The sequence below is a fragment of the Euleptes europaea genome, chromosome 10 (genome assembly GCF_029931775.1).
Source record: "Euleptes europaea isolate rEulEur1 chromosome 10, rEulEur1.hap1, whole genome shotgun sequence".
NCBI classification, from domain to species: Eukaryota; Metazoa; Chordata; class Lepidosauria; order Squamata; family Sphaerodactylidae; genus Euleptes; species Euleptes europaea.
This window is the reverse complement of record NC_079321.1, coordinates 12441644-12585822: the sequence shown is the minus strand read 5'-3', so window position 1 is coordinate 12585822 and position 144179 is coordinate 12441644. Positions and strand designations below refer to the sequence as shown.

Below are 144179 nucleotides of genomic sequence, written 5' to 3'. Positions count from 1 at the left end.
TTCTCTCACTTCCAAACCGGGATTCCAAACCATGGTTTAATTCAGACAAAATGACCGATTATGGTTTGCCATGAACGCAGATGTGATTAATTTACAAGCTGCATGTGACAGGATGCAAAAGTGCGAAGCCAAGGATTTTTCAAGCCTTGTTTCCATGGTTTGGCATTGTGTGAATGCACCTGGTATGACTGATTAGGATACATAACATCAAAATGTACTGTCCTTCACATTTTACTTCAATAGGTATCATTAATCCTAAAAGCAACCATATGAAATACCTCACTGGCATGTGATCCTGAACTATAATTTACTTATTTCATCTTTTAATTTACTTATTTCATCTTTTAATTTATTTCATATAGGAGCCCTGTGGCGCAGAGTGGTTAGCTGCAGTATTGCAGTCCAAAACTCTGCTCACGACCTGAGTTCGATCCCAATGGAACTTGGTTTCAGGTATCCGGCTCAAGGTTGACTCAGCCTTCCATCCTTCCGAGGTCGGTCAAATGAGTACCCAGCTTGCTGGGGGTAAAGGGAAGATGACTGGGGAAGGCACTGGTAAACAAAGTCTGTCTAGAAAATGTCGAGATGGGACATCACCCCATGGGTCAAGAATGACCCAGTGCTTGCACAGGGGACCTTTACCTTTACCATCTTTTAAACGAACTTCAAATTGAAATCAAAGCTTACTGAAGTTATTGAGCTAGAATCAAAATTCACAGATTTGGTCCACTGACTGATCTAATGTTTTAAAAGCATTAATTTTATCTGAATAGCAAAGAACACTTGAATCATCAACTTGTTTTGTACTTATTCCAATTATTTTAAAAAGCCCACATCAACTGTTCTGGGGAAACAAGGAAATTAACTTTGAGCAAACTATAATGAAAACTTTTTAAAGTGTTGTGAGGCTTATATAAATGTGAAGTCATTGCACGTTTCTACTCTTTTGACTTTTTTCCTGGAACATCAAGATTGGGCCACAGTAATAATAATAAAGCAAAGTAACAGTGTTTTTTTTAATCAGTTTTTAGAGGGTGTTGTGCTAAGTAGGCAGCAAGCCAATTCTTACTGGCTTAGATCCAGCTATCCATTGGCATTAGGATCAGAGATCTTTCCTGCTTTCCCTTTTCCCCAACAGTTCCTTCCAGCCCTGGAGAAAATTGTTTCTTGGGAGTTGTGGGACTCACATCAAGTAATAGCCATGCAGGTCAATGGGTTGTGGCAACATAGGGGAAGGGGACAAAATGGCTCTTCCTCATTCAGTGGGTCCCGTGTCCCCAGGAATCAACTTTTTGCTGGGGGGAGTATGGAAGATCAGCGGCCATCAGTGACTCCTGCTGAGGGATCACAGGATCCAACCCCATCTGGTGATGTCTACAGCAGGGAGCGTTTTGCTACATTGCTAGGTTTGACCAGGATTGTTGTACGGCTATGGGGAAAAACCGCCCTTTTTTTCCTTGCTAACAAATGATATTGTTAACAAAAGAAAACAGGTAAGCTGCCACCTCCTACACTGGGGCACTGTTGGCTTCATGGCATACCTGACAATATTTTTAAAAAGAATATTGGTTTATGGTCCTACAAGGCATTCACTTGACAACACTGGATCTGTCAAGTGAACCAACTTTATGTCTGTTTTAATGGTCTGTGCTTTTATACTGGGCTGGGTTTTTCCTGATGGATTTTAAATATATTTTAATGTTTTTTTTTATTTTGTAAGCAAGTTCCTAGAGAGGTGGCATAATTTCTTTCTGAAATAATACATGGCTCACTGTGCACATTCATAGAGGGGAAATGCTGGACTGGTAAATTACCATTTTCTATCCTGTTTCTATCTAACTTCCTAGTGCCAATAATACATGAATGCATGAAGCCGCCTTACATCAAATCAGACCATTGGTCCATCAAGGTCAGTATTGTCTATTCAGACTGGCAGCAGCTCTCCAGAGTCTCAGAGGTTTTTCACATCACCTACTTCCTGGTCCTTTTAACTGATGCCAGGGATTGAACCTGGGACCCTCTGCATGCCAAGCAGATGCTCTACCACAGAGCCCTGGTCCCTCCCTTACCTACACTTGATAGGTATTATAGAATGTAGCTAGCAGTGCCTGCCCAGTTGGACAAAGGCCAGGTCAAGAACTGACACACGGAACAGGGTGGGGGAGGCTACAAGGGTCCAGAGGAGACTGATTTAACCTGACTGCAATAATGAAGCTGGGGAGGGGAGTGGCTTGACCCATCAAAGGCCACATGAGACCTAAGAGAAAATAGGCAAACTTATGCAAATTGAGTTTTATACAGATGAAAGTGACAAAGAACAAGAGGGATAAATTTAACAGAGCTGAATCAAACAAGAGGAAAGCCAGCAAGAAGCAGGTTATGGAACTGTAATGGCTACTTATTCCACAGCAAAGTATGCAAGCAGTTTCTGCCAAAAGGATTGAGATTCAGTAACTACCGGTAATAAGATGTGGGAGAAGAAAGGAACCATTGCACAGTTAAAAATGAGATGCCTTTCCTTGCTGAGAGAGGGGAAAAAAGCTTCAAGCCCATTATTTTCCCCTGCAGGATTAAGGCCTTTTGTGTATGTCTGAGAACTCACTATGATAAATCAAGGACTCACTATGTCTGAGAACTCAATATAATAAATCAAGGACTTCAGTCTTGTGTGGTCTCATTTCTTACTAGATACGTTTAAACCCACTGGTGAAGAAGGGTGTATCACGTACAAGTGCATATTCAGAATCTAAGCCATAACAAATGTATGTGAAGTGATGTCAAGTGTCCACTTTTGCCTAAGAACATGGTAAGTGCCTTGCTGGATCAGACCAAGTTCCATATGGCCCAGCATTCTTTGCAAGAACGGCAAGATCTACACACTCCAGGATCTACCACTGTTATATATGGTATTGGGTGCAATTTTAAAGGTGTCCAACAAGACTTGCATTTTTTAGGCTTTAAAAATAACTTCTGCACAACTGTCAAACTTTTCCGGTAGGTATTAGCACTTCTAGTTTTTGCCAAGCCAGGAAACTTTCATCCTAAAGTTTGTCTGCTCTGTTTCTGGCCCTGTTCCTTGCCTTTAACAGCAGCATGACACACCGAAATTAAGCAGGTGGAACTTTTCTTGGCACGGAGATGTGGGGAAAGATTTGCCTGCTTAATTTTTTGTGTCAGGCTGTTGTTGAGAGAAAAGGAGTAGGTTCAGAAACAGTGGTGAGAATCAGTCAGTCAGTTGTTTATTATGGTCATAGACCAGCAGTATACAACATAAATTAGCAAGAATATTTACAGAAAACCATTACATATAAAGCATAAAAACAGCAGATATATTTCCCTAAATGAGCACTGAAGCAGGGTATACTCTGGTGGCTGCACAGAATTTAGCAACTGTATCCGTAGTTCCAGGGTCAAGGTCTGCTAGAGAAGGGAGGTATACCATTCTTCAAATTTTCCAGAGGTATTTTGGAGGCCAGGAGTGATAACATGAGGCAGCGTGGTGTAGTGGTTAAGAGCAGCAGACTGTAATCCGGAGAACCGAGTTCGATTCCCTGCTTCTTCACAAAGCCTGCTGGGTGACCTTGGGCCAGTCTCATATATCTCAGAACTCTCTCAGCCCACGCGGAGGCAGGTAATGGCAAAACCACCACCGAACGCCTCTTGCCTTGAAAACCCATGGGGACATGAGTCAGCTGTGACTTGACGGCGCACACACACACGAATGTTAACAGCAGCAGAACATGCCCGACCATTTCAATTTCCCCACTTGCACAAGGGCATATACATTCAGTGTGGTGCAATTGCTGTTCCTCTTTTGTTTTCATAGGGGGAAGAAAAAATCTGTTTAGCACTTTGCCTTTTGTATCAAATAGTTTAATACACACATTTTAAACAATGAGGATGTTGCCTGCATTCATATTTGTATCAAATCTAGCAAAAATCCTAAGTAAAAATGGCCACTAAAAATCTTTTTATGAACAGTAAATATCAAACATGTGCTTAGGTGTTACACTGACAGCCCAGCTTAGTCTGAGTTTGTTAGAGAAGAAGAGTCGGTTTTTATATGCTGACTTTCTCTGTCACTTAAGGGAGAATCAAACCGACTTACAATCACCTTCCCTTCCCTACAACAGACACCCTGTGAGGTAGGTGGGGCTGAGAGAGTGTGACTAGCCCAAGGTCACCCAGCTGGCTTTGTGCGTAGGAGTGGAGAAACAAATCCAGTTCACCAGATTAGCCTCTGCTGCTCATGTGGAGGAGTGGGGAATCAAACCCGGTTCTCCAGATCTGAGTCCACTGCTCCAACCACTCAGAAGCTAAGCAGGGTTGGCCACAGTCAGCACTTGGATGGGAGACCACCAGGGAAGACTGGGGTTGCTACGCAGATGAAGGCAATGGCACACCACCTCTGCTCATCATTTGCCTAGAATGCCCAGTGGATGGGTCGCGACTGGAAGGCACATCCTTCGTCTTCTAAGTGTTACAGTGCTTAAGAATATAAATGTGAAGTTCTGTTCCTTTACACTCTAACCTAGGCCAAGCAGACAACAGCCACACAAACAGGACAGCCATTTTGAAAAACAGAGTTCAGCCTTCCACAAATAGTTTCAGAATGAGCACCAAGACGGACAACAAAAGTTGAGATCATTAAATAAAATGGGAAAGCTGCAGGTATCCTAATTTGAGCTCCTGGTATAAAAGGGAGTCACGAGTGTGATACAATCACAAACAAGAAAGTACAAGAGAGCCAGCGTGGTGTAGTGGTCTAAAAATTATGCATGGTTTGGAGAGAGTAGACAGGGAGTAGTTTTTCTCCCTCTCCCATAATACTAGAACATGGGGTCACCTGATAAAGCTGGAGGGTGAGAGGTTCAAAACAGATAAAAGTATTTTTTCACACAACACATAGTTAAATTGTGGAACTCCCTGCCCCAGGATGTGGTGATGGCTGCCAGCTTGGAGGGCTTTAAGAGGGGACTGGACATGTTCATGGAGGAAAGGGGTATTCATGGCTATTAGTTGGAATGGATGCTGGTCATGCTGCATACCTGTTCTCTCTAGTATCAGAGGAGCATGCCTATTATTTTGGGTGCGGTGGAACACGGGCAGGATGGTGCTGCTGCAGTCGTCTTGTTTGTGGCTTCCTAGAGGCACCTGGTTGAGCAGACTGCTGGACTTGATGGGCCTTGGTCTGATCCAGCAGGGCCTTTCTTATGTTCTTAGTGGTTAAGAGCAGTGGTTTGGAGCGGTGGAGTCAGATCTGGAGAACCAGGTTTGATTCCCCACTCCCCCACATGAGTTGTGGAGGCTAATCTGGTGAACTGGATTTGTTTCCCCACTCCTACACATGAAGCCAGCTGGGTGACCTTGGGCAAGTTACAGCTCTCTTAGAGCTCACTCAGCCCCACCTACCTCCCAGGGTGTCTGTTGTGGGGAGGGGAAGGTGATTGTAAGCCGGTTTGAGACTGTTACCGCACTTGGTATTCCCAGTGATGTATTAAGAGTTTGAAAATGTTATAAAAAACATCGCTTTAAAAGGGTTTTTGGATGCCACGGCTAAAAAATGGTTGGAAGACATCTTCACAGCTAAATGGGTCAAACAAAGTGTGAACAGTATTTTTTATAACAGTTTCAAACTCTTAATACATCGGTGGGAATACATAGAAAGTGCGAACAGTATTTTTTATAACATTTTCAAACTCAATACATCGCTGGGAATACCTAGTGCGGTAACAGCCTAGTCTCCCTTAAGTGGTAGAGAAAGTCAGCATATAAAAACCAACTCTTCTTCTACAAGAAAGTACGCTATCTGAAAACAGCCATCCAGGAATGAAACCCCAGAAAAAAAGAACTGGGGAACAAGCAGCAAATGATCGTTGAAGAGAAAGAAATTACACTGCTCCCTGAGGCAGACCTTCTTGCACAATTAAGAGCATTTGTACAGCGCTTTCAGTGAGGTACAATATGGTGTGTTTGGACCACAGATGAATTGCAGTCTGCAGCTGTTCAGTCATTTCAAAATACAGACATCTTTTAAAAAATTGAACATACTACAGATCAATCTATCTGAAGTGGCAACCTGTTTAAAAACACATTTTGTTGGAAGCAAGATCCAGTACTTTCAATTACATTTGAAGCAAAAAAGAAAGAAAAAAAGAATGTGTTATATTAATATTACAGAGAGCACTGGATATTTCCAGCCATGGGGGAAAAAAAGCTTCACAAGCAGATCAGAAAAGATTTAGGAAAGAAAATGAAGCCTTACCAATTTTTAAAAAGGCAAATCAATACATAAAAAGATTAGCTACAGAAGAATCTTCTTTAGATATTGAAATTATACAATTTGGGTTTTTTTTGGTGATTTATAACCCGCCCTTCCCGCTGAAGCTGGCTCAGCAAAAACGAAACAGTTTTAAGAATGTTTTAGGAGTGTGCTTAACTCTCCCCATGGAATTAATGGGAGTTAGAATCATAGATAGGACATTTTGGAGGACTTTCATTCATAGGGTCGCCATGAGTCGGAAGCAACTTGATGGCACTTAACACACACACAGAATCATAGAACTATAGAGCTGGCCGGGGGCCATACAGGCTCCCTGCTCAATGCTGGCTGAGCCTAAAGCATCCCTGACAAGTGTTCTTCCAGCTGCTGCTTGAAGACCGCCAGTGAGGGAGAGCTCACCACCTCCCTAGGCCGGTGATTCCACTGCTGAACTACTTTTACTGTAAAAAGTTAAAAGTACTTAAAACTTGGATGGGTCAATGCCCCTTGTTTAAAATAAAACTCATTTATTTCTGCCCTATACGCAAGCAGAATATGTCCATTTATGTATACACATCCTGAGAAGCAGTTTTGGAAAATAGTTACAGTTTGTGCTTTTAATACATTCTAAACAGTGTACAATGATGGCTTGAATTAAATGGACTAGAAACATAATGCAATGATTGTAAGATTACAGTGCATTGGTTCTTAGATTGGTAGTCAGATGCCACAATATACAAGGTGATATTACTGAAAGAGATGCTCAGGGAACCATTTAGGAAAAAACAGTGTACAGGTTGCATGTGAAAAAAGAAAAATCAAGACTACAATCTTAACAACATTTACTTCACAGTAAGCCCAACTAAAATCTGTGTTTTACTTGTGAGTAAACATGCATCAATAACCTGTCTATGCACACCCCACTTAAACACATCTCACTGGACTCTTGCTCTTTTCTACTGCTACAGACAAACACGGCTACCTATCGTAATACATCTCACTTTAGTTTCACACCAGGTAAATGTGCAAAGGACTGATGCCCTAGATCATACATATAGAAACATGCTACAGTGGAGTGAACCTTCAGATCACAGATAGGTGAGGGGATACTTTTTCTTGGAATCTCATACATATAAAACACCCACAGCAAGCGACAACATTAGCACATTTTATGGTCCAGGGTAATTCATGCTGATCGCTTGCTGGCAGAGTCTATTTAAAAAATCCACAAAACAATCCCAACAACATGAGGGCACATCACAAGTGGCAGGAATGACCACATTGCTGCTATTCACACTCAGCAGCAGGAGGCAGCTGATGGGTGCTGCAATTTCAACATAAACCCACAGGTTATGCTGAAGCTGCCTCATAATGAATCAGACCACTGGTCCATCAAGGTCAGTATGGTCTACTCGGTCTGACAGGGGCTCTCTCCAAGGTCTCAGGCCGAGGTCTTTCTCATCACCTATGACCTGACACTTTTAAACTGGAGATGCTGGAGATTCAACCTGGGACTTTCTGCGTGCAAAGCAAAGGATCTTCCACAGAACAAAAAATAATAATAATAGCACGCCTATCAGCACATTTTATTCCTCGCTGCTACTAAGAAGAAGAAAAAAATGGCAAAAAATCAGAAGAATTTCTCATAGCTGTTCTTAAAAAAAAAACCTTCCTACAAATAGGGTTGCCAGCTCCAGGCTGGGAAATACCTGGAGATTTTTGGGGCGGAGCCTGAGGGGGGTGGGGTTTGGGGAGGGACTTCAATGCCATAGAGTCCAATTGCCAAAGCGGCCATTTTCTCCAGGGGAGACCAGTTGTAATAGCAGGAGATCTCCAGCTACTACCTGGAGGTTGGCAACCCTACCTACAAGAAAACCCACAACCTCGTTTCAGAGGGTAGCCATGTTGGTCTGCAGTAGAAGAGACAGATTCGAGCCCAGTGGCACCTTAGAGACCAACAACATTTTTAGGGATAAGCTTTCCAGATTCAAAGCTCCCTTGGCCAGACTTCAGCAGTTCAGAGCGAAACGGCCCACTCCCTGACGCTCTCGATTTCTACCTGCAGGGAGCTCTTTCGACAGGAGGCCCATACCCGCTCTCCCGCCACCTCAGGAGGGCCGGGCATGAAGCCCAGCTCCGGCCAGGCCTGTAAACACACCGAGACCGGCTCCTCTCCCCCTCAGGCCCGCAGTTCTCGCGAGAACGGCGACGACGGGGAGGAGCGGCCAGGCCCCGCCCCTAGCTCCCTTCGCGCGCGCTTCTCCCTCCCCCGCCCCCCTCGCGAGTGCGCGCGCGCTCGGCCCTGCCGGCTCCTCCCTCGCGCCGCCTCCCAGCCAATGGGAGCCGGCGAGGAGAGCGGCCGCCGCTCGAGCACACGCCGTTGGCTGCCTCCGCGGCGCTCGCGCTCGACCGCCTGCCCGGCCGCCCTGTGAGGGGAACGGCGCGACGAGCCGACTGGCTGCCTCGGCTCGGCTCGGCTGACCGGCGCGGCGGTGGCGGCGGCCTGAGGGAGCCTGGCGGCGCCCACCGCAGCGGAGGCGGCGCGTCGCAGAGGGACGCCGAGCGCGGCCGGCGGGATCGCTGCCGCCGCCGCTGAGAGAGGTAGGCGAGGCGGAGCGAGCCTCCCGCCGGCCGGTCTCCTTGGCCGCTGTGCCTTCCCGGGGGGGGGGGGAGGGAGCGGGCGGTCGATCGACCGACCGACCGACTCCTCAGGGCATCTTCTCCCTCCCCGCCGCGGCCGTCAGAGGATGCCGGGCTGCGGCGACAGGTGCAGGCGGGCAAGAGAGGGCTTCCTCCCCGCCCCCCCGACGCAGGCAGAGGCGGGACCCGCACGGAACGGAGGAGGGGGGGGAAGAGTCCTGACGCGCGGGGGGGGGCGGCTGTTGCTGCTGTTCTTGCTGTTCTTGCTGCTGCTCCATCACTTCATACTGAGGCCGTCTGTGAACGCTCCCCTAAGCCATTATATAAAAAACACACACCTCTCCCTGCAAGTAGAAAACTAGTGCAGCTGGAAAAGGTCTCCCTCCTTCCTGGCCTAATTGGGGGGACGCTCCCAATAGCAATGAAAAAAACCTCCCTGCAAGTAGAAAACTAGCGCTGCAGGAAGAGATCGCCCTCCTTCCTGGACTGTTTGGGGGGACGCTCCCAATAGCAATTAAAAAAAACCTCCCTGCAAGTAGAAAACTAGCGCTGCAGGAAGAGATATCTCTCCTTCCTGGGCTATTCGGGGGGACGCTCCCAATAGCAATTAAAAGGCCCTCCCTGCAAGTAGAAAACTAGTGCAGCAGGAAGAGATCTCCCTCCTTCCTGGGCTATTTGGGGACGACGACGCTCCCAATAGCAATTTTAAAAAAACCCTCCCTGCAAGTAGAAAACTAGCGCTGCAGGAAGAGATCTCCCTCCTTCCTGGACTGTTTGGGGGGACGCTCCCAATAGCAATTAAAAAAAACCTCCCTGCAAGTAGAAAACTAGCGCTGCAGGAAGAGATCTCTCTCCTTCCTGGGCTATTTGGGGGGACGCTCCCAATAGCAATTAAAAGGCCCTCCCTGCAAGTAGAAAACTAGTGCAGCAGGAAGAGATCTCCCTCCTTCCTGGGCTATTTGGGGACGACGACGTTCCCAATAGCAATTTTAAAAAAACCCTCCCTGCAAGTAGAAAACTAGCGCTGCAGGAAGAGATCTCCCTCCTTCGTGGGCTATTTGGGGGGACGCTCCCGATAGCAATTAAAAAACCCTCCCTGCAAGTAGAAAACTAGTGCAGCAGGAAGAGATCTCCTTCCTGGGCTATTTGGGGGGGACGCTCCCAATAGCAATAAAAAAACCCCTCCCTGCAAGTAGAAAACTAGTGCTGCAGGAAGAAATCTCCCTCCTTCGTGGGCTATTTTGGGGGACGATTTTTTTAAAAGTTAGATTCTATTCAGGAATCTGTCTCTAAACTGGATAATCTGAGGGTTCTTTTAGCAGGGCTGGATTTTAATACTACATTGGCAGTCGCCCAATTTCTTTCCCAGACAATTAAGATTAAAAAAATACTAATTTCCTTATGGGTTATTTAGATAGTTCCTTTTTCCCCTTTTTATTTTGGTCTCTGTGTGACATTGTTCAGGGCCAAATTTGCCATATGAACAGTAAAAAAAGTAAGTTAAAAAGTTAGATTCAAATCCGGTAGCACCCTAAACACCCAACAAGGGTATATGATCTTTCCAAAGTCAAAGCTCCCTTCCTCAGAAAGGATTAGGAATAGAGATGGAATTTTTGAATGGAGTTTTTATGTCCTGTGCTTGGGAGGTTTTGCCTTGGATTTGCCACACTCTTTAGATGCATGTTTCCCCCATCCAAATTCTCAAAACTCATCAATAAATCCCCATGCAGAGTTTTGAAAATTTGGATGGGGGAAAATGTGCATCTAGAGAGCGGCAAATCCAAGGCAAAACCTCCCATGCATCAATGGCCCTAGTCGGAAGGTGAGAGGGGTGTTGTGAAGAATGCTTGTAGAAATAAGTGATTTATTACAAGAAATTTTGTAGCAAGATTTAAGATGTTTAATTGACTAAGACAAATGTTGGAAGTTATGGTACTAGACTTCCTTTAGCTTAGTTTATGTTGAGGCTCAGATGACGAAATATGATTTACCTTTTTCTCCTCCCCTTCTTTTTCTTTTCTGTATCCCTTATATAAAAATATTTTTAAAAAGAATGCTTGTAAAAGAAGCAGAGGTACAATGCATATTGTCATCAGCTTGATTGGAGCAGAGGGGGAAATGGTTGGGGGGCAGAAAATTAGCATCTGTAGTGAGATAAGAACCCTGTGTCCCTGTACAGGCCTGTGTGTATGGGGTGGGGCATCCGTTGTTCTGAACTTGTGAATGAACTCATTAAAAGCAGACTCTCTGCTCCTGCTCAGCCTCTGAAGTCTGGCTCCAGTCTGCAGGCCTCTGTCTCCTCGGACTGTAGCATGCTTCAAAGGCCAGGAGGGGAAAAAACAAGACTTCTGGGGTAAAAGGGGCCACCTGGGCTCCTGTGGCTTCTTCCCCTCTCCCACCTCTGTTTCATTCTTGATGACCTTTCTTGACTTACTGATCGTTTATTGCGTCCCACTTTTCCATCAGATGGGCTTACAACGGACTCCCACGGCAAGATACAGTAGGGTAAGGTGCCACAGGGAATCAGGCAGGGGCTGGGAAGTTTAAATGGTCCTGGAGTAAACCTGGCTGAGTGGAGCAACCGGGGCTTGGCTCTGTTCGCTCCTGGTTGCCACGAACACATGAAGCTGCCTTATACTGAATCTGACCTTTGGTCCCTCAAAGTCAGTATTGTCTACTCACCGGCGGCAGCTCTCCAGGGTCTCAGGCAGAGGTCTTTCCCATCACCTACTTGCCTAGTCCCTTTAACTGGAGATGCCGGGGGTTGAACCTGGGACCTTCTGCATGCCAAGCAGATGCTCTACCACTGAGCCATCAGCCCTCCAGAGCAGCGGCCCACTGAGAACATTCCCTGTAAGTTAAATGGCCAGTCCACCATTGCAGAGGAGGGTGTGTATGTGTGTCTTCAGCTCACTGTTCTAGCCTGTAGTTTCTTTTTAGATGAGTGGCAATGGTTATATGCCTGTTGGGCTGTTTTCTTCCTTTGGTGATAGCAAAGAGGCAAACAGCTCTATTTCCCCCTCCTAAATGTTCCATCCACTGTTAAGGCCTGGCAGGACATTTGAAAACAGGAGCTGTCAGTGGTTGGGAATGACGGTGACGGGCATGTTGCTGTCTTTCTTCTGCCAGTGGTTCAGGCTCTTCCTAACTCCGACAGTAAATACGTATACTTTAAATCATAAGTTACCCAAGGTTTAAATCATAAACTTTTAATTGAATGTTTTCTCTTCAAGTAAATTGTCTTATAATTTAATGAAAAACTTAAAATTATATCCCCCCAAACTGGTTTTGGTGTTTAACTTCTGGCTAAAAGTTGGCTGTCGAATACCTTTTTATTTAGACTTCAAGCGTGCTGCTGATATGGTACGTGGATTATAAAAGGCTAACAGTTGGTCATATCAACATACTGCTTCGGATGGGAAAGGATCAAAATGAGCTTAAAGTATTCAGTGTTAAAATTACTATAACTTTGGGGGTTACCGCACTTGTATTCCCAGCGATGTATTAAGAGTTTGAAAACGTTATATCACTTTAAAAGGGTTTTTAGATACCACGGCTTATAAATGGTTGGAAAACGTCTTCACAGCTAAAGGGGCCAAACAAAGTGCGAACAGTATTTTTTATAACATTTTCAAACTCTTAATACATCTCTGTGAATACAAGTGTGGTAACCCCTTTTGTTTAAAACAGGATTAAGATGGATACAAGTGGATTTTGTTGATGTACCTGGTGGAGACTCATTTAAACTCTTCGGCTACTTTAAACGTCAGTTTCTAGCAAACTCAGGGAGAAAGCAGAAGGTCTCTTGCTTTGGGGGAAGAGTACAGTGTTGGTTGCTTGGATTTCTAAAAACTGCTGTTTTGCTGATACATAATTTAGTGTGGCAGTATTTTCAAAAGGCTGTAATCTTGTTAGACTGATTCCTTCGGGGACATTGAGGTAAGCAAGGACTCTTTCATCTGTAGCTTTATTTGCCATAGAAAAGTCCACACATAATGACAGACCTTGACCGAGAGGCAAGAATCACAAACCATTGTGTATACTTTGTAAAGGTTCCTGTACTTGCTGGTTAAAGGAAAGAAAGCAAAATATTTTAATTTGCAGATTCAGTTTTTGAAAACAGTGGTTTGTCAGATTATCGAATATTGCCAAGTGTGACTATTGAGATATTTAGGGAAGCAGGCACTTTTTAAACATGGGAGTGGGAAGAGAAGCTGTGTTGAAAGTTTTAACTATAGCAGTGCTTTTTTTGTAAATATAAGGTGCCAATATTTTTACATAATGGTTGTGCCATTCCCCCCTGTCGCAGATTCCCCTCTACACAGTTCCTGAGGGTCCACTCTCTCTTTCTCTGGCTGAGTAGGGAAGGCCGGTGCCCGAGGATCAGGACTTTGGAGAGCCCCGAAAAAGGTGCCGGTACTCAGTACTGGTGAGTCCCTTCACACACAAAAAAGCCCTGAACTGTTGCAGCCACTAACATGTAACAAGCTTATGTACTGATTGCTGTCTACAGATTTTATGAATATCCATGGTGGATTCTTTTAAAATCCATGGAAAGACAGGCTGGCTTAAATCAACATTTTCCATTTAATAGTTAATATATCTAAATAAATGTGTGCAGTTTGGTGGCTATGACCGTAGAACACTGAATAGGGCCTTTATAGAACCTGATAACAGTCAGTTTCTTAAACGTTTAATATTTTTACTATTTATGGAAATTATGTGTATTGCTTCCTTACAGATGGCTGAACACTCGTTACCTTAAATCTTTATGGCTTGCATCCATGACAGGTTCTTGTAGACAGGTGATGCTTGAAAGCAGTATGGGAAAGGTGCTGCCTCTTTGCAGGGTCCCTTTCGGAGTCTGCCCCACCCCTCCCCAGCAAATAATCTCAACCAGAAGCGAGGACTGGTAATTGTCACTGGGCGATCTCAATGAGATCAAAGATAAATGTTCATATTCAACGACTGGTAGAATAGGCAGAATCATAAACATGTATAGTAAGAATACTGATCAGATTGTGGGTCATGTAGTTCGTGGAGTCAAAGATAGTGCAGATGAATATAGTTGGAAGGTTGACACCTAGGGAGACTTGTCAGTCCCTGCCTCCAGTATTAAACAACTATATAAGTGCATGAACTGTTGTGCTGCATGATTACAGAAGATGTTTTCCTCTCCTTTCTGTCTTTTCACACACACAAAAGCAGCCTTTCATAAGTGTTGTGTCTGTTTGATTTACTGTGTTAGCATCAAATTTAATTTAAACCAGATTGTTCTTGAAAGACAAACTTCTCATAGCAGAACTTAAAATATATTCATGTAAAACTAAAATACTGTATACTTAATTTAAAAAAATTGTATCCACTCTGAAAGATTCTAAAATTGTTTAAAAAGTTCACGATTACAGAATGCTCTTTGTGGCTGAAAATAATGCAAAATGTCAAGAATCATAGAAGCATCATAGAATCATATAGTTGGAAGGGACCACCAGGGTCATCTAGTCCAACCCCCTGCACAATGCAGGAAATTCACCCCTACCTCTCCCCCACACCTCCAGTGACCCCTACTCCATGCCCAGAAGATGGCCAAGATGCCCTCCATCTTATGATCTGCCTAAGGTCATAGAATCAGCATTGCTAACAGATGGCCATCTAGCCTCTGCTTAAAAACCTCCAGGGAAGGAGAGCTTACCACCTCCCGAGGAAGCCTGTTCCACTGAGGAACCGCTCTAACGGTTAGAAAATTCTTCCTAATGTCTAGATGGAAACTCTTTTGATTTAATTTCAACACGTTGGTTCTGGTCTGACCTTCTGGGGCAACAGAAAACAACTTGGCGCTATCCTTTATATGACAGCCCTTCAAGTACTTGAAGATGGTTATCATATCCCCTCTCAGTCTTCTCCTCTAGGCTAAACATACCCAGTTCCTTCAACCTTTCCTCATAGGACTTGGTCTCCAGACCCCTCACCATCTTTGTTGCCTCCTCTGGACATGTTCCAGCTTACCTACATCCTTCTTAAATTGCGGTACCCAAAACTGAACACAGTACTCTAGGTGAGGTCTAACCCGAGCAGAGTAAAGCGATACTATCACTTTGTGTGACCTGGACACTATACTTCCGTTGATACAACCCAAGATCGCATTTGCCTTTTTACCTACCGCATCACACTGCCGTTGCATGTTCAGTGTTTGGTCTACTAAGACCCCAAGATCCTTTTCGTACACACTACTGCTAAGGAAAGTCTCCCCCATCCTATAATTATGCATTTGATTTTTCCTACCTAAATACAGAACTTTACATTTATCTCTGTTGAAATGCATTTTATTAGTTTTAGCCCAATTCTCCAGCCTGTCAAGATCATCCTGTATCTTGGCTCTGTACCGTATTTACTACCCCTCCCAATTTAGTATCATCTGCAAATTTAATAAGCATCCCCTCTATTCCTTCATCCAAATAATTTATAAAGATGTTGAACAACACAGGGGCCAGGACAGATCCCTGAGGCACTCCACTAGTCACTCCTCTCCAAGTGGTTGAGGAACCATTAACAAGCACTTCCTAATAACATTATTAGCATTGAAATCTAAAGGAGTGGAAGAAGAAAGCACGGTTAACAACACTATTTTGACCTTCTGTACCTATTTTAACCTTCTTGGTTCTGAAATAGTTCTAAGTTATGTCCGGTTTATTTCTAATTATTTATCTAGCATTTGACTTGGAAAAAACAGTTAAAATCCTTTAGACGTCTTTCACTTGCTTCCCATTTTACACAGGAGTATTAAGACCAAGATGCAACCAGTGCATTATTTTTGTCACAAAAAAGTGGCTCACAAATGTTAACTCATGGTTAGAGATGTAAAATCTGCAGAGATTTTAAAGTCATAGGGAAAAAACAGTTTTTTTGCGTTTGAGGAAAAGCAGACATTTTGGGGGGAAAGGAAAATATACACTATATTTATCTTCGCACATGTACCTTAATTTTGCTTTCTGATTACAGAGATCTAAAGTTTTCCTCTGCGGCTTTGATGAAGCTTTTGCCCTATCTCTTTCTAATCTTTTTGCTCCCTCCTGCAAGGTAGGGCAATAAGCTAATTTTAGCCAGTCTGTGGGTAAATATGCCAAAGTGGTTTGAGGAAGAGATGAACAGGTCAACTAGGTCAGGTCTAAAGGACAACAGAAAGCATGCAACAGCTGAGAAGCAGTGAAAGCTCTGCATGCTCCCCTCATGAAAATTTGGTATCCTTCTAGATTCAGAAATGCATATTAGATTTAAGAGCTATGTATGTCTACAGCATGCCCACCTTGTCTTTAAAAGCATTTCACTCATTCTAAAAGAAAATGTTTCATAGGAGCTTTTTTCAGTACTCCCCAAAAAGGCCTCAAGGGAAAAATCCGGGGAAAACCTCAGATTTCCCCCCAAAAAAATCCTGGTTTTTTTTTCTAGGCCTTCACATCTCTACTTATGATCGCGCACTGCATCTGCTGAGCCAGCTTGGCATTAAGGAGAAGTTGGGTGGAAATAAGCATTTGGGCCTGTTCAGACCCAAAATTAGTGCAATAATATATCTAGCAAGGTACTGGCGTGGAGTATGCTTTCCAACCAGTAGATGAAGAAATAGGGAGAGAATTCTGCTGCAAGTCATCTTTTCTCAAAGTTGCCTTCAGTTAGTAGAGCTTAAGGATGCCCACCTGTCAGAAGTTACGACAGTAGTTTATGGGTTCTCCTACTAATTATGGGCTCAGTCCACTTAACATGATATTCTCCTAAAGTGTTTTTTTCTGGGTATCTCTGATCCTTCTACCATACTGTATGCACACCTACTTGAATGACGTCTTGGTTCACACTTTGTTCCAACAGGATTTGGCCAGAGTATCATTCCAAATGAATAAGTGGACTTGGCATTCCCATCTAATGCAGTAGTTAGAACTTTTAGAATGTTGCCTTTCTATTTAAAGTCAACGAGAAGGCAAAAAACACTTCAAAGCCTTCCCGTTATATCTAATGTCCCAACAGTAGATAAGCTGCCAGAAAAGGGTATTTTGATTGATGTCTCCATCTTACTGATTGGTAGTTCAGTATGACCTCCCTCTTGGATGCTGCACGGATTCCACTTGTTATGGGCATGGGAAACTCACTGGCTTTAAATAATACCTGGGTAAGAAAGTGAAATATTCATGATTAGCACATAGTCAAGCTAGTCCTTGTTCTGAACTCATCATTAGTCCTTGTTCTGAACTCATCATTATTGTCTTTCATTATAATTGAGTTAATTATGATTGAGTTGATATATCATTTGGTACAGGATGACTACTTAAAAATGTGTGGGACTCTTATCACTCCATTGTGAAGGATGCTGAAGATCCTTAATTTACCTGTAGTATTGTTCTTATATTCCTGTAGGGGTGTAGTTATATAAAAGACGTATGGGGTGACTGAGAAGCCACTTCACTGCCACATTTTATTTTCTGCTCACAGTGGTATTTACTTGATGGTTTACAGAGAGCCACATTTTACCATCAACCAAAAGAACCACAGGACTATTCTATGTCCTGTGCGTCACTCCAAACGCATGTGGATAATATATTAAATATAAAACAATAACCTTTTAAATTACCAAAGTACCTCTGAGCATTTACCTCTCTCCCAACCAGCAAGGGCACCATAGGCAGTCTTTGTGTATCTACAGTGAGGGGAAGGGCTTCCCTCTCTGACCTCAGCTCAGGCAAGAGAGTGAGATTGCCACGGTACGAGGACAGCAGCTTTGCTGTGGAGAAAGGGAGTCAAATCACCACCGTTGGCTGCTATTATGATTATGGTTGTGGTTGGAATCTCTGTTGCCATCTTCGTGTCCTCATGACCATCCTCTTGGGTGTCGCAATGAGGCTGTGGTGAAGAGTAGGGGGTTGTTTGAGAGGATGGGCCCTTGACATCCATCCTTGGCCCAAAGCTTAGGAAAACTTGCAGCTTGCCCTCCAGTCCCTCTGGCAGAAGCTGCTTAAAGGTGCAAACTACCTGTCCACAACAAGCCTTGCCTGCTTTCATGGAATGTGAGGTGTGTGCCACATGAGGGAATGGTGCTCAGAAGAGCCACGAGTGACATGTTGAAGAGCCACATGTGGCTCCTGACCCACCAAGTATCTCTTCTCTGGCCACTGGGGAATTCTGAAGGCAGATTTTTCTCAGCCCTGGACCACAGCCTGTGGGATTCCTTCTAATGAGAGGCCCTCTGACCCCCTCTGGCCATGTCTTCTAATGCTTAGGTTTTAAAAATAAGTTATTTTTGTTATAAATGCACAGCCTCTAAAATATGGCATGCCATTATTTCATATCATTCTCTATTACTTAAGCTAGTACAATACATGCATTCAATTAGCTTAAGTTAACATAATCGGTGAAATAAATATATTTTAACATTCCTCTAATTTTAGGGGCCATATCTATCCCATCTGGTTCCATCTATGCAAGCTCTCAGTTTGCGTCCAAGACTGATTCAGGGTGCTGGTTCTGACCTTTAAAGCCCTATACATCTTGGGGCCAGAATTTCTTAACCACTGTCTATTCCCATAAGAATTGCCTGTTCACTCTGGTCATCTTCAGAGGCTCTGCTTCGGGTGCCCCTGCCATCTGAGGCTGAGTAATGGTTTTCTTGGTCGTGGTCCCCAAAGGAGATTTGTCTGCCTCTCTGTCATTATCTTCCACCAGCAGGTGAAGATTTTTTTTGTTCTGTTTTGCATTCCCTCGCTAACTTGTACTAGCCTCCTCCCTGTGTGTTTATATGTTTTATTTAGTTGTTTTAAATATTTATATAAATTTGTAGTTTAAATGCTGTTTTAATGTTTGAAATGTTTGCCACCTTGGGGACCCTGAGATGGCTGGAAAGGTGGCATAGAAGTGTTTTAAACAAACAAACAACAGTTTAGCTTTTGACATAACCAATTTCCATTCCTCCAGTGTGGTATAGTGGTTAAGAGCGGTGGTTTGGAGCGGTGGACTCTGATCTGAAGAACCGGGTTTGATTCCCCACCTCCACATGAGTGGTGGAGGCTAATCTGGTGAACTGGATTTGTTTCCCCACTCTTACACAGGAAGCCAGCTGGGTGACCTTGGGCTAGTCACAGCTCTCTCAGCCTCACCTACCTCACAGGGTGTCTGTTGTGGGGAGGGGAAGGAAAGGTGATTGTAAGCCGGTTTGATTCTTCCTTAAGTGGCAGAGAAAGTCGGCATATAAAAACCAACTCTTCTCCTCCTCCTCCTCCTTTCCAAATGTTGGAAAAAAATCCCCTCGCCTCCTGCCCAATTAATCATTTTCCCCTTCTTCTGGCTGAGTCCCTACCTTTTTGTGTTTTATATTCTCATTTGCTTTTTGGAGGATGGACATATGTTGCAGGTTACCTTTTTTTGGAGGTTTTAATCTCCCTGCTTATTTGTCACTTTTTATACCCTAGGTTTGCAGGAGTGCATACCCTTGCCCTGCAAGCCTTCCCCCTTGCAGATTTTTCAGTCTGCACTGGGGGACCGCCCATAGTATTAGATGTATGAGGAAACTGCAGATGGTTTTATCATAACTTAAATAAATGTCAGTAGATAGGTGTAATAGGTCAGCACTTTTTGCCCATCATGACTCGGCACTTTTGTAGACCATGCCAAACTATATTTTGAGCTTGATACATCACTTTTTACAGAGGATGTTTCTGGAACACATTTGATGTTCCCAGAGCAGACGGACTTGTCAAACTACAAGTTTTAGAGCACAATCCTGAAGGGTGGGGGGAATTGACATAGGAACCGGCATGACATCATGCCGACGTAAGTACCCATTTATCCTGGGATAAGAGGCACTTACTGTGGCACGGGGGCATTCACACCGGCACCAGTAAGCCACACCACTGTGCGGGGTTCCGCTGCCAGTGCAGCCATGCCAGGAGCAAAATCCTGGAAGTGGGAGCCTGCGCCGGCGTGCGGGGGGCATTCCACTTTTTTTGGTGGCATAGCCTTGTTTTATATGGGGCCATTTCCCCCATTTTACATTTTTAATTGTTTTATTTTCTCAGCGGTGGCCGGGAATCCTCTGTGGAGGCGCCAGAGCTGTGCCTCTCTGGGCTGCCGTGCATCCACCCCCCCCTTCAGGAATGGGCTGTCAGGGTTTACTGATTCATTGCTCTTTAACAGTACGTGGAAAATACGTTGTGGTGGTAAGGATACCAACTTATTTATTTAAAATATTTATATACCTGCCTTTATCCCAGGCATCTTGAGGCCCAATGCAGGCAACAATATAGAAACAATGTTAAAACACATTAAAAACAACAACTAAAATGTCAAAGGGGAAAGTTCTTGAATGAAGACTATCTTTGGCGAGGAAAAATGCCACATGTATATTCAGCATGTTTCAGAGCACGACTTGCATCCTATGTAGAGACAGCAGTGTGAAACTGCTCAGTTTGTATTCAAGAGTAAATTTTACACAAGAAAACTTGAGCTCAATAGGAACTTGGAGTGGTTAGCTCTCTAGCCAAATAAGCGTCCCTGAAAGTTTTACACTAGTCATCTTATTTTGCCAGGCCATCACCTTTTGAGAGGGGATCTTATTTCCTCTGTTTTTCCATTTGCTTGGTGTATGCTGATCTCTTTCATTCCTTACACTTTTGGCCTAATTTTGTTAATAATAAAAAGGGTCCTTCTATCCTATTGTCTCTATTCATGGAGGGTGCTTAAGATGGTAACCTCAGTTTGTGTTATGTTCATCCAGAGATGTAAAATTGTCAGAAATTTTGAAGCTATGGAAAACCATTTCCCCCCATTTTTTCAGGAAAAGTGGCCATTTGGGGAAAAATTGAAATATATGCAATACTCACATGAAATTGCCTTATACTTTATCAGACCATTGGTCCATCAGGGTCAGTATTGTCTACTCAGACTGGCAGTGATTCTCCAGGGTCTCAGGCAAAGATCTTTCACATCATCTACTGCCTGAGACTTTTAACTGGAGGTGCTGGAGATCGAACTTGGGACTTTCTGCATGTAAAATAGATGTTCTACCTCTGAGCCACAGCGCCTCACTTTCCTGTGAAACCTAAATCTATCTTGCTTCTTCAACAAAATGTTTAATTTATAACTTAGAATATAAAATTCTATTAACTGGCATATTTATGCATTTAAAAGTATAAGTGCCTTTTCTACAAGCAAAATTGAAAATATATCCATTTCTAAGCAAGAGAGCTGCCAAAACCCCTATGTCATCTTAAGTGCATTTCACTCATTATGAAAGAAAGGGAATCTACTTCACAGGAGTTTTTTCCAGCATTCCCACACATTTCCCACTGGGAAAATGGGGGGGGGGAATCCTCAGACTTTCATGCTATACATTTTAAAAGCATTTCACTCATTTCAAAAGAAAAAAAATCAAAGGAAGTGTTTTTCCAGTGCTTCCCCAAATTTCCCAGTTTTTCTTATGGAATAATTGAATTGTATACATTTTGAGTAAGTAAACCGTTTCTTAAAAAAAAACTCATTTCACAGAATTTTTCTCAGTGGCCCCTCAAATTTCTCAGTTTTCCCTCAGATAAATTGGAAAAAAGTTCTTAGGAGGGATTCTTCTGCAACTGTTTCTGTCCCCCCCACCCCACATCTCATCTAGAGGTTAAAACAGTAGAAAGGGGAGGGAAACTGGTAACGGGACCCTTAAAGGGTCCTTAACCCTTTGAGAGGGAGTGCTGTGAGCAGAACATTTGGGTTGGGTTGGTGAAGGTAGAATCTTTTTTGTTTTGTTTTGTTAGGGTTGGCATGTGGGGAGAGTGCTAATGCTTTGGATGTAAGTATTCGTATTTATGTATTGGATTTGGATTTAAGTCAATGTTAATTTTTTTAAACTACCTAGTTGGGATTTGGGGTGGGAGAGTCTGTAGGTAGATCATTATTCCATTTGTGATAGGTGGAAGGAGGTGTATGTCGTCTTGGGAGATGGATGAGTCAGGTGGGGGAAGGAAGTTTTAATTGTTTTGACGTCATTCCGGTTTTTCTTTCAACGGTCACACCAGCAAGTTCTTGAGTTTGAAAGACTCTCAAGCTGTCGATTCAGGGTCACATGACTGAATGTTGTGCATGGCAGGGAGGTTTCCAAAAGGGTAGCCATGTTAGTCTGTTGTAGCAAATGGTCTTTAAAGTGGCACCGGACTTCTATTGTAGAAGGTTTCAGCCTAGCCTTTCCACTGCCATGCTAGTTGTCTGTGCGCGGAGACACTTCCGCCTTATGTAGAAGAAAAAGAATTGGTTTTTATATGCCGACTTTCTCTACCACTTAAGGGAGACTCAAACCGCCTTACAATCACCTTCCCTTCCCCTCCCCACAACAGACACCCTGTGAGGTGGGTGGCGCTGAGAGAGTGTGCCTAGCCCAAGGCCACTCAACTGCCTTCATGTGTAGGAGTGGGGAATCAAACCCGGTTCTCAGGACAGAATCCACCACTTCAAACCACCGCTCTTAACCACTACACCATGTAGGAGCGTTAATTCTGGTGTGTGTTTTGCTTCACTCTGAAGTAGTACAGCCTATGTGCATGTTTCACATCTCATGTAAGCCATAGTCTTGTAGGAGGAGGAAAGAAAGTATGTCTCTGAATGCTGATTGCACAGAGATACTGTCACGCCGCCTATGCGCCTCCGTGGGGTCCGAGGTCTCTGGCATGGAACCAGGTGAGGGCGGAGGAGCCTCCTCAGCCTCAGACCAGTCCGAGGGAGAGTCAGAGCTACCCTCCTCTTCGGATGCAGCCAGGTTGTCAGCCCGCACCAGCTCAGCCTTCGTAACCTCTGGCTGTTCTCCTCAGCCCAGGCTCCTCTCTCGCCCTATATCCTTTTCCAGCCAGAGAGGCTCCGCCCCTCCCAGTCCCCAGCCCCTCTCCCCCAATCCCGCAGCCGGTCAGCCCAACGAGCTCCTCCCCGGGACCCACCGCAGCTGCCCTGTCAGCCCTTCCCCGCTCCCCTCTTGCCCGCCCGCAGATCAGCTGTGGAGAGGGGCGGGGTCCTGGGCCGCGCGTCATTCCGGCCGCGTCCGGCCCCGCGGCTCCTCGGACTGACGCGGCGGCTCTCGGCTGGCGCGTCTCGTCCCGCCGGCCGCCTGCGGGAAATAGAGAAGATGAGGTGGCGTCCCCCGGCTGCATCCAGGAGATCCGCGGGGGGTTGCGTGGCCCTCCCCCCTCTCCCGCAGGTGAGCTGGGGCCCCGGGGTTTTAGCTGGAGGTCTGGCAGAGGCCCGGGAGAGGCTCGGGAGTCCCGGGAGGAGGCTGGGAGGCCCGTCCCGGGACAGATACATTGATTTTTTGTGGGGTTGAGACCAGATCTTGCACCATGATAATCAAGGCTGACCCTGTTTCCCTCTCATCCCTGTGTCCTGGTTTGAGATCCTGAGTGCAGATTCCTTTAATTGGAAGAAGTGTTACTTGCTTGTCCAATAGCATCCACTGGTAGATTTATGGACCTATGCTCCCTGACCAGCACACCTCATGTTAATGACAGTTTGCTAGTTAACTCAAGTTAACATTTCAACTAAAAACAAATTAACCATTTCAACTAAAAACAAATTAACTTCAACAAATTAATTCATTCAGCATGGGATGTTTTGTCCTTAGATTCTACAAGTATTATATTTCTTTCTGTGTTGCATGAATTCTGTAGGCATTTAAAGAAGCAACCATTGGGACACTTTTATTTACTTTAAAACATTCTAAAGTACTTTCTCTTTCACCAACAGTCAGCTTTCACCTCTTTTAATTGGATTTGGCAATCTGGTTTGCAATCATTTGCGTGTAGGGAATAGTTAGCATTGCTTATCTATTTTATGCCCCCTGCCGCCATAGTTTGTTGTATTTTATTGCAATCCTTGGATTCTGGCCTAAAAATCTTCTGAAAATCAGAAGAGTAGGTGTCATCTGGACTTTGAGGAAAAGAACATCCCATAGATTGAAGCCACTCAACTGATGGCTGAACTTTTGTGTGATCACTTTAGCTTGTTTCTTCTGCTGTACACACACATTTGCCACACGCACTTGCAGGCATTTGTTTCTAAACATGGCTTAAGAAATGATCAATGCTGAATACACAGGAAGTTTCAGGGACGGTTGCAATTGCATGTTCTTGATCCTTCAGACTTAGAAGCAGACCTGTAAGCATTTTAATTAAGCATTTCACGTAAGCACAATCTTTTATCCACCAGGAATCTGTATTCCTTGTCTCACAGATACACCGTTCTGCTGATTTCTTTTTCATTTTTCCTTCTAATATGCGGGGGTTCTGGAAAAACTCATATTTTCCCCCTGCATATGGAGATTCTCCCAGTTTTTGTGCCTGGCCCTGTTGTGCTGCTTTCTTTATCCTTCCATGAGCCAGGATTTCACTATTAGAGATTATTTTTTTCTTTTGAAAATGACATTGTCATATGTACTTCATTACTTTTAAAAATGATTGCAGTGTGTGGTGCATTGTGAATTTAATTCTTCTGTTTGATGGATGGATCTTAAACTCAGAAAGCTTGGAGTCCTGTCAAGTTACTAGAATATTAATACACATGTGTTTTTAGCTGTTTGAAATCAAATGAAGTATTAAGTAAAGCCAGGATTTACTGCTGCAGAGACTTGAGGTACTGCTTTGTGTATTGGGGGGCACTATAGGGTGTGTACTTACACCAGGCACAGTGTGGAAACTTTTAGTGCTTTAAATATTTAGGAGCCAACTCTGGCTTTGCCAAGCAGGACATGTGGATCTAACCCTATCTGATTTTTATTCCTCTGCACCCCTTTCTGTCAGGATTGTCAGTGCATGGCACATTACCAGTATTTTCTCTGGGAACAGATTACTCCCGTATTTGAACCCCTTCTCCCTGATAAAATGTTGTGGTGAGCCTTGTATAGGGAATGGCCAAGTAAGGATGAAGCAGCCTGCTGAGAGATTCTGGTTGCTAAGGAGAATGCTGGTTGGGAGGTGAGAGCAACAGGAAAGGGTTGGCGGAGAGGAGACAAGTTGCAGATGAGAGGAAATCCCTTGAATGAACTGCAGAGGGACCGAGAAGAGATAAAGCACACAACCGCGTTCTGAAAGTGAACCACACAAGCCAAGAACTGCAGCTCTGCGAGCTAAAGTAATTGACAGAGAGTGCAAAGGAACAGAGAAGTTGAGAGGTGGAGCTGTTTGGAAGCCAGCTCATGAAATAAAAAACTAGCAGGCAGAAGAAGGGGGGGGGAGCTGCTCATCTAGCTACACCATAAGCGTTGGAGTGTGACAGATCCATCCCACTGAGCTGAGAGCAGTCACCGTAGCAAAGAAGCTTAGAGGTACCAGCAGTAAATAGCAGCAATCAAGTTGCCTGTTAGTTCTACCAGTGAGTTGCGTTTTCTCATTGTCCACTGTTTTTTGGTTTGCCTCATTTGTCATTCTTCATTCCCTCTAAAAAATACCCAGTATTGCTGAATGGATGCATGTCTTTGCTAGCTACAGTGAGTGCATAGTCTTCCTTCTGTCTTCTCTCTTTTCATCTCCTTCCCTCTCTTTGTAATTCCATCCCCCTACCATTTATGGCCTTCTCTGCTTTCCTATTTATCTTTCTTCTTGCTGCCGTTCCTTTAATCCTCAATTTCCCATTGTCTGCTTCTTTTCCTGTCCCATCTATGACTGTTCTTTGCAGTTCTCTGCCCCAAGTTCCCAGTTCCCCAGCACTACCATTAGTCATTCCATCCTGACCTGCAGGGTTGAAATTATGCTTTAAGTGTTGAGATCTGAGTTAAAGATGGAAATAGAGTTGACTGCACACTAAACATTACAGAATAAAAGGTATAATCTGATCTATGCATAGTACCGGTAGGTTTTATCTGGAACCTTTGCAGAGATTGTGGATGAGGAAAATAGGCATTCACTTTAGGAGAGGAAGACTTCCTTCTAAGATTGGATACTCTGTTCCAACAATCCTTTGAGACAGGAAATGGGTAGCTCTTTCTGTCTCTGATGGGGAGGGAATTAATCCCCTCAGTTCTTGTCTCTGCAAGAGCACAGTTTAAAAAGAGCGCTGAAGATTGTTTCCCCTTGGAGCTAAGGTTGCTAACCTCCACATGGTGGCTGGAGATCTCCCGCTATTACAAGCAATCTCCAGGTGACAGAGATCAGTTCACCTGCTTTGGAGGATGAACTCTATGGCATTATACCATGCTGAGGTCCCTCCCCAACCCCACCTTTCTTAGGCTCCACCCCCAAAATCTCCAGGTATTTCCCAACTGGGAGCTGGCAACCCTACTTGGAACTCTTAATTTTTATTTAATTCATATATTTCCTGTTTTTGCCACAATAGAGATCCAAAATGGCTTGCCTCTTTCTTCTGAAGTTACTACACTACACTGTTTTCTTTCCTTGTGTAGTTATTTTCTGAGGCTTAGGATAGGGTCCAGAGCTTGTGGTGGGAGAGCCATACTGAAGCTAAGCGAGTTCGAGATGAGAGCCTTGCTGCTACCACAGCAGCTTTTATCGTGCATTGGTGGTAGACTTTTGTAAGGCGAGACCTGGGCCTCAGCTTCCTCATCCGTCAGGCGTTACAAAATAGGCTGCTGTCACAGCTGATGTAGCATTTTGGTAGAGGATCCTACATCATGTGGCCTAATCACACCTTTTCCCAGGTGGTTGGCATCTGATGTTGTCTCTGATTGGATATGCAGTTCAGTAACATCCCTGTCATAGAAGGATGTTCTCCTTTTCTCAAGTTTGAATGAAATGTTGGGCTTACTGTAAAGACTGCTTCTCCACTGAGGGAAGGGCATCTTCAAATCTGGGTGGTTCTCGCCACTTGCCCAGGGAGGTTGGAAGAACTTTCTGTTTCCTGTTCCTTTGGCAGGAATCCATCCCCTCAGTTTCTCTTCCTGCCTTCCCTCCCAAAGGAAGGTATATATTTGTTAATAAAGCAATAGATCTGATTTTTTTTTTACATATGATCTAGCATTGCAGTTAGCTAGATCTCACATGGTAAACACCTGACGTTTTTTAAAGCAAGGCAACACCAGTAAGGAGAGTGATGTGCTACATTTTTTCTTTGCCACAGCAGTTTGAAGTTAATTGGTGAATTCTGCTTTATATAAGCAATTCAGATATTTTCAGCAATTGTAGAAGGAGGCGTCAAGATAGAATAGGAAGTGTTCTTGGCATGAGAGTATAGGTATGGAAGTATGTCTCTCCATTCATATAAAAGTTGGAGGGAATGTACTGGTGATACTCCGTAAATAGACAGAGGTAGGTGGGGCTGAGAGAGTTCAGAGAGAATTGTGACTGGCCCAAGGTCACCCAGCAGGCTTCATGTGTAGGAGTGGGGAAACCAACCGAGTTCACCAGATTAGAGTCCGCCGCTCATATGGAGGAGTGGGGAATCAAACCCAATTCTCCAGATTAGAGTCAACCACTCTTAACCACTATACCACGCTGGCTCTCAGAATTGTACAGAATTAAAAAATAATAACTAACACACGAAATTTTTTTTGCTGTCCTAACAGCTGATCTTGTAGGGTTTTCAAGACAAGAGATGAACAGGGGTGGTTTGCCTCTGCATAGCAACCCTGGACTTTCTTGGTGGTCTCGCATCCAAATATTGAGTAGGGCCAACCCTGCTTAGGTTCCAATATCTGACTGGATTGGGCTAGCCTGGGCCATCCAGGCCAGGGCATCAAAAGCAAAAGCAAAACCTAAATAACTTACTTCATAAAGAAAAATCTTGGCATTAGGCATTAAAATTAATTTAAGATGAGGCAGTTTTCAGGTTTTCACGTAGTTTTGGCTTTCAGTTGTAAAGCTTGTTTTCATGTGAATGTTAAAGTTCTTTTGATGTTATGCATTGAAACACTGCACAGCATTTTTTCTGTACCAAGATTTGAGAACTTGCTGTTAAACAGCCATTGTGGTGGATGCAAAGTTAGTTCTTGTCCTTGCTTTATGGCAGTTAGACCGCTTATTTCAGAGTGGTGATTTACGACAAACGTCTGTATTTTCAGCTGATAAAAAGCGAGGTACACAAAACAGCAAAATGTATGTGGATAATGACACTTGATATTAATGCTCAAAGATGTAGCCGATAGTATAGTATTTATTTTTAAACTGCGCCATATAGATTTATAATTGTCCATGGGAGAACATATACAAATATATTAAAATTCCTTGCACTCTAGATGTAATATTTATAGGCTAATGAAAATAAGTTTTGCAAATCATTCTATTTATAAAATCCCATAAATCTTCCAGATGTACATACTGTTTGTATTTGATTGGTTTATATGCCTTGCATGTCATCAGCGAGCTCAATATGCTGTCATTTATACTCTAAAACAGTGTTTTTAAAACTCCATTTAGGGTTGCCTGAGCATGCTGTGACTCATACTTAGCTATGAATAAGAAGCATGAAACAGTTATATTGGAATGTAAGATAGGATGACTTCATATGTAAACAGCAGTTGCTCTCTTAATCAATAAGCAACTATATAGCCCACACATACAAATCTAAGTGCATTGTAAATCAACAGCAATTACCTTAACCTAATCAAAACAGATTATAAAACAGGAAAGACAATATGTTTTGTTGCACCAACCTTTGGCAGTGAACAGTCACAAGCTGTCAAGTTACACAGAACTCCTCAGGCAGAATAGAAAAATATAGTGTTGAGGTACAGAGAACGCTAATGATTGTTAAAGCAAATATTTTTAGCCAGATCTCTAAATCTGGTGTTTGCAACCCCAGATAATGCCATACCCTTTTGCTCTGTATGCAAGGCAGATTCCTTGTCCAGGCAACTGAGGGAGAAGGGGATGGGCTTGGTTTGAGATGGGCATCTTATCATCCCCTTGATACATGCAGCTACCAGCCAGGTCCAAAGCAAGCCCCTGAGGTACTAGCAGCACTGTTGGGGCTTGGCTTACTATTATGGTCTCCAGTCAAACACAGCCCGGGCCTCTCCCCCACCCTTTTTGTTTGCTGGCACACTAACAGTCTTCACAGGTACAATGTGTACGGCACTTGGATCAGAAAAGTTGCCTAACCCTGTGTTATAGACACCTGTCCTCTGGTTTCAGCGGCACTATACCGATTCTATTCCATAGCCCCCTAGGAGAAATTGGTGCCTCTGAACTGCTTGAAGTCCCAATTGGGAGAAAAGGCAATGTGGTTAAAATGTATGAATGTGCTAAAATAGAAATGCGTGCAGTCTTCACATTTAACGATGTTACGTCGTTTTGTTTGTCACACTTTGTAAGGGAAGCATGGTTATTGAGGTAGCTCTCCAGGTGTGCTAAGGATAAAGCTAGATTTGTGTGTGTGTGAATGTCTTACATGGTGTTGAAAGGGAACATTCTCAGATAGTTACGTTTATGCTAGATATATAGTGGGGTATGTATATATATACTTGTCTGTCATATAAATACTTATCTGAGAAGGCTCCCTTTCCATCTAGCAGGTCTGGGAGTTCAGAGGTCATAGGGTGGTGATGTCAGCACTGACATTGGTTTAAGAAGCGTGGAACCAAACAGCTCTGGCTCAGTATAGCAGTTAGGATGTGGGATCAAGAAGACCTTGGTTCAAATCCTCACTTACCTGTGAAGCTCGTTTGCAGAGTTTGCCCAGTTCTGTGTGTAGCGTAGGATGCTGCTCAGGGCTACTGTGAGGGTGACTTGGGGGGGAACGTCGTTCCTTGAAACAAGTGATTAATTTGAGTTAAATCTGTTGCATTTGAAAGCATCTTTGGACCTAGGTGCGTTCACAGACCTTTAACATATGTAGAATTAAGACTGCCATATTTTGTCTTTCAGAACGTTCACACCAGTCAAGAAGCCTGAACTATTCCACCATGGACATAGACGATGAAGAAAACATGAGTAAGATGTGTACATTACATGGTGCTAAAACATTGTGGTTTTTGCAGTGTATTACAACTGCAGCAGCTTATTCCTTTCTAGTTTGTGACTTTTATTTATTTATTTTGCTTTGCAAACCTGAATTAAAAGGAGGGTTTTCCTACTTCTTTTATATGCAATGAAGGAATGCGGGATCTTGTAACGTGATAGTTTATCAACAATTTTTTTTTTGCAGAAGCAGGAGTGTTGCCAGGAAAAGGTTACTTGAGTATCACTGATATTAACAGGATTTAAATGCTTCTGTATGGGCCATGGTCCTGTTGATTTCAGAGGATTAGTGTTGGTTAAATTTCTCTGAATTGTGCCCGTAGCCTTACCTTTTACAAATTACTACTTAACTTCATCTACTCCTTCCAAGGTCAGTTACCCACTTATCCATTCAGTCTGAGTGTAGTCACCCACTATTCTACAGCTTTGTCATCTGGTTGGCATGATTTGCATCATTTACATGATTTGTAGTCTGTTTAAAAAAAAAACCACAACCCTGGCAAATCTGGTTCATCAGCAGCAGTAGTTGCCTGAGCAGGGGAACTGTTGTAGTCCAGGGACTGGCTGGCAGCAGAAGTGGTAAAGTGATGTTTGTTGATTTGCCCTGTCAGGTCAGTGGTCTGATATCAAGACAGTGGCCCTGATTCACAATGGTTATTAGAGGCACTCCCCTCTTCAGTTCAGAGGCTAATATTTCAGGAAATAGCAACCGCAGAGCCGTGAAACAAAAATTGAACAAAAGCCAGGATTTGTGAGAGTATCTTAATGGCACAAAAAAGGAACTACACATCCCAATTTGTATTAGTTGTCCTGAGACACTGTTGTCACCTGCATGCCGTTCATCTTCAAAACTTTACAACTTAAAGCGGTAAAAAGCATCGATTTTGAGTTTTAGGCTGGGTCGAGAAAATATTAAGTTGGCCCATTTGCTGAAACACTGCTGAAAAGTGCAGCCTCAATACTGCCACATCAAAAGACAAAGCAACAGTTCTTGATGTATTTTGAACTCGAACTGTGTGCTGAATGTGGGCAGCGTGGATGCTTCAGCCTCTCAGTCCCAACAAACAAGATCCATAAACACTGAGTTTCATGGTACTTTATGAATTTGTAATGTAAGTTTCTGCAAGGCCAAAAACTGTTAGATGCAGTAGCTGATCTCTGGCTCATGAAAACCTTTGCCACAATAGATTAATCAGTCTTTAAAGTATTACAAAACTCTTTGCTTTGGCTGCAGCACCCTAATATACTTATTGCCCTGGAATTTGTCATTGGTTATGTTTTGCGGTAGTCTCCGTTGACATAGAAACGCATATCTTCCAGTCAATAAATTCACTATTGAGTGCAAATGACAGCTGTGATTATGGTAGTTTTTTTAAAAAATCAACAAAATTGAAAAAAAAAACACCCAACAAAATTTCCTGCATTGTGCATGGGGTTGGACTAGATGACCCTTCCAACTCTATGATTCTATGAAATGTTTCCTTTTATATTCTGGCATGCATTAAGTTGATTACCCAGTGAGAAGTAGGGCTAGGATCAGTTGGATAAATATCTGAAGGCAAGGTCTTGTCATGTGTGGCCACTGTGCTCTTGAAAAAATTCAGATTTGTTTGGCAGATGGGAAGAGGGGTGTTTGCTTTTCAAGGGTTGCACTCAATCCTTGAAGTTGTACTTATAAGTTGTACTTATTCTCATCAGTTTGATGGATCCGCAACAAATCTGAACTACCTTTCAGAGATGCTATAAGTGACGAGACAATGTTTTGAAGTCTTTCAGTGCATTTGAAGGCATTCAGTGCCTTCTGTGTTACATTCAGCATCTAATTCATCTCTGTCTGTTCTACTTTTGAAACCCTTATTGTGCTCACTGGATAAATCTGCTGCTGCATGTCCAGTAACATCACAACATTTGTTTTGTATCAGTTGCCATCAAACAGTAGTTTCCTCCTTGGCAGTGAGGAGAGGAAAATTGGTTTGAAATCGTTCCCTTTCTCTTCCATCAGCAGCACTTCTGACAGTGTTGCAAGACATTCTGTTTGTGCCAGAGCAGTGCCTACCTGGTTTCTCCCTCCTCAGCGCAGCGCCCCGATTGTGTGGTCTTTTTGTAGGTTGGGGGGGGGGTTGTCAGGCAAAAGAGATGGGCGAGAAAGAACTGGACCTCTGCTGTTTCACTTGAACTTCATAGGATTCAAGTCAATCATTCTGCTTATGTGTCTGAATGTTTTTTAGGGATTCTGGACTTCAGATGTAAAAATTTCAGAATTTTTAAAGGCACTGGGAAGTAAACTTTTTTTTCTGGAAAGAAATTGAAGTGTTGGGAGAAATGGAAATATATATAATATTTTTTCTATCAGACCTAAACTTATACTTCTGCTTTAACAGCATGAAATGCTTCATTTATACCATAATTAGTATTTAAAATTGCACTAATTGACATATTTATTGGAATTTAAAAGTATAAAATATAGCTATACGTTTTGTGTGAGTAGAACCTTATCTTAAAACATTTCACTCATTCCAATGAGGAAAAATACTTCAGGGAAAGTTTCTTTTTCAGTGCTCCCCCAAATTCCCCCCAAAAATTCTTAGGGGGAAAAGCATACATTTCTCTGATTTTTTTTGCATTTCCTCCCCTGAAAAAATGCTTGGGACATTTGAGTTAAGAAAAATTCCCCCGAGGAAGTGTATGTGAAACACGTAGGGGCAATTTAATTATTAAATACTTTCCCCTTGCACCAACTGCTGTTTTTTTGTCTTTGTTTGGTTTGGTGCAGCCCTCTCTTCTTTGCTTGTTCCCCTGAGCCTTTACATATCTGCTCTAGACCACAGTTGTCATATATCTTTGCATCTTGGCCATCATGTGAAAATGATTTCCATCTCAGCCACAGATTTGCTCCCTGCCTTTGTTTTGTTCTGATTTCCGTTAAAATTGAGAAAAGTGTATTCTCCTTTGAGGCTCGGGCATCTTGTAGCTGTGGGTTATTGTCCACGCCTATCTGGGGAGGCAGGACCAAAATTGATTTCCTGCTGCCCCTATCGGGACACTAACCCCCTGCACCTCAGTCTTTTGTCCTGCCTAGTGGGGAGAGCAGTGATTTTCACAGCTCTGTGTGTTTAGGCTTAGGAATAGGAGATCTATTTGTCTTTGCCCTTAATTTCTTCCTCAGCCCTCCCACCCATTCCTTACCCGCCCGCCCTAACCTCCCCGGTGTTGTTTCCCGTCCCCTTAGTCTTAGGATCGGGAAGGAAAGTGGGGGAGAATGGCGGACGCCATTTTGAGGAGAGAAGATGACCTTCTCTCTGAGGAGGATTACGCCGTGGGGCTGGTCCAATTCTCCCCGGACAACAGCGTTCCATCCAAGGGCTGCGATAGCGGACCCGCGGGGGCTACGGAGGAGAGCGGAGAGCCGCAGGAGGCTCGGGAAGCCGCCGCACAGCCCAAACAGAAAAAGGTGCGGAAAGCAGCGTCAAGCCTTGCCGCCCCCAAACGCAGGAAACGCGGCAGCAGCAAGATCAACGGCGGAACGAGAGCCAGCGGGAAGGTCCCTTCTGCCTACTCGCACACCCATTCCTCCGCAGCAGTCTAGCCCGTGACCCCGGTTCCCGTGGCTATGGACAGTATCCCGTCGTGAGGTGGTAATGTACCCCCCCCCCCGTTCAGAACAAGCAGAGAGACGGTTCGCAAATCTTCCCGCCTTTTCAATAGAGCCGGTAGGAGGCCACTTTATGCCTATGGAGCAGGCATCGGCCCATCAAGCCTTTATTAACCCCTTTCCCACCCCAGGGGCGGCAACAGGGAGGTTTTTAACTGCAGAGCAGGCAAACAACATGGTTAATATAGCCTTACAGAGGCAGTGGCAAGCCTTCCAGGCTTTTCAAATGCGTCTGCCTCAGTTGTCTGGAGGGGTTTCGGAATCCCCTTCCTCTTCAGTCTCCCAATCCCATACCGTGGGGGAGGAGGGCAGCTCTTCTACTTTGGGGGATAGGATACTGAGATTCTTTCCATGAGTTGCTTGTGTGTCTTTTTTCCCTTTCTGTGGTTAAACTGTACAGTTGTTAAATATATTGATATGGACCCCACCCTGAGGTGGAAGGAAGGGTGAGATAAAAATGCATATTTAGTTTTTTTAAAACCATTCATCCTGCTGCCCCAGTAGGGTTGCCAACCTCCAGGTGCTAGCTGGGGATCTCCTGCTATTACAACTGATCTCCTGCCGATACAGATCACCTGGAGAAAATGGCTGCTTTGGCAATTGGACTCTATGGCGTTAAACCCCTCCCCAAACCCCGCCCTCCTCAGGCTCCACCCCAAAAACCTCCCACCGATGACGAAGTGGGGTCTGGCAACCCTATGCCTCAGTAATACATGGCTTAGCTCCTTTGTAGTCAATGGAACTTTGCATCAAGGCAGGTGGGTTGAGGATTTAGGTCTTTGACCACAGAGCTGCCATGTAGTTATATCTAAACCCTGATGAGGTTTAACTGTTTGTAACTGATGACAGTTTTGTTTAGCAGATCCTTGCTACTGTAAAAGAGATGAAATCCAAATATGTGTGTGTAACATTCAGTGAACAATATGTTCTTCTTCCTTTCATGGTGTGTCCGTTTAATTCAAAGCAATGCTATGGCACTGTTGTTACGGGAACTTAATGCTTGAGTATTAAAATACCTGATGTATAGAAATGTAACATTTTCAGAATTATTTTCTTCCCTTTGTGGTGTCTCTAGTCATAATTCTGTTTCTTTATCTGGATAAACATATTCATATACCAAAGGGAGCCTTGGCTTAGCAAGTGGAAATCTTTCTGCAGGGATATATCATCCCTTTAAAAAATGAAGGTCAGCTCTTGTGCTGCAGAGGGGGCATACGCTCAATTCAGGGGAAACTGGTTTTTAAAGAAAATTGTCTTAATGAGGCCGGGTGGTGGTGGGAAGAACAGATGAGCCCTTTATTTTTTTTTAATTTATTTTTATAAAGACCCACCTGAGTGTTTATGTGCATTCGTCTTTTACCTTATGCGAAACTCATTAAATAAACTTCAGCAACCATGATAACAATGCTGCAGCGATCAGAAGTGTAGTTCTTTGTTCCATGAAACCATGGTCGCCACCAGGAGTATTCAGAAGACAAACCAAAATGGAATCGCTCTTGTCTCCCTTCTGTAAGAGCGCAGGGATCAGGTTTTTCTTAGTTGTTGGTAAAAGTAGAATTTAATAGTGTGTCGAAGGTATTATCTCTTAGAAATATAAAGTTTTTATTTTACTTGCCACTGTTTCACAAATGTTTGTGCCTTTTTAACCTGTATGTTAACTTTCTACCCAGTCTTCTCTAATGTTCTGTTTTTTTGAGCACCGAAAGGAGTAACCTATCGAGCTTTTGTTGGAGGATGTTATAAATGAAAATTTAATAACCATTCCATCGCCTTTGTCAACTGGGGGAAGTGGTGTGTGCATGTCTTCTCATTGTTCAGATTTTAGACAAAGTTAAATATACTAGCCAGAAGAGCAAAGTTTGAATGCCTGGGTCTCTTTAATGCTGTGAAAATAATATAGGCATTTGACTTCTAGTTTGGAAGTACTGAGCAAAATAGTGTTATTGCATTGCTTCAGGAGCAGCTGATTATTCATTGTACCTAAAAGGAATTCTTAGCATATGTATTTAAAAAAACAGACCAGGGTTTTAATAGTCAAGACTGCTGTATTATATATAATTTGCTACAAAAAGAAAAAGAAAATGCATAAGCTCAAATTAAAATTACGCCAAACTATGGTTGACTTCTGATTTATTTCCCTTCTATCCTGCTAATTTAATTTGGAGCAGTATAATTCATGCCATAAGATCTGGCACCCTCATCCTAAAACATTGGAGTGACAAAGAGGAATAGTTTGATGTTGCAGTAGTATACAGAGCAGTATGCTTTTAAATGTGTATTTGTCCGGGTTGAAAGGATTCTGCTGCTTTTGAGTCTTACTTTCATTGGAAGGGCAGTTGTAAGTAGATATAAAGCCGTGTGAGGCTGGGTCTGCTGACTCTGCTGATCCAAAGTGATTTTCAATAACCATTTGGTTATCATCTCTAAGAGAGCTTATTTCTTGTAGTCTTTTTTTGTAATATTAAATCAATCACTGCCCTTGTCTTGTAAAGGGAGCATTGAATTTCCAAGAAGGTATTGATCTATAGGGAATATTTTATCAGCTGCTTTTACTGCCATTTGTATTGATAACATGCTTTTCTTGATATTACCCTCTATATTTCTGTTGTGGCTGCAGTTCTGTTTTGGTTAAAATATTTGGTATACATATCTGGTTTTAATTTTGCAATAGTAATTCCCTTTTTTCTGTTAGTGTCTAGAATTATGTCCATTAAAAGTTTCCTCTAGGACTAGTGCCCTCTCCCTGATCACGACATATGGCGTCTGAGACCACTGACTGTCTCTCCATCCCTCAACTAACTGGGCCGATGGGGCTGAAAGAAACTGCTTTCTGTTTCTGAGCCATTTCTGTCTCTTCCACTCCTGCAGCTTTTTTGGAGGGGCCTAACTTTTGCTAGGCTGAGGAGAAGCAGTTGATAGGATGCTTCTTTCTGGCAAGAAACTCTATGCCTCAGGAAACTGTAAGCTTGCACCTGTAACCAAGGTTGTTTACCAGATAAGTTAGGGAATCATGCGTAGCTCTCTTGCAGTTGTTGAGGGGAAAGTTGCAGTCCACACAATTTTCCTGCAAGGAAGGAGGTCTCTGCTATTAGTAGGGGCAATCTCCTAGCCTAATTGGCCCTTCTAGTATGAACTTTGAGGTTACAGGTAGCTTATGATTGCTTTTAAATTCAGTATAAAGACCAGTTGAGTTCCTAAGGAATTGAATAAACAGGCAGTTCAAAATTAATATGGTCTAATAGAATTTAGATTCTTTATTAAGATTGCTTGGAGAGTAATACATATGTCATTTACTTAGAACAGCTTCACACATTATAGGGCAGCAGGGTTATGCCAGTAGTATCCACGAGGCATTTGTTTCTTCCCTTCACTCATGAATTTATTGTGGGGAACACTACAGGAACCTGGAGGCCCCATAAAGTGTGAAGCAGTTCTTAGAAGTTGCTGACATGAGTATATGCAGATGAGGAGATGCTAAATATCTTTTTCTCTGTCCCGTGCACATGGATTGCTGTGGCTTACTTCCTGCAAGTGAAAAGTGTTCTCTCTCAGGATACAGATGAGTATGCGTCTGGTTTGAAATACATGAGCAATCTTATAAGGCTGCCCTGTGGATTGTGATGCATAAGGCTTATCAAATACTGAATAAAGATGGAAGTTCCATCACAGTGAATTTGCTTTTCCATTTTAGAATTGGGGAGGGGGGGACAGTGACCTAGTATATTAATAGGTATAGAGCACAATGAAAAATTTTCTGCACAGCGCCTAAGCAATATCAAATGTCTTAATGTACGATAGCTTCAATGTTCCAATTTGTCTAACAAAGAGAGTAACATTTGAGCACACATCACTTAACCAGTTGCAAAGATAGATAAAGGAATCTGTAAATTTTACATTTACAAGGTCCTGCAACGAAGGCATTGTAAGTTACTCTTTCTGGGCACCACAGGTTCAGGCAGCACTGATGTTAAAGAGAATCGCAACATGGACAACATTTCATCTAAAGATGGGAGTGTACAAGGTACCGGGGAGGGAAATCAGCTCTCCAATGGTGGTGGCACTGGCAGCAGGAAAAGACTATTGGAAGAGGGAAACCTTGGCCACTCCAGGCTCCGCCGGAAGAAGAGGAAGAACATGCCAGGGCCTGTCCTGCCTAAAAACGCCCTGATGCAGCTGAATGAAATCAAGCCTGGCTTACAGTACAAGCTTCTCTCCCAAACTGGACCAGTTCATGCCCCAATATTTGTGATGACAGTAGAAGTTAATGGGCAAGTTTTTGAAGGTTCTGGCCCTACCAAAAAGAAAGCAAAGCTTCATGCGGCGGAGAGGGCTCTGAGGTCCTTTGTTCAGTTCCCCAATGCCTCCGAAGCACATCTAGCGATGGGGAGAACTCTTTCGCTAAATACAGACTTCACCTCTGACCAGGCCGATTTCCCAGATACACTTTTTAATGGATTTGAAAACCCAGCCCAGTCGGATCATTCCTTTTGCCTAGATTCCAACGGCGATGGTTCCTTCAGCTCCAACGCAGACTACAACCTGTCGTCTGCTGTGGCTAGCAGCATTATCCAGTCATCCCTTCCCACCCCCTCTCCATATCCATCCACCAGCGGGAAGAACCCAGTTATGATACTGAACGAACTTCGACCAGGGTTGAAATATGAGTTTCTTTCGGAAAGTGGTGAAAGCCACGCTAAGAATTTCGTGATGGCCGTTTCGGTGGATGGCCAAACGTTTGACGGGTCTGGGAGGAACAAAAAACTGGCAAAGGCTCGGGCAGCTCAGTCAGCTCTTGCATCCTTGTTTAACATGCAGCTGGATCAGACCCCATCCCACCAGCCCATTCCTAGTGAGGGGCTTCAATTACACCTGCCGCAGGTAAGAAAACACTGTAGTCTTTTATCTTTATGTCAGAGATGACTTCCTGGTTGTTTTTTTAAGTCCTATAGAAAAATACAGACATTATACTCTTAAGTATGGTACAGCAACACATAGATATTGCGTTTCTCAAGTTCATTGACAGATCTACACAGTTTATCCAATTGGATGTTAAACTGCCAATTCTCTTACTTACATTTTATGTTTGTTGCAGTAGAAAGGAAGAATATTTTCCATTTCCTAAAGGAATAAGAGTGATTTATGCTGGGACTAATGTACGGGCCGATCAAATCAACTTTTGTGCTGGTGTAAGACTACTGTTCAGGACCGTGGTGTAGGCATTGTCTTATCAGTGACATTGTACAGGCTTTATGAGCCAATAGCACAGCAGGGTCTAGCGCAGGGGTTCCCAAACATTTTGGGCCACTGCCCTTTTGGTTCCACAAACTCAACTCCAGTGCTCCCTATCCTATAAAAAGCATTATTCAAAATAGGGGTTTGCATGACGTACTGAAGAAGATAATAACAATAAAATTTAATTGCACATCTGTTCAAAATCAAATCAAAACTTTGTAGCTGAAACTTATTCAATAAAACTGATTAACTTGATCCGGTGGTACCAGCTCTTCAAAGTCTGGAAAAAAAATTCTGTTAGTTTCTACCAAATTTGCCAGCATGGTGCAATAGCTTGATCTATAGTAAACAAAGTTGTTAGTAAATTAGTGAACAACACCTCTAGCGCCCCCTGCTGCCCCCTTGCCTCTTAGTGCCTCCCTAGGTAATCCCACTGCCCCCCCCTGGGGGTGATACTGCCCACTTTGGGAACCACTGGTCTAGCTCATCAGTGCCAACAGCAGCCACTGTTACTTTCTTTGCAGTACTTTGTCGCTTGTCAGGTTTAGGATTGAATGTAGGTAGGCAGGGATTGGGGATGACGCCTAGGCAGCATCACTTTTCAGGGCATTTTGCTCTTAATGGAGCTAGCTGCACTGGGGTGACACCATGTATTGCTGGACAGTAAACCACCCAGCACATACTTGCATGTACACGTCTTTTCTCACGTCTGAGATTCTCCCCCCCCCATATATCCCAACTGTGCCCTTGAGTGCACTCCTTTCTCCTGTGCAGAAAAATGGTTGCCGTTCGATTCTGTGGAAGACGGTGAAAGGCTGTACTCAGGTATACTACTGCGGTGGGGGAATAAAGGCTGTCTTCCAACACCACCACACAGTTTGTGCTAAGTTTGAAACCCAGCATCCAACCATATCACAGTTCAGCTTTTACTTCTATACAGTTTGCAGGCAACAGGAACCTTTCCCTGGTGATCCGGGAGTTGGGTTTTGATAAGGGATGGGGGTGTGCACTCGGATATACCTGAGCCAAAAATAAACTGGATATCAGTTCTTTTGGGTTGGATTGGGGATATCGGAAATGACCCAAAGCACTCCCAAATTCCAGGATTAATGAAAATTTATCTTCCAGAATTTTGGGAGTGTTTAAGGGTTTGGGTGCCAGGAGCCAAGATGCTGAGGTAGGAACCTGGTCCGCCAACACTTGTCTCTCCCTTACTTTAAATTTTAATAGCCATTATTTTCTATGGGCAGAGCTTGCATCTCAAATAAGAGACCAGGTCTATCCCATAGAAAACATTGGCCCTTTAAAATTTAATGGGACTGGACAGGCCAGATAACAGCTGTTTGGGTAAACCTGGCCTCCTAGGCTAGGTCTACTACCCATAGGAAATAATGTGCTCATTGTTTTCTATGGGCAGCAGACCTAGCCTCGGAGTCCATGTTGTGAAGACGGATACAGGAGGCAGCAAGTGGGAAACTCCCCTTTGGTTAGCTGTTCCCCGTAATTTATCATGGCTGTAGTTTTTTCCTTCAACTCTTCTGCAAGCATTGATCACACCTTTGGAAAAGGGTGTTCGTGCTGGTCAGTAAGTTCATAGAGACTTGGTGAAGTCTAAATGCTGTGCAAGAAAATTTACAATCACGATTCAGTGGAAATTAATGCAATGAACCTATGGCATGTAGGCTTGCTACATAATATTTTAGGTCACTTTGATTCCATTGTAACATTGCTGTGGCTGTGGTACAAGCCATATATAGTTACCGTCGTAAAGATCAGATTGCACTTTTTAAATTAAGAGCACTCATCATTATAAAGTGTTAATAATAATGGCTTCAAAATGATCAGGAAAAGACTTTTTATGAATCTTATCACTCGTCTTATATTTTTGAAGCCACCTAAGTAATGGATCATCTTGCCCTATAATGCAATAATAAGCTCTGATATACTGCAGCATCCTTTTGCATGGTAAGCTTTTAAAACTAACACCAGTTTGTTTTTATCCTTTCAAGAATGTTAATTTAGAATATTCCAGATTTATCATAGATTGTTGGGAAGTCAGACAACGGCCCAATTCTTAAAGTGAGTGCTTTTTGTATCACTTTTAATGAGGCTTCAGTCTCCTGTAAATTTAAACTATAATTGCATTGCAATGTGTTTATTAAGAAGGTATTTTTATGCAGCATTGGCAGATGGAAAGAGATTTTGAACAGTCATACAGTTTAACTTTCCTGAAGCAGGAGTACCTAGATCTAAACAACTCCTAGCAGTTCTTACATCAACCTTCTCTTAAACACCTGCAGTGCTATAGATTTAGCAAGTTTAGTAGGCAGCCTATTCGTATTGATAAGCGAGTTTTCCTAAAATTCAACCTGTATCTCCTGATAGTCAAAAAATACTTTTTAAAAGATAGTTACTACACCTGTTCCATTGCCTCTTCTAAACTCAGTGCCTGAAAGCATGGGAAATGCAAGTTAAGCTACAAGACTTTGTTGTGTATTGCAGAAGTTATTCCAGGACATGTATGTTGTGAAGAATTAGAAAAATGGCCATGCAACATTAATTTGGCTCTATGGACAGGCATACTGGGAAAGTTCACCAAAACTTTCCTCAGGGCAAAAAAAAGTATCTTGTTGATTTCGATGGAGGAAGCTGATTAGTTATTTGAACACTGAGATTTTTTCACTTGCGGTGCCTTGCTGCTTAGACATTTGCCATACGTTTTATCCTTGTGCTAAACTGTAGGCTATAAATGAGCAGTCGGTGAGCATTCTAAAACCTTTTTCTTGCAAGAAATGTCCCCCATAACCAAATGTCATGCTGACGAGTCCTGGACTGGCACAGATACAATGCTTTAATACATAGTTCCAGGTCTTGGGTTTAACCTTGAAAAGCCTTACTGCTGATCCAACCTTGCGTTTGTGCTCCAGAAGGAAGGATTGGGAGAGGGAGCACATGTTTGTGGCTCACTTACAGTTGTTTCACGATGGTTATGCCAAGTATCTACTGGCAACATTCAAGCCTAAATATATTTCCTCTGCTTTTCCATTGTGCTTCTTTTTCTGTGGGAAAATGGAGCTTTTTTAAAAATCATGTCTTCCATCTTAGTCTTCATTTTCAGTTAATGGGTTCTTTTTCTTATGATATTCACTGAAGTTGTATTCTCGATTCTTCCCAATTTTTATTATACCTCTTTGAAACTTCTATTCAAATTGTCAGTGTTTTCCTTGATACCTGGTTACTTTTTCACTTTAGGAGTAACAGGTGCTGATTATGAATATTGTAGAAGAATGTAGTAGAGCAGGGGTCCCCAACCTTTTGAGCCTGTGGGTACATTTGGAATTCAGACACAACATGGTGGGTACAGCAACAAAATGGCTGCCGCAAAATGATGGCCGCAGGAGGCGAAGCCAGCATCAAAAAGATCGACATAGCTTAACTTCAGTAACACAGTGCAGATCCTTGTGCTGTGGTGTCAGCTGCTGCCAAAGCAACATTTTTTAAAAAATCTGCACATCCAATCAGAATTGTTGCTCAGTAAAAGCCCTACCTGGCCCCGCCCACTTTGTAAAAAAACACTTGGTGGGTGCCATGGCACCCATGGGCACCGCATTGGAAACCCCTGCAGTAGAGAAACAGCAGTGTGAGTTAGAGTTGTCGTTTGACACCTGTAGAGTTCATTGATGTGATATTGTGCGAACCATATGTACATATGAAGCTGCCTTATACTGAATAATATCATTGGTCCGTCAAGATCAGTATTGTCTACTCAGACTGGCAGCAGCTCTCCAGAGTCTCAGGCAAAGGTCTTTCACATTTCCTACTACCTGGTTCTTTTAAACTGGAGATACTGGGGATTGAACCTGGGACCTTCTGCATGTGAAGCAGATGCTCTCTACCTCTGAGCAGCAGACCCTCCTGTAATTGTATGAAGATTAGCTTCAGCTGTCTTGCTCATGATATAGCTCTGATGTGGGTCGTTTGTGTTGAACAGATTCCTCTAACTTTATAACATAGTGTTATAAACTGATGTTATAATCAGCGTTATAAATTGGCCACCTTTGAAATAGGAACAGTTGTGCCTCAGCCTTTCAAAATCAGTGGATTGAAGTACACCCATCTGTATTTAGGATTGCCACCTTAAACTCAGTAAGGTTATCTGTGACTCAATTTTCAGAAATGACGTCACCTCTTTTCAGCTTTGCTGTTCTGCTAAATTTGGTTGCAGGTCACATTTGAATTTCACAAGTATATTCCTACACATACAGCATTGGCTAGCAACAGCTGTACATTGATATTTTTTACAACAGATGGTGCCAGGTATAAGAGGCTAGTTGGAACAAGGCAGGCTGAAATAAATGCTCTTTTCACAGTTGGTTGGCATTGTGGCTGAGATTCTTCAGTTTATATGCTGGCCTTCAGTGCTACAACAGCACATAATAGACTCATGCTCAGTGTGTAATTCACTTCATTCTAAAAATTCTACCTGATAAAATATCTGGCCAAAAAATGTTAAAGTTTATGCTTCTGCATTTGTGTTTGTCTTTTCTATGTGTGATTTTTGTCTACATTCGGTTACATTGTATGCTTACTGGATTGGCTTTCTGGCTCACTAAGATAATTAAAACATCTTATTCCGTCTACTGAAGCCTTCGCAGTTCCTCCAAGTTTGATACCGTCTGTGGATTTGATAAGAGTACCCGTTCACTCTTCTGTCCGAGTCACTGATGTGTTCAATGATAATGGACCATTGATTGACCTCTGTGGAGCAATATTTTCTGGTTGGAAATCAGTCTTCTAATTCTCATCTTTTGGGGAAATCGATCAGGAAGGGTTTATGTGGGGCCAGACTTGGAAGCCTTGGTGGAATCTAAATATGGTGTTAATGTGCAGTTTCATCCCCTGCATTCGAAATTATGTTTCAGGATGAGTACCAAAAGCTGCCATTAAAAAAAATACATAATGATTTAAGAAAGTATAGTACACTGATCACAAATATTAGCACTGATAACTTCTATTAAGCATTAAAATAATTACACAGGTGTTTAAATCAGTTTTGAAAATGTAAAAAAAACAGGTTTTCTTAAGCTGAACATTCATATGGTGTGTTTTGTTGGATTATCTTAATATTTCTATGATTTTGCAGGTTTTAGCTGATGCTGTTGCACGCTTGGTGGTAGATAAGTTCAGTGAATTGACTGATAATTTTACATCACCCCATGCACGTAGAAAAGTTCTTGCTGGAGTTGTCATGACGACAGGTAACAAAAAAGTCTTCCCCCACTGATTTGGTGTTGTGTTCCTTTATATGTAGCTTCCCTTTCCTTAAATGCTACGTTTCTTCATGCTTAAAACTGAAAGGGTGAATTTGAATCTCCAGATATCATAAAATGTAGTATTCTGGTCACTGGAAAAAATTAATATGCACATAATTGGTTTTATTTTTAGTGGGGGGGGAATGCTCTATTTGCCTTTGTAGCCTACTCTTGTACATTTTCATTGAATGTTGAAATCACTTTCTGTATTTAGACTATTCTGTTTTAAATACAAAAATTTGTAAAAGAAATTGTAAAAATTATAAAAAAATTTTTTTATTGTTTTTATTACAAGACATGGGAAAAGGGAAACAGGGAAAGGGATAATCGGACTACATTCATTTACATTTCTATTACACTGGAAAAATTTGTAAATTTTGAGTGTCAGCATGGTATACTGGTTAAGGGTGGTGGTCTCTAATCTGGAGAATCAGGTTTGATTCCCCGTTCCTCCACATGAGCAGCAACTCTAATCTGGTGAACCGGGTTGGTTTCCCCACTCCTCCACATGAAGCCCACTGGGTGACCTTGGGCTAGCCAAAGTTCTCTCAGATCGCTCTCATCCTCACCTACCTCAGCCTCACCTACTCTCTCAGCCTCACCTACCTGTTGTGGGGAGAGGAAGGGAAGGAGATTGTAAGCCGGTTTGATTCCCCTTAAAAAGTAGAGAAATTCTTCTTCTTCTCCTTTTCTTCCTCCACCAAAATGAATCTTCAGTATATCCATACAACCTCATACACTTGCAAATAGAATCATACTACTGTTACCCATAAGAAGGGCCCTGCTGGCTCAGACCAGTGTTCCTTTTTATGCAGCGGCCAACCAGTTGCCCAGGTGGTGATAGGGCAAACTGGGCCTAGCAGCCAAGGCCTTTCCCTGGTAGCCATTGCTTGTGGCCATCACTACAGAAGTCGGCTTCAGGTAGCTGGCTCAAGGTGGACTCGGCCTTCCATCCTTCCGAGGTCAGTAAAATGAGTACCCAGCTTGCTGGGGGTAAAATTGTAGATGACTGGGCAAGGCAATGGCAAACATAGTCTGCCTAGTAAATGTCAGGATGTGACGTCACCCCATGGGTCAGTAATGACCCGGTGCTTGCACAGGGGACTACCTTTACCTTTATGCTTGTGGCCTTCACTACATCCACTGGCAGTGAACTCCACCATTTAATTGCTCACTGAATAAAGAAGTATTTTCTTTTGTCCGTTCTGTACCTGTTGACCATCAATTTCTTTGGGCAACACAGAGTCCTAGTATTATGAGAGAGAGTAAGAAGAAGTTCTATCCACTCTTCCTCCTGTGTAATTTTATAAGCTTCTATCATGTCACACACACCCTTATAGACATATCTTTTTGGAAACGGAAAAGTCCCACATTGTTTAACCTTTCATCATAGAAAAGGTGCCACAATCCCTTTATCATCTCAGCTGCCCTCTTCTGTACTTTCTTCTAGCTCTGTAAGGTCATTTTTGAGATGTGGCAACCAGAACTGTACTTAATACTCCAAATGAGACTGCCCCATAGAACTGTACAGGGACATTACAGTATTGGCTGTTTTTATTTTCAGTTCCTTTCTTGCTGATCCCCAGTGTGGAGTTTGCCTTTTCAAGTGCCATACCCAGATTGACCTTATGATCTCTGAAACATTGCACATCTTTACATCTTGCTGGGTCAGATTCAATCCGATTCATGACCAAGTGCCATAATTTGTCAGCTCTGTATCTTGGAGGGTTTTTTTTTTTTTTTTTTGTAAAGCTGTGAGTCAGGTCAAAATACATACCTGGTTAACTTTGAACCAATCTGATTCCTTAGGAAGAGTATTTTGCTTCCAAAATCTGGCAAGCAACTGTCTGTCTGCTGTTAGAAAGTATAAAATAATAGTCTGAAGTCCTTTGGGAATCCTTGAGTAGTCTGGCAGTACTCCTGTTTCCGACCCTTTTCCAGAAGAGTAGCCCCCAGTTTCCAGAATCTGCTGTCCCTCTCACATGGGGATTGTACAGTGCCAGCATACACTATCAACTATGTTATATATTTTGACTAAACTCCAAGGAGATAAATGCCACTGGTATGGTATTTTCATTATGTCCTCTTTACGTAAGAGACAAACCAAAGAGGAAGGTCCTTGTAAATAGGCAATTTCTCACACCTTATTCTTGATCACATTAACAAAGATTTTTCCTCCATTTAACCTAATTTTTTTCCTTTGATTTACACTAGTGTTCCAGCAAGGTATTAATGCTTAGACAAGAAGGTATGCCTGGTGTCTTCTGCCAGCAACTTCTCAAATTTTCTAATATCAAAATACAAATTCTGAATAGCTAAATAATCTTTAGTATATATCATCACTGGGAAAAATAAATATGCAAATAATTGATATTGTTTTTAATGAAAGAGTTATTTGCCTGCATAGCCTGTTCACACACATTTTAATTAAGTTTAAATATCGAAACAGCTTTCTGTATTCAAACTAGAAATGTCAAATTTTCAGAAATGTTGAAGCCCTGGAGAAAAAAATCTTTGTTTTCTTGGGGTATTTGGAGGCGGGGGTTGGGAAAAGCTAAAATATATGCTGTTCTTTCTAAGCCTGAACTTATTCTACTTCATTAGAAACATAAAATTCATCATATATAAAATGGTATTTGTCATATTTATGCAATTTAAAAGTACAAATATAACCAACATGAGAGAGCGTCAACTGCTGTACCCAGTGCTGTCTTAGCACATGTATCTTTGCTTCTGCTATATGAAAAGTAGACAAAAGCTGAAAATTGAATGCACAAATTTTGTAGTAAGCAAAAGAAAGTGTGTTGAAACAAAGTCTTATACCGTCATCATGGGACTCTTAGCATATTTGGATATTAAACTTTATAACATTGAGCAACTCACTAGTGAATTATGTACACTTATAGAATATTAACTGTGGACAAAGTTAGTCGTATTTCTTTCTTTAATGATACTGCTCATTTAACCTACAGGACTTGAGCAATGTCACGCTAGATGAAACAAAAAAATAATAAGTATTTCAAATAACCAATCAGTTACTGTGCTTGAGGCCCTTTAAATTTAATTAGGTCAGCAAAAAAAATTGGCTACAGCCTATGTAACTCCTAAATCCATGCCTGCCAAGAGTTTACTTAGTCATATTTAAACAGTAAGTATATGCTTTAACATATGGGCTCAGATCCAGTGGTAAATCTGTCCTAACCAAAGGGATTTCCCTCCATGGAATGGGACTTCTCCTCCCTTCTCCAGCCCAGAATGATTCCTCAAATGTTGTTCCTGGGAGATGGGGGACCCGCGAGAACAGCATGAAGGGGGAAACTGTGAAAATCCCCTCCTTCTATTAACAGAACATTTCAATGGGATTCAATGCATAATTTATATGTCTACAGTGTGCATAGGAATTCTCATTGTCTTACATAAAACTCTTCATACTATACATTCTGAATGAGTGAGACATTGTCTTAAGCATTCCTCTTATTCCAAACAAAAATATTTTGTAGGAGGTTCTCCCCCCTCCAGCTTTTCCATTGGGAAAAGTGTGAAAAAATTAACTCACAAATAACATCAATACCGTAAAATGCACCATATTAAAAATAAGTCATTGGCATAAAAAATCAGCATAAAACAACCATTGAGCAGCCTAAAAATCTCCACAAACCAGTCCTCAGGCTACAGGCAGACCATAAAACAGTAAACAAAGATAAAACCCTCTAGTTAAAAGCCTGGGTTAAAAGGAATTGTTTTGACCTAGCATGTAAAAGACAGTAAGATAAGTGCTAGGTGAGCATGAAGGGGGGAGGGGAGCATTCAAAATGTGAGGTACTGTCACCTCATAATCAATTCCAAATGGTGCTACTGTTACACCAGGGTAGGGAAAAGCCATCTCTCCCTGAAGATGTACAAGCCTATATCCCTCAGATCTTGAATACTCAACAAAAATTGTTCAGGACCATGCATTTTGCATCCTGCTCACTCCATGCTAGCCAAGTCAACCATGGGTTTGCAGAAGTACTACACCTAGTCAGTGAAGCTTTTACTTTTCCCAGACCAAAGCTCTCTTATCCCAGGAACATGTCGTGATGTTACACTCAAGAGATCCTCACACTGAAACTGACAGCACAACATATGATGCCCCTGTGGTTGGCCTGACTGCTCCCAGGAGGTTCTTTGAAATGCTAGAAGGCCATCTGCACAGCACTGCTGGTCTCTGAGTGCAAATGTTCCTGCTGAGTCACGTTGCTGGGACCCCTAGTTCTTGAATGCTTATTCTATTTACATCCTCAAGGATTCAGTTTCTCCTCATTCGAAGTTCATCTAGCAGCCTTATCAGCATTTCAAACCGAAATGAAGGGGTCAGTCACTTTCAGCATCTGATAAAACTGTTCTTTAAAGGTATAATGAGGTCCCACCCACACCATTGTGCAGTTTGCCCCTAGTCTTTTCACAGCTTATGGACTACCCCTTTGAACCGATGGCAACATGCGACCTCTGCCTGTTATCCTCCAAGGTGGTGTTACTTAAAGCCATAACTTTGGCACGAAGAGTAGTGAACTTTGCACTGTCTGTTCTAATCTTGCATATCTCCATTTTCACTGAGAAGAGGTTGTTTTCCACCCACATGTTGCCTTCCTTCCTAAGGCTACCTTGATATTTCACCTGAACCACAAACTCATCCTGCTCATCACAAACAAACAGTTCTGCCCATTTGAGGCATGCACATTAAATGTCCCTCTTCTTAAGAAAGATGGGGCCAATGCCAGAAAGATTCCTTCTGGAGGTTCAGAGGATATTCTGTACAGCTGCGAGGCACCCTAGGCATGAGTGCAGAAATAACCACTCAGAGAACATCTGTTTCAGGGATGCAGTCTGTTTTCCATACCTGTTTCCGCACAGTCTGATAAATGAACCTCCTCCCTTGGAGAACATTTATTCCAGAAGGTGCCCTGCCAGAAGGCCTTATGTTACACATAGTCATGTGTGCTGATTAACTGGAGTTCTGCATATTCACAACACGATTGCTAACTGAAAATTTCATCCCCTGAAAATAGACCGCCAGAGCTGTTCTTTGACAAGCATACCGTTGATGAATCATTCATAGAGGCCCAGTTTGCTGTAGCCCTTCACCTTCAGTTATGCCATTATTTTTAGTTAGGCAACCTGATATGTGACTGATATGGCAAAATGATCTTAATCTTATTCCACATGCTATAAGCCAAACCTTCCCCATTGCCAGTACTTACCTCTCCCTTGGGTTTTTTCCCTCAGCCAAGATCACTTCTTGTATCGGAGTTTGATCGAAGGGAAAAGCGACTGGGAGACAGATCAGAGAGAGATGAACAATAGGCAATGGGTGGATTCACTAGCCCTTAGCTTTGACCCCTTTTGCTTTAAAAACCTGACAACCCTCCCCCACTATAAGTTTAGACACAACTGAGGCAAAACTGTCTTAATGAACGGGTCTGCCTAATCACGTATTTGAAATTAGTAAGCATCTGATTCTGTTTGACAGCTGTGGGAGATGGATTAATCACATCTATGGGCACCCACACGACACCACAGCATGCAAACATTTTCAAGGCTGGCTTTGAGCGATGCTTCCTCAGCTCCTGCCCATTGTCTCTTCTCCTGTACTTAACGTTTATCAATGACGTTTTCGTCACCTGGGCACATGGGAGGGAATCTCTTGAGAGAGTCCATTGGGCCTTCAACAATTTTCATGCCAACATCAACCTCACCGTGAACCAATCCACACAGCAAGTGTATTTCCTGGACACCGCTGTGAAACTATGCAAGGGACCCATAAGCACTACCTTATATGGAATACTCACTGACCACCAACATATCTGCATGTTTCCAGATATCTTCCAGAACATATAAAGCAATCCATAGCTTACATTCAAGCATTGTGTTACAGTTGCATTTTTTTGATCCCTTAGACGGGAACTCCAGGGCCCATCCACTTGGGCATCATCCCATTTTAATGTATGCCGTCATGTGCCAACGATGCCCTTCTGTTGTCTACACTGGATAAACATGTCTGTCTTTTTGTGTGGGAGAATCAAGAACACTCTGAAATCAGCGAGGAAACATTTTAATTTCCATGGTCATATAATTACAGACCTAGAGGTTACTGTTCTACACAAACAAACAAAACCTCAAAGGTACTGTACAGCATGAAAGTACTAAATTTGAATTCATCGAAAAATTAAACACTACATGTCATCCTCGCTTAAGCAGAGACTTGGATTTCATGACTCACTAAAGTGTCTAATAGCTCTACAGGACCCACTTTGTAGACATTGAATTGGCTGTTTTGAACATGCTTTATCAGCCTATAACCTTGTGCTAATATCAGTTAACTTTCACTTAAACTATCTGTTTATCTGTTTGAATATCTGTCCTCCCTCACCATCTAGCATGTGTAACTACTAATTTTGTTGGTTTATGATAATACTGGTCAAATGACCGTAATGAATTGGAATTGGTTTATGACAGGACTCACATCTGGCTTTCTACAAAAACTCCTCCCTTTTCCTCTTTCATTGAGATTTACACTTGAAAGACAAGTGGTATAATTTACACCAGGCCTTGACTACTCCCCCCTTCCCCATAAAATATTCCAGTAACTATTTTCCTTCACTTACTTATCTGAAAAAGTGTGCTATCATAATGAAACTTCATATTTTTGCTGATTTCTACCTCTTGCTTTAGATACTCAGTTGTCTTTCATTTCACTTTTGGGGGTTCCCTGACTCCTAGAAGTGGTATTCTGGTGAGCATTTTGGGCTGGGAGGGCAAAGAAGTCCCAGTCCACTGATGGGACTCCTTTCCATCAGTAGATGATTACCACTGCATCCATGCCACTTACATTTCATTTTTTAAGAAGGAAATGTGGGTGTAGCATGTGGCCATGCAAGTTCACTGCTTAAGTATAGTTTTGGGTTTCAAGAATAAATTTAATTTCTGAATATTGTAATATTCACGTGGGTGTAGAAGTCAACTAAACGGTGTGACCAGAACTTATTGTGACTTCTTTTCCATTGCAGGTATACATAGCTGAAGGTCATCTAACAGTTCACTCTTTTGTACTTAGGCAGTATCACCCAAGCCTCCTGTTCAAAGCAGATTAGTACAGGCAACAGAAGATGCATTTCAGGAAATATGTCTTCTGGGATTATCTTTATTTTATTTTTTTACCACTCTGACATTTGTTTTTCAGGTACCGATGTGAAAGATGCTCAGGTTATAAGTGTTTCTACAGGAACAAAATGTATTAATGGCGAATATATGAGTGATCGTGGTCTTGCGTTGAATGATTGCCATGCAGAAATTATAGCTCGCAGATGCCTGCTTAAATTTCTCTATATGCAACTTGAACTGCTTTTGAGGTAAGCTGCAAGCCCAGCTCCCTAGCACCTCAATCTTCAGTGCATTTACATTGAAGCCAGGTCCCTCAATTGCATTTTGCTTGGGCTCAGAGCCTAATAATCTGATCCTGTGAGTTACTGTTCAAATGCAGCAGCTAATAGGGATGAGATGCCAGCATTTGGACCCAGCATCTGCACAGGCAGAGGAACAATAGTTGTTTCCAGGCCTTTGACACAAAGCATCTGAACTTTGCAAAGGGCTTTGTAAGGTTTCTGGTGGCTGTCTCAGCACCTTTGGATCTACTTGTACTGTTACTTTTTGAGTTTGTAGTATCTTCATCAATATATCTAATTCGCAACGTGTCCAAATCTGTGTTTAACGATATCCTAAATTGGGGGGGGGGGGTTAACCGGAAAAATGGCAGCAAAAAATGGCGAAAAAGTGGACACGAATAATGCTGAATTTATTCTGCATTATTCAGGCCACTTTTCCCATGCTGTCATTCCCCTTCCCTGCCTCCCTCCCTCCCCTGCCATTTCTCCCCTTCCCTCCCCCTTCCCTCTCCCCTTACTTACCTGTTTGCTGACAGATCCATGCTGCTGTCTTTTCCGGACTCCTCTCCAAACTGCATGCTGGGTTGGGCCTCCACGATCCGGCAAGCCGCTTGAAGAGGGAGGTGGGAATGTTCCTACGAGCCCCGTTTCCTACTGGCCCTGGGTAGTCAGAGCCGGCAGGCAGAGGAGCTAGGAACGACACCCCCTTGCTGATTTTAAGGCATTTTTCAGGTTCAAGTTTATTAAATTTTCAGGTTTAATAAACTTGAACCCGAAAACTACCAAAAAAAGAAAAGAAAAGGTGCACACTTCTAGAGGGATAGGTAAATATGGATTGGAGCCATAGACAGGCAAGATACCTTCTAGAGGAAAAAAAATACATCAGGGGGTTAATCCCCCCCCCCAATGATAGAAGCAGCATCTGCAGCTGTAAGAAGCTAATGCTCTCAGGAACTGTTGCTAGTGAACCACAACAGAACTGCCACTCCTCAGCCTTGGTTTCTGTCAGTAAAAGGCAAGAGTAAAAGGAAGAGGCAGGACCCTTTCCAGGGCTGTTTTGACCTTTGAAGGAGGACTCATCAGAGCCAGGCCCGATGACTTGCATGACTTATCCAGGCCCTGCTGTTTGCAACTGTTTACCTTTTAGCTAAAGGTACTGGGAACTGGGACATTCTGTCTGCCAAACAGATGCTGTTCCACAAAAGCCAGTGTGGTGTGGTGTAGTGGTTAGTGTTTCAGACCAGGGCCTGGGAGACCCAAATTCAAATCCCCACTCAGCCATGAAAGCTCACTGGGTGAACTTGGGCCAGTTACACATTCTAAGCCTAATTTACCTCACATGGGTTTTGTGACGATAAAATAGAGGAATGGTGTAAGCTGCTTTGGGTCCCCATTGTGGAGAAATTAAATAATAACACTGAAGATAAGAGAGCAGATAAAAGGTAGTTTGGGTGGGGAGGGAGAGAGAAGGAAGCAAAGAAAAGTGACAATATGGGAATTGCCAGGAGGAAGAAAAGATTAACAAGTTTGGAGAGAGGGATATAGAGGAAAGTAAGGTTCTCTTACCATTTTAAGATTTTTAATTAATTGGCTGCTACATATGCAGTAACATTTAATATGTACTTATGCTGAACTTCCTTGTGCATTTTCCTTTTTTAAAAAGCCGTTCTGAATAACACATTGTCTGTTTTCTTCAGCAGTAAGGAAGATCAACAGAAATCTATTTTTATCCCGTCAGAACGAGGTGGATTTAAGCTGAAAGAAAATGTGCAGTTTCATCTCTATATCAGCACCTCTCCTTGTGGTGATGCTCGAATTTTCTCACCCCACGAGGCAGCACAAGAAGGTATGATCGTTTTTCTTACTAAGGGAGTTATTCGGGATTAAAATTGTTCTTCACAAATTTATTTATTCATTTAGAAAAATGTGATGCTGCATTCCTAGTGACCTGCTTCAGCCAGCTTCCCTAAATAACCATGATATAAGAAAATGTAAGGAAATGTACCGTACCATATTTCTTCTAAGTTAGTTGTCTCGTAGAATGGGTGATGAAGCCCACGATGGGCAGATTGAAGAGCTGATAGCGCTGAACCGTTCCATACATTCCAAAATTCTTATACTGAAGGTTCTTTGTGTAGGAGTGGTGGTGTTGCATCCATGCGGTGTGACAATCCTACATGTGTGCAGATACAGCAGTTTGAATTGCAACACTACAATTTGTGTAAGAGATTCGTGCAGGAATTAAAGTTCCTCCCATGCGTCAATTTTGGCATGTCCTCAGTGGTCCTTAGTAGGGAAGGACCACTTAGTAAGGGAAGTCCTTACTAAGGAAGTGTTCCTCAATAAGCAAGTCTTGGTTGTAGATTTATATAAACCAAATCCTTGCTGAACCTTAACGCTCATCGCTGTTTGTCCTAATTGCCCTGTCTATCCTACATGTTGCTCAAGATTAAATGCTCTTCTGTACATTCTTTATCTCAAATGCAGCATAAAAATGATCCTGAGCTTTGTTATCTAGAGCAGGGCTTCTTAAACTTTTTGCACTCGCGACCCCATTTCGCCCAATAAATATTTACGTGACCCCGGGTATATAGGTATATAAAATAGGTATACAAATCAAACATTTACTGATAATAAATCATAAAGAAATTTAGAAACCTTTTACTGTTGCCAAATTTTTCGCTATCCCCACGTTCAGTTATGCGACCCCATATGGGGTCAACCCACAGTTTAAGAAGCTTTGATCTTCACAGACCTGCACAAAAATGTGTACTTTTTTTGTGATCAGTATCTGTGGCCTTTTTGTCACTTAGATCAGGGAGACAGACATCCAAACCGGAAAGCAAGAGGACAGCTACGGACGAAAATCGAATCTGGGGAAGGAACGATTCCTGTCCGATCCACAACTACAATCCAGACATGGGATGGAGTATTGCAGGGAGAGAGATTGCTTACGATGTCATGTAGTGATAAGATAGCTAGGTGAGACATTTCTCTTCAGGCTTGCTTATAGACAGTTTGGTCATATGTCTGATCCTAGATTGTTGATTAACCAGTGTAGTTTATTGCGATTTGTTCAGTGTTCTGCCAGATGATGTAACTACTTTTCTTTGTTTGTAAAACGGGTTTGATAGTGAGGACTTGATAACTTTCAGTCATGTATATTCTAGTTGGAGGGAAAAGTGAATTTCAAAAAGTGGATGAGGCCATGACTGAGTGATTTATACAGAAGATCCCAAATTCTATCCCCAGTATCTCCAGTTAAAAGGATCAGGTGGAAAATGATGTGAAGAGTTGCTGCCATTCAAAGTAGGCAATGCTTGATAAACCAATGGCCTGACTTGATACAGGGCAGCTTCATGTATTAATACATCCAAACTAGTATGACCATATAGAGTGTAATGCTACACAAGAACAGAAGACGTACCCTGCTGGATCAGGCTGGCCAGAGGTCCACCTTGTCGAGCATCCTATTTCACACAGTGGCCAGCCAGTTGCCATGAAGGATTAAAAACAGGATGTAAGAGGTCAAGACCACTCCTGATGTTGCTTCCTAGCACTGTTTATTCAGAGGCCTCTAGTCCCTAAAGTTCCCTTTAGTTATCATGACAAGTAGCCATTGATTGATCTGTGTGTGTTAAGACGTCACATCCCGATGTTTACTAGGCAGACTGTTTTATGGGGTGGTTTGCCATTGCCCTCTCCAGGATGGAAGGGTGAGTCAACAAAGACAGGAGGCCCGTTGTAAAAAGTGGAGGGATGAAAACAGGAAAACACTCAAGAGCCTTCTTCATTTCTTCTTTTGAGTTCCCGCCAGCCAGCCCAAATGTATTTATTTCATTTATATACCAGTAGGACCCCAAAGTAGCTTGCAACGGTCCCCCCTTCTCCATCTTATCCTCACAACAACTTTGTGAGGGAGGCTAGGCCGTGTGTTTATAACTGGCCCAAGGTGAGCCATCCAGATGTTTTGGAGGAAGGACACACAAGGTAGAGAGGCACCTTCTGATGGCTGCAGAGGAGAAGCCACAATCCTTTTAAATCCGGGCACGCTGGAAGGAACCGTAAATGGGATCATGTAGAGTCCGCATCAGAATCGACTGCCAAGTGGCATTCAGATGATCAGGAAGCCTCTACAGTGCCTTTTGACAGGAGGGAAGAGGAGTGGCCAGGGCATGACTTATTGTTCCTTGAACACTTCTACAATCAGTTCCATTCCAATGATTCCCCGCCACCCTCCCAGCAATAACCTTGCAGGTGGGATAAAAACAGCCAGACGATTCCCAGGCTGAAGACTCAGGCAGTGGAAGTCTCAGCACATCTTCCTGAAGGATGCCCTGGAGTATTCGCCACCTTATTCCCTTTCCTGACCCTTTGGTCAGGTGGTTTGAAATGAATGTGCAGTCCCATCGGCCAGCAAAAATAGCCCAAGTGCTGCTGAACTGTCTTAACAGCCTTCCGTAGCTGACTGTGGAAGCTCTCTGAGCCCCTCTAGTGGATGCCTGAACTAATTTCAGGACAGTCCCTAAAGCAGGGGTCGGCAGCTTTTCAGAATCAAAGAACCGAACTATTTCAACATTCAGAGCGAGAGTTCAACAAAGAGCCAGTATGAGAGAGAGCCCACCTGCACAACTGAAATCATAACATTTAACCTTACTGGTAATTGACATTAGTGGTAGCAGTTCAGTGGTGGAGCATCTGTTTGGCAGACAGAATGCCCCAGTTCCCAGCACCTTTAGCTAAAAGGATCAGGTGATGTGAAAAACCTCTACTGCAGACCCTGGAGAGCTCCTGCCAGGCTGAGTAAATAGTCCTATCCTTGGTGGTCCAAAGGTCCAAGTCAGTGTATGGCCACCTCATGTGTGTGATGTGCGACGAGTTGATTAATAATCCATAAAGCTTCTATTCAGTGGCTGTTACCAGCCTTTTATTAGGAAGTTCTCATAATAAGTAACAAACCCAGAAGCACAGTTGTTCTAGTGCATTGGCATAAATCTGCACATGATTTGCACCTGGATTGCTAGCAAATGTCCACCTCTTGCCTTTCGCTTTCTGTAAAGGATCTCTAAGAAGCCCTTAGTCTCTCCCACCCCCAGTCCTTGCCTGCCATTCCCGTCATTTACTGGTTATTCTAGTATCCACCTTCCCCCTCCAATATAACCTCAGCTTAAATATTTTGTTTTGTTTTTAAAACAGCCACATTTGATTCCACACTGAGCCACAGGTTGCAGACCTTTGTCCTAGAGGGAGAAGATTCAAAGGCCCAAGAGACAGAAAGCTAAACTCTACCCAGTGTAAAGTACATGTAACCTCATCACTGGCCGTTGGTGCAGCATCAGCAGACATGGATCTGCGTCGGGGCTTCTGTGGCTGTACTCAGTTACATAATCTTGATCTCCGAATGTGTAGCAGGGTGCTGACAGGCACTGGCCATTTTCATCCTCCTGGACATCATGAAGAATCCTACACGTGCTGGTCTTACTCTTCCCAAGAGAATCACTCCTGTTTGGTCCCATGATTGGGATCCAATATCATGTTGAAGTAGTTTCAGTTCTGGAGTAGCTGCTTCATCTTCACGCACGTGGCTTTGGCCTCATCTCCTAGAGTCCATCCGGCAGCCTTGCATCCTCCCCTGAAAAGCCATTTCAATTGTTAAGCAGTTTGTAAAGGATGCGATCAGACTACATCCCCCTATATCCCCACCCCTCACCACCTAGGGACAGTAGAAAAGAGTAGGAGTCCAGTAGAACCTTAAAGACTAACAACATTTCTGGCAGGATATGAGCTTTCGTGAGCCACAGCTCACTTCTTCAGACACTAACAAGGCTACCCATGGTGATCTACCACCTAGGGACAGTCAGCTAGTCCCATCATAACTTATGGACCCCTTTTTAAGGCCATGGCAACTTGTGACTGCCTTCTCTTACCCTTGAAAGTAACATTTCTGGTAGCCACAGAGACCGGAAAGCTCTGTGCTCTACAACTGGAATCTTTTTGTTTCCTTTGTAGGGATAAAAATAGCTTCCATCCAGATATACCCTCTTCAGGTTCTTCTTCCTCTCAGTCCCATAGCCGTGCCACCCCTGCCCTCTGGTGTTCCCTTCAGCTCTCATTGCCTGTGCCATCAGCAACCAGCAACTACTCATTGTAACCAGGTTAGGTGCGGACTTTTATTCTGTCTGTCTAGATCCTTTACCAACCACTTATTGGTGTGTCTCACGCTCATTGGTTCTTAGCTAAAAACCAGTGAGAGTGGACAACTAACTGTCTGATGGCATGTGACACATTTGAATTAATCTGCCCTATATAAATTAAAAAAATAAGAAAGGCCGTGCTGGATCAGATCAAGGCTCATCAATTCCAGCAGTCTGTTCGCACAGTGGTCTCTAGGGAAGCTCACAAACAAGATGACTGCACCAGCATTATCCTGCCTGTGTTCCACAGAGATGAACTCTCAGGGCAACATTGCTTTGGTTACAGAAGCTGCTCCCTTCTTCAGCGAGCTTTCCAGAGGCCAAGAAGTTTGTAGCATTGTAAAACCATCATGGGCATAAAAATCATCTCACTTTTACCACATAAATTTACTAATTCTTAAACCTCTTTTGTACAGAAACATTATTAATGTTCATTTGACAAACATCCAGAGAGGTTTTAGGCTGCTTTCCACAGCCTCTGTGGGTGGATTTTATTTCTTCCCCCCAGCACACATGCCATTAAAAAGTTAGAGTCGTGTAGGGATATGGTTTTTAAAAAGAATTATGGCCAGGGCACAGCGTAGATAGTTTGGGACTGCGCTCGTTGGATTCTAAGAAATGTGCTGCTGCAAGGAGTACATAAAATCACAATAATTTGCATGAGATACTGAAATTATTTGTGGGGGTTTATGTGTTTCTGGTAGACCTTGGTAGAAGAGGGGTCTGACTTGAGATAAGGCAGCTTTGTATGTACTAAAAAAAAAAATACATTCCTGAGGGAAGCGGTCGGGGGTGGAGGGGAAAAAGTCATCAAGAGGCAATCACAAACAGTCCTGTTCTTCAACGCTTTCCTATAATTACTTATGCCTGTCTTGTTTGCCGGGAGAAATCATGTTCTACACTCAAAACAGTGGTGCCGTTTTATTCCCTTTAGGTGGAACGTGCTTGGTATTCAAGGAGCGTTGCTTAGCCTCATCGTGGAGCCCATTTACTTTTCTAGCATCATCTTAGGAAGCTTATACCACGGAGATCATCTGTCCAGGGCCGTATACCAGCGGATAGCAGAGATAGAGGACTTACCACCGCTCTACATTCTTAACAGACCTTTACTCAGTGGTAAGTACATGAAGGAACAGCAACCAAACCTCCTCTGGTGGTGGGATATTTTCAGATATTTCAAATCACGCAAAGCGCATTGTTCAGGCAAGATCTCCTTGAAATTATTACTGTAAATTACCGGTAAAAGGGGCTTAGAAGTCAGCACGATAAGTTCTATTGGCTCATTTATTTATCTAGAGTTTTTCTATGCCTCGTCTCTAGAAAAAACTGCTCAAGGTGGCCAAGTCAGAATCCTGGGCAAAAGTAGAGATTTGGTAATATTCTTCCGTTTGGACTGTAATCGTGCAGTTCTAAGGAGAGTTACTTCAGTCTAAGCCTATTCATTTCAATGGGCTTAGACTGGAGTAATTCTCCTTAGGATTGTACTGTAAATGTTTGATATGCAGTCCTCGCACAGTTTATACTAATTATGGAGGAGCAAGCAGTGAGAAATTTGGGTTCCATGGGAAAATGTTAGTACAAATATCGGGCTGTGGTTTTTGTTGAAGAGGTCTCCCTCACCCACTGGAATGCTCATGCTGCCAGGCGCACAGGTGCTGCTGCTGGTGGTGGGTGGGTAGGGAAATCAAAATGACTGACCAACCTTTATTCAGTAGATGGGATACTACGTCGTGAATAGTTGCACAGCAACCACTCACAGCTCAAATTAAATGCACATTTATGTCCTTATACACACACACACACATATACACACATGGGTGTGTATGGGTGTGAAAGCTGGACAATGAAGAAAGCTGACAGGAAGAAAGTAGACTCCTTTGAAATGGTGTTGGAGGAGAGTGTTACAGATACCATGGACTGCTAAAAAAACAAATCAGTGGGTTATAGATCAAATCAAGCCTGAACTGACCCTAGAACTGAAATGTCTAAACTGAGGCTATCGTCTTTTGGTCACATTATGAGAAAGCAAGAGTCACTGGAAAAGACAGTCATGCTAGGAAAAGTTGAGGGCAGCTGTCAGGCCTGTATCTCGGTTTCTATGTTTACTTTCGTTTCTCTGCTGCTCTACTCAGACTCAAGGACGATTACACATACCAAAGCTGTTTGAAGTCCTGGGAACACAAATCCTGGGAACTGTTGCTCTGTTTATGTTCTATAATCTCCCGCCATTTCTATGCTTCTTAAAGCCAAATAACGGACAGCTAACTCATAGCTGTCACCCTGCCTTTCATGCACTGTATTGCCTAAATGACCAGTAAAGCCATCTTCTTGGAATCTTTTTTTTTTTAATAAATTTTATTGATTTTTTAAAACTATAAATTCTCCATAATTTTGACAACAATGTAAAAATAATATCACAATCACAATTATATTGATTGTTGTCTTAATTACCATTAAACACAAAAGTATAACGACTTCCCCATCACCTCCATCTACCTCTTAATAAAGTATTATTGTCCTTCGTTAGCATGTACTGATCCTAGCATTAATTTCATTCTAAAGTTGCATATTTTATAAAGTTTTACATTCTGGATCAGAATAAAAAGTAACCTTCTATTATTCCCAGATCTTGTACATTATCACAATGATTCCTTCAATTCTCCCCTTTTCCCTAGTTTCTCCAACTCCACCAGTTCTAACATAAAAATAATTTAATCCCTTTATTCTGAAACCTTTGTCCCTTTCCATTTGGCTGCATCAAATTGCAGCCATTATAACATAAATTTAATCATACTAAACAACATTCTTTCCAGTATTTTGGGGATATTTCCTGTATAATCAATCTTATTTCAGTGTAAATCATATCCCAGATCCATATCAAAAGTCTACCCATTCCAGTATACCTTTATATCAATTGATAATCTATATTAGGAGGACTTATTTATATAATCCAAAAGTGATGTCTTAATCAATTCCACTACTTCATTAATAGCCATGCCACCCATCCACACTGTCAAAACCTTCCAATCCAGCAATCATATTTAAGTCAATCCTTTAACCATGATCTAATACTTCCTTCTGTAACTGAAATAAGCCAGTTAGGTATGGGAACAGGATTTTTTTGTTCTCTCTCATTTCCTCAGACAAGGTGCGTATCCAAAAATAATTCTTTCTGGGCTTCATCTTCATCGTGGCTTCAATCTGTATTCCTTGACCTGCTCTCTTCTTCCTTATATCCACACGTCCTTCCATGACTTTTTTAGATGAAAAGTCCATTTCATGTATGTCTGATCTCTTTGTCGCCGGCTGGTTACTTTCTTGAACTTCTGTCTTCTTCTTTATATCCTTGTGTTCTTCCGTAACTTTTTGGGCAGAAGGATCCATTGCTTGTATGTCTGTATTTGTAGTCATAATTTGAATTTTCAAGGCTTTTATGTCTTCTGTAACCAGATTCAACTTCTGATTACATACCTGTGATGATTGGTCAAGAATCATCATCATTGAAATCAGTTGAGCCATCTGTGTTGAAATCTGTTGTAATTGTTTAATTGTCGCCTCAGAATGTTTAGCAAGCATATCCTGTACTTTTTTTTCCATGGTTGAATTCTGTAAAATTCCCTTTGATTTCATAAGAGCAGGGCTATATATTTAGCCAGATCAGGGAGAGGTTCCAGAATATATAGCTTAATTAAATTTGATGTTCATCTGGCAGGAGACCACTCCAGGTGATAAGTAATAGTGGGTAGTTCAATGATCAGCTTAATAATTTTTTCGGATTGAAAAGAGCCAAATTTGGCTTTAAAAAAGCTTAATAAAGTTTTGAAATACCAGCGAGTTTTACTGGACGCTCTAGGTCGGATCTACCAGGAAGTATTCCGGAAGTTGAGTTTGCCGTGGACCTTCTACCGCCTCATCTCGATGGTTGTTTCCTTCAGGGATTGTTTCTGTGTTACTCAAGTGCGACGTGTATTCGGTCCTACGACTTGCTTCCTGTTGTTGTGACTCATGATAGAGAGGGTGGTATAGAGGGACTTCCGGTCTGATGAATCCCTTGCTGCTAACGTGGCAGGAAATTCTTTTTCACCAGAGAATCAGGAAGAAATTCACCCTCCCCTTCCCTCAAAGTTGCTTCTCATTGGTGGAAATTTTAGTCCATCATCTAAGCTTCCTTCCAACTCTTTGTTTTGGTTTAAGCTGATCTATTTGATAAGGCTCCTGCTGCTAATCCTGATGGAATTTACGAATCAAACTTTCCCGATTGAGATAAGGGAGGAGCAGAGGTACTGGGAATATCTTCATCTACCCCCCGGTTATTCGGTAATGCCAGTAAAAGACGAAGGGTTCTTTGTACTCACTTGGGCATCGAGAGGTGAGGTTCTTTTCTTAAAATAGTCCTTATGTTGGTGTTAAGATGGTGGAGGGTAGAGCCTTATGCCAAAGTTGCGTTTTGGCGATTCCTTTCCCTAATTGCCCTCGCAGGACCGGCGTCCAAAGCTCTGGGGGACTTATAAAAAGCTCCCTCAGAGTCTTTGGGAGGTCAAACTGCGTTTGCGGGCTGCAGGGAATACCTGCTGTCCGACCCACTTGCAAGGGTCGGATTGGGGTGCATATATCACCCCTAAATTAACGCAAACTTGGATTTCCCCCAGGACAGCCTGAGGGAACGTCGTACTCGTCCCAGCACACCACCGGAAGTTCCCTTCTTGGAATCTGATTGTCTCTGTGGTGATTTCTGGTTCGATGGGTCAAGAGCTGACATTGTGACAGCTCTCTCTCCTCATTGATTCATCAGTCAGGTTGGAGCCCTGGAGGGTTCGCCTGCCACTCGGATGGGAGCTGTGAGGGCGCTCTCCGAGTGAACCGTGACCGACACCCCAAGTTCCCCCCCCCCAGCCTCGGGAGGACAGTTTCCCGGAACCCTGGAAGTCCAGTCGTGGACCCTACCCTTGGAATCCTCGTCGGAGGACCCTAACCTCCTACAGGACATCGTAGCTGAACTATTTAGGACTACTTCTGAGGTTGGCCGCTTAAACGGACTGATCCAAAAGCAGTGGCGATCTCTAGTGAGAATTCCCTGGATGTCAACATCGGAGGATTCTAATGCTTGTTTAGACCTCCAGGACTTTGATTGGTTGCTGGATGATGCTCGACTGGCAACTGAGGATTTACAAATACTAACTGGTTTGTTGGATAAACTCATTGCCCGTGAGACTCTCCCAGCCACAACTCTGCGGCGCCCCGTCACCTTGGAAAAAGGAGCCATGGCGGGAGCCGCACCAGCAAGTTTTTCTCTGGTACCCAATGCAGCTGACTGTCAAGCTGAAGCCAAGAGGATCGCTATCCAGACAGCGCTCCTCTTTACGGATTGTACAAAAGATACCACGGTAGCCACCTTGTCTCAACTTCTGATCCCGACGTTCGGGACCGATGCACCTGCGGTTGCGGTCCGAGTACAGCCGTTGTTAGGGGGGGAGCCAGACCCCCTCCTCGCTCTCCTAGAGAAGGAACTTTTGCCGCATGTTACCTCAACTGCCGCTTTGAGGCTTGAAAATGCCCAAACTCTTGCGGATAGGGAGACTGCTGAAGCGGCTGAGGCAGAGGCCAAAGCTCAAGCAGCAAGGGGCAAAAAGCAGCAGCTGACTGCAGATCACGCATGGACTGGCGGCCGCCCCAAAGATTCTGGACGGAGCGATCCTGCGGGGGGACTGTCGTTTTCCCCGGTATTCGCTCCATCGCGCACTACCCAACGCGCGCGCCGTCTCGCTGAACAGCGTCAGGACTCCGAAGAGTCTGAGGAAGAGGACTTGTATGGAGACAACTCCCAATGGGCCACGGGTTTTCGGGCAAGCAGAGCTCACCGTACAGGCGGCCCCGGGGAGGAAGTTCATCTGTTGCGAGCCCAAAATCGGGAGTTATATGACCGTGTGGATCAACTCCAGGATCAAATGGAACGCTTGCTTCAGGAAAACAGGCAATTACAGCGGGCCCTGACAACCCCGGCACAACCCGTTCAACAAAGGGCCGCGGTACCGATTCAGCAGGGAGCACAAGCTCCGCCACCCGCTAACGTGCCTATTCAACCCTTGGTCCCCGGAGCACCTGCTCCCGGGGCACCCATGCAGCCGGGACCACCCATGCCTGGTCCCTGGAAACAGCTCAAACTAAAAACGACCTACGATGGATCGCTCGAAACTCTACCCTGCTTCTTGTGTCAAGTGGACAGTTATATGCGGGAACAAGGACAGTTCTTCCCTACGGAAGACAGCCGAGTCCGCTACATGGCTTCTCTTTTGACAGGCAAAGCAGCCGACTGGATGGTGCTCCAGTTCGACACACGGTCCCGCTCTATTCGTTCCCTCAATAATTTCATGACTGCCTTGCGGAGGAGATTTGAAGACCCCTTTGTGGGGGAACGAGCCAAAGCAGAGCTCCTGCAACTTAGACAAGGCTCTACACCAGTCCGAGAATTTGCCGACGAATTCCAGAGACTAGCAAGTAGAATTGTGGACTGGCCCGAAGCCACCCTAATTCACTATTTCAGGGAAGCCTTGTACCCTGACATTCTGAACTGGTCGTATATGCGGGGTGACCCCGATACCCTCGAGAATTGGATTCTATTAGCCGAGGAGGTGGAAAGCCGTCGGCGCTTTATTTCCCTCGTCCGCCAAAGAGAAAAGCGTCCAAAATCCCCAGTCCAAGGCGCCACTATCCAACCTGCGAAAGCCGGCGCGCCCATCTCAGGACCGCGAAACACGGTTTCAAAGGGGAGCTTGCCTCACCTGTGGGGAACTGGGCCACTTTGCGGCAGTTTGCCCCCAACGCCCAGATACCTCTCGCCCCAGCATGCCAACCCGAGCTCGAGGACGACCTCAACGCAGAGGCACCGCGGCCACCCGCAGCGCAGCGCCGGGAAGACCCACACCCTCTGCACTTCACGCTGAGGACTCGACCAACCTATCCACATCGAACGACCCCGCCGGGTCCCGGATTACAAGTGCCCCATTGGGGGACAGCTTTCCTTCTTCTGATGAAGACAACTCGTGGAACCCTCCAGCTTTGAACCTGGAAACCCCCCTTGATTTGTCAAAAAACGGCTTCGGTCTGTGGTGAGTGGAGTGTCACCACAGACCCCTGCAGAATTTCCTGCTACACCGAAAGCTCCCACTAAGGTGAAAGAGGTGGACACCACCGTTTATGTGGACGCAGTTTTACAACATTACAAAGGGGGTCCCCAACTACCTGTTAAGGCACTCATTGACTCTGGTTGCGGTCGCACTTTAATTAGTGAGACCACATTTGCAGCACTCAAAGTCAAGTCTGAAGCCTTACCAGCCCCCGTCCAATTTGCCCAAATGGACGGCAGCCATTTCAAGGGGGGCCCAGTGGATCATCGCACTAAAGGAGTGGCGATGGGTATTGGCTCCCACTGGGAGCAAATAGACTTTACCATAGCCCCTATACGGTTCGAGGTGGTTCTAGGAATTAATTGGATTAAAGGTCATAGTCCCTATATAGATTGGGACACGAACACTATCTCCTTTACCAGTTCCAAATGTGAACAGCACCGACAGCACATCGCGGTGCTGGCTCCACCCGCTCCGGCATTGACTTCTGATACCCCATCGCCGCCGTCCCTGCCAGATGCATACCAAGACTTTGCCGATGTCTTTGACATTAAAGAATGCAATGCCTTACCACCCCACCATGCCACAGACTGTGCAATTGAAGTAGTGAAGGACTGCACACTGACCAAAAGCAAGATTTACCCTATGAGCGCTTCCGAGCGCACTGTGCTTCGGGACTTTTTGGATAAAAATCTTGCTCGGGGGTTCATCCGACCATCGAACGCTCCTAACTCTGCTCCTGCATTCTTTGTCCGAAAAAAGGAGGGCGACCTGCGTCTATGCATTGACTTTCGAAAGCTCAACGCAGTTACCCAAACCAACGCCTACCCCATACCATTAATTTTGGATATTTTGGGACAGTTGCAAGAGGGATATATATTCTCCAAATTGGACTTAGTAGAAGCTTACTACCGCGTCCGTATCCGCGAGGGGGACGAACCCCTCACTGCCTTCTCCAGCTGTTTTGGCATGTTTGAATTCCTTGTGATGCCCTTCGGGTTAAAAGGGGCCCCGGGGGTCTTCATGCAGCTCATCAACGAAATCCTACATGATTTACTGTACCGCGGGGTGGTGGTTTATTTGGATGACATCCTTATTTATTCGAAAACTATGGAAGAGCACGTCACTCTGGTCCGGGAAGTTCTGCAACGCCTGCGCAGCCACCAGCTCTTTGCAAAATTGGCTAAGTGCGAATTTCATCAAAGCAAAATAACTTTCTTGGGGTATATAATCTCCCACCATGGCCTTAGCATGGACCCAGCTAAAGTCCAATCTGTCCTCGATTGGGCTCCTCCCTCCACTCGCAAGCAAGTACAACAATTTCTGGGCTTTGCTAATTTCTACCGCGGATTTATCCCTAACTTCGCCCAAGTGGCGCTGCCCATCACCGACCTTCTGAAAACGAAGGGCAAAGGAAGCTCTGCTACCTTACCCTCCGCCAAGATACTGTGGACTGATCAGTGCCAAGCCGCCTTTGTAGCCCTCAAACGCCTTTTCACTTCGGAACCCGTGCTACGGCACCCAAACCCAAACCAAATGTTCATTGTGCAAGTCGATGCCTCCGACGTGGCGATGGGAGGAGCGCTTCTCCAGAGAGGACCTAATGGTCTCCTTCATCCCTGCGCTTACTTCTCAAAGAAGTTTGCGCACTCCCAATTGAACTGGCCCATTTGGGAGAAAGAGGCATCAGCGGTTCACCATGCGCTTACTCTATGGCGGCAATTCCTAGAAGGATCTAAAGTCCCATTCGAAGTCTGGACAGATCACAAGAACCTAGCTGCCCTCACGGGGACCCATAAATTGTCCGCAAAACAACAGCGTTGGGCGGACTTCTTTGCTCAGTTTCGTTTTGTCCTGAAACATGTACCTGGAAAACAAAATGTACTCGCTGATGCTCTCTCCCGCTTACCTCAGTACCCGGTGAAACTCGATCGGCCAACAGATTCTTTATTTACGCCCGCGCAAAGAGGAGCCCTACCCGTGCTGACTATGCAGACCCGATCCCAGACTCTGCCCCCACAGGGGAAACAATCGATGGCCGACGCACCCAACCTTCTGACCCAGCCGGCCGCCCAGCCACCTGCACTCAAGACGCCTGCCGAGCAGTCTGCACCCGACACGACACCGCACGTAAGCGCTTCCCCCCCATCCACCTTTGTCTCTGACCCTTCTACTACCGCAAAAAAGGGGGGGTTCCCATCTCCGATTCCTTCTTAGACTCCCTTTGGGCGCAATGCTTAGCGGAACGCACTGCTCAAACCCTGCCTCCGGGTGTAATCGAACAAGGGGGTTGCTGGTATAAAGATTCGAAATTGTATGTGCCCAAAACGCTACGAAAAGAAGTCTTGCGTTTAGCTCACGGAGTAAAAACGGCTGGACACTTCGGGTTCCTGAAAACCCTCCACCTAATGCGCAGACAATTCTGGTGGGGGGGGATGCGTTCTGATATCGACTCATTTATTCGCAGCTGTCCGGTTTGCGCCACAGTCAAACGATCTCAAGGCAAACCCCCAGGGCTACTGCAACCACTTGAAATTCCCAGCAAACCCTGGGAGGTGATCGCTATGGATTTTATGACGGATCTCCCTCTCAGTGGGGGAAAAACTGTACTATGGGTAATCACTGACTTATTTTCCAAGCAAATACATTTGGTTCCATGTGTGGGGATCCCTTCCGCTCAGAAGTTAGCCCGTCTATTCGTGTCACATGTCTTCAGACTACATTCGTTTCCGCGCAAAATAATCTGCGACCGCGGAAGTAGTTTCGTTGCTAAGTTTTGGAAAGCTTTTCTTAAGCTGGTGGGGGTGGAGCAGGGATTATCTAGTGCATACCATCCCCAAACGGATGGTCAAACCGAACGTGTCAATGCTGTATTAGAATGTTATTTGCGCTGTTATGTCAATTACCACCAAGATGACTGGGTAGAACTGTTACCTTTTGCGGAATATGCCTACAATAATGCTGTGCATCAATCTACTGGTTTCAGCCCCTTCTATGCAGTGAATGGACAAGATTTCGGTCCTATCGCCCCTATAGAAGGATCCGAGGGGGAGGGGGATTCTGATATTGCCTCGTGGGCATACACCCTCCGTACGACATGGCCCTGGCTAGTTAGCAACCTGGACCGAGCCAAGCGCAAGTACAAGGCACAAGCGGATAAACATCGTTCCCCCAGTCCGAACGTGCAAGTGGGTGACCTGGTATATCTTTCCACAAAGAACCTACGCTCCACCCGTCCTTGCCACAAACTCAGTGCCAAATACATTGGCCCATTTCCAATTACCCGACTCATAAATCCAGTCACTGTAGAGCTGTCTCTCCCCAAGACTCTGAGGCGTGTTCACCCCGTTTTCCATATCAGCCTCCTAAAACCTCATATTGCTTCCTCGCAATGGCACCCAGAGCCTCCTCCCGAGCAACCCGTAATGGTGGGAGGGGAAGAACATTTCAAAGTTTCCAAAGTCCTAGATTCCCGTATACATCATGGGACCTTGCAATACCTGATCCGCTGGAAGCACTTCCCCCCTGTCTATGACGAGTGGGTTCGCGCACAAGATGTCTCCGCCCCCAAACTCGTCAACGCCTTCCACATAGCCTACCCAGACAAACCAGCCCCCTTTCCGGATGGGAGGGGGTCTTAAGGGGAGCAGGATGTCAGGCCTGTATCTCGGTTTCTATGTTTACTTTCGTTTCTCTGCTGCTCTACTCAGACTCAAGGACGATTACACATACCAAAGCTGTTTGAAGTCCTGGGAACACAAATCCTGGGAACTGTTGCTCTGTTTATGTTCTATAATCTCCCGCCATTTCTATGCTTCTTAAAGCCAAATAACGGACAGCTAACTCATAGCTGTCACCCTGCCTTTCATGCACTGTATTGCCTAAATGACCAGTAAAGCCATCTTCTTGGAATCTGATTGTCTCTGTGGTGATTTCTGGTTCGATGGGTCAAGAGCTGACAGCAGCAGGAAAAGAGAAAGACCCAACAAGAGATGGATTGACTCAATAAAAGAAGCCACAGCCCTCAGTTTGCAAGGCCTGAGCAAGGCTGTCAAAGAAAGGACATTTTGGAGGACATTGATTCATAGAGTTGCCATGAGTTGGAAGCGACTTGACGGCACTTAACAAACACACACACACATATATTCATATATAGATAGATAGATAGATAGATAGATAGATAGATAGATAGATAGATATAGATATAGATAGATATAGATACACACACACACACATACACACGTTTTAATATGTTTTTTAAAAAACATATTTTTATACACATTGACACACTGTGATATTTTTATTATATACCTAAAGTGGGGTCTGAAGATCCAGCAAAACATCTGCAGATGAGTTGAAAGGATCTTGACCCCCTTGTACTTTGGCCAGGTTAGTTATTACATTCCAAGTCAGCAAAACTTAGCAAATGAGGGTTGTGTCATCGTGATGGACTTTGTTGAAACACTGTAGAGTAATGATACATAATGAAACGTATCTACAACCAACATATTTTTAAAAAATTCTATCACTGGAGGCAAGCATGCCCCTCTCTAAAAATTTGTTAGAAGCCATATTTCCCATAAAATACGTGATCATTCTTATTTCTTTAAAACTGTGCACAAATTTCTGTATTTTTTTTTTTTAATACAAAGGACTTAGTTTAACAGAATAACTCTGGGACACTACTGGCAGTTGTACTTTTGTGGTTATAAAAGAATCCGTGCACAAAGTCATTCCCAGCATTTGTGGGACATTGATTTAAAAGGCCGCTGCAGTATTTTGTTCGTTGTACTTTTTGGATAAAATATAACAAAAATACAGAAATCTCTGCACAATTTTCAATTGAAATGCTGTAATGAAAATGCATATTTGTGGCCTTCTTACAACTGAAGTGTATATACAAATGTAAAATATAAAATTATGCCTAATGTTAAATAGTTTTAAAATATAATGGATTGGAATGTCAAGATGAGCTTTTTAAGTGGAGGGGAGGGAATGTTTGCATATTCAGAAATTTGGCAGCCCAAAACACTGTGCAGTTTTCATGCCCACGTACTAAAATGTTCTGGTTGAGTGGATCACTTGACATATCCAGACCCATTACTGAACCTACTTGAATACAGGAGACAATGGGTACATAAATTGACATTTGGAAATTTACCAAATGTTTGACCATCAATTATTGTTCCATTTCTGCTCCCCTGGGTTCTATGCTTTTGAAAGATTTTGATCTTCGAAATGAGTCTTCAATAGTTTTCGTGTGTAGACTATAGCACACTTTTATAGCAATAAGAGTGAGCACATGTTTCGTGGGAAAGCTGGCCTTGAACAAACTTCTGGAGGAGATTGGCCCTGCCTTGGCGATATAATTTTTTTATTTTGGCTGTAGCTACCTTTCAACATGTATAAATTGCTGCAAAATTTCTGCAAAATTATGATACAGCCCTCATGTTTCAAATTTTGTTGATTTAGCATAGAATGACCAACCTCTGGACTGCAACGCTATCGTTGTTATTAGCTGTTGAACTATAACCAGGCCCGGCTCAAATGCTTCAGGTGCCCTAGGTGAGCTCACCTTCCCGCCTCTGACACTGCAGGAAGCTGCTACCCACCTCCTTGCCCCCCATCAGCCCCACAGCAAGCCACTGAAAAGAGATGGCATGGCCTCTCTAACAGAGGGAAGGGAGGAAGACAGCAGGCTCCCTGCAGTCACTTGCAGGGGCTGGGACGGGGGGTTCTTCCAGGACTGCTGCTAGCCGCGGTAGACCCGGGTGCTCGGGGAAAAGGACACAGGGCTGGTTGGTGCCTCTCTACGCCTCCGGCATCCTAGGCAATTGCCTGGGGCTGCCTGGCCCTTACCTGTCAGGGGAGACTCCTTGACCACTATTTTTAGCCTGACCCTTTGGTATGATATGGTTGTGGCCCTTTCAACACATTTGCAGTTGTTCTGCTGGAATATAGAGACCCACCTAATGTATGCAGTGAAGCGCCTCAAAGTATCTAAAAACATGTTTTTAATTAGTCTTCCAGTGTGGCGAAGTGGTTAGTTTCAGAGTAGGATCTAAGAGACTCCGGTTCATGATCCATGAAGCGCCCTAGGTGACCTTGGGCCAGTCGCACACTCTCACCCCAACCTATTCTAGAGGATTGTGGTGAATATAAAATGAGAGAGGGTATGACGTGTGCCCCTCTTAATTCCTTGAAGGAAAGGGAAAGTAAAAATATAATAAATTAAAAACCACCTTAAGTGATCTTTTTCAATCAATTCACACCTTATATAGGCATTAAAGGGAATAAAATCTTTAATTTGAGTTGTGAATGGTTACTGTACCACCATTCATAACTGAATTATAGCTGATGTATTGAGCTAATGGTTGGCTGCCATTTTTATTCCCCCGCCCCAGCATTTGTGGGTTTGGCAAATGTGAATTTCAGTTATTGGAGTTTTTTTTTTCTTAAAGGAAAAAAACCCTTTATATTGTACCACCAGTTTCCCATGCTTCTCCACTATAAATGCATTTAGCATTTTTTTCTTAGCTTTTAATGCCCGAAGTCTGTATGATATACCAGCAAACTGGATTGAAGGCAATCTACGGTATAATGGCAAATTCAGGGTCATGGAAGATGTAATAAAAGTCTACACCCCAAGTGTGCCAACGCTCTTCAAGTAATAAAGATTCAACAGTGAATTTCTAAACTGCTATCTGTTTAACAGAACCATCCTGTATCTCATCCCAATGCTAGGGTTTTCTGGACATTTTTATAGAAAGTTCATCCTATTTCAGCATAATTGGAGAGATGTGAGAAGGAAAGTTTGCTTGCATTGGGTTTCTTTTTTAAAGGCCTGAATTCTGGAAGGAAATGATGTTTAATTTGATTGAGAGGTGTGATTTGCTTATTAGATGTTCATACACCAAGGACAACAGTCTACTGAATGGTGAAAAGTGTGGATTAAAAAAGGCCCTCGGTTACACCTACAGAACATCTGGGTTTGCAAGCAACTTTTGTTACACTTTTTTTGCTGGATAAAATATAGTCCAGAGGATGGTTGTCCTGCTAATTTATGTTATTCCCATGATTGAAGAGTGGCCCTGGAGTGCCCGCAAGTCACTGTTGCGTTAAGGAATGATATTTTGTGCATTAATGCCTCACTTCCTTCTCCACAGCTCCCGCACAGTTGCATTATACACTGGCATTAAGGTGTAACTTTTTGTTTTTTAAGCCCTGAGAAAATTCACTGTTCCAACTTTCTCTTAGCTAGGTTTTCCTTTTTCTTTTGGGGCTTATTTTCTTCTACTGAATGTTCTCCAGGAATGAGCGAGCCGTGCTAAAAGTGGTCTATATTAACAAAGTCAGTTTTGATGACATTATATGCAAGTGGCCAAGTGACTTTTCCCTTCAATGTGGGGATTGCTTCCCAACATGGCATACATACGCTGATAGCCACAGGAACTAAAATAGCTGTGTTCGGTGTTCGACGAACAGGAGTCTGCTCAAACTCTGCGTTAACACGTGCTTTCAGGCATCTTAGCCGTTCAGCCGTAAATCAAACATGTGGGTTTGGTGAAATCTTTTCCCTTCCACCCCTGCAATAGCGCATTAGGTCTCACTATTACTTTTCTTACTGTTGCAGATATTTGAGCAGCCCACGCCATTTAACAAGGTGGCGATTGAGTCACAATTTCTGTATCAGTAAAATGGACGGAGAGAACTTCCCAGCTGCCTTTGGTTGTATTTTCTTCTTGTCGTCAGACTCTTTTTTGTGTGTGCAACTTTGGCTTCAGTTAGCATGGCAGCCAGTTGAGCCTGCATGACTTAAGTTTCCATTAAAAAAACAACCCAACCCTTGAAAATCCCTTTTTTGAGCGGAAAAGTGATCAGATTGATTGGAGTTGAACGCACTGAGGAAAGACTGGCCCTTGCCCCAGTTGTCGGTGCCCCTTCCAGCCCAAGAAGTGTCCGGGCCACGAAGCAAGGTGGCGTGGCAAAGGAAGGTTCCGTGGTGGGTCAGAACAAGTGGTTTTGTGCCACTTGTGAGCATGGAGGGCGGGGAATTTTTGAGAGTTGATAATCACCTTCTTGCTCAGGCGGCTGCTTTCAGAGACTCAGGAAGATTACTTGAGCCAAATTCTGAAACAGATCTGGGTGATACACAAGAAAGAATAGGCTGTCATTGTTTGGAGCTGCGTTTGGAACTGCTTAGCGAGAAGGAAGTCAGCGATAAAACTAAGCGCTTGATGGAACAAATTGGATAAATTCAACTGGGAGGAATTCAGTTTAAGGAACTGAGACAAACAATCACACGAAGGGACCTTTTCAGAAGTATATTTTGAAAAGTTTATGAAATGCATTTTTTAAAAGAGGAATAACTCCTTGAAAGTTGAAGGCAAAAGATTTCCTTCTGAAACGCGTGTTTTCACGGCTGTGCGCATTGCTTTGATTTGCAGAGCTTGGCTGATTAAGCATGCGGTTCTCAGTTTGTAAGGGGCAGGAAGCATGTTTTACAAATTAACTTTTTTCTTTTTCATAAAGAAATACAGGATCTCAGGATGATGAACATCACAATTGCCCCAAAACCTGTTTTCTAGTTATGATGCTGGTTAAATAGTTATATTGGGAGACTTTGTTTTATCAAATGATAACTTACCCATATGGCCTGGTGCAATTTGTTTGTAGTTCATTGAGGTCTTTCTTTTTGTGTGTCTGACATGCTGTAGCCCTGAAATAAGACAGCCTTGCGGTGCTTTGAATTTTAAGGAGTTTATTATGCATGAGCCAACTTCATGAGATGCATGAAGACAGTGGAGGGCTTGGGAACATATTTTCATGCATGAGAAAAATTGGTGTTAACAAGGCTCAAATGAGTGCATCCCGAAAGCAGGGGGACCAAATACCAATAATTCACTCTGTGTAGATAGGCCTAGGCAGCCTCAACACTTGCAGGCTATTTTTTTAACTTTGCACTGCACCACATGGAGGAAAATGATTACCTGTGAGCGCTTAGAGCCCCGCGGCGCAAAGTGATAATCTGCAATACTGCAGTCCAAGCTCTGCTCACGACCTGAGTTGGATCCTGCCAGAAGTCGGTTTCAGGTAGCCGGCTCAAGGTTGACTCAGCCTTCCATCCTTCTGAGGTCGGTAAAATGAGTACCCAGCTTGCTGGGGGTAAAGGGAAGATGACTGGGGAAGGCACTGGCAAACCACCCTGTAAACAAAGTCTGCCCAGTAAACGTCGGGATGTGACGTCACCCCATGGGTCAGGAATGACCCGGTGCTTGCACAGGGGACTACCTTTATCTTTATGAGGGCTTAAATAGTTGGTAAATAGCCATGTTTCTTTTAAGAGGTCTGCCAGAGCTTGCTGACAGTGAAAACAGAGTCAGTGTAATATACCAAAGGATTTTGGTAACAACTCGGAGATAGGAAAGAAAAATCCAGCTGGATCCAGCAGTTTCCTCCTTCCTCTGTTCGTGGAAGGGCTCTACAAACCACAAGTACTAAAAATGCTTCCATGTATTGCTTTTCCTGTAGCATGAGGTTTTCTGATGCTGTTAGTACTTTTATTTTGTTTTGTTCCTACAGTTATGGGATTTGGGGGGTGAGTGTGCAACATCTGGGTGTACAGCTGTCCTTAAGTCAAAGGTCTCCTTGGTGGTCCAGTGGCTTTCCCCTCCACTGCCCTTGATGAGAGTCTCCACCTTGCTGGGTTTTCTTTCAAAGAGCTGTTTCCTCTTTGCTAGCCCCATGCTGGAGCTGTCCATTGCTCCATCTGAGTCCAAAATCCCCCATCGTTAACTCTGGACTGCCCCAGAGCCAACCACCTCTGGCCCAGTGTATCTTCTCCTACCCGCTCTGGTGTTCCAGATGGGAAGCAGACATAACATAGCTCTCACACACTTTCTTCTTTCTTGGGAGGGCCACCTTTCTAGATCATAGCCTCTTAAGGCGAGGCTTTTCACATACCCACACCTTCCAGGACTTCTCAGCAAGATGTTTTCTGTTGCCCTCTCTGTCACTCAGGCTGAAGGTCCCCACGATCTGGAACAACTCATTTTGGGAAGGTGATTCACAGCCCCTTGTGTAGTTCACCTCTTTCGTGCCGGATTTCCCCCTAAACAGAACAAGGGAAGCTATGTTGTGTTTAGTAGGTGGGAAATCCAGCAGTTGTACTGAGGAGGTGGTCAGCTAGGGCTTGAGGGGTGACAGGTTATGTTTGCATGCATGGCACCCCTAGCTTTTACAGCAGGGAGATTCTGGGACCCTGTTGTCATTTTTTGGCTTTTTAAAAAACCTTTTCTGCTAATTTGTCAATCTGGTCTTTTCAATTGGCCTTTTTGATTGCTACTCAGTTTCTAAGAGCCGTTTAAAGCGATCTCCACTCTGCAGAGGATCCTTCTCTCTGCTCAGAGAAACGCCATTGGCCTTTCCTTTCCGGATGGTAAGGAATGACCCTTTCTCACCAGACTGCTTCTGCGAGGCGAAGGGGAGCCCTGGCGCATGTGCTAACGAGCAACGTGCCCAAGGGTTTTGCCTGGCACACTGCGCCCGTCCACCCCCCAAGCGCTGGAAGTGAGGCCCTGAGGCACGGGCTTATGCCAGCTGTCATCCCCTGGGCCCATGCTGTCGCCGTCTGGGTCTGAGGGGAGCCCCGAAGGCTCTGGCTGCAGCACTGGGGCTCGGCAGCCCTCATCTCCCCTCCCCCCTTTTGTTTGCCAACAGACTCACTGTTCTGCTGGCGAATGTTGAACACTTTTGGCCCTCTGGCCCAAAAGGTTGCCTCTCCTTGGCCTGTACTTAAATGGGAAGAAACTTCATTGTAACTCCAACAAAGTATCCTGATTTCAGAGAAAAGAGAAAACTGACGGCCTTGTATCTCAGTGGTTTCCAAAGTGAGCAGTACCACCCCCGAGGGCGGTGGGATTACCTAGGGGGGCACTGAGAAGCAAGGGGGCAGCAGGGGGGCCCTTCAACTGTGTTGCTCATTAATTTGCAGTAGATCAAGCTATGGCACTATGCTGGCAAATTTGGTGGAAACTATGAGAATTTTTTTCCAGACTTTGAAGAGCTGGTACCACTGGATCAAGTTCATCAGTTTTGTTGAATCAGTTTTGTCAATGGTGGAATGCACTGCCTCGGAGGGTGGTGGAGTCCCCGTCTTTGGAGGTCTTTAAGCAGAGGCTAGATGGCTAGTGACAGACTTAACACGACTACCCATAGTGATCTATCTACATAAAACTAACAAAATCATAATACATAGAAGTGACATAAAGAATAAACCAAGGCAACTTAAAATAGTTGACCTCTACCCCCCTCCCCAAATTCCATGGAATAGAAACAGTTAGATCATTTCTTCATAACCTAGAAATGGTTTAACCATGGAATTTCATGTACCAATGACATCTACAACACTCTACTGTAGCATGCTCTACATGGGGGCTGCATAGGAAAAGTGTCCTGGTTCAGAATGGTTGCCAGGGTTTCTGACCTTCACTCTCGCGCGTTTGCCTCACATCTTTGGCAAGTAGTGTTGGAAGATCTCAGCCACGTTCTCCATTAATGGAAGCACTGTGTTCCTGGCAGTGTATCTGTCTTTAAACATGAATACCCAAGAACAGTAATCCAGTTTTTTAACTGTTGTTATAAAGAGCTATAAATGTGACTAGAGTTGTAAAATTTCCAGAAATTTTGAAGCCCTGGGAAAAAATGGAAATTCTGGGGGAAATTGAGATAGAAGCGATACTTACTTTCGTATCAAACCTAAATGTCTATGACTGTTTTAACAACATAGAATGTGCTATTTATAACTTACCATATCAAATTGTATTATTTGGTATATTTATGGAATTTAAAAGTATAAAATATCTTCATTTTCTGTAAGAATAATTGCAAGTATACCCTAGTTTTGAGAAACAGTTGCAAACTGCTGAGCCCTATGCTACCATAGCACATACATGTTTAATTTTTGATGTTTGAGAGGCAAGAAAAATAAAAATTGAAGACAGAAAACAAATTTTGGAATACAAAAAAAGAAAAGAAAATATATTATTTGGACATAAACTTATAGAGTCACTATAGGACTGCCAGGATATATGGGTATATATATAACATCGGAAATACTGAATTATTTAATAATGTATTGTCATTAAGCACAATATAGCATATTGTTGTCAGAATTATTTACTTTAAAAAGATTTTGCTTTGTATGTCTACAGTGTAAGAGTTTTTTTTTAATGCTCCCAAGTCCTCAGACTTTTTCATGCTATATAGTTGGAATGAGTGAAATGCTTTCTAAGACAAGTTTTTCTCATTCAAAAGAGAAAATATTTCATAGGACCTTTTTAACGTACTCCCCCAATTTTTCCATTGTAAAAACTGAAGACAACCTCAGGCTTTTTCCTCTTATACTTTCTGCTATACTTTTTCCTACTATACTTTGCTTAAAAAGCATTTTACTCATTCTAAAAGATAAAAAATTTCATAAGAGGTTGGTTTTTTTTAGTGCCCCCCCCCCAATTTTCCTATTTTTCCATTGGAAAAATGGGGGGGGAGTCTTTGGGGGGAGAACATCCCCCAGTTTTTCTGGGGGTTTTCCCTGAGCCTTCGTATCTCTGACTATGACATGAATGATACCTTCTCTGATTCTTGTGTAAAGAGAAGCCATAAAGCCTGAATATAAACTTTTCTTGTTGAGAGCCTTTTTCTTCCCTTTCTTTCAGGTATCAGCAATGCTGAAGCCCGTCAACCTGGAAAAGCACCTAATTTCAGTATAAACTGGACCGTAGGAGATGCTGGTCTTGAAGTTATTAATGCCACAACAGGCAAAGATGAGATGGGCCGGGCATCCCGTCTCTGCAAGCACGCCCTGTATAGCCGCTGGATGTGCATTCATGCAAAGGTATGTCTTCAATACCTCATCTTTCAGGACCGAATGTATCAGGAGTTCTAAATCCAATCAGACTTTTTTTGCACCTCCAAACAGCCTGTGAAAGAGTAGACAGTGTGACTGGCTTCTTGTCGTTAGTGCAAAACCAAGAGCCCCCCCCCCCATTGTTTAAAGTCTTAATGTTACACATACAAGTGAAAAAGCAGCTCTTTCCTAGTATTTCTAATAACGGAAGGACTTTTTTTCAACGTGGGATCAAATTCAAGCAATTTCACTCATAATACTAATCTGCCAGAATATTTATTCGCGTTATTTTAAAGGGCGGGGGAGTTCAATACGACGCTTCTGGTTTTGTTCTCCACTTCTTATGCCGAGGTTGGGTAGCAACGCATGCATAAGAGAGCTGCTTCATTTAAATAAAATAGACAACTGGCAGTCAGTATTAAACCACCTTTTATCAAAAAGCCAGAGTGCATAAGATGGTTGTAGAATGCTTCCAAGAATGTCAAGGATTGTAGCACAGCTTTGGGAGGATGATGAATCTGAGGTTTTAGTTACCTGCTTTTGCCTTACCGGTGGACTCGGTGGATTCAGTGGCAGAAGGGCCCCACCCACACCATTCAGAGAGCCACCTTGCTCAAACACACAGTGCTCACATCCCCAAAGACTGATGGGGACTGCTCCTTGAAAAGGGTGGGTGGGGTTTAAAACCAGATATTTCCTCTCTGTTGGTAAGAGTTTGTTTGCTCAAACAATTTTTATAATATTTACTGCCAAAAAATATTTTAAAAAACCAAACCCCAAGCTAAATGGTAGCTTGTAGTCGGGCATACTTTACCATTTTCTTGTAGTCGGGCAATTAAGTAATCAAATGCTGGGGCCGGGGGGAACCAAGTATTTGCTTTTTCTAAAAGGCCTCTTCCCTTCTCCCATTTTCGGTCTCCAGCTTTCCTCCAGCCTTCGCTCAAAAGTCAGCAAACCAAACCTATACTACGAAACCAAGCAGGTAGCTTCGGAATATCAGAGCGCCAAAGAGTATTTGTTCAGAGCGTTTTCAAAGGCTGGCCTTGGGGCCTGGGTGGAGAAACCAATCGAACAGGATCAGTTCTCCCTGGCAGTCTGACCCGTGGATTTATACTTTGCTTGCGATAGGGGCTACGGTGGATACATCCAGCACCATCGCGTTGATTCCGCTATCATGGCAGCTTTTAAATTTTTTGGTTATTAGAGAATTAATTTGTGATCAGGGTTGTGTTTTTTTTTTGCTGAAGTATTAAAAGCAACGGAAACTGGTAATCTAATTACTAGTTTGGAATTTTAAAAAATTAATGTAGTTATTTTCTCAAGAAGATCTGATTTCAGGAAAAAAAATACAGTGCAGATTTTTTAAAATGACTCACCTGGACAGTTTAGAAATTATTTTAAATGCATTACAGCCAAGTGCATGGAATAATGTAAATCACGTGGAGCTCTAAAGTACACCTTTGAGTATGTGGCTGAATTCTGTGTCCTTTCAGAGCCTGATAATTTATGTGCTTCTAGATTAATTTTTGAATTGTTGAAATTCATAAAACCAGGCTGGAGTTTGGATAGCTAGCTTTTTTTTCTGCTTCCTTGCTCTTTAAAAACCAGCTGCTGAACACTTCTGTGTCTTCGATGTATGTATTTATTAGTCTGTGATTCAATTTTTAACATGCTACTTTTTATTCTGTTTTTAAAATACTTGTCTTCGCTTCCCATTAACACCATTGTGATGTTACCTGTTTTTTTTTACCATTGTAAACTGGAAACAAAAAGATATTTGTAAGCTAACACATTTTAGATTTTAATGTAAAAACAACCAGCAGAAGTAGACGGTTTGTGTTTCACAGGAACTCTGGAGTACCACAGTAATATATTACCAGTGGTGTGGCAACTTCAGAACACTTGTTCATTTGTGAGGAAATACGCTGCCTTGCCAAAAACAACCCAATAGTGCACAAACTCCACAGGCGTTAAGGAAGGGAGAGGCTATTCTGAGGAACAAGAGTTTTTTACACAGTTTGTGTGTGCAGTTCAGAGTTTAACTTGTTTCCCACCCAAACATCCTCCTGTGATTTTTTTTTTTACACACGTGAATATAAAATTCTACCCAGATTATTCTGAAACTTGTTTTTGTTTGATCAATCCTGGTTTCCCGTACTGACTATATGTTTTAGGATAAGGATAAGATCTCCAATCCGAATGCACATTTGTACAAGCCCAGATTGCTGAAGGACCGCAGCACTTCGTCCTCTGACGAAGCCCCCTGCCGATGGCTCCCGCTGCTTGTACGACTGGTGATGTAGAGGCTCATCCTAACATGCTGCGGTGTAGCGAGCTGCTCTGAAGCCAGCAATCCTTCCGAAGACCTCTCCAAAAGTCTAACCTCCCCCCTGATTTAATGCTCCTCCATCTGGTAAGAACACAACAGGGTGCCTCAAGCACAGGAGGCACAGAACCTGATAAGTCATAAGGCTGATACCACATTTAAAACAGCTTCCCTGGGCGAGCCGTTCTAGAGGTATTAGATGTAAATAAGAAATACTGCAGATAAGTTGTTTATGTAAATAATTCCTGTGTTGTGTTTTTTTTTAAAAAAAGGCATTCATAACCATCATAGTAGGACATTGGGGCCTGATCTTGTCAGCGAAGCATGTCTTGCAGGTTCTGTAGTTCCACTCATCTGCTTCCGGCTAACGAACGCTTACATGGTTTTGCTAAACCAGTGCCAGACATCAAAGTCGTACTAGTCATATATCACGTATATATCTCGGCCTCTGCGTGATGTGATGTGGAAGGTAATCACATCAGCTAAAAATGTGTCTTTAAAGGTGTGTGTGACTATATGTAGTAGATTTAGTGGTAACTAGTTCCTCACCTCAGGATATTGTCAGGGCACTCCCGCCTTCATAGTGGCGTAGCAGTAGATGCAAAAACGATATGAGGTGGTTGTGCATGCCAAGGGGAGCCCCGTGCTGTTCAGTGGCATCCAGCTTTGTTAATGGGGGGGAGTGTGTGTATGTTTTTAAAACACTAGGACTAAAAGGCATGATAGTGATATGTTAATAATAGAATAAATCAGAATTAATAGAATAAATCCGAATTTTATTATATGAAAACAAATAATATATATGATATTTTAAAACATTAAGGGGCAACTTCTTGCAGTCCTGCGGTTTGAATGTAACAGGAGATAAACATATTCATATGCTTAAAGTAGGTCACATTTGTATTTCCGCTCTAGCATTTTCCGGTCCAGTGGATCAGGGCCATATTGTGGACAACCATGAAGTCAACTAGGTTGCAAACAGGATGGTCCGCTCTTGAAACCGGACATTCCAGTAGCTGGGCGGGTCCTAGCAGCAAGTCTCTCTGAGGGTGCTTTCACACACACTGAATAATTCACTTTCGATTCACTTTCAGCGCACTTTAACGATTGTCTGCAACTGGGTTTTGCCATTTCACACAGTAAAATCCAGCTGCAAAAGTGCATTGAAAGTGGATTGGAAGTGCATTATTTGGCATGTGTGAAAACGGTCTTACTCACAACACAGATCCCGGAGGTTGCATAAGGATAGAGCAGGCGGGGTGGAGCCTAGAAGGTTTTTACAGGCCTGTGGGCTGAAAAAAAAAAGAATCTACTGAAGGGGAAAAAGAGTCATCCAGAAAGAGCATCCCCGCCCCCCAAAACCCCCACAAGCCCCAAAATCTAACAGCAAGAAAATCTGGCCAGCTCATTTGTTTCTTCTGATTGATTGGCAACCCTAATTGTGCACCTTCAAAATGTTGGTTTAAAAGAAAGAATCTATAATATATTGTAAAGTCTTCATACGTATGTCCACTTCATAGCTTGAAAAAAAAAACCCTGCTTTTCAATTGTCTCTGCTTCTTCAAAAGTGTGCTGTATATGTTTCTTACAACCAGGGCCATTGCAAACTTAATACAACCGGAGCTGGATTTTGCAGCAGTCATTTCTGTGAAGGCGTGGTGGTACGTGTGTGAATTCTATTAGTGTGCACAGTACACTTCCTTGACTAGTAAAGGACTAGAGACTAAGCACCAGAAATAAAAGAATACGCTGGCGAGGGAGAGGTGTGGTGGAAAGTTTCTTGATCAGATAACTACCTAACACCATCACAAATTGGTCAGGATCCTGGCACTATACCCAGTTTGCATTTTTCTATCCTTTGTGACCAGCAGGGCAACAACTCTGTACCAAACTCTAAAGAATGAGTGCTTTCGCATGCCAGGTAGGAAGGGCAGGGCTGCTTTTTCCTTCTCCTCCCAACTCAGCCAGCCCATTTCCTCACAGAGCAAAGACTGGAGTACTGGAAATACGTGGTTGATGTTGCCACATAACTGTGACGCAGTTATTTTTATTTTGTAATATGAGGAAAGTTTGTCTCTCTGCAGTTGAAGCACAATCCGCTGTGGAAAATCTGGTATCTTTTAGGAATGGGGTGGGGGGAGGATATATTGCGATGGGAACTCAAATACTTAAGTGAGTCCACAAATAAAATGGACACAAACATCGTTGGTGTCTGGGTGTTGTGTTTATTCGAAACGCACGGGGAAGGCATTCTCAATTTCGAGGCATTTGAAGCAGTTATAATACTCAAGTGCGGTATTATTTTGGAAGGCATTCAGTAGCTTCATCCTCGAACTTAGACTGTTTCTGCTGTCCAAATGAGTAAGTGGGCTTTCAGACATGCATTAAGCCACTTCACTTAGCTTTACAGTATAATGCATCTCACTCTGTAAAACCCGACAGGAGACGTAAAATATACGGCTCCTACAATGAAGTGCTCTGGCCATATTTAAAGCAATAAATAAAAAAGAACTTTGATCTTTCTGCATAAAAATCTCTTAATGTGATAGCCTACATCATAACTTGTCAATAAAGTTATACCTCCCCTCTTCTGCTCCAGAGTGTGTTCTTGAGTTTCCTCTTTGGCTTGCTGGCAGGCAGCTAGCTAGCTTGGCGAAGGTGTGGCTCAGCTTAAAGATGATTTGAAAGCTGAAACCACTGGCCTTCATGTGTAAAGAGCCAGCGTGGTGTACTGGTTAAGAGAGGTGGTTTGGAGTGGTGGACTCAGATCTGGAGAACTGGGTTTGATTCCCCACTCCTACACATGAAGCCAGCTGGGTGACCTTGGGCTAGTCACAGCTCTGATAGAGCTCTCTCAGCCCCACCTACCTCACAGGATGTGTTGTGGGGAAGGAGAGAGAAGGTGATTGGGAACCGGTTTGATTCTGCCTTAAGTGGTAGAGAAAGTCGGCATATAAAAACTTAACTCTTCTTCTAATGCTGCTTGATTGGATACTGTGCACACTGACTGGCCCACCAACGTTTCAGGCCAGAGGTCTTTTTAAGGGAGTCCAACTTTCCTCCACCACTGAGCTGTTCCCCCTTCCTCAACAGCACCATTTTACAGATTTTTAGACGTGTGGGTTGAAGTGGTTGGTTTGTGTTTGTGTTCAGAAAGACAGCGGTCGTAAGTTACAGGATACCAGGCCCTGAAATCTATACTCTATAACTTGGCTTGGGCTTTAAAATCTGCATGCTGGGGAAAAAAATGAATGTCAACAGTGAAAGGGTGCGTGTGCTTTTGTAAGTGAGCAGAGCAAGAGAGGCACTCTGTCTTCTGATCCTCCAGGCGAAGATCACTGTACCATGCGTCACAGCCAGCTCTGCCTCTGGCTAAACGCTGCTCTAAAAGGGTGTTAAAGCACTTGCCATATTTGTAGGAATATACGTAAATGACTTCAATAGTTGCTAATGTTCCTGTAGATCTGGCATATAGGAGATACACCCGGCCACACGCTCAACATTAGTATTGTAGCTCACAATCTTACATGTTTTACTTGAACACAAACAAACTCAGAATTGTGTCAAGGGTGTACCCAATACCTACCAGGCCAAAGTGCGAATACACCCAGTATTAAAAGTGAAAAAACCCTGCAAACAGTGCACCCTATGTTATGTTAGCACTTTCCACTCATTCCAAAGGAAAACCTATTTCAGGTTTGCTTGTTTTTCAGTATTTCTCCAAGTTTCGCAGTCTCATGCTATCGAGTAAAATTTTAGTGGTTTTCACACAGGGATAGGCTTGTATGGCTTCCCAGCTGCTGATGTAGCCACTGGAACAGGGCTTGTGCATGGCAGGTTTCCCTGTCCCACCCCCAGAAACAACCATTCCTCCTTCATGGGCCAAAAGTTTTTATAGTTAGATTGCAATATGTGTAAAGTCCCCTGACAATTGAATATAGTTAGATTGCTGTAACATTATAGCAATATGTATAAAGTCCCCTGATGGACTCAAGAGATGGTACCTGGGAGACCATGATTAGCCCAACTGCAGATGCAGCCTAAGTCCAGGCAGAGAGCTGATCAGGACAAGCAAATATGAAGCTGTCGATTTAGAGTCTAGGAGGGGAGGAGTCCGGACAAGAGGTTCAGTAGGACAAGAGGCTATACTCTGCCCTGGTTTGCGGCAATTCTTCAGAGCCCTCTAGGCAAGGCACAACTGCACAAAAGATCTCTTTCAAGGACCTAGCAGGATGTAACAGTGGCAACACAGGCCAGCAGCCACGAAAATCAAGGAAATACGCATTCTTATGTTGACCACAGTCTGGTAAGGAAACCTCTACTTTGCTGCTTAACCAAAAGCGGCCTCTTCAAGATAAATAGCGCTAAAGCTGGCTTCCACTGCCAGAGAGGAAGGCCTGCAGTGTCCCAAGACTCAGCTATGCCCGATGCGGGAACCCTCTCTTGGCCAAGAGGCATTACAACGGTCACATGGACTATTCATAATGGGTTGATAATTATTATTTTTTTGTTTTACAAGAGTGCTGCTGGGAAGTGTAAAATACCTACAAAATTAACTACAGCCAAAAACTTTCTTGCAATCAGATAAAACATAAAGATGACCAAAAACTTCTCAAATGAAGAAACATCAGCTGTTATATTCACGACACGTTTCCAAACTTTTTGCAAATGTTTTAATACTACAAATGTTACCTGATAAAATCTGTAGCATCCTGTCAGAAAAATGTCAGAATAATAAAAAGCATATTGTACCCTGTTGAGGGAATAAATAAACTAACACTTTTGTGTTTGTGTGTATGTTCATCTCCAGAAATACAAAAGAGACAGTCCAAAATAATTTCTTCCCATAAAAATGACTGCTTTGGTGGGTTCAAAAGGTCATTGTTCTATATAGCGACCTCTGTTAATACACAATTTTCCAGTGAGTTGGTTGCTCACAAGTTTTCTCTTCATCTCCACAAAACCTGTTGTAAGTAGTTTTAGGGTCAAAACCTAGGATCTCTCTTTCCTCATGAATGCGGAAGGAAAATGTTGAGACCGAAGTCCCTATAAAATATCTGTAAAAGAATTCAAAAGAAAATAAATGAGGGAAGAAAAAAAAAGTTCCAGGACCTATTTACGATTTTGACACCCCCTTGTTTAGGATGAATGTTGATATCAGCAGTCTCTGGATGTGACTTTCCCCATAATGGTCACAGGGGCATCCCATGTTAAGTCCTGTTGCACCAGAAGGGGAGATACTCTTGCGTGTGGGCATCTGTGTGAACAGCCAGGCACATGGATAAAGGTTTCAGTGTAGTCAGACCACTTGATAAGAAAAAGATTTTATTAATCAGCATAGATCCTACCAAGAGCCAATACTACATGGGGATTGATCAGAACACAGCTAACGATATAGCAGCACACTAGAAATAAACCAAAAAGGGAATAACTGGCTAACCTAGACAGCCAGCGTGGTGTAGTGGTTAAGAGCGGTGGTTTGGAGCAGTGGAGTCTGATCTGGAGAACCGGGTTTGATTCCCCACTCCTCCACAGGAGCAGTGGAGGCTAAGCTGGTGAATTGGATTTGTTTCCCCACTCCTACACACGAAGCCAGCTGGGTGACCTTGGGCAAGTTACAGTTGTTAGAGCTCTCTCAGCCTCACCAACCTCACAAGGTGTCTGTTGTGGGGAAGGGAAGGGGATTGTAAGCCGGTTTGAGTCTCTTAAGTGGTAGAGAAAGTCAGCATATAAAAACCAACTCCTCTTCTTTGCTGGACCTCAACACTCCTGAGGAATGGGCTGAAAGGTGGCAAAAACGTAACAAAGGCTGCAACCTTGGCACAGCTTATTTCCTCCCTGTCCTTTGGTGTGCTTTGCGGAGCAGCAGACCATTTTAACTCCTTGGTTCCCAACTGAGAGGAACTCTTTGGGATCAATCATAAGCCGGGGGGGGGGTGACTCCCCAGGTTCCCATCAAACCCATGTTATCCAATCCCCCAGGTCTTGCACAACTGTTTTTTAGAGCTCTGGACTGGAATAGTAAAACCTAGCTGCCCTGCCCTGCCTCTCTGCCCCCAGCTCAGCCAAATGGTGAGAGGTTTCCTCCAGTTCTCCCCCACCTATCACCATACCTTCAATTAGTTCCCTTTCTGGATGCTACTCAAGAGTTTATGGCAGGGTTCACAAGAGACGTGTGTATCACATCTCTCTCAGGGTAAAAAGTCTCCCATTCATTACAGCTCCTACTGGGAAAAACGGTACACGATATGCAAATAATCCAACGGCCCTACATGGCCCAAGCAAACAAAGGAAAGGAGAGAGAAAGAGAACGATCTCCACTGGAACTTAAACATAATAATTCTGGTCATATCTGTTGGAGCCATTTCTGGTAGTGATGTCAACGTGTCCACAGTGACGCATTGACATGGCTTCCAGGCTCACTGGGAATGGCATAAGTGTGTCTGGATGTCACCCGGTCTCACAGAATCATCAAGTTGGAAGGGGCATACAGGCCATCTAGTCTAACCCCCTGCTCAATGCAGGATCAGCCTAGAGCATCCCTGACAAGGGCTTGTCCAGCCTTTGCTTAAAGACTGCCAGTGAGGGGGAGCTCACCAATTCCCTAGGTAGCTGACTCCACTGTCAAACAACTCTTACTGTAAAAAAACCCAAAAACTAATATCCAGCCAGTACCTTTCCTCCAGCAATTTAAACCCATTATTGTGAGTCCTATCCTCTGCTGCCAACAGGAACAGCTCCCTGCCCTCCTCTAAGTGACAGCCCTTCAAATACTTGAAGAGAGCAATCATGTCCCCATTCAACCTCCTCTTCTCTAGACTAACCATTCCCAACTGCCTCAGCCCTTCCTCGTAGGGCTTGGTTTCCAGACCCCTGATCATCCTCGTCGCTCTCCTCTGCACCCACTCCATTCTGTCCACATCCTTTTTGAAGTGAGGCCTCCAGAACTGCACACAGTACTCCAGGTGCGGCCTGACCAATGCAGTATACAGAGGAACTATGACATCGTGTGATTTGGATTTTATGCCTCTGTTGATGTACCCCAATATCGCATTAGCTTTTTCTGTCGCTGCATCACACTGGCTGCTCATAAACGTACGGTCCACCAGTACCCCAACATCTTGCTCACGCACACTGCTACCCAGAAGTGTATCCCCCATCCAGTATGCATGTCCCTCATTTCTGTTACCCAGATATAGAACTCAGCATTTATCCTTGCTGAATTGCCTCCTGTTCACACCCACCCACTTTTCTCCTAACATTCCCCTCCCTGCCAGCCAGCTGAGCAGCAGCAGAGAAGGGCTTGCTGGGGCAGGGGATCCCCTGCTCCCAGTAGGGGGCTGGCAAGCCTACGTTCCAACCAGAGCAAGGATAGAAGAGCCCTCCCCAAGGCCATCAACTGCAAGCTCTCAATCCTTGCAGTTGAGACATGGAGGGGAGTTCTTGTCTGTGAGGCCTTTGCTGAAAACAGCAAAGGATGAAGGCCTGCTATCTTCCCGAGAAGGGAAAAGGCTGTGATTTTTTTTAATGGAGTCGTCTCTCTCTGCTAAGAGTGAGGCCTACAACCTGCTTTCTGCTAGCCAAACAAAGACAGACTGGGGATCGCTGAGGGGAGCCCCTCCTTTTGGGGTCACCAGAAGCCTAATGGCCCAGACCGTGACCAGAGGAGGCCTTCCCAGAAGTACAGACTGCCAGCACCCTACCACTGGAGAAAGGGAAACCTCTCGACAAAGCTCTTGTGAAGGTTCCGACAGAGACGGGGGCGTCCCTAACCAAGGCCTTATCAATGCTATGAGAGAATCTTGGTCTCAGTAGCCTCCTTGAGTGGTGCTCTGTTGTGGTGGGGCAGGGGAATGGGGCACCCTCCCTCACATACCAAGAGAAAATCTGTTTCCGTTAATGAATCGCTGTCCCTGCGGCAGAATAAATAGTTTTCGGTTGTGTTAAATACAAAACCGTTCCTCCTTATTCTGATCCTGGGGGGAGACGTGCACACCTGGTGGCTGCTCTAATAAAAGCAATTGCAGTTACCTGGCGTGGGCGCATATCCACTGGTCAATGACTGCGATTCCTCCATCCCTGTAGAGTTCCACCTCTTCCCAAGAAGGCTCAAATCGCACCATCCCTGGAAGCAGGCCTTTCAGCTCTTCAATCTCTGCAAAGGATACAAGGTGGCTGTCCCATTAAAGCTCTCCACTGATCGACGAGAGCAAAGGAAATGACAGTAGCCCTGGCAAGGTGACAACCAGAAACAATAAAAGGGTGTCAGAAGTGGACTGGGCAGGGGGCTCTCCTCCAGCCAGGGTGACCTGAGATCCAGGGCCTAGAGAGCATGGGGCCGTTTACAACCAGGAACATGCTGTAGCCATGATGACCAGGCAATGGACAGAGTGCATGGTGGAAAGGAATGGGTGCTCATCAGTGAAAGACAACCAAACCTGCCCACTTGTTAGGCCCTTCAGATGTGGTCCTGATCTGCATGCTCCCATTTCCTGAGGTGAGAGGGGTGGTTATGAGAGACAGAATAAAAGGAAAGTCCAGTGGCACCTTAAACACTGACAACATTTAAGGTGCCACTGGACTTTTGTTTGATTTTCCTGCAACAGACTAATAACTCGGCTATCCCTTTGTAAGTCATTACAAGAGACAGAGCCTTTTTCTCTGGGTGGGGTGGTGGTGATGCTTCCTCTGTGATATTCCTGCCCTGGACTTGGTGCTTTCTCTTTTGAGATGCAGGTGCCCAGAGAAGACAGCCAGCATGGTGTAGTGGTTAAGAGCAGTGGACTAATCTGGAGAACCGGGTTTGATTCTCCACTCCTCCACATGAGTGGTGGACTCTAATCTGGTGAACTGGATTGGTTTCCCCACTCCTATACATGAAGCTTGCTGGGTGACCTCGGGCTAGTCACAGTTCTTTCCAAACTCTCTCAGCCTCACCTACATCACAAGGTGACTGCTGTGGGGAGAGGAAGGGGATTGTAAGCCTGTTTGATTCTCCTTAAAAGGTAAACTGGCATATAAAAACCTTCTTCTTCTACCAGGCATTTGGCGACAGAGAAATGATAGGCTCCCAACTCCCCCTCCCAGATATTTGTTGTATTTTCAAACCTTAGTCTATTGCTGCTGTTTAGTTCTATTGTTCTTTGCTTAACCGATCTGGCTATCTTAACTGATTTTACGGTATTTCTGTTTGCATTATGTGAGTCACCTCAAGAAACTGGTAGCGAGAGCTGGCACAAAATAAAACTGTCCTCAACAAACAAAAGCCTGCTGGGCTCGTCAATCTGCCTCCTGCTTCTCTGGTTGCAGCCAGGCCTGGGCCTTTCAAAAGCAACCTGGACAACATATCTTTGTTTTGTTCACCACTGTTGTGATGTTCTGGTAGAGATTCTTGCTATTCACAAATTCATATATGCTAACGGAACAGTCAGGCTCAGTTTCGAGCAAAGCAAAATATTAAGTTGGCTTGAAAAGACCGCCTACCATCTGTGACTGCATCTGTAGCTACGAACACTTTCTCGAGTTTATGCAGCTTCATCAGGCTGGTGATTTTCTTAACTGCTCCCTGGATGCCCGGCACATCCTTTCTGTGACCCCAGATGAAGTCTTTGCGCCTGAGATGAACTCCCAGGTACGGGCCGCCGATGGCTGTGCCCAGTTTTACCTAAGCACAGAAGAACCAGCACATGCTGAAACTGAAATAAAACGGCATTGGTTCAGTGGGAAGAGATCTCTCCTTGCGAACACACAGTACCCAGTAGGGCTGAAGGACGGTTCTAATCTACTGGGCAAAAGCGTATTTAGCTGGACTCTGTGTGACTTTTTGTAACTTGTCAACCTATTTGTACGTTTAACTACCTTTGTACAAAACATTAATCGGTAAAATACAAGCAGGTTTCTTTCAGGTAATTTTGTTTACACCATACAAATATATATTTTAACTGCTTCCTTCAAAATGATTTCCTACACAGTAATCAGGTCTTTTAAGTAGGGGGAGGGAGGTGCGACCTGGTAGCATATGCAAATGCTCAGGGCCTATGATATTATGGAAGAGATAACTGACAGCAAGTTCCCAGTGAACATGCAAAGCATGTGCTTTGTCACTAAGATACACACATCAGATACTGCAGTTTACAGCACGGTTGTTCTGTTTAAGCAGCGGCTGAACAAACACTTTTCAAGGATGCTCTAGGCCAGAGGCTCCCAAATTGTGCTCTGTGGAGTTCTTGGTGCTCCACAAAAAATCTCCTAGGGCTCCATGAAGAGATTGGAAAGAAAAGTACTACTGTCATTTGGTTTAGTATATAGGTGCTAGGTGAAAATTAGTGCTCCGTGACGAATTTCTCTCCTGAAAAGTGCTCCATGACTCAAAACGTTTGGGAACCTCTGCTCTAGGCTGATCCTGCATTGAGCAGGGGGGTTGGACTAGATGACCTGTACGGCCCCATCCAACTCTATGATGCTATGACATGAAGTGATGCAAAAACAATTACTTGAGCGAAGCAGATGAGAAGTTTATTTCCTGCCTCACACTTTAAAACTCATTCCCATCGGAGAAGCCTCACACGGAGCCAAAACGACTCCAGCCCGCAAGCGGGAGGGCAATCCAAGCAAAGAGAACCGAATTGCCCATTTTACCTTCATCTTTGTCCAGTCTTCGGCGTACTGCGTCCTGTCCTTCTCATCGGTGGAATTAAGATATTTTTCTCTACACAGGTCTCCCACCACACGCAAGTGCTTAGCAAATACCATGCTTCGACGAGACTGACAGGAAAAATGAAAATATTTCTGTCGATGAACCGATCAAAATGCCAAGAATTATTTTAGGAAGGACCCAGCGGTAGTTTCAAATGTGCACGGCTGGAGACTTCTAGGGAAGCACAGTCCCAGGAGCCATTTTGGCATTTGCCACTTGCTTGGAGTTTTAGCCACTTCTGTATTTATCCGACTCTTACGGGTACCTTAAAGATTAACAGTTTTAACAAAGCAAAAGCTTTTGCGGGCTAGACCCCATTTCGTCAGATGCACAAAGGGAAACTGTGAGGTTCCGCAAGATGCCCTTTTGTTTTGTCGCAAGGAACTAACCCTGCTACCTCACAGGAATGAGTTCACTGAGCATTTCCTGATATACTCTAGATTTGGGAGCCTTCTGGAATACACTGTAGGTCAAAGAACTGTTTCTCTACTAATGTTTTGAGATTGTGTCAAAAGGGAGGTTCCCCCCCCATGCAGGTTCTTGTATCTGCTGACAGAGGAGTGGACTGAAGCCAGGCGTGCCAATGTCAAACTATGGCAGAGGCCATAGTCTCAGATGCTGCAAATCGCCATAAATGACTAATTCCCATTGGAACAAAGTCTTTTGTGGAATTCCCAACCATCTGAAATGACAACTGCACTCAACGACAAGTCAGTGGGAGACCCCACTGCTGACCAGGAGGGAAATGTTGTCAAATCACCAGTGACAAAAATAGCTGTAGCAAATTCGTATTCAAACCAAATCAATAGTCTGGAAATACCCCTGGATAAATACTCACATCCCAATAGTCTTTGCCAGCATAGTGGTCATGTAGAAGGTTTTCTGCTCTGTCTAGCATCACTGACCTATCGGAAAAAGTAAAACATCTTCCTTTGCAAAATGATCACTGACTCTTGGGAAGTCAACCATTTCCCATGCAAAGCAAGGAGACAGGAAAACTGGGGAGAGTTTGACCATTTTTAAAGTACAACTGGATGGGGAGAATTAGAATAGATAGGTTTTCCCATATCCAGTACTGACTTCTCCTGATTGGACATCATACAAACGACACACTCGTTAACTGGAAGTGTATACCGTGCTTTACCTGCAAATTATCCTACCTGTTCTCCTGACAGTGGGTCAGACCACGGGGTGATCTCCTCTTTGCCAACTAAGTGGCAGGGTTGTTTTTTTTTCCCCAACAAGAAAGAACTAGTTGATACTAGATGAGGAGGCAATCTTTTTAGGACGAGGTAATCTTTTTAGGGTGCTGCCATAAGGAACCAAAACTGTGTGCATCTATGTTCAATATTCATGCACAGCAAGATGTCAGTAGATGATCAGCACCAGCAAAGTTAACTGACAAAGTAGAATCCTTGCTGGGTGGCCCATGTGAAAGGATTTCAACCCATAAGAAATGTAATATTTCCAAGGACATATTCATTCGTATTTATCATAATCCAAACTCATCATAATCAGAGATTACAAGATCTCCTTTCTATAGATCAGAAAGTGAACTTGCAAAAAGCCAAGATAAAAATTAGCAGATTGTGTCTTACCGAGCTGAAGTATTCAAAAGAAGAGGAGCTATGATGGAAGCGGAACCTTGGACAGATAAGCAGGACAGGTTAAGGCCTCGTGTTTCCTCATAGCCCCAGAACCATCCCCTACAAGTTGAAAATCATTAATCAGTTGTCATGCATAACTTGGTATTGTCTAAACAAAACACAATTTCCATTAGCAGTAAAGACAAAACATTGAGCCAGTGTGGAAGCAACTTTAGAGTTCCCACTGCGGAGAAAAGTGGGATTGATGTCACTTAAACATGGGTTCTTTACCCTGGCTTGGATGCTATCAGGAAGTGTGTCGTCCCCACCCCCACCCCCGTTTCCCCACCCCCATTTCCCCACAGCATCATGGTGCTTCTGAGCACCTCCTGGATTTTCCCTGTTGTTCCTGTGATTTTTCCCAAATTGGTTTTTCTGTAACATTTTGGGAAAGATTGGTGTAAAGCCGGGGTCAATCAGTAAGCAGATTACAAGATATGACAATGTCAAGAAGTTGAGGTCTCTCAATTTCTTGGATTGCATGATTTTTTGGTTCAGGCCTGGGAGGCCTATGAATTTTGTGTTATTGGGATTTTAGACCAGCAAAATAAGTTTCCTTTTGAAAACTGCTTCTGTGGAGGGAGTAAGCCCCAGCTGGTGCTAGTTAACCTTTCCCCTTTTTGGAATGCAAGGCCGTGCATTGCCATGGTAATTAAATGGTCAGCCATCATGACAATGTCCAGGTGCAGGTAGTTCTGCAGGCTTCCTCACCTGAACACATCTCTGAGTGAGTCAGCAATTCTGACCAAGCGATTAATTAACAGCTAAGTGCTTGCGTTTTCTCAATTGGCCTCTATGAGCTCATGCCACTGAGAAAATGAATATAAGGACAAACCAAACCTTGAGAAAACTATGCATGCTTTGGGGTACAGCAGGAGAGCTGTGCTGGCTGCATCACAACCCATTTGATTTTGGCCCTTGAGGGGGAAACTTTGGTCAAGCTGACCTGCTTGGAGAAACCTTTTGGACAACCTTTTGAAACTCTTGAATGCTGGAAGCATCTTTGGAACTTGGTAACTATAAACCTGATACAAGAAAGCCTCTTGTGTTCATTCCCCATGAGATCAAAAATGCAGTTGGGAAGGGATTATTGAATGGGAAAAAACCTGAACAACCCATGCAAGCACATCTGTTTAATGCAACAGGACTATCAGTGTAGTATGCAAATTTATCTATAAGCTTTGTCACTCTAGTATTGAACTCCCCTGCAGATCATTAAAGGATGTATCACCTATCTAGCAAGTTACCACCACCATTAATTATCACCAATTTTCAACTGCGTTGTACTTCACTGCACTGAGAGGGGCTACTGCAAGGTTCACTGATTAAGTAAGAAAAGAACTATTTAAATGCAATTACTATTTCAGGAAATTACCTGTAGTATTTATGTCTGTCCATTGAATATGTGGGCTGATCAAGGCATGGCCTTTCATCTATTTTCTCCTCCCAAGTCCCCTCTTTCCATCCTTCAGCGTAGTTTTGCAGCACGTATATCTGCTCAATAAAAGGTCCACCTGATTCTGTAGAACAATCAAACAAATGTTAGCACCCAGCTACAGCATTTATATATATAAATCTGATTTGATATCGTAAAAGTACAGCTAGTCGGTGTGGTATAACGATCAGAGCATTGGATTAAGGCTGGCAGACTCGAGTTCAAATATACATGCCACAAATTTCTGAGGGTAACCTGAACTGAAATCAAATACATCAATATTTCTAAACTAGTCCAAACTGTATAGGTAAAGACACTGGAAAGGTAGCTGCAAGAAAAAACACTGGAGTGCCAGTATTCTAAATGGGGTCATTGTACTTTCTGGAAACAATAATCTGGAGAGTGTTAAATTAAAGTTGCATACTATACATTAGGACTAATTTTCTAACAGTTAGAGCGGTTCCTCAGTGGGACAGGCTTCCTCGGGAGGTGGCAAGTGCTCCTTCCCTGGAGGTTTTTCGGTTAGATGGCCATCTATCAGCAATGCTGATTCTATGACCTTAAGCAGATGATGTGAAAGAGGGCAGCTTGGGCATCTTCTGGGCATTGAGTAGGGGTCACTGAGGGTGTGCGGTGAGTGGTAGTTGTGAATTTCCTGCATTGTTGAGGGAGTTGGACTAGATGACCCTGGTGGTCCCTTCCAACTCTTTCTATGATTCTATCTAAAATACATTAAGGAGTAGGGGTGGTATAGGAGTAGCGGTAGCTCTGATATCACTGATCTTTTCTTGTTGAGTTTGCCAGCTAACCGAGACTTCCAGCATTTTTCAACTGTCAATAAACTTTGTTTGCTTAGAGTTACTTTCATCTGGAACAGTTAACTGAAACAGTCACAAATAGTTAGATTAACTGCTTTTTAACAGAGGTTATGAGTTGAGATTTGCCTTATCTTGCTATATCAGTTATAACTCATATGCACATGCTGATTGGTTTATTTGCACTTAAGCAAATTCTCTCTCTCTCTCTCTCTCATTACATAGTGGTAGGTGTTGGACAAAGATGAGGGAAATTAAAGTATATATTTCTACTCTGCCAGGGAGCATACTCGGGTGATCTTTGGCTGGACCCACTCTCTCAGCCTACCCTAACTCACAGATAAAGATAAAATGAGGATGGGAGGAAAATGAACGCTGCTCTGAGCTTCTCAGAAAAAGAATGCGATAAACATAGTAGATTGGTTAATAAATTAAAATGTACTTCCTATTAAACATGTGTTGAGTTGCTTCTTCGTGGCCTTTTTGCATTTGACTAATTTTTCTTTATTGGCAGTCCTAACTGGAGATTTTAAATTGTAGTCTTCTATGTGGGTAAAGGGAAGATGACTGGGGAAGGCACTGGCAAACCACCCCGTAAACAAAGTCTGCCTAGTAAATGTTGGGATGTGATGTCACCCCATGGGTCAGGAATGACCCAGTGCCTGCACAGGGGACCTTTACCTTAAGGATTTTTATAATTGTTTTATTTACACTGTAAGCCGTCTTGAGTTCCACAAGAAGAAGAAGAAGAGTTGGTTTTTATATGCCGACTTTCTCTGCCACTTAAGGGAGAATCAAACCGGCTTTCAATCACCTTCCCTTCCCCTCCCCACAACAGACACCCTGTGAGGTGGGTGAGGCTGAGAGAGAATGACTTGCCCAAGGTCACCCAGCTGGCTTCGTGTGTAGGAGTGGGGAAACCAATCCAGATCAACCAGATTAGGAAAGAAAATTCCAAGGAAAGAAAAGGAAAGAAAATTCCAAGACCACGGTTACACAGCCCGGATAACCTACAAGAACCAACCAGATTAGCCTCCACCGCTCACATGGAGGAGTGGGGAATCAAACCCGGTTCTCCAGGTCAGACTCCACCGCTACAAACCACAGTTCTTAACCACTACATCATGCTGGCTCTCAAGGTAGAAAGGCGGCAAACAATTTAAAAATAAACAAATAAAACACTGTTCAACAAAATCTACGTCTTTATTCTTTTTACTGAGCTGCACTTTGAAAGTAGGGCAAGTAAATATCAGTAAAAGGGCTTGAAAGAAAATGGGCAATTTTATGTGCCCATACAAAAAAACCTGAAGTGAAATGCCCTCAAGATGTAACAACACAGATTATTTTATCGTATATTTTACCTGCAAGAAACTGCTCATACTCAATTACAGGTATGTTTTTATTGAGGCTTGGAACATCAAAAAATTCGAACCATGGAATTCGGACCTGATGTATATCAGGGCTCTGCCAGTGATAGAGACGTCCCCAGGGTGGTAAAACCAATACCCAAGCTTCGCTTTTTGACAAAGTCTTTATAAGAGAGGCAATTCGAATATAGACATCTCTACGAAGGTTGAAACCTTCAGGTGGATTTACATCATACAAAAGATACCTGGAAATAACAAAGGAAATAAAATTACTTGGCTTTGCAGATCTACAAACTTATTGATTTAAATTCAGCATACAAAGGTGGAGTCCAGCATTCATCAATGAACATGGGTTTAAAATGAATTAATTAAACCTATAGAATTCACAGGACCAGCAATGTTTTAATACGATTTAGCAATCTTGAATAGCTCTGTTGCAGAGGGGTAGCCATGTCTGTTGCGGCAAAATATAACAAAAGACTAGTGGCACCTTAAAGTCTAACAAAATTGATTCCTACATTAGCTTTATGAGTCAGACAAAATTGATTCCTAGATCAGCTTTATGAGTCAGACGCATCTCTGGAAGTGAGGTCTACACTTTGTTAGTCTTTAAGGTCCCACTAGACTTCTGATTTATTTCACTGCTTTTGGATCTGATTAAACGTGCACAAGATTCGGCTCTGTAATTTAAGATAAGCTTTGCACAGTATTGGTTATCAAAGTGAAAAGTACAGCATCTAAAAACACTGAACCCAGGTTTAGATGTCACCCCCAGTATTCAGAGGAAGAAGACCGAGAGCAAGTCTGGGTGCTTAATACCAGGACTGTAAGTGAACCCAGTACAGGGGGCTGTAGAGCATTTTTACTGCTTTCATGGCATAGAAGTTGAGGCAAGAACCTTACATTTCGGCACTTTTTGTCACACTGAAAAGTGGCCCAGGCCCCCTTTTGCAGGTGGGTCGCTACACCAGGAGGGAGGAGGAAGAAGAGGAACGGTGAGAGGCTTGAAGGCAAATTTGGGTTTGCGTCAGCAGTGTGTGTGAAACGGGCAAGAAATGCAACCTCTTGCTCTGGAAGGCTAATACATATGAAGCAAAAAACAAACAAACACAAAATATGAATATGCTCAGTGATAACTGCTGTTTCACGTTAGGGAGGGAGAAGCCAGCCAAGAGTTATCTTTGCCAGTTTCAGCGTAGAAGTGAATCATGACAAGTGCAGTAGGTGCGGTGGGTCCCACTTCCAAACAGACTGAGAACTTTAAAACAAAGGCTTCCAAACCCTTAAAACAAAAAAGAAAAAGAAAAAAGAAGGGCTTTTAATAACATGTACTCTCACAAGGGATCCACTTGTATTTGGGAGCTTTCGCACATCCTGAATAAAACACTTTCAATCCACTTTGCAGCTGGATTTTACTGTGCGAGTAAAATCCACTTGCAAACGATCGATTGAAGTGCATGAAAGCGGATTGAAAGTGCATTGTTCAGGATGTGTGAAAGCACCCTTTATCTCAGAAAGGGTGCGATTCAGAAACAGCATCTTGAACTAGACGGACTTACACGAAGCGGGGATGGAAGAGAGGATGGAGGCTAACCAGTTATTGTTATACAAAAAATCATTTCACACACACACACACACACACATCCTAAACCTGCCTGGACGGGCTATAAGGGAGCCGTGATTACCACGGCAGGAACCAGAAATTGTACCAAAGACTGTGGCCGTTTATGCCCAGGAGGTTTTGCCACTCTCTAGATTTTCTCCAGGTGAATTCTCAAAACTCTGCCCGGGGGTGGGGGCTGATTCTGGAGTTTTGAGAGTTCGGATGGGGAAAACGCGCATCTAGAGAGTGGCAACCCCAAGCAGTGCCGGATTTACATATAAGCTAAACAACCTATAGCTTAGGGCCCCCACTCTCTTGGGGGCCCCCAAAAAATTTACAGGGAAAAAAACCTGGATGTACATTTCCAAAATATAAAACAAATAAAATAAAACCGACATACAGCAACAGTGTTTCGTGTTGTGTAGGCTCCTATGATGTAAGTAATGGGCCCCGCCTGCTCCCTAAAATAAGTGTATTTCAGTTCAACAATTACTTTGATAAAATACCTATTTTGTTATGCGCAAATGGCTTTAGATACCTATTAGGTCCATAAATTACCATATAGCATATTTTCAACACACAAAAAACAGCGGCAATTTGTTGTTGGCCAAGGACAGCTGGACATATAAAGGGCCCCGTTGCCTTCGATAGCTTAGGGCCTCGTCGAACCTAAATCCGGCCCTGACCCTGTAACGCCCAGATATAAGGGCAGGTTTAGAACAACTATGTATTCATACGCACACACGCGGAAGCTTTGGGGAAGTCGGCATCCGGGAGCCACGAACCAAGAAATCATGCTCTCTGTGCCTGGTACGGCCTCTCACCAGTAGAGAGCTCTGAATTACCTTCATCTGCAGGAATGTGGTTTCTGGTTACGAAGATCACAAGACCTAGAACTTGCTTAGAGACAGCCTTCGGCCAATATCTATGGCTGTGCTAGTGAGAGTGAAGTGGACATTTAATGTGCATTGCTGCTTTTGTGTATCAATCTGCTTGCCAGCAGCCATGGGCCTGCCCCATGCGAATGCAAAAACGATCCTGACTTTCCTTTGTTTCCTCTGGGGAGTAACTCTGCCCATCTTCTTTGTGGGTTATTTCACCCCCAGGGTCTGCGTTTAGCTAAATAAAGAACTGTGGCTCTCTTTAGCCTCCTCCTAGTTGTCTTCGTTGGACTCTATAAGGCAACCGGGGCACCTTCAACCCCAAGGCGAAACCTGCCGCGCGCCAAGGGCCTGCCCCAGCTCCTAACCAAGAAGCCCGAACGTCGCCCGGGCAGAGCAACGGCCGCGGTCCTCAACGGCGCGGCGCGTGTCGGGCGGGGAGTCACGTGTGAACGCGGCTCCGGAGAGGGAGGGCGAGGGACGTTAGGCGGGGCTCAGGATGGAAAGGGCGTCCGCCCGCGCGCACAATACTGAGGGAGGGGAGGGGAGGGGAGGGGAGGCCGGCGGTTCTCTGCGCTGGCTCCGTCCCCGGGGCCCTTTCCCCGCATCGCCTCAGGCGATGCGGGGAAAGGGCCCCGGGGACGGAGCCAGCGCAGAGAACCGTTGGCCTCCCCTCCCTCCTCTGCCCCTCCCCCACCCCGGTTCCCTTCCCGCCTGAGGAAAGCCGTTGCTCAGCCGTTGCCTCAGGCCTCCTCGCTTCCCCCCCTCCTCTCCTCCTCTCCCGGGGACGGAGCCAGCGCAGAGAACCGCCGGCCTCCCCTCCCTCCCTCCCTCGCCCTTCCCCCACCCCGGCTCCCTTCCCGCCTGAGGGAGTGCAGCCGTTGCTCAGCCGTTGCCTCAGGCCTCCCCGCTTTCCCCCCCCCTCCTCACCGTCTGTGAGGCGCCGCCGAAGCAGCGGCGGGCAGCGAGGAGAAGGGGGCGCTGTGGCCCGCCCGGAAGGCCTCCCGGGGCGGCTGGGCGAGGGCGGCGACGCCGAGGAGGAGGAGGAGGCGGCCTCGGAGGCCTCCCGCCGCCATCTGCGAAGCTCCGGGCGAGGGGGAAGGCCGCAGCCCCGCGCCCCTCGCTCGGCCGGCCTCGACGCGGCGAGAACGCCCCCGCGGGCCTGCCATTGGCCAGCCGAGGAGCGGCGCCCCGGAGGGAAAGCGAGGCCCTGCGCGGCCTTCCCAGACGGGCGCGGCGAGTTTCGGGCGTTGTTTTTTTTTTTTTTTTTTTTTAAAGGCATTAAAAAAAGCAAAGAAATAAAGAAATGTCAGGCGCGGGAGAATGCCGTCCCCGGTCCGGAATAGCAGTGTTGCGTGTATGATGGCTGCCAGGATGTGGTGATGGCTGCCAGCTTGGAGGGCTTTAAGAGGGGAGTGGACATATTCATGGAGGAGAGGTATTCATGGCTACTAGTAAAAATGGATACTGGTCATGATGCAGACCGATTCCCTCCAGGATCAGAGGAGCATGCCTATTATTTTGGGTGCGGTGGAGCACAGGCAGGATGGTGCTGCTGCAGTCGTCTTGCTTGTGGGCTTCCTAGAGGCACCTGGTTGGCCACTGTGAACAGACTGCTGGACTTGATGGGCCTTGGTCTGATCCAGCATGGCTTTTCTTATGTTCTTAACTTGGAAGGCTTTAAGAGGGGAGTGGACATGTTCATGGAGGAAAGGGGTATTCATGGCTATTAGTTAAAATGGATACTAGTCGTGCTGCATACCTATTCTCTCTAGTATCAGAGGAGCATGCCTATTACATTGGGTGTGGTGGAACACAGGCAGGATGGTGCTGCTGCAGTCGTCTTGTTTGTGGCTTCCTAGAGGCACCTGGTTGGCCACTGTGTGAACAGACTGCTGGACTTTATGTTCTTATTTCTGGACATTTCAGAAGAAGAGTGGGTTTTTATATGCCGACTTTCTCTACCACTTAAGGAAGAATCAGACCGGCTTACAATCACCTTCCTCTCCCCATGACAGACACCGTGCGATGTGGGTTGGGCTGAGAGAGCTGTGACTAGCCCAAGGTCACCCAGCTGGCTTCATGTGGAGGAGTGGCGAAACAAATCCAGTTCACCAGATTAGCCTTGGCCGCTCATGAGGAGGAATGGGGTATCAAACCCGGATTCTCCAGCTCAGACTCCACTGCTCCAAATAGGGTTGCCAACCTCCAGGTACCAGCTGTAAACCTCCCGCTGTTACAACTGTTTTCCCGCCGATAGAGATCAGTTCACCTGGAGAAAATAGCCGCTTTGGCCATTGGACTCTATGGCATTGAAGTCCCTCCGCTCCCAAACCCTGCCCTCCTCAGGCTCCGCCCCAAAAACCTCCCACTGGTGGCGAAGACGGACCTGGCAACCCTAGCTCCAAACGACTGCTCTTAACCACTACACCATGCTGCCATATAGCAACTGTTTTTGGAAGGCTGTAGATGTAAAGCTAGAGAAAGACATTACTTTTCGTCACTACCAAAGTTACCTGCAGATGGCCAATGTGCCCAGGGGGCCATCTTCACTTTGGAAGACCGCACGGCACTCTTGCAATTAGGGATAATATTTCACACCTTGTCTACTGTCAGCAGCCACAGAAGTGCCAATGTATTTCATTTGCAAAAAGCATGTGCATTCGAGACATTTTTAAACTTATTCGGTTCAATAGATATTACATGGCGAAAGTTTGATGAGTCACTGCCCTAGTTAACAGTGTGGGGCAAAGCGTGTGTACAGAAGAGGTGGTCTAGGGAGCTGAGGGGAGAGAAGGTAAAAGCAGACTCAGGAGCACCTTTAGGAGACCAGAGATACTAAAGAAGTGCTGGCAGGAGGTACTCTGGGAAAAATGGACCAACAACTTGGCTCAATATAAGGAACTAGAACAGTAATATAACAGAACAGCTCAGGTCATAAGAACATAAAAAGGCCATGCTGGATCAGACCAAGGTCCATCAAGTCCAGCATCCTGTTCACACAGTGGCCAACCAGATGCCTCTAGGAAGCCCACAAACAAGACGACTGCAGCAGCACCACCCTGCCTGTGTTCCACAACACCTAATACAATAAGCATGCTCCTCTGATCCTGGAGAGAAGAGGTATGCATCATGACTAGCATCCATTTTGATTAGTAGCCATGGATAGCCCTCTCCTCTATGAACACGTCCACTCCCCTCTTCAAGCCTTCCAAGTTGGCAGCCATCACCACATCCCGGGGCAGGGAGTTCCACAATTTTACTATGTGTTGTGTGAAGAAATACTTCCTTTTATCAGTTTTGAATCTCTCACCCCCAGCTTCAGCAGATGACCCCGCGTTCTAGCAATATGAGAGGGAGAAAAGCTTCTCCCTGTAGACTTTCTCCGTACCATGCATACTTTTAAAGACCTCTATCATGTCTCCCCTTAACCGCCTTCTTTCCAAGCTAAACAGCCCTAAGCGTTTTAACTGCTCCTGATAGGGCAGTTGCTCTAGTTCTCTGATCATTTTGGTTGCTCTTTTCTGCACCTTCTCAAGCTCTGCAATATCCTTTTTTAGGAGTGATCAGGCCCACTTCTATAAGAGGAGAGAGGAATGTAGTTTATCTGACTGATTGGCTTTTGTAATCTACCTTGAGTCTCAATGAGAAAGGCTGGCTATAAATGAAAATGATAATGCTATATACTAACCTTGCGTGTGAAAGTAAACATCAACTAGGGTAAGGATTTCATGAATGGGGGTGGGGGCCTGTGGCCAACATGGTAGAAGGAAGCGGGCACAAGCCGGGCATGATAGAAGAACAAAGAGAAGAGGGAAGCAGACAGATAGTGGTGGAAGAACAAAGAAAACTGAAGGGGTAGGAAGGCTATATACTTAATGGAAAATAAGGCAGTCCATACAAATATCAAGAAAGAATGGGTGAGAAGGGTGCTTGCAGAGGTAATTCCGGAATCACTGCACAATTTCCAGGGACAGTTTCAATTCCACTCCCTGGAACAGCTTTCCAGGCATAGAGCACTCCTTCTAGTCCCAGGGGTTGTCATTCCAGACCTAGAGAACGATCCTAAGCAGATCAACTCAAAAGGCAGTCCTTTTTTTAAGTCAATGAGGCTTACTCCCAGGAAAAGACTGCAGCCTCATTTTACTTGTAAGAACTGTGATTGACTCAGTCCTTCAGTTTTTATGTTCTGTTCGAGAGACCTCCCATTTGCAATGGCCACATCTTGTAATTAGTTTTGGTGGAGCCTCCAAATACTGCTTCTATTACACAAATTGCCACAGCTAAAGGATTTGCCTGGACCTTACCCTCCCCCATTCCCAGCTGTGTAAGAGGTTCCTATGGTTTTGCAAATCCTGGACTGTAAATACGACAGGAAAGAGTAACGGCATGTCAGCTTCATAGCAATTTTTAAAAAATTGTACAGTAACATTCCAGTAGCCTCACAAACAAATCCAGATGTTAGAAACCGTTGGACAAGCCACTTGTAAAATCTGCTTTCCTTGCTCCTCTAGATTTAGTTCTTTACCAGCAGAGGGCACAAGAGACATTTTTCAAAACCAGGCTCAAAATTTTGCTTATCCTCACATTCTCCAATTAGTTTTTAATTCAGCAGTTTGTTTACTCTTTTTATTCCTCATCACTTTGAATCCACTTCCTTGCCTGCTGTTTCCTGTTCTCATCTTCCCCCTCTTTACACAGGGAAGGAGAGGCATTGGCCTTTTAGACCAGTACACTACCTAGTTTTGACTAAAGATGCTTCGTAAGTACTCTAACAGGTGTTCCGGAATCCACTTCAGAATAAGGGGGCGGGAGGGGGAACCTTCTGTAAATATGGGAGGGAGGCCTGAAAATCTGCTTGCTGACTTATGCAAACTGGTTTCCTTCAGCTTTTAATATACATCACTTAAGAACACTAAAAACCAACGGCTGAGTTCTTACAACATACTTATTCTTTCCCCATTTTTTTCCCTTTTAAAAAACTGTTTAACTCATTGTATTTTTAGAATGAGGTACTTACTACATACAAGACTGATGCATACATGTTTCAATCAAGTGATGCAATCTCAAACCTTATTCAACATGCAAATTACCAAATATATGCCCTGTTCAAAGGCGAATAACCCATTAGAAGAGATTTCACCTTCTTTAGTATCTGCGTGTGATTGGGTGCCCAACGCTGTCTGTAGAGCCCAACACAGCAAGATCTAGAAGCTTCACATCTGTTCCATTCACCCACCCTAACACAGTAGTATCGATTCAGAGGTATCTCTGGAAATCAGCAGTGCAAATATTCTGCCAAATGGCTTCCTGGATGGAAGTTCTACAACCTTCCTAGGCAGTTTCCTATAGGCAAAACAGTTGTCTCTTATCCTGCTCTCGGACGTGATGCACAATTGCCCCTCCTCTCCGGACTTAAAAAAAATAATCTGGAAAACTCACACTTGCCTGCTCCAGTATCCCCCAAATATTTCCACATAGTTTTTACCTTTTGTAGTGCGTGACGTGGAGGCAGCCACTGGCAAACCACCTCTGAACGTCTCTTGCCTTGAAAACCCTACGGGGTTGCCATAAGTCAGCTGTGAATTGACAGCAAAAAAAAAAAAAGGTGTGCACATCTACAAGAGTAACTGCAGCTGTAAGGGGAAAGTTGCTGCCATGTCACAAGTTCCCAGGGCCCACCAATCTAATGGTGTAGGGGGGCTTTGCTGCATAGAAGATGGGGGGGGGGAGAACTAATGCTTAACAGCAGCTCTTCACTGACTAGCTGAAATAATGAAATTTGCCAGAATAGGCTGAAAGCAGGTTGCTAGTCTGTGTGTGTGTGTGTGTGTGTGTGTGTGTGTGTGTGTGTGTGAAGTGCCGTCAAGTCGCTTCCGACTCATGGCGACCCTATGAATCAAAGTCCTCCAAAGTGTCCTATCCTTAGCAGCTTTGCTCAGGTCTTGCAAATTGAGGGCTGTGGCTTCCTTTATAGAGTCAATCCATCTCTTGTTGGGTCTTCCTCTTTTCCTGCTGCCTTTGACTTTTCCTAGCATGACTGTCTTTTCCAGTGACTCTTGTCTTTTCATGTGACCAAAATACGATAACCTCAGTTTAGTCATTTTAGCTTCTAGGGTCCGTTCAGGCTTGACTTGATCTAGAACCCACTGATTTGTTTTTTGGGGGCAGTCCACGGTATCCGTAACACCCTCCCTCCAACACCACATTTCAAAGGAATCTACGTTCTTCCTATCAGCTTTCTTCATAGTCCAGCTTTCACACCCATACATAGTAATAGGGAATACGGTGGCATGAATTAACCTAATCTTGGTGGCCAGTGACACATCATTACACTTCAGAATCTTTTCTAGCTCATACTGAGGTATATAGACATGCACATAACCATCATATTTGCACTTTCCAAGGTGGCTGTAAGTAGTTGGGATGCTTTTGTTGGGAGGCAGTTCGGCTTTTCCAGGGTATTGCTTGAAGAGGTACGGAAACCTGGAAAACCAGAGGACAGCGACGCAACAGGAAAAAAACACACCTGAACACCACCAGCAATGGTTAACTCTGGAATAATGCTAACCCTTTGAAATATCACTGATGGCATGCAGTCTGCTGTCATTCTCTCAGTTGCCTGCTGATCAATATACATCATTAACACTGTGCTGTTTAGAAGTGACCACTTTACGACACAGGTTTATTCAATATGTTACTAAAACTGGGATCGGTGCCACTGCAACCAGCAGTGTTCAGGAAACGCCAGTTATCACAAAATCACACAAGGTTGGAAGAGACCACAAGGGCCATCCGGTCCAACCCCCTGCCATGCAGGATCCCACAATCAAAGCTCTCCAGACAGATGGCCATCCAACCTCTGCTTAAAGACCTCCCAAGACGGGGACTCCAACACCCTCTGAGGCAGCGCATTCCACCGTCGAACTGCCCTCAGAGTCAGAAAGTTCTTCCTAATGTTTAGGTGGAATCGTTTTTCTCTGTTTAAATCCATTACTCCGTGTACTAGTCTCTGAAGCAACAGAGAACAATCTAGTTCCCTCATTAACATGGCATCCCTTCAAATATTTAAACATGGCTATCATGTCACCCCTTAACCTTCTCTTCTCCAGACTAAACAAACCCAACTCCCTAAGTCTCTCCTCATAGGGCATGGATTCCAGACCTTTGACCATTCTGGTCGCCCTCCTCTGGACACACTCCAACTTGTCAACCTCCTTCGTAAATTGTGGAGCCCAAAACGACACAGTATTCCAAGTGAGATCTGACCAATGCAGAATACAGTGGTAGTATTACTTCTTGATCTAGACACAATACTCCTATTGATGCAGCCCAGAATTGCATTGGCCTTCTTAGCCACTATATCACAGACTCCCAGATCTTTCACATGTACTGTTGTCAAGCCAACTATCTCCCATCCTGTACCTGTGGCTTATGTTGTTTCTGCCTAAATGAAGTACCTTACACTTCTCCCTATTGAAATCCATTTTATTGCTTAAGGCCCAGCTCTCTAGTCTCTCAAGGTCATTCTGAACTCTGACCCTGTCCTCTGGGGTATTAACTACCCCTCCCAACTTGTCATCTGCAAATTTGATTATCATGTCCTCTATTCCATCATCCAAGTCATTTATAAAAACATTAAACAGTACTAGTCCCAGGATAGACCCCTGTGGCACCCCACTGGTCACTCCTCTCCAGGATGAAGTTGTACCATTAATGAGCACCCTTTGGGTTTGGTTGGTCAACCAATTACCAATCCACCTGACAGTAGCAGTGTCCAGCCCACATTTTACTAACTTTGTTTCAAGATCATGGGGGACTTTATCAAAGGCTTTACTGAAATCAAGGTACACTACATCTACAGCATTCCCTTCATCTACCATACTTGTCCCTCTATCAAAAAAAGATATGAGATTAGTTTGGCATGACCTGTTTTTGAGAAACCCATGTTGACTGTCAGTGATCACAGCATTTTTAAGTGCTTACAGACCGTCTGTTTAATTATCTGCTCTAGTATCTTACCTGGTATTGATGTCAAGCTGACTGAGCGAGAATTGTTTGGGATTTCTTTCCCCCCCTTTTTAAAGATGGGGACCACATTTGCCCTCCTCCAGTCTGCTGGAACTTCTGTTCCCCAGGAATTCTCCAAGATTATTGCCAGTGGTTCTGAGATCACTTCGGCCAATTCTAACACCCTTGGATGCAGTTCATCCGGCCCCGGAGACTTGAATTCATTAAGAGTTGCCAGGTATTCCTGTACTATTCCAGTGCGGGATATCGCCCATCTTCTCTTGGATTCTTGCATTTGTGGGACAGATTGTAGTCTTGCGCATAAGCATCGTTGTTTCCCCATGAGATGAGCACTCTAAAAGGTGCATTACAACACACGAGCTTATTTCTCAGTAACCCCTTAGAATTTCAGCTCGTATCCTAGATCAAAGGGTTCGAAGGCAAATAACCACACAATCCACTGAAGGTTAGGCTGTTTCACTATCTTCAAAACAAGGTCTTAGATTGATAGTATTCGATAGCAGCTTTTTATTGGTTATAAAACCTAAGCCCATATACAAAATTAGGAACACATTTAGATGCCTCTTTCGAAATAATGATTTAAATCTATTAACTGATAAGTTTTTTTAAAAATAATAAAACACAATGCAATTTTTAAAACACTGTTTTGAAAACTTAAAAAGTGCAGCAAATATACTTTTTGGCTCGGATCCCGAGATACCCACTGCATGAGCGGAAGGAATTCCACCAAGCCAGACTACAGGGTGTCGCACGGAGAGTGGAATCGGCAGCACCTTCTACAAAGGGCCTTCCGCTCACACGGCACGGTCTCTGCATCCAAATGTTTGCTTCCTTTATTAGCTATGAAATGGCTGAATCCCAATCAAGAACTGATAAGGACTGAGAAAAATGTTACCACTTGAATCAATTTTCCTATGTTTGTCTCTATGAACTTGAGTGCGGGGGGGGGGGGGACACGACTCCATCACCGCAGTAGTGGAAAATCATTAATCTAATTTTGAATGTAATCTCTAGGACATGGAGCATAGGCTTACTATTTAAAAGGGAGGGAATGGGGAAGAGGTTTGCTCACGTTATCAGCTGCATGTCTCCTTTGAAATTCCAAAAACGGTGACCATATCTAACTCTGATTTGATAGTGTCTGTCTTTTTCCTTTTTTCGCAAACATGACAAAAATGTCAGGAATTTTAGACGGTGTGTGGACAGGACACGAGTTACCAAATTAACTTAAAACATCTGGGTAAAGAAAAGGCACAATGAGAATTTCAACTCAATTTTTTTTATGTGCACAAGAGTTGAAAAAAGTCTGAGCCACCTTAAAGAGAAATTGATTTTCAAAATTTATAAAACCTATAAATAGAGGCCAAACCACTATATTAAAACAGATCATCTAGCAAGTAAAAATCTTGCAGTTTAAGACACATACTTGTATCCCTTGTAAGATACAAGACAACTCGCTCTTTAAAGTGGCTCCACCTTGGCAGAGATATCTAATGAATGAACACCTGCAATGTCTTGCTCATCAGTGGAAAAAACAGCTGACCGACAAAGCTCTGATGGCATCTGTCCTTATCTTCATCACAGTAAATACAACCCACATCCAATAATTACATTAGTTTTACATTTTTTTCCTTGTAATCCCTTCACATCAAGGCATTGGGAAACTACATCCAGTGAACGGCAACAACAATACCAGTTTGTGTGACAGCGAAAACAGAGTTTTAAATTTCACTTTTTACCCACAGCAATCCCAAATCCCGCTAAAAATAGCCAGGGCGGACAGTTTCCCCCGTTAACTACTGCTCTCCTATGGTTTTAACCAGCTCATACCAATTCATTCATCCCGAGCGGGCGCGTATTAATGCGTATGCTGAACCACGGCAGCTTCCACAAAGCCCCACACAACTAGTATGTATCTTAACTATGTGAAATAGGTTTATAGACTAAATTTTCTATTATTCTTCCAATACTCCAAGAACGAAGCTTTAATGATGCTTCTAAAAAGAGTTGCTAGTTCGTTGCCAATCACATCATCAAAAGCACTGGTAAGTAAAAATAGTTTTAAGACTAAATTACAGTAAACATGAAAGCTCCACAGTTTTTAAACCCAAAATATAAATCAACATTGTTCAATTATAAATTTAAACCAAAAAAATATATATATTGACTACCGAAAAGATGAAAGCAAGATTCTCATTGACCAATGCTCGCTTGGGGACAGGTTTGTCTCTTTAATCTGGGACCCTTGCTTTCAGCTTTAAACAGATGTTCAAGTCTGTAACAGGTTGTAGCTCAGGTAAAATACCATGCACTGCACTTCATTACTTCAAAAACAGCAGGAACACACAGGCTGGAGAGTGGTGGTGAAATACAACTTGCTGTTCTCAAAAAAAAAAAAAATTAGGTATCACGGCCATGTTTTACTAGTCCAAATCTAAAAGTTCATTCTTCAATTCCCAAGTTTCTGAGGCAGTATTAAAACACAATTACCGGTCGAGACGTCTGTTTTTAACCTGTAATCAATTATCAAGTTCTTTAAGAAGTTTTTTTTTGTTTTGTTTTTCAATTTCAGTTTTCACCAATGAAAATAATTCGAACTTGCATTTTCTTTTTTTATTTATTCCTCCACGTGAAATATATGAAAATATGTTTGTTGAGCGCAACAACGGTGGAGGGTCAAAAAAAATAAAAATAAAAAATAAACAGGGCCTCCCCAAAAGTCTTCCAAAAATGTAAGCAAATATCCTACTAAGAAGTCCTGATCCGCAGCACACGCTCTTGTCCAAAGAAAGCTTCTTCCCTGTGGAAAGGTAATGTGCCACCACTAAAGGGATACTCAGAACAAGACTGCAGATTGTGGTTCTCAGCATGTGGCACCAGGAGGGAGGGGGGGGGGAAGGCAAAAAAAAAAAAAAAAAGGAAAGGTAGCAGGGGCTATTAAAAAATTCTAAAACAGTTTATGAGATCATGCATATGCATTTATAGTCCATGTGACAGTGACTTTTGGCAACTGTGAAGTGACCGATATATGACTTGCTTTAGAAGCATCAGACAAAAAGGCATATGCTTGGAACCTTTTTTTTTTTTTTTTTTGGGAAATGGTAGCCATCTGGTGGTAACATCTTATTGGTGTGGGACAGACAGACTGTGTTTGTTATCGAGCTTAAAAATTAAATTCTTTTGTTTGAAGATTGGCCGTCGGGTCGAAGTTGTAAGTACCTCCTTGCGTCGCTTCGGGAATGAGGCTGGGGTCTTCGTCAATCTAGAAGGGCAAAACAGACACCATTTGATAAAGATTACAGAGAGGCCGATTTAACACCTAAGGCTCCTGCCCGGATTTAGCCACACTTGGGGTGTTAACAGATATGCATTTCTTAGGTCGTGTAACAACTTTGAAGTTTCAGGATAACTTTTAACAATTCTCCTCTGTTTTGCTAAAGAAAAGGACTTTTGGGGGGGAGGGCAAAAAAAATGTTTCCCTACCTACATAAACACATGAAACTGCCTTATACTGAAACAGACCCTGGGTCCATCAAAATCAGTATTGTCTACACAGACTGGCAGTGGCTCTCCAGGGTCTCAGGCAGAGGGTCTTTCACTTCACCTACTTGCCTAGTCCCTTCAACTGGAGATGCCGGGGATTAAACCTGGGACCTTCTGCATGCCAAGCAGATGCTCTACCACTGAGCTACAGCCCCTTCCCATCTCAGCTCTGTTACTTCATGCCCTTGGGTGCATGCTTTTAGCACAGATTCCTTCCTCTAGCTCAGGGGGTCTCCAACCTTTTTAAGCCCGCAGGCACCTTCGAAATTCTGATACAGAGTGGTAGACACAATCACAACATGGCCATTCTGGGGAGGTGATGCCAATCACAAAATGGCCACCCCAGGAAGCGGAGACATACACATACACACTCAGAGGATGCCCAAACGCTGGAAACGAGGAGTGATTTTTAAAAATACACTTAAAAAGGAGAGAGAAGAAAACCAACCCTGTGGTGGCAGCTGCTGCTGTAATGACGTTATTTTAATCTGCACAGCCAATCAGATCTCCAATGGGTAATCAGAAGCCCTGCTGGGCAGAAGCCCCATCTGGCTCTGCCCACTTAAAAAAAAAAAAAACAACACATGGCAAGCACCAGGAAAGGTGTCATCAAGCTTCACAGTGCCCAAGGGCACCATGTTGGGGACCCCTGCTCTAGCCTGATGATTCTTGGGTCTTCGTGGGAAGGAGCAAGTGACGGACAACGGCAGTGCTACTAGGAAGTCTTTCAGCATCAACCATGCCCACAGGCTCAGGGATGAGGCAGCGGGTTGTACATGCGCAAGCTGGGCTATACGGGCCTTAGAGAAGCACTGGAGAGGCTCCACCACCCTCCCCCAATCGCACCCTCTAGAGCAGTGGTTCCCAAAGTGGGCAGTACCACCCCCCGGTGGGGCGGTGGGATTACCTAGGGGGGCATTAAGAGGCAAGGGGGCTGCAGGGGGGGAGCTAGAGGTGGCCCCCTTCAAGCATGTTGTTCACTAATTTACAATAGATCAAGCTGTGGCACCACGCTGGCAAATTTGGTGGAAACGATCAGAACTTTTTCCCATACTTTGAAGAGCTGGTACGATTGGATCAAGTTCGTCAGTTTTGCTGAATAAATTTCAACTAAAAAGTTTTAGTTTGATTTTGAATAGATGTGCAATTAATTGTTACCGTTTTGAAATTTTATTGTTATTATCTTCTTTAGTGCGTCACACAAACCTCTATTTTGAATCATGCTTTTTATAGGATAGGGTAGGGGGGCGCTGGGGTTGAGTTTGTGGAACCAAGGGGGCGGTGGCCCCAAATGTTTGGGAACCACTGCTCTTGAGCATTAATTGAAGGCATGCATCTGGAAGACCATCCAACTTTCTAAGGAGCATCACAAGCAGCTGGTGCTTGGCTGCTTTTAACTTGTGAGGCCTTGCTCAGCGCTCAATTTTCAAAAGACACGGAAAGGGGAAACTGGCCATTTTGCAAAGAGCTGGACACTAAGGGCTAAGTGCCAGGCTAGATGCAAAACCTAGATCTAGAAGCTGATCTGCTTACAGATCTCCCAGGATTTTTGAAGTGTTAATAGAACTGCCAGATGTGTGCACAGGCAGGGGTGCGCACAAAAACGGGAGTTAACCTATAATTAGCGATTAACCACTGACAGAATAAGCAAGCAAATAACTGGAATAACTTTAAAGATATGTTAAATGGCTATAAAGCATCAATGTATGATTTAGCAGATAGTTATGTACAAGCATGGCCTCCCAATGGGACTCAGCCGGAGGCCAGGTCTACCAAAGGAAGCCTGCCCTGCCCAACAGCTGATAGGCGGGCGGGGGGGCAGGAACCGCTGAGCCGCCCGCCCAGCAATCGCGCGGCTAGAGGGGAGGGAGGCTTTAGCCTCCTAACCATTGAGGGAAAGGGGGACCTGGCCATTCTCCACGGTGGTGGGAGGGGAGAGAGCGCGCCCGCTCGCCTGCTCTCTCTTGCTCTCTCTCTCTCTCTCTCAGGCGCGCCAGCTCCGCAGCCCGGCTGCCGGTGCAAGCGGGCGCAAGAGCAGGGGTTCCGAACCAAGTTCGGAGAGCCGCATTCAACGGGCCAAAGAGCCACATGCGGCTCGGGAGCCGCAGTTTGCAGACCCCTGTCCTAGCTGATGTAGAACGCAGTTAACGTAAGGCACTTCTTGGAAGGTTGGATACACTGTATGTAAGGTTTGTGTAAGTATATGTTTGTTTTCTTTTTTGATAATAAAATTTTATGTAAAAAAGGACAGGAGTTAACCTTTTGACCCTAAGTCAACACTGCGCCTCCTATCCAGCTATCTACCCTGTGATGGGGAAAGCATACAACTCCCCGCTACCCCCATCTGAACCCTCCCACCCTCGTCGAGGATATTTTTACGCCTTAGCCATCAACGTGACCTCGGTTCTCAGCTCTCTGGCCGACCCGTCTGCACTGTTAAGATGGAAAGCAACATCCTCAACAGAACGCTTCAAACTACTGCTCAGCGCATTTGTAACAGCCGCAGAGGTACTTACATCGTCACCAGAGAAATACTGATCGATTATTTCAAACGCTAGTTTGTAAATGTCTTCGTTCTCGTGTTGCTGCAGCGCTTCAATTTTCTCTAAACCTGGTCAAGAGCGATGCAGGAGAGAAACACAAAGGCAAAAAAAAAAAAACATTAGCTGCTTTTAAAGCCACTTAATGCTCGAGGGCACTTGCTTCAGCTGTACAAGTGTTTCGAGTCCTACGAAGAACACAAAGGAAAAAACACAATGAGCGTGGCCATGAGACAGAAGGGCCTCAGGAACCCCAGATTCAACAACCCACTAAAGCAGAGTACTGCACAATGTTGTCAAGGAGGTAGTTGGGTGGGAGGTAGTTATGAATTTCCTGCATTGTGCAGGGGGTTGGACTAGATGTCCCTGGTGGTCCCTTCCAACTCTATGATTCTATAAATAAATTGGAACAACCCCATTTTAAATTGTGCTTTTCTCTTGTGCAAAATCAAATACTTGAATCTTTGTTTTCACACCCTTTCCCGCTTCGTGCTGAATTTCCCCAGGAAAATATGTGTGTTCCCAGCATTGGAACAGTATATGTGTAAACAAGGTAAGCTGTAAGCGTAAATTGTGATTAAAACGTGTAAGAGAAAAAATGAGCGGACGGGCACACTGAACCCATTTGCAATGGAAAGCATCCAGAAATCTTACCTCCGCACTCTTCAATAATCTCTGCTATTGTGCTTGCCTCATCACCAGCCATTATTAGGATGTTTTTCAGCCCGTCCAAAACCACCTGCACCACCTGAGAGTCTTTGACTGACAGCAAGTTACAGAAAGGCGGGATTACGCTCTGCTGTACAAGGTATTCAACCTGAATAGCAGTGGAAAGCATTTAGAATGACAGAGGCAGGAATATGAGGCTTTAAAATGTACTTGTTGACAGCGACTTAAAAGTCAGAGAGAGGGGCATGCATGTACCTGATCTTTTCTTCCGCTTATTGTTAAGTTGCTAATTGCCCAAGCAGCTTCCTTCTGTGTGCCAAAGTCTCCCTAGAGGACATAACAGGCAATTTATTAGCAACAGAACGTTTGTTGGCTTCTTCAGACCCCGGGCTAACTCAGGGGTCCCCAACCTTTTTGAGCCAGCAGGCACATTTGGAATTCTGACACGGCATGGTGGGTGCAGCAACAAAATGGCTGCCGCAGGAGGTGGAGCCCGCCACAAAATGATTGCCACAACTTAACTTCCTTGCTGCTTCATGAACACATGAAGCTGCCTTATATTGAATCAGACAGTATTGTCTACTCAGACTGGCAGCCGCACTCCAGGGTCTCAGAGGCCTTTCACATCACCTGCTTGCCTGGTTCGTTTAACTGGAGAGGCAGGGGATTGAACCTGAGACCTTCTGCATGCCAAGCAGATGCTCTGCCACTGAGCCACAGCCCCTCCCAAGCTTCAGTAACACGGGGAAGATCCTGGTGCTGTGGTGGCAGCTGCTGCCACAGCAACATTTTTAAAAAAATCTGCACAGCCAATCAAATCTCCACTAGTCAACCAGAAGCCTTGCTGGGCAAAAGCCCTTCCTGCTCCCCCCCCCCTTCCTAAAAACACTTGGTGGGCACTCTGGCTCCCGTGGGCATCATGTTGGGGACCTCAGGGCTAACTTGACAACTAAGAGGCAAGCCTGGCAGTTCGACTGACCTTAGCCAGCTGGTGAATGATCATCGGTATAAGCCCAGCATCTATTACAGCTTGAACTTGCTGCTGATTACCTGCCGTGATATTGGAAAGGAACCAAACCGCTTCCTGCAACCAAAAACAAAACCTGTATTTAACTTCAGGCTGTAGCCAGGTAGAAACATGGTGTGTTAATAAAATGGGGACTTCAGAAACAAGTATACTTTGCTGTCATTTAGGGTTGACGAGCAGCCGTGAGAAAAGTCAGCTTGAAGTGGGTTCCGTAACCAAGGTCAGGCCATGTTCAAGGAGCCGTAATTCGGATATTCGCTTCTACACATGGCAAGAGGAGTGCAGAAGCTGTGAGGGTCAGAGGCCCACCCTCATTCTCACTGTGTGTGTGTGTGTGGGGGGGGGGGGGTCAATGTCCAAACTGGAGTAGTATGCTTAACTGGAAAAACAAAAGCCAGGAAGATGCATCTCAGCAATGCAAGGCTGAATTATTAGCTGGTTTTTATCCTGTCTTTTAGGCTTAACAGGTTCTTCAAAGCAGTGGACAAAAAGTCAGAGGAAGTCACCTTGTAAGACTATCGGGGCGGGGGGAGTGACACAGCGTCTGGTTAATGAGGGACCAAAATAAAAACAATTTCTTCAAAACTACCTCAATTACATTCATTGTGTAGTACAGAAACTTACACCATGAGAAATTTTGCTTAAGTTTAACTGAGGAAGCCTTCATGTCTTATTAAGATGACCCAACTGCACAGCTGTAAGGAATGGATAAAAAGCTAAAAGCAATCCTATGTACTTTTTTTTTTTTTGCTGTTAAGTCACAGCTGACTTATGGCAACCCCCCCACCCCCCGGGTTTTCAAGGCAAGAGACCTTTAGAGGTGGTTTGCAATTGCCTGCCTTCACATCACGCCCCTGGACTTCCTTGGAGGTATCCCATCCGAATACTAGCCAGGGTTAGGGCTGAGAGTGTGTGACTGACCCAAGGTCATCCAGCAAGCACCCATGACATGAGTGGGGATTTGAACCTGGTTTTCCCAGGTCCTAGTCTGACACCTTAACCCCTACACCTCGCTGGCTCTCTCCTATGTACTTAGGGGATAGGTAATTTATTTGGGATATTTACATGCCACCTCTTCAGAGCTGTTCCTGTTGGCAGCAAAGGATAGGACTCGCAATAATGGGTTTACATAGCAGGTGGAAAGGTACCATCTGAATATAAGGAATACATTTTTTACAGTGAGAATAGTTCAGCAGTGGAATAAGCTACCTAGGGAGGTGGTGAGCTCCCCCTCATGGGCAGTCTTCAAACAGCAGCTGGGAGAGCACTTGTCAGGGATGCTCTAGGGCTGATCCTGCATTGAGCGGGGGGGTTGGACTAGATGTCCTGTATGGCCCTTTCCAACTCTTTGGTTCTATCATTCCAAACATTTTACAGTATGAAAAGAACTTCCCGTTACGGAGCTACAGGAAAGAACTTTCCAATCTTCTCTTTATTTTTGACAGTAGGTCCCAAAGCAATGTCAACGCCATCCTTCTTTGGAACCTGGGGAGGGGGGGTGTCACTCTTTTCAGAATTAAGAAAGACCACTTGATGCACAGCATCAAGGATTCTTGTTGTTAAGCTACAGGACGCAGGATAGAAAGTTTTTAGAACCATCACAGACAGCCAAGCACTTGCCTTGTTTATCTTCTCTTTCGGATGTGTCAACAGATTCGGGAAGTGCGACAGGACGTCGCAGTTGAGAACGACCTGCGTCTGCTCATCGGTTCCGGTGACTATGTTGCCAACCGCTCTCAGCGCTGCCGTCTAGGGTTGAAGAAACAGGAGGAAAGTTTTAAAAGGCTGTTCACGCACCCGTTCTTGGGCCAGTCCATATGCGATGCCGGCATGCAGGTCATAGGCCAACTGGAGTTCTGTGAGAAAGCACGGAGTTCGCACACCTTCCTCAACCGCATGATAGACCTTGAAACTAGACCTACGTAGGTAAGCCATGCCCATCCCATCCACCCTTCCCCTTTATTTTGCAACAGAAAGATGACACAAGCGAGCCTCGCGCAGGCTTTCACGCTCAGGTGCTGTGACTGTTTGGCCTCTGCTTTGTCGGTGGTTAGTCTCTACCCCTGTGGCTTGGGACCAGTCCACATGTCCTCCCAAATTCAAGTAGGTCTGGCAGCACTTGTCTAGGTGTTGTTCTGGAGGGTATTTGCAGGACAAAGGGGGCGAATTATGCAATACAACAGATGAGCACTGATGAATTTCCTGCAATGTGCAGGATTGTGCATTGATGAATTTCCTGCATTCAGGATGCAGGGGGTTGGACTATATGACCCTGGTGGTCCCTTTCAACTCTATGATTCTAGCAAGTGCAGGCCACTCTGTGTGTGTGTAAAGTGCCATCAAGCTGACTTAGTGTGGAGGGGCTGTGGCTCAGTGGTAGAGCATCTGCTTGGCATGTAGAACGTCCCAGGTTCAACTCCCGGCATCTCCAGTTAAAGGGAGTAGACAAGCAGGTGATGTAAAAGACCTCTGCCTGAGACCCTGGAGAGCCGCTGCCGGTCTGAGTAGACAACGCTGACTTTGATGGTCTAAGAGTCTGATTCAATATAAGGCAGCTTCATGTGTTCATGGCAACCCCACTCCCCCAGGGTTTACAAGGCAAAAGACAAACAGAGGGGGTATTGCCATTGTCTGTCCCTACGTAGCAACCCTGGACTTCCTTAGTGGTCTCCCACTCAAGTACTAACCAGGGATGGCCTTGATTAGCTTCTGAGAACTGACAATACTGGGCTAACCTGGGCCATCCAGGGCAGGCCACTTTACAAAAACCAAATTCTAGCCCTGAAGGACAATCGTTAACTAGCTTGGCTACAGAATGGTGTAGTCCTGGCACAAAGGCAAAACCCAGGAAGAAGGGTCCCAATCAAGCTCTACCAGCTCTTCCACTCATAACTCTAAACATTTTGACCCAATCAAGATGCCATTGGCCCAATTTATTTCTATTTATTTACTTCATCTATACCCTGCCTGTCTCTCCAAAGAGGAACCCCAGTGGCTTACATCATTCTCCTCATAAGAAACCTGTAGATTAGGCTGAAAGCATGCGCCTGGCCCAAGGTCAGCCAGCAAGCACACCAAAAAAAACACAAAAAAAACCTTAAGTTGAAAGTATCCTTCAAAGTAAGTTTTTCAAGGGCCCACCTCAGCTATGGCATGAGGGTACCTTGGGTGACTGCATCACATCCGCTCCTTCCTCTTCATGGGACGGGCATCATTAAAGCAGTTAGATATGACATAACAGGCTTGAAGTCCGTAACATTTGCAATGTTCAGTCGTGACAATGGCCAAAATTTAATTTAGCTCCCAACAGGCTGAAAAGGGGACTACAAAATTTAAAACAAACCGCAACAAATCGATCGGGGCTTGGGCAGTACGGGAGTGATGCCGCTTCTATCGCCAACAAAAGAAAGCCTTACCTGAACCTTAACCTCCTGGTGGCTCAGAAGAGGAACTAAAAAAGGTACCACACCCGAATCGATCACCATCTGTATTTGTTCATTGCCACCGTCTGTTAGGTAGGACAAAGCCCAAACCGTGTCCACAAGAATCTACAGAGGAGAGACGTTTCACCTGTCAGCATAGGGCTATAGCAAACATCCAAGCCAGATTAACATGGACTTGACAGTTTGAAAATTGGGGGGGGGGGGTGGAAGGTAATCAATACATTATTTATGTAACTTTCTAGCATTTCCTGTGCTCGAAAAGAATCCTGCCCTATATACTCTTCAAGGCATGCTCCAGAATTCAGCCCTGGAACAGTCTAGAGAGCAGTGTTGGTTGACTCACACCAAACAGATTAACGCTGACAAAATTATCACAATTATTATCCCGGAGGAAATACTAACAAAAGCAGGAGTAATGTTCAGCCAACCTCGGGGCAGACACATTTTTCCAGAAAAAACACTATCAAGCCCACATGCTACCATACACCATTCAAGGGTGTCTCATTGCCCCAAGATTTGGAAACAAGACGGATTTCTAATGTTAAAAGCACTGGTTGAAGCAGGCAGCCAGATACAAAGAACCTAAAATGCTGTTGCCGCAGTGCCCTCATGCACCACAGAGGCCCAGTTTTGCAGTCCGGCAGCAGCTCCCCCACCCTTTCCTTGGTTGCCTCCTATCCAAGTACTAACCTGGGCCGACCCTGCTTAGCTTCTGAGATCTGACAAGCTCAAGCTAGCCTGGGCCAACCAGGTCAGGACAATATTATTTCTATGGAACTTTTTTGTATCAATTCTGGAAACTTTGAATTGAAACACAGCTCAAATATTAAAAGAAGCCTTCAGAAATAAATAATTAGAACAAAATTTCAGTATTTACTTACATTTATATCTGTATGGTATATGAGAACACACAAGGCTGGCAAAATCTGATGGAAGAGAAAAATTATTCTAGTAAGTCCATTAATGTTAGAGAAAGCAAACACACACAGTGTAAAATGGCAATAAAACTAAGGCAGACTAACCAGAACTACAGCAGGTAGTTTTAACTACTGATTACATTGTACACAGATTTAATATTTTATTTTACTTATGTAGAACAGAAAATGTTAAATAGCAATTTTATCTTACATTAGAAGGAACAATCAAGAGCCCAGACTCATTTTTAGGTGCAATTACTTCATCATCCGGCCACTTTTAACCCACAAGCTTGCAAATAGCCAAAAAACTCACTAGTCCCCTACAGTAACAACTCATCCAATATAATTGTCCTATTTTTTATTTTGTTCAGCTTTTATACTATGACCAGCTCAGAGGTTGTGGCTACAGAGCAGCAGAGACACATAATAAATAAAGTAGCCTCTCCTGCTCTTGAGGAGATTCCATGTCCTACGTCCATCCGCAAGCGGAACTGGCAATGCTGGGAACCAGTTGCAACGGCAGGGAACGTCCCACTCAGTTATTGGATTTAAATGTAGCTGCTCTGTGTGCCTCAGGGCCATGCTAGACACAACATGGGCACAGTCTCCTGAAAGCTTAAAAAAAAAACACCTTTATACTTATTGCAACTGACAGCCTTTTTTTCTTTTTAAAGAAGTGAAATGCAGCTAAAGGCGGTGGCAAATTTATTTGGCACAACGGCGGCAGTGAAGGAGTTCGAGAGTATTCCCACTGGCCATTTTTCCAGTCACGATTGCCCACTGCCGCCTCCTGCTGAGGAAAGGAGATAGAATCTTCCCCAACTGCTCCAGTGTAGGAAAACATATAGGTGGAACATCACTGGAAAATGGCCGAGGGGTGGGGGCTGTTAAAAATGCAGCCATGCTGCTTCTCTAAATACATGTGGAGATACCTGGGGCTGTTTTCAGTTGTTGTTTTAAAACCCTGTGTGTATCTACTGACTCCAAAAGCATTCCCTTACTCAGTGGACTGTTCATGTTTTTAGTCTCTTGCTGACGTCAATTGGGTCTTGTCATCCCTTTGATCTCTTATCTGCCTATACTCTTTGACAATTTGGCTCAAGAGCAGGGGAGGGGCCATGGCTCAGTGGTAGAGCATCTGCTTGGCATGCAGAAGGTCCCAGGTTCAATCCCCGGCATCTCCAGTTAAAGGGACTAGGCAAGTAGGTGATGTGAAAGACCGCTGCCTGAGACCCTGGAGAGCCACTGCCGGTCTGAGTAGACAATATTGACTTTGATGGACCAAGGGTCTGATTCAGTAGAAGGCAGCTTCATGTGTTCATGCACTTGGTATTTTTCTTTGCAGTCAGATAAGATAAACAAACCCCTCAGATACCACTGGGTCTCATAACCAGTAACCAAAATCGGGCACAGAAGTGCCACCATGGGGAAAAATGACATGCGGCGAGGCTGGGGTGCAATTCTCTATTTACCTCCTGAACGGTCTCCATAGGCGGTGGGGGGTCCTTATTCCTGCAGAGATTTACAATGACCCATGTGACGTTCCGAAGGAAGGTGATGGGAATGGAAGGGTTGATGAAGGAGAGAAGAGGTTTGACAACTCCCAGTGATATGACATAATCTCTACACTGGGGACCATCACCTACAGAAATGAAAATTGTTTCAAAAGATTACATTCACAATGGAGAAAACTCTGAAATGTATGCAAATGACTTATGTCGGGACACTGATGTTCTATGTTTCCCCATTAGGAACAGTACAGAAAACGTTACTGTTCGGCGAAAAGTCTAAGCGACGCAATTTGTCCTACTTTTATAGCAAGCAAGAGAAGCGAAGTTATCAAGACAAAGATGTTTAATTATTTAACGCTATTGCACCAAGAAAAGAACTTAGAGGAAACATAGTCTCATGAGGGTAATGTCAATGTTTAAAATTAGGTTTTTAAAGCCTTTAGAGGCTGTTGCTTTCTTCTTCTAGAAATATAGCTAATCCTTACCAATAATATTCCCAAGAGCCCACACGGCTTGTTCACAAACATTCTGATGCGGCGAATGGAGCAGTCTTAAGAAGAGAGGCACTGCATCTGTAAGAGAACACTAGTTTGATGTAAGTGAAATACAGCGTCTGCACAGAACAGCACTTCATTTTACTGTGTATCCCCGTAATTATTGGAAGGAGTTATGAAATCAAGTGACAATGGTTCAGACTGGATTAGAAATGCATCTTAGAAGAACTATGGAGATAATGCTTATCCTTAAAAAAAAAGATGCTGCTTTTGGAAGGGGGAAAAGGAGGAGCAGCCTAAAATGTTAGTCTAGGAAAGAAGGTCCCTAACATTTAAAGCATCTTCTCACAATACAAAGGCCCACTACCCTGTGACAAAGAAAGCAAACTCTGCCAAAGGGCCTTGTCGATCACAGCGGCCATTTCCCAACTTTCTCTCAAAGGTGATTTAGCAGGACGCAGAAGTCAGGCAGCTGGTTGGTAAGGGAAACCCTAACCTGGGACCTAACTTTGGGGGAAAGAACAAGAGGGGTGCTGCGACCTCAGGGGCTTCGGGCCCACCTCGCAAAGCTGCCTGACTATTCCCTCAAGTTCTGGAAACACAGAAACCGCCCACCTTCTGGGAGATTGCCTCAGATCTCCCTCCCACCCACCCACTGTGACTTTCCAAGATGAATCATAGAGTTGGAAGGGACCACCAGGGTCATCTAGTCCAACCACCTGCACACTGCAGGAAATTCACAACTACCTCCCCCCACACCTCCAGTGACCCATACTCCATGCCAGGAAGATGGCCAAGATGCCGTCCCTTTCATGAACTGCCTAAGGTCATAGAATCAGCATTGCTGACAGATGGCCATCTAGCCTCAGCTTAAAAACCTCCAAGGAAGGACAACTTACCACCGCCCGAGGAGGACACACTGATGCATTTCCAGGGCTTCTCTCCACCCTCTAAGTGAGGAAAATAATAAAACCCTACACTCCCATCCTCCAAAGCCCATTGGGTGGAGGAAGGAAAGAATCTTACCTACAACTTCTGGCACGCTATAGTTTTTGTGTTGACCCATCTGAAGCATGGCTAGCTCTGCAGCTGTCCCAGGTACAATGATGAGGGTCAATTGACCATCATTAAAACCACTGCCAGGGCAGGCATCAGACCTGCTTTTCCCAAGCAAGGTCTACCCTGTCAGTGTCCAGGATAGAAATGGTAACAGAAGTGGGGCAGGGTGCGGGGTCTGAAAATCTATTTCATCATTTCCCCTTCACTTGCACAACTTGTGTAGGAGAGATAAGACGATGCTTGGAAGGTGCCTGGAGATCCCTCCCACAGCCTCGTATGTCAGTGAAGAGGCACCCCCACCTTTGATCTTGGCCCTGCTCCATCCTGACCCAACTTAGATTAATGGGAGGGGCTGTGGCTCAGTGGTAGAGCATCTGCTTGGCATGCAGAAGGTTCCAGGTTCAATCCCTGGCATCTCCAGGTAAAGGGACCAGGCAAGCAAGTGATGTGAAAGACCCCTGCCTGAGAACCTGGAGAGCTGCTGCTGGTCTGAGTAGACACTACTGACTTTGATGGACCCAGGGCAGCTTCATGTGAAAAAAGCACCTGCGGATCATTCTCTCCACCCCACTTGCAGCAACTGTTGTGAGGGATCTTCAACACTTGCTGCCTTGTCTGACCCCTCAAAGACTGGAAACTGCTCCCCCTTTTTACAGAGAATTCAATTCTACACCCCACCCCCTTACGAAATAATATGGGAACATTCTCCATGTTACTCATCTGGACCAAGCCACATACTTCTTCCAAAGCAAGCATGATACACACGAGGAACTGCCAAAGAAGTCTCTCACTATTCATGTTAACATGTGGGAAGAGCCGTACCTCAGTGGTAGAGCATCTGCTTGGCATGCGGATGGTTCCAGGTTCAACCCACGGCATCTCCAGTTAAAGGGACTGGGCAAGTAAGGTGATGTGAAAGACCTCTGCCTGAGACCCTGGAGAGCTGCTGCCGGTCTGAGTAGACAGTACTGACTTTGATGGACCAAGGGTCTGATTCAGTATAAGGCAGCTTCAAGCGTGTTCATGTGCCTCCTTCACCAGCAGATATGCATCCATACCCCTAAGCTAAAAGACTCAGAACACTTACTAGATTGTACAACTGCTTGAGTCTGTGCAGAGGTGCCCGATGCTATGTTAGTCAGGGCCCACGCAGCTTCAAACTGTAAGGAAGGACTGTTAAAAAAAAAGACAAAGCGGCATTAGCATTTGCACTGCGTTCTATAACTAACGGCAAGAGAAAGGGAGTAAATGCTGAAATCTTACCACAGCATTCACTACCAAGCTCTGTAATGCTACTCCTATGCAGGCTATGACTGAACAATATTTAAGAAGTGTACACTAACGTTTAATTACGGTGTTGGAAAGAACTGGGAGAAGTAGGAACCGATCTGCAGATTTCTAACAGGACCCTTCTCATGCTGTTTGCTATTCCACCCCCCCCCCAAAAAAAAACACCAGGTATAAACACACCATTTCTGCCATGGAAAGTTCACAGTAGCTTCCTCTTAATTTAACACAGAATAACACAAGACATTCAATTTCAGGACTCCCAAAAGTAAGTATTTAGCTAACACAAAGAGGAGGAAATGAAGAATAACCTCAGTCAAGTAAAGGGGGAGAAACCTAGAGACTGTTTATTTCAGCGAGCAACCAAAACAGGTCCTAAATACACCAGGCAGGCCTTGTAGCCAGAGGGCAAAAGTACAGCTCAGACCTGGACTCACTGGTGAGTCTCAGCTGCAGATCACTACCTGCCTCAGTAACAATGACCTCCCTTACAGGGCTGTCTTAAAGGTGAAGTATTTGGGCAAATTGGAAAGGCTACATTAAACGGTTAATCATGATCTCTGTAAAAAAGGATAGGAAGCTTATACAACGATGTAAAGTTATCACAAAACTAGGGTAATGACAGTACAGAGAAAAGCCTCCATGATAATTTGTGTATTCTGTATTAGCAAATGTATTAACTGATCTTTAACAGGAGGTTTCTGTAAAGGTGAAAATGAAGCCCAAGATTATTCTGCTAGGTACACTATCAATGTTTCTAAGAACATTAATTACTCAGATGTATTTTGCTCCAATGATACTGCTGGCTTTAGTGCATAAGTGAGGCCTTTTGGCTCCTGCAGGTAACCTACAGGCACAGAAAAGATCCAAAAGACACAGACAGGAAAGGCTGTTTAACTGAAGAATTTTTTGACAAACCAGGAAGTTCCCAAGTTCATAAACAAACCATCTTTGACTTTTTTGCACCTGGACCCATTTTGTGGATTTTTTTTATTTGAACCCTAGAGCCAAGTTCAGAATTAGATTTTTGATAATACATTCTCCAAATGGTCATGCCATGGAATTCACTTCACCCACACAAATTAAATAAATAAGTTGCATGTTCTAAAAATACAAATAACCACACCCTTCAGTTCATAACGTATTTTTTTCAAAAAACATGTTTAGGTTATACACAGAATACTGCGAAAAGGGAAACCACGACTTACTTATCATCCCTTTCTAAACATTTCACCAAGATGGGTAAAATTCCAGATTTTATTAAGTCATCAATAGGAGGATTTCTGTCACTCGATAACAGCTTTCTGTAAAATTAAAACAAAAGAGGTTAATGAAAAGAACAGCAACTGCACTCCAGCCTTTCAAATGAAGTCTGAACAAACACTCACCTAGCAGCCTGGACCGCACTGAGTTGGATGACGGGGTTATCACTAGTAGCATTCTGCAGCGTTAACAAAGATTCCAGAAATTTAGAAGTCAAGAATTCAGAAAACTAATTTGAAAGAAAGAACAAGACTGCTCAGCAACTTACCTGCAATATAGCTTCTAGGGTTACGTTTTGCTTGAAACAAAAAACAGAGATGGTTTAGTTATAATTTTCATTACAAATCCAACATTCTTCACAAAACAAGGAACAACCCAACTGTTTTAAATGAATGCAGTTTCCTAGTTTACTTTTCCCCACAAATACATGGTCCTAATTAAGCTGAAGATTCAAAGGACAGTCTTCTACTTCTTCTAAGTTTTGTTTGTATTAAAAAGTAACTTACTGCTTTGAAATCAGCATCGACATCTGAATCTTCTAAACTTTCTTCCTGGGGCACGTTTCTTTTTTTCAACAGATGCTCGTCTCTTTTGCTCTGAAAACAAAGGATCAAAAGAGGGTCCTTACTATTTGTCAATGCTAATTAGTTCTTTAAAATACATATATATGTATTCACATAAAGAAACTTGCAGCTACATTTAGTTGGAATGCGTATTTAAATTTTAATCCAAGGGGTGGCAAGTTATTTAAATTCACGCACATGTGCAAAAGAAATTCTACAGCGCTCATTACAAACAGCTTTCTTTTTGTTAAGGTGTCTGCAGAACAATTTCCTGACCAGCAAGCCAATTTCCTGCTGGGCAACGGTGAAAATGAAATTAGTGGTGGAGGACCAAGATTCTGATTCCATCTGCCAGGTGACTGACACGCAGGTTCCGTGTATGACACTTTCTGAGTCCAGCCCTCTTCCAAAGGACTCGGTACAGCATGTAAGATGCTCACCACCTAAATTTTATCCTCACGTGGAATAGGGAGAGAGGATGTGAATCCAAGTCTCCATGTTCCTACTCCAATACTCTACATACCATATCTCTTTTCTGTACCTGTGTTGGCAACAGAGAAGTCCCAGTATAAATACAGCCCCCAATGGGGCTAGATTTGGCTTGGGGGCTTGTTGCTGCTGACCCCCTCCATCTATGCTCTGCTGTAAAAATGAATGTTCCTTAAACATGCATATTAATACACTCTGAGCAATGAGAGATGGATGCTTATTTCATAGATCGATTCCATTTACCAATGGGAGTATCTCAAAGTCAGACAGCGAGACAGCACCTGTTTTAATCCTGTACAAGGAAGTGTGCTCTAACACTCAGCACACACACTAACCCAGGGGTGACAAACATAAGGCCCATGGGCTGATCTGGCCCCTTGAGAGCTCTTATCCAGCCCGCGGGCCAGCCAAGGCAGCCACACACCCCCACTCTCAATCTGGGCTAGCGAGGCATGGCCCGGCCCGACCAAGAGACATTTATGTCATATCCAGCCCTCGTAACAATTGAGTTTGACACCCCTGCACTAACCATTACAGCATTATCAGCAACTTCTGCTTAACACAGTATGAAGTAGCCAAGGATTCTGTGGAATTATTAATAGCACAATAAGCAAAGCAAGATACTGTGTACAATACTTGGATATGTTACAGTTGATTATCACACACACGCAATTTTCTTTTATAAAGGAACAGAATTTATTAAAACTTCCAAGGGACACAAGCTTTATCTTTTTTTTTAAACTTAAAGAACAGTTTATTATTGCTATTTAAATTAGCAATTAAAAAATTAGCATTAAAAAAATTTCACCATCAAACGAGACAGTATTTGCTTTATCTGCTTTTAAGTTATCAAGTCAGAAGCTACTTTTCCGAAATACAAACTCTTAAGAGCTGAATGAAACCTTGAGGTTTCTGTGAACATGAAAGAAAAGAAAGTATCTGTTGCAATTTAACTTAAATGTGTCACTGGTTAGCAATACATTATTGCTCTGAAAGTCTCCTGCCTACAGTGAACACATGGAGTTGCCCGACAACAGAGGCAGACCGCCTGGGTCTATCGAGGTCACTCTGGTCTACTCTGCCTGGCAATGGCTCTCTAGGATCTCAGGTATAAAAAGGTTCGTTCACATCACCTGCTACTTGACTCTTTTAACTTGGGACCTTCTGCGCGCAAAGCAGATGTTCTGCCACAGCCCCCAAAGAACTTTTCGTAACAGGTTCCCACTTGAACAACAATAATTACTACTACTACTAGCTGATGTGGCATAACTGAGAAGCCAGATCATGAGAAAGAACAAAAATATAGTAGCTGTTTTTTGTTTTTTTTAAGTTTTATTGTTAGAAAGTGCAGGAAAAAAAACAGGAACATCAGAAATTAAGAAAAAAAACTGCATAGATACAAATACCGAAAGAAAGAAAAAAGATCACAAAGATTACATAGACCAAAGAAAAACACCATTCTTGAACTTCATTTGCAAAATATGGTAGCTGTTATAACGTCAACATGGTTCAATAAAATTTCCCTTGCATCGCTCTCGACGCAGGGCCCTCCTCATGGAGCCCATTCTGCAGGGTGGGAACTACAACAGAAAAAGCAGGGGTTCTGGAAGATGCCAGGGAGGTTACCTTAAGTAGGGGAACAGCCAGCAGGCGGCAGCTTAAGGAAGGTAGGTTCTTTTAGGTATGTGGGTCCCAGGCCGTAAAGGGCATTAAAGGTCACAACCAGTACATTGGGCAGAATTCAGAAAAATGGACAGCCGATCTAGCTGTTTTAAAACAGGTGAGAGATGTTCTTGTAAGCTAGCCCCAAACAATAAGCAGGCTACTGCATTCTGAACCAGTCACAGTTTTCACAATTAATTTCAAGGGCAGCCCAATGTAGAGCTCATTACAGTACTCCAACCATAAGGTTACAAAAATACAGATTAGCATGGCCGAGTTGGCAGAGTCTAAAAAAAGGAGTTGGTGCACCAAAGGCAGCTAACAGAGGAACTCTAGATCACCACATCAACTAGATTTTCAAACAGCAAGGATGAGTCTATGAGCACCACCAAATTATTAACCTGCTGGGCAAATGCAGATTGCTCTATATGGAAGGCTTGAAGGTTGGGAAATGCCTAGAGATATGGGCGGAGCCTGGGGGACGACGGGGACCTCGGTCAGGTACAATGCTATAGAGTCCACCCTCCAAAGCATCGTTTCTTCAGGGGAACTGATCTCTGTAGTCTGAAGATTAGCTGTAATTCCAGGGGATCCCCAGGTCCCACCTTGAGGCTGGAATCCCTACATGCACCAGACAGAAGTGTCATAAAATCTGCTCATTTCCCAGACTGTGGCATTCTTGCATCCACTAGAATCAAGGGTTAACGTGTCCAGCCTCCACAAAACTGATCCAGTGAACTGCTGTCCAGTGGCACAACGATTTAGAGGAACAAATACAGGCCTCAGGGCCTGAGCACATGTGAGAGTTAATAAGTAAGAAGGCAAACAAGGAATAAGCCATGCAATTGCAGACTGCTGTCAGATGTAGGATGTGCTGTGTATTAGGAGAACTCTGTCATCAGGCTCACTACAACAGAGTTTAGGTGGAATCTCTCTCTCTTTTTTTAAAATCAATATTCTGTAGGTAGAACTCCCCACAGCAACTTCAAACGCAAGCAAATGAAAAGAGGCATATTTACCTTCCGAAGCTCAATTGTCACTTCATTTCTGTGTCTTCGCATAGTCTGTAAGAGAGAAAAAAATGGTTAGAGGTTCACAATAACAAATTAAGGAAGAGTTCAGAATACAACAACACTTCAGTTTCAAAGTGAGTATCAGAGTACTTAGGGACTCACAATGGGCCAGCATTACAGAGCCACATCCCACTTCTCACAATGCGGGGTCATGTCGATTTTCTTCAAAATGGGTCGAGAGGAGACTGCCTGTGCTCCCCCTCTCCCTAAATAACTTCACTCAGGCTACTGTCCTCTGGTGAAACTCTGGGACCAGGAGCAAACTAGCTGGGTGGATGTTGCTTCAGGAAACTAGTGTGGATAGGGGAAGGGTTCAGCATTTCCCCCCCCCTCACACTTGCCCATCCTTTATTTTAAATGGAACTTCCATAACACGCCTTATGAGAAACTCCTATAACCCGCCTTGTAACACAAGGGTCAAGGTGCTGCTGTACCTGACACGGCATTATAGGATTTTTGCTAGTAAAAATACCAGTTTCTATGAAAATAAACTTTTAGATATATTTGGCTCCAATTATCTGTTTGCTCTAGTGAATAAGTGAGGCCTTTCGGCTCCTTAAGGGAACTTCTAGGACCAGAAAAGACGCAAGAGACAAGGCAAGTAAGGATTTTTTAAAACTTGTGTGTCCCCTCGCACCCCGCAAACCAGAAAGTTCCCACGTTTGTAGAAACTCACTTTCTGTACCTGGACCTATTTTGTGGATTTTTTACCACCTGTATTCAAGACCCAAGTTCAGAATTAGATTTCTGGTAACACAAGGTTTTCCCACATAGTTGTGAAATGGCACGCACCTCATCCGCACAAATAAAACAACTTGCGTGTTTAAAAATACACAACTATGATGAACGATACCAACGGCGCAAAGGAGGACTTGGGAAAGTGTTTGGGAATTACAATGAAATTTGCTGGGGTGGGGGGAGATATCCACATTTGAAGCATTGTATGTAATGGGCCCAAATCTAAAGAACTATGGCCTACTTCATAAAACATGGCAGATTAAGGAAAGTAAACATGTTTCTGGGAGGGGCAGGTGATAGATCACCGGACTGTTTCTGCAAGAAAAAAAGAACCCGCGTGTTAAAAACTACACACCAATGGCAAACAAAGTAGGAAAGTTTACAGAAGATATCAAATTTTTTACAGAAGATATCAAATTTATTTAGGATAGCCATGTGTGCGCGCTGAGGACCAAAGCCCCAGCCTTCCTCCCCAAAAGTGTCCATTGCCACAAACACCGCATATCCTTTTCTCCCCTCTGGGACGGGCAAGTGAGAAAGCAACGCAACACTACTACGTATGGGCCAGCTGTGATTTGGGGACTACTGGTTGCTTACCCTTTTGCACACATACAACAGAGGCTCTCAGCTTGACTCAAAATGAGCAAAACATAATAATCCAAACTAATTGTACTTAGTAGGATTTCCCCGCCTATCCTCATAGCTAAGTGGGGGAAATATGGGGAGGGGGGGAATCTGTAATTACCTGCATCCTGTAACAACAGTGACAAAGATGTAAAAGGGAAAGCTGCCAGTTGAAAACTGGTGAAACCCCAAACAGTGAATCTCCAAAACAAGGATCTCTCCAAATTGAGTGAAAGAGCAAGAGTCTAAAAAAAAGTTTATAGGCAAGGTCAAAAAGAGACTGATAGGCCTAAACTGAGCATGACTACCCAGAAGAAAAAGATGTGGGGGTCAGGATGAACAGCTCACTGGAAAATTAAAAAACAGCAGGCAGTGGTAGTAGAAAAAGTAAATTTAATCTGAGGATTTATTAAGCAAGCGTTGGGCTGGAAAACACCTAAGAAGCAACTATCATAATGCTATTACATAAATCTGTCACGCTGCTTTGGAAAACTGTATACATTTCCAGTCACCTACTCTCAATAAGTATCACAGAGCTAAAAGTATGGAAAAAGAACGAAATCACCCAAGAGGCCGGAGCAACCTCCTTACAGAAAAGCTGAACTGTCGTTTTTCCTTTTCAAAAATCCAGGTAAAGATGGACATGATCAGGGTTTAAAAGACCATGGACAGTGCAGAGGAATAAATCTTTTTGCCTGTCTTCTCTTACAATACTAGAATTCAGCGTCAACCATTAAAACCGGAAGGAAGCTCAAGATGGACAAGAACTCAAACAAGATCCTGGAATGCACAGGTAACCCTCTGCCAGTTTTCCGAGCTTCGGAAAACATGTAAAAATTGTCAGCAATATATAAGTGCCAGTGGTTAAGGTGTCGAACTAGGATCTGGGAAACCCAGGTTCAAATCCCCACACTGCCATGGAAACTTGCTGGGTGATCTTGGGCCTGTCACACTCAGCCTCAACCTTGGCAAGTATTTGGATGGGAGACCTCCAAGGAATACCAGGGGTGTGATGCGGAGGCAGGCAATGGCAAACCACCTCCGAACATCTCTTGCCTTGAAAACCACACCAGGGGTCGCCATAAGTCAGCTGTGACTTGATGGCAAAAAAACAAAAAAACTTTATTGTTGAAGCATTCAATATTTTACATCCCCAGACCCCACCATATAAGTGGCACAAGCCCTATTTCTTGGGGAAACTGAAGACCACACCAGAGTAGTCAAATTCTACACACCAACCAAACTACACGGTTCAGTCACCAACATCTTCTGCTGAACGGCTCCCATTTAGCAAAGCTGCAGGAGATCTCTTCCTGAGAATCACTGCCAGTCAAGCTTGATTGTATTGATGAATAAGATTCATCTTCAGTTGTTTCCCATTTCATTCTGAGCAGGGGAAAATAAACTCTGAATCACGCAGATCGGTCATTCAGGAAAACACAGGCACTAGGGCAGTACCTTATCTGTCCATCAAGTGTGTCCTGAGGATTCCATGGTTGAGGTTCTCAGGAAACTGGATTCCGCAGCCCATACCAATTCTGTGCTTTTTCTACACTCCAACTTCTGGGATAAGGAAACTCCATTTATGACAGACGGAGACTGCAGTAGAAGTACTCTGTGGTGCTGCCAGTGACTTAGTGCGGGATGTGGATGTAGTTGAGCCAGTTGGCAATAGTGATCACAATGGCATCAAATTAAATTTATATCTAAGTGGGAAAGTGACTGGGAAATCTCACACAATTACCTTTGACTTTAAAAGAGGGAACTTCTCTAAAATGAGAAAACTGGTAAAGAGGAAGTTGAAAGGAACAGTTAGGAGGGTTATATAAAGGCTTGGGGGTTACTCAAGTCCACATTACTAGAGGCTCAGCTAGCTTGTATACCACAGGTCAGGAAAGGTAGTAATAAGTCCAAGAGGTCACTACCATGGCTAACGGGTAAGGTGAAGGAAGCAATTAGAGAGAAAAAGTCTTCTTTCAAAGACTGTAAGGTTTGCCCAAACGAGGCGAACAGAAGCAAACACAAACTTGCCCAAAGGAAATGCAAGCAGATAATTAGAGATGCAAAAAAAAAGATTTTGAGGGACATATTGCTAAACACATCAAAACAAACAATAAGAAATTCTTTAAGTATATTAGGAGTAGGAAACCAGCTAGGGAACGTCCTAGAACGTCTAGACAAACTGCAAACTAACAAGTCACAGGGACCAGACGGTATTCATCCTAGAGTTCTTCAAGAACTCAAATGGGAAATTGCTGAACTTGTAATAAAGATATGTAATATGTCCCTTCGATCAGCCTCTGTACCAGAGGACTGGAGAATGGCCAATGTAACACCCATTTATAAAAAAGGTTCGAGGGGGGACCCGGGAAATTACAGGCCAGTTAGCTTAACGTCTGTTCCGGGTAAATTAGTGGAAAGCATTATTAAAGATAGAATTGTCAAGCATATAGAAGGGCACGGTCTGCTGGGCAAAACCCAACATGGCTTCTGTATCTCACTATCTATCTCACTAACCTATCAGAGTTTTTTGAAAGCGTCAATAAGCATGCAGACAGGAATGAGCCTGTGGATATTGTGTATTTGGATTTCCAAAAAACTTTTGACAAAGCCCCCCACCAAAGACTGCTAAGCAAACTTCATAGCCATGGGATAAGAGGACAAGTCCTCTTATGGATTGAGAGCTGGCTGAAAAATAGGAAGCAGAGAGTAGGAATCAATGGTCAGTTCTCACAATGGCGGGATGTGAGCAGTGGGGTGCCTCAGGGATCTGTGTTGGGACCGGTGCTTTTCAACCGTTTCATCAATGACCTAGAGTTGGGGTTAAACAGTGAAGTAGCCAAGTTTGCAGATGACACCAAATTATTTAGGGGGGTTAAAACAAAATCGGACTGTGAAGAGCTCCAGAAGGATCTCTACATACTGGAAGAATGGGCATTAAAATGGCAAATGAGATTCAATGTGAGTAATGGTAAAGTGATGCATATTGGGGCAAAAAATCTCAACTTCACATATACACTGATGGGATCTGTGCTGGCAGCAACAGACCAAGAAAGGGATCTTGGGGTGGTAGTGGATAGCTCAATGAAGATGTCAACCCAGTGTGCGGCTGCTGTAAAAAAGGCAAATTCCATGCTCGCCATAATTAGACGAGGAATAGAGAATAAAACTGCTATCATACTGCCCTTGTACAAATCTATGGTGAGACCACACTGGGAATACTGTGTACAGTTCTGGTCACCACACCTAAAAAAGGATATTACAGAGCTTGAGAAGGTGCAGAAAAGAGCAACCAAAATGATTAGGGGACTAGAGCAACTGTCCTATGGGGAGCGGTTAAGATGCTTAGGGCTGTTTAGCTTGGAAAGAAGGCGGCTAAGGGGAGACATGATAGAGGTCATTAAAATTATACAGGGTTTGGAGAGAGTGGACAGGGAGACGTTTTTCTCCCTCTCCCATAATACTAGAACACAGGGTCATCTGCTGAAGCTGGAGGGTGAGAGATTCAAAACAGATAAAAGGAAGTATTTTTTCACATAACGCAGTGTTAAGTTGTGGAACTCCCTGCCCCAGGATGCGGTGATGGCTGCCAGCTTGGAGGGCTTTAAGAGGGGAGTGGATATATTCATGGAGGAAAGGGGTATTCATGGCTATTAGTTAGAATGGATACTAGTCGTGCTGCATACCTATTCTCTCTAGTATCAGAGGAGCATGCCTATTACATTGGGTGTGGTGGAACACAGGCAGGATGGTGCTGCTGCAGTCGTCTTGTTTGGGGGCTTCCTAGAGGCACCTGGTTGGCCACTGTGTGAACAGACTGCTGGACTTGATGGGCCCTGGTCTGATCCAGCAGGGCCTTTATGTTCAGACTGATTCAGGGTCAGTATTGTCTGCTCTAACAGATAGCGGATCTCCACGGTCTCAGATCACCTACTACCTGATCCTTTTAAACTAGAAATACAGGGACTAAACTTGGGGCTTTCTGCAGACGCTCTGCCATTTAGCTAAAGGGGCTTTCCCATTCAGTAGACAGTGTTCCAATTACATATTCATGCACCACTCCACTGTTTGATAAAGGTGGTGGTGTAAAGTGCTGCTAAGTGACAGCTGACTTACAGCAACCCCTTAGGTTTATCAAGGCAAGAGATGAACAGAGGCAGTCTGTCATTGCCTGCCTCTGTGAAGCAACCCTGGACTTGCTTGGTGGTCTCCCATCCAAATACTAACCACGATTGACCTTGCTTAGCTTCTGAGATCTGGCTGGCCTAGGACACCCAGGGCAGCAGAACACAGGTTTAAAGGTAGACATGGTATCATCAACCGCACAGAAGTTCCAATGCTTTTTCCTCTCAGGACGCACATGTACCCCCCTCCCACCACAATGTATGGTTCTGCTCTGCCTGCCACAAACTAGGCTCTCCGGGAACAACCCATTGTTCCTTTCCTCTCTTGCATTCAGGATGGTGCAAGAGGATGAGAGATGATCCATTCACCCTAGGAGCCTCCAGCCGCTTCAAAACGTAGCTCAACTGAATAGCACCCATACTTACTGTCCATTGAACTACATAAGCTATAGAGAAAAGGTAATGTCAAGGAAGGGGAGTAAAGGACCAGGTCCCATAAACCAGCACATGTACATTTTCACCCACTGGCTTTTTTTGTTTTGAAGTATGAGAAGGGCAGAGTCAAAGCAAACCCAATGCAAGGGAGTCTCTTGGAGAGGCCGGCTTGTCACTGTTTCAATTAAAGCTCTCTCAGCCCCACCTACCTCACAGGGTGTCTGTTGTGGGGAGGGGAAGGGGGTTTGTAAGCCGGTTCGAGTCTCCCTTAAGCGGTAAAGAGAGTCGGCGTATTAAAAACCAACTCCTCTTCTTCTTCTCGCCTGTCAGGCGGAGCACAAAGAGCTGCCTCGGAGAGAGGGGCTGGAGGCGGCTCTCAGCACCCCAACAACGGGGAAAGACACAAAAGGAGCAGCCCTAAGCAGGCCTACTCCGAGGTAAGCCCCGCTTTATCCAGTGGGGCTTCTCAGGATCGCAGCCGAAGAAGCCCCCCTCCGCAGATGGGTCCGGCGTGCCCCCACGTTGCTTCCCTCCTGCGGGGCGGATGTGCCCCCCAACCCCCGGGGTGGGGTGGGGTAGGGCAGGCCAGCCGGGTGGGAGGTCCCTCCCCTCAGCCCCACAGCGGCACAAAGGGCTCCGCAGCGCCCACCCCCGGGGAGGGAGGGAGACCCTCCGCGCCGGCCTGGGGGGGGGGGGAGGGAAGGGCCCTGGCCCTGGCGGCGGCGGCCGAGGGGGCGTGTGGGTGTGTCGGGCCCTCCGCGCCGCTTCTTCGCCTCAGGCCGGCCGCGTCAGGGGGCCGCGGGAGGACCCCTCCCCCGAGCCGGGCCAGGCCCCGCGGAGCCCCCGCCGGCTGACACCGACCTCCACGTCGCGGCCCTTGTTCTTGAAGCTCTTCAGGCGGTGGTTCTCCAGACCGGCGGCGGCGGCGGCAGCAGCGGCGGCGGCGTTGTCGGCCATAGCGGCGGCGGCGTCTCCCGGCTCCGGACTGGGGCGGCGGCGGCGGCGTGCGCGCGAGCGAGAGAGAGAGAGGGCGAGCCGACGGGGGGGGGCGGAGGGGAGAGGCGCGTTCCGTGACGACGGAGGCGGGGAAAGGCCGGCGGTGCGCAGGCGCGCCTCTGGCTCACTGGCCGGGCGCGGAAACAGGAGGCAGCCCGCGGCACGTGACGCTCCTTGAGGAGCGGCTCTTTTCTTTCTGCTGATGCGCCTGCGCCGCGCGGACTCGGATTCTTATTGGCTGCGGGGGGGGGAGGGGGCTGCGGCGCGCCGGACTACATTTCCCTGCGTGCTTTGCGACACCGAGCTCTTGCATTTCGGCGGGGTCTCCACGGAAGGGGGGGGGCGTGTCTTTCTGCTTCAGGATGTTGATATACAGTTTGAGTGTTCCTTGAGCACAAGATACGCCTTATACTGACTCAGACCCTGGGTCCATCAAAATCAGGATTATCTACTCTGGCCGGCAGCGGCTCTCCAGGGTCTCAGGCAGAGGTCTGTTCATATCACCTACTTGCCTGGGACCTTCTGCATGCCGAGCAGATGCTCTGCAAACTGAGCCACAGCCCCTTATCTGGACTGCTTGGGATCTTTCGGTATATTGGAATATTTTGGAATTTTTGCATATACCTAATGAGATATCTTGGGGTATGGGACCCAAATTCATTTATGTTTTATATACAGTTTATACACAGAACCTGGATATAATTTTTAAAAATACTTTTAATACTTTTTGTGTACATTTAACCATCAGAAAGCAAAGGTGTAATTATATCACCAGGCTACAGAGGTCAGTTGCGTGGAGAAAAGGGCAGCTTTGGAGACCCCAGCCCCTTTCATTGCGGAGACATACCTTTCCCCTTACATCTCTGCAAATAGGGTGCTAGTATGGGGATCTGACGAAGGGCGCTTTGGCTCTCGAAAGCTCATACTCTTGTTGGTCTCTTAGGTACTACTGGACTCACATCTAACTGTTCCTTTTATGAGTCTAAACCACACGCATCAAACATGGCCCAGCTTTTACTGCAACGTGGGAAGAACCAGGGATATTGAACTGGAAGTTTTGGACCAAAAAAACCACTAATATATATATATCGAGGACCCAAATCCAGGGTGAAGGGAGAAGTCTCTGGGCTCCCCCTCAAACACTCCAGGGAGGGTTGTGCACAGTCTCTGCTCTTTACAGGCTCTGAGAAGCCATTTTTCTTCGCAGCAGCAGAAGTCACACACAAACCACACAACAAAGCCACACGGGTGGCCCTGATGAGGGCAGAAAGGCAGGGCATTAATTTTGTAAGTCAACCACTCTTCTCACTGCTCTACAGGCTGGCTTCTCTGGGACTCCTTCTTCCATGGAAATTCTCCACTTCAGTCTCTTTCCTCAGCTGTCAGTTCTCTGCAGCTGCTTTCCGCCTAGATAGTCTGAGCCTTAGCCCTCCCGGTCAGTGGAGCTGCCAGCCCAATCCTGCTGTGCCTCACAGATGTGTGGGGTCAGAATTGACTTGCATGCTGGCCGTTCTTTCCTGTGTACAAGGGACTGCACTTCCTCTTAAAGACCACATACATAGCTTGAGTATTCATTTAAACAGGATGCTCTAATACGGTTGCCAATCTCCAGGTGAAGCCTGGTGATGTCTCAGAGTTATAACTGATCTCCACACAATAGAAATCAGTCCCCCTGGAGAAAATGGCTGCTTGGGAGGGTGGATTCTATGGTGTCATACCCTGCTGAGGTCCCCCCACTCCATAGGCTCCACCCCCAAATTTCGAGGAATTTCTCAACCCAGAGCGGGCAACCCAGTACATGGCATTCAGGGCAAACATTGTATCTGTGAGGGTCTGTCAGCTTTTGCTGTGTGTGCTCCCCTGGGCTTTCCCCTGGGCTCGTAAAAGCAGTCCAGGCCTTTTGCCTTTCTTTGGTTCAGGCGCTGCTTCCAGCAGGCCCCAGGTTGGAATGTCTCTTCCCGCCATCCTCCTCCCTTGCTCTCCCCGACCCCCTCCTACCAGCCTTGGCGTGTAGATAGCAGTAACAAGCTTCCTGAGATCTTTGATGTTCCTGTACCAAGCACTATTATCTCATAGTTCCCATAACATGTATTTGACATCTGCTTTCCTGTAGGGGTTATAATTCTGCCTTTGTGTAATTGTTAGCACTTGCAACTTTGCTATTGTAGGGCCTATACTAACCTGAAGCTTTCAATAAAGTTCCTTGTTTCTGCATGACCGTCTGAGCAAGTGATTTTATGGAGATTGCACAGGGAGGTTGGGAACCCTCACAGTATCCCCTTTCAAACACAAATTATTTATTAGATTTTTATTCCACTCATCCTTCTAGTACTCCCGTTTTCAGAGGTGGATAGTTACCAGAGAATGCGCCTTTTAACGTTTTTCCCCCAAATTACTGAACTTTTTATTATTTTTAATCTTTTTAAAATTCTGTTATCTGCTTTAGATTATGCCTTTGACAGAAAGGAAATGCATGCACTCTTAAATCAATAATTAAGTGAGTCAATTATCTGCAGTTATTCTTGTAATGTATGCTAAGCTTTCCACAGTGAACCAAAGTTCTTCGGCAAATATTTTAATAGCAGGATTCCTGAACAGTTTTCCTTTGGCAAGAGACAAATTCATAGTCTCAAGAACACCTACAGGTGGGTGATCCCAAATAACTGTCTCACACGTGTCTTTTAAAGTGATGAAAAAGGGTTCACAGTAACGAAAAGCATGGAAGAAAATCTGACGGTATTTCTAATGTTAGGCAATTACCAAATAACTTGTTTCGATTTCTTGAGCAAAAGATTGAAGGCACATCCATGTATGTTAGTTATTTGCAAATACTTAATATAAAACAATTAGCATCTTCTGTAGTAACAGAAATAGCATACTATGGTTTCCAAAAATGGCTGCAATGCCATCTTTAGCCAAACCAGGCCACCGTTTGCAGCGATCACACAAAGGGCACAGTAACCGATATACTTTTATTACTTCTTTTCTGGAAAACACAAACTCTCCCCCCAAAATCTGATTCAGTTCAGAAATAAAGCTTTATTAGAACTACCAGCAGCTTATCCACCAGCTTTCATTTTTGCCAGCAGAACAAAGCAAGATGACCTTCGGCTTGGGCAGGCTTTTTACATTCAGGAACTTGCCCTGATTTTAAACTCTCAGGATTAAATTAAACAGGAGTATCAGCAGTTAAAAAAATAACTAAAATCATAGCTGCCAATCTTGCAACGATGAGCAGCTCTGTACAAGACACTGGAAATCCATCAAGCCTTGGAGTCATTTCTCAAACTACATATGGACAGAGGACAGAAAGATAATAGAAACACGTTGGGACAAACGTCAACCCCTACAGTTTTGTGGAAACATACTGATATGTATAAGAATTGTTTAATGTACAGCAACATTTGAGCTTTGGAGTCAGCGAATACTGTCAGCTGTATCCCTTTACATGAAATACAAATATTGTCCACACCACAAAACAATATCAGATCTAGCATTTGCAACACAGGTATTTTTTTTTAGACAATTAGAAGTACTTTGACCCAATACAAGTATGCGTGCTCTGGGAACAGAGAGCAGGTTTCTTAACAAGTGCCGGGCACCGAACGGGAACCTTCAGAAAATCTGTTGTTCAAAGAGGATTTTTTCAAACCCTGTCGGAGGCGTGTGATAAAAGTCACTGAATTGGCAATCCAAAATAGCGCTGTCATCCACTGTAACAGAGAAGAAGGAAAACTGTGAAGAACGTGCACATATTTCAGATTGAACAACTCTGATACAGGCGAGTAGCTGTATTAACCTGTAGCAGAAGTCCAAGAGCACCTTAAAGACCAACGTAATTTTTCAGGGTATAAGCCTTCCTGAGTCAAGGCTCACTTTGTCACCGACAAACGTGAATGAAGACCCCAAACTGCTGTAAACTCAGACATCGTGACGGCTTTCTGAAGTATGGACTGCTGGTACAGCCCAACAAGGAGATTCTCAACACATTTATTAATAGGACAAGTCTTATTGTTTTTACAAGAACTGGATCGGGTCCCTGACACAGTACCCATGGGGCTCCATGTGGCACCTGCCAAGTGTTTTTGGAAAGTGGGCGTGGCCCATTAGGTAATCAGAGAACAAATGCTAACATGTCAAAACCAAGAGAGTTCTTTGGGCATCAAGCTGGTTCTGAAATGGAACTTCGACCTTTGACATTTGAAACTTCAGCAATGTCCTAACTTTGCTGGCTCATAAATCGTTTAGAAATTAAAACTGGTGAATTCATAATACACTTCTGTATTTGTGGCAAATTCTGGTCTATAGTAAATGCCTCAGAGAGCACCGGAAATCTATACAACAGGTATTAGGGAGAGTTGTGTTACTTGTAGCTATTCAGTAGTAAACTAGTTAAAATGGATACTAGTCATGATGCATCCCTATTCTCTCCAGGATCAGAGAAGCAGGCCTATTATCTTAGGCGCTGTGGAACACAGGAATGATGGTGCTGCTGCAGCCGTCTTGTTTGGGGGCTTCCTAGAGGCCCCTGGTTGGCTCCTGTGTGAACAGACTGCTGGACTTGATGGGCCTTGGTCTGATCCAGCAGGGCTTTTCTTATGTAAACCCAACGCTTTTCAAAAGTTTAAGCACTCTAACTTACCATATACCACAGGGAAGACTGTTCCTCTGATTCCTGAGGCTGGACAGTGCATATTTTTCCCATTTAGGTAAACATTTAGTTCTACATGGTCATATGTAATACCCTATAGGGCAAAAGATGTAAAATGCAATTTGTAAACCATACTCTCACTTTTTCAAGGCAGCAAAGTCAAAATTCAATACAATCTACACATTCTGACACCAATTCTTCCAAGAACATCTTTAAAACATTTCACTGCTAGAGGTTATTATTTCTAAGGCACCGATGGGCACATTTCTTCCATTGTAGAATCCCGGAGAAGTAATCCACTATTTCACAGATTGGAAAACTGAGACTGGCTATTCACAGCTTTGTCCAAGTTGGTATTTTACTAATCAGATAACTTTCTATGTAAAAATGCTACCCGGTGTGTGTGGGGGGGGGACTTCAAATTTAATCAAGAAATAGCACAGTACTACAGCTAGATTTCAGCACAGTAGCAACTGAGAGACCAACAAGATTTTGGCGGTATAACAGAGCAGTCCTGAAAGGGAGAGGCAGAAAAGGGTTTGGAGCCGGCAATAGTGCCAATCAAGCTGGTTAAATTGGCACTAACACCAGTGCAGGGCCACTTATGCCGGCACCAGGAAGCCGTGCAGCAGCTGTGACTAGCCCAACGTCACCCAGCTAGTTTCATGTGTAGGAGTGGGGAAATCAACTCGGTTCACCACATTAGCGTCCACCACTCATGTGAAGGAGTGGGGAATCAAACCCAGTTCTCCAGATCAGACTCCACCCCTCTTAACCACTACACCATGCTGGCTCTCCGTAGTTTATGGGGCTTGTTCCCGGCTAAGCTTACATAGGATTACTTCCTTTATAGTATTCTTTTGTCCTTTTTGCAAGGAAGAGGACAGAGCATCTTCTAGTTGCTCAAAGAACAACTGTGATAGCAAAGGAATCACAGAGGGCTTATTTTAAACCCTTGTTGGTTTGGGGAGACACTATGCCATATTTAGACTAAACATGCCATGTTTTGGTGTCATGGATGCAAATATTCCCAACATAAACTCACCACTACATCACCCTCCTGTGGAAGGCTGTTTGCCGGCAACCTGTTCTTTTCTTCATTGTTGTAGTAAAGAGCTCCATCATTTCTCAGAACTAGACTATTCATATCACGCCCAAGAGGAATCTGATTCAAGTTGACTTTCTGAGTCGCAACACCAACACCCCAGATTCCTGGAAGAATGGGGGGGGGGGAAACAACTGAATGGCACAGCCAGGAAGACAAGGGGAGGCAATAACATTCCAAGGGTGTGTATGAAGTCACAGCAAAGCACAGAGAAATGTAGCCATGCCCCCGGTCTGTTTCGGTTGTTCCTTGGAGTTATACATGAGTTTTCGGTCCGTTAGAGATTACCTTGCTGCCAGCCCTCGCAATGTCCGGGTCTTCCCATTCCTCTGTTAATATGTCTCTTCCATCTTCCCTGAGCAAAGCCCGAGTGAAATCCTTGTGCAGAAGGCAAAGTGCGGGACACACAAGCTTGTTTTGCTCACAGCCAATTACAAAGCAACATGTCCAGAGGGGGGGATTCAAATACTTCCTGCTTCTTTGGAGCTCTTTGTGAGCAGAAGAAACACTTTTTAAAACTGAGGCTTGGATTTCTCCCCCCCCCCCTTTCAAATTGCTCCTTTTTTTGGTTGTTTTTCTTAAAATGCTTTTTTATGTGGCAATTGGGTTTTGGGCGGAGGGATTTTCTCTCACAGTAAGCACTACAAGTAAGCCAATTACAAAGCAGCATTTAGCAGGGCGGGGACTTGATTTGAGCTTGGAGACTGTCGGTGCACAGATTCCCCACAGGAAAGTGTGGGTCCTGCCAGCAACGAACCTCAGGTAAAACTCCCATGTATAAATGACCACACTAAAACATTCCTCTATTCCAGACCAGGGAATCAGCCAAACACTGATGCTCTATTTATTCCTGAAATGGAACAAAGCCCTTTTAAAAAGTTTTTGTTTTTTTACATTTGAGCACTTTTAAAATTTGAGCACCACCGGTGGTTGAAAGTGCCACCAAGTCACAGCTGACTTATGGGGACCGCCCCTCTTGGGATTTTCAAGGCAAGAGACGTTCAGAGGTGATTTGTCATTCCCTGCCTCTGTGTGGGGTGAGAGAGTTCTGAGAGAACTGTGACTGGCCCAGGGTCACCCAACAGGCTTCATGTGGAGAAGTGGGGAATCAAACCCAGTTCTTCATATTGCAGCCCACCGCTCTTATCCACTAAAGCCGCTGGCTTTCTTTTTTCAACTACAGTGTATATATAACACTTCAAGCTAATGTCTGGGAAGATTTTGACAACCGAACATTCTTCTTTTATTATCTCCCATTGTTATTTTCTGTGTATAAATGTTGATACTTATGGTTTTTGCCTTATTCCTTGCTTATATGGTGTAAATTCTATTATTTTTAAGGATACTGGAGCGTTTTGTTATACAATTTTACAAATACATTTTTCAATTATTTAATTATAATCACTCATGTAATTATTACTTGCTTTTCTGTTTAGAGGTTCTTATTTTGTTTCCTTTTTCTCAGGATTTTTTTATACATTTTGGCTTTCTCAGGCTGCTAAGCCCAATCTCAGAAGCTAAGCAGGCTTGGCCCTGGTTAGTACTGGTGTAGTGGTTAAGAATGGTGTAGCCAGCGTGTAGTGGTTAAGAACAGTGGTTTGGAGTGGTGGACTCTGATCTGGAGAACTGGGTTTGTTTCCCCACTCCTCCACATGAGTGGCGGACACTAATCTGGTGAACCAGGTTGGTTTCCCCACTACTCCACAAGAAGCCAGTTGGGTGTCCTTGGGATAGTCACAGCTGTCTTAGAGCTCTCTCAGCCCCACCTACCTCAAAGGGTGTCTGTTGTGGGGAAGGGAAGGTGATTGTAAGCCGGTTTGATTTTTCCTTAAGTGGTAGAGAAAGTCAGCATATAAAAACCAACTCTTCTTCTTCTACTTGGATATGAGAGCCCCAAGGAAGACCATGGCTGCTACAGAGGCAAGCAATGGTAAACCACCTCTATTCGCCTCTTGCCTTGAAAACCCTACGGGTTGCCATAAGTCAACTGCCACTCGGTGGCACTTTCCACCAACATTCTGAAGGACTCTGTGCTTTTAAAAGAGTCAAGAGCACACAAGAAGCTGCCTTATACTGAATCAGACCATTGGTCCATCAAGGTCAGTATTGTCTACTCAGATTGACAGCGGCTCTCCAGAGTCTCAGGCAGAGGTCTTTCACCTCACCTATTACCTGACCCTTTCAACCAGAGATGCTGGGGATTGAACCTGGAACCTCCTGTGTGCAAAGCGAATGCTCTACCAAAGAGCCACAGACCCCTCCTAAGCAGCAGCAAGTCCAGTTACAGTAGGAGATCTAAGCTTAGTTTTCTTATTAATTAGAAGAAAACACACACACAAAATCAGTGCTGCTGATTTTATTTGAGAAAAGCAGCATGGGGTTCTGTGCTTAAATATGCAAGCATTTTAGAAATACGTGAAGCTTTTCCCACTGACCTGTTGATTGGATTTTAAACTCAAAATAGCTCTTGTTTTGATGCAGAGGGGCATTGGCTAAGCAGCCTCCCGTCCCGCAAACTCTTCGTCCGTTTTTGACGATGACCACATCCGTTCCTGCAGAATCCAAAACGGCAAGGAGACTGAAAACATTTCAAAACCGCATCCAGCTCCCACTGAAGATTTAAACTGCACGGATACTAAATTCATGCCCTATGTTGCGGGCATTACTTTTTACATAATTATTCAATAAGGTTTTGAGATTCAAAAGTCTACATGTCAATATGGAATAAATCCTGTTTCCTGGTACTACATATAAAAAGCAGGAAAAAAGCAGCTTTTACAACAATCAGAGAAGCTATTTCTTTATAGGGAGGATGTTCTACACATAACAAGTTTCATACAAAAACATAACTTGGAGGCCACTGCATGTTTAGGTAAGCCACCTCATGTTTAGGTAAACCACCTCTAGATGATAGAGGTCTATAAAATTATGCTTGGTATGGAGAGTGGACAGGTCAAGTACAAGAGAGCCAGCGTGGTGTAGTGGTCTATAAAATTATGCAGGGTTTAGAGAGAGTGGACAGGGAGAGGTTTTTCTCCCTCTCCCATAATACTAGAACGCGGGGTCATCTGCTAAAGCTGGAGGGTGAGAAATTCAAAACAGATAAAAGGAAGTATTTTTTCACACAACGCATAGTTAAATTGTGGAACTCCCTGCCCCAGGATGTGGTGATGGCTGCCAGCTTGGAGGGCTTTAAGAGGGAAGTGGACATGTTCATGGAGGAGAGGGGTATTCATGGCTATTAGTTGGAATGGATGCTGGTCATGCTGCATACCTATTCTCTCCAGGACCAGAGGAGCAGGCCTATTACATTGGGTGTGGTGGAACACAGGCAGGATGGTGCTGCTGCAGCCGTCTTGCTTGTGGGCTTCCTAGAGACACCTGGTTGGCCCCTGTGTGAACGGACTGCTGGACTTGGTGGACCTTGGGTCTGATCCAGCTTGGCTTTTCTTATGTTCTTAAACCTCACGGAATTTCCCAAACTAGACTTGGCAACCCTAAATGGGAAGGCAA

The 144179-nt window shown here is 44.1% G+C and overlaps 4 protein-coding genes across 4 annotated transcripts in view; 1 reads left to right on the top strand and 3 right to left on the bottom strand.

Annotated features, from left to right (window-relative positions):
- Positions 1–29560: 29560 nt before the first annotated feature.
- ADARB1 (adenosine deaminase RNA specific B1) lies at positions 29561–78752 on the top strand. The gene is made up of 10 exons (XM_056856689.1): positions 29561–29575; positions 29719–29784; positions 37413–38341; positions 43839–43953; positions 51227–51395; positions 53126–53274; positions 54242–54410; positions 58557–58738; positions 77463–77641; positions 78576–78752. Exons 2-10 carry the CDS (start codon positions 29757–29759, stop codon positions 78750–78752), a joined length of 2097 nt encoding a protein of 698 aa, XP_056712667.1. The 5' UTR covers positions 29561–29575; positions 29719–29756.
- A 6130-nt stretch (positions 78753–84882) lies between these two features.
- POFUT2 (protein O-fucosyltransferase 2) lies at positions 84883–100969 on the bottom strand. Its single transcript, XM_056856851.1, has 9 exons — positions 100939–100969; positions 95933–96232; positions 93697–93841; positions 92274–92381; positions 91514–91580; positions 90618–90743; positions 89463–89643; positions 88011–88134; positions 84883–85036 (listed from the first exon to the last, which is right to left on the bottom strand). The coding sequence occupies exons 1-9, from the start codon at positions 100967–100969 to the stop codon at positions 84883–84885; spliced, it is 1236 nt and encodes a 411-aa protein (XP_056712829.1).
- An 8394-nt stretch (positions 100970–109363) lies between these two features.
- KPNA3 (karyopherin subunit alpha 3) lies at positions 109364–134912 on the bottom strand. Its single transcript, XM_056856250.1, has 17 exons — positions 134776–134912; positions 127940–127984; positions 124713–124802; positions 124475–124504; positions 124332–124384; positions 124152–124247; positions 122744–122829; positions 120589–120675; positions 120065–120234; positions 118557–118601; positions 117649–117780; positions 115849–115981; positions 114185–114285; positions 113461–113532; positions 113191–113353; positions 112513–112607; positions 109364–109715 (listed from the first exon to the last, which is right to left on the bottom strand). The coding sequence occupies exons 1-17, from the start codon at positions 134869–134871 to the stop codon at positions 109617–109619; spliced, it is 1593 nt and encodes a 530-aa protein (XP_056712228.1). The 5' UTR covers positions 134872–134912; the 3' UTR covers positions 109364–109616.
- A 3594-nt stretch (positions 134913–138506) lies between these two features.
- SPRYD7 (SPRY domain containing 7) overlaps positions 138507–144179 on the bottom strand; it is a 5997-nt gene continuing 324 nt past the window's right edge. The window contains exons 2-5 of the mRNA XM_056856551.1: positions 143102–143218; positions 140607–140773; positions 139553–139655; positions 138507–138623 (exon numbers count right to left, since the gene is read on the bottom strand). Coding sequence (XP_056712529.1) covers positions 138526–138623; positions 139553–139655; positions 140607–140773; positions 143102–143218 — 485 coding nt within the window. The 3' untranslated portion in view covers positions 138507–138525. The remainder of the gene's footprint in view (positions 138624–139552; positions 139656–140606; positions 140774–143101; positions 143219–144179) is intronic.

Excerpts from the sequence above, each read along its gene's own strand:
- ADARB1 (XM_056856689.1), top strand. The coding sequence starts at position 29,757 with ATGGACATAGACGATGAAGAAAACATGA. Across the intron at positions 54,411-58,556 it reads TGTAGTGATAAGATAGCTAG|GTGGAACGTGCTTGGTATTC; the intron begins GTGAGACATTTC and ends TATTCCCTTTAG. Across the intron at positions 58,739-77,462 it reads TAACAGACCTTTACTCAGTG|GTATCAGCAATGCTGAAGCC; the intron begins GTAAGTACATGA and ends CCTTTCTTTCAG.
- KPNA3 (XM_056856250.1), bottom strand. The coding sequence starts at position 134,871 with ATGGCCGACAACGCCGCCGCCGCTGCTGCCGCCGCCGCCGCCGGTCTG. Across the intron at positions 124,505-124,712 it reads TCGATGCTGATTTCAAAGCA|CAAAACGTAACCCTAGAAGC; the intron begins GTAAGTTACTTT and ends TTTTGTTTCAAG. Across the intron at positions 118,602-120,064 it reads CTATGGAGACCGTTCAGGAG|ATTTTGCCAGCCTTGTGTGT; the intron begins GTAAATAGAGAA and ends CTCTTCCATCAG.
- POFUT2 (XM_056856851.1), bottom strand. The coding sequence starts at position 100,969 with ATGGCCCCCTGGGCACATTGGCCATCTGCAG. Across the intron at positions 89,644-90,617 it reads AAGACTGGACAAAGATGAAG|GTAAAACTGGGCACAGCCAT; the intron begins GTAAAATGGGCA and ends TTCTGTGCTTAG. Across the intron at positions 85,037-88,010 it reads TGGATATGCGCCCACGCCAG|ATATTTTATAGGGACTTCGG; the intron begins GTAACTGCAATT and ends ATTCTTTTACAG.